The sequence below is a fragment of the Vulpes vulpes genome, chromosome 12 (genome assembly GCF_048418805.1).
Source record: "Vulpes vulpes isolate BD-2025 chromosome 12, VulVul3, whole genome shotgun sequence".
Classification (NCBI taxonomy): Eukaryota; Metazoa; Chordata; class Mammalia; order Carnivora; family Canidae; genus Vulpes; species Vulpes vulpes.
In genome coordinates this window covers 56,517,766-56,661,944 of record NC_132791.1, presented here as the reverse complement: position 1 = coordinate 56,661,944, position 144,179 = coordinate 56,517,766, and the positions used below count along the sequence as shown (strand labels likewise).

At 38.3% G+C, this 144,179-nt stretch overlaps 1 protein-coding gene across 1 annotated transcript; it reads left to right on the top strand.

Annotated features, from left to right (window-relative positions):
* The first annotated feature begins 34,604 nt into the window (after nt 1–34,604).
* On the top strand, nt 34,605–103,777 carry SLC27A6 (solute carrier family 27 member 6). Its single transcript, XM_025994985.2, has 10 exons — nt 34,605–35,681; nt 47,792–47,995; nt 63,215–63,373; nt 64,309–64,433; nt 83,965–84,159; nt 92,248–92,338; nt 96,095–96,293; nt 97,884–97,981; nt 99,305–99,435; nt 103,198–103,777. The coding sequence occupies exons 1-10, from the start codon at nt 35,201–35,203 to the stop codon at nt 103,372–103,374; spliced, it is 1,860 nt and encodes a 619-aa protein (XP_025850770.1). The 5' UTR covers nt 34,605–35,200; the 3' UTR covers nt 103,375–103,777.
* The last annotated feature ends 40,402 nt before the right edge of the window (nt 103,778–144,179 follow it).

Here is a 144,179-nt window from a genome sequence, read left to right as displayed (position 1 = left end):
CTCGTCAACAGACAGGATTTTGTCGCTTTTGTTCCTTTTTTGTACTACCAGCCCCAGGAACAGTTCCTGTGCATGCTGGGTGTTCAAAAAACACATGCTTGATGTATTACCATGGAAGCTGCAATAAATAATTACAGCAGGATGGCAGATGTATTTAAACAGAACAAGTACTATAAATGAAAGAGTCCGAATCTAAGAATAGAGAGACACATGTTCTCATTCTTGTTTTGTCCCACTGGTGAGGGACCTTGTGCTGTGAATCCACCTTGGTGGGTGTTGGATATCTAGTGAGTCAATATGGATCATAATACCATTTTTACCCATATCTCAACATAGTTATGAAACTTCACACCATGTGATGACTTTCAAATTTTTATCTGCAGCTAGGACTTCCTCCCTGCAACCTAGATCTCAGTGCTCACTCAGTATCTCTATTTCAAGATCTCACAGGCCTCCAACTCTATATGCCTAGAACTGTTGGCAGTTCTGGCTTCCTGAAAATCCAAACACCGGGTGTTTGTCTTTGCCTCCTTCTTTGTCTCCTGTGCTGACTTAAACTTCATCAGCCTGATGACTACCAGCTCTATTATCTTAAATGATTCTGAGCTCTGAGCAGTTTTGTCTATCCTCACTGCTGTTAGGAGACTCAAAGATACTCTCATTCATAGGACAGATTAGCGCAATAGCTTCCTGACTAATCTCCAGGTTCCACCCTTGTCCCATCACTCTGGTTCTAACCCAACGTCCAAAGTGACCTTGTTAAAATAGAAATGTGATTGTAGCACTCTTATGCTCCCAAATGCCATGGACTTCCATCTCAATTCAAGAAAAGTCATGCCCAGCTGGCTCATGTGGAGGAGTGTGTGACTCTTAATCTCGGGGTCATGAGTTCGAGTTCCACATTGGGTGTAGAGATCACTTAAATAATGAATTAATTAAAACAGAAAAATTAAAGCCCTAAAATGTCCTTAATGTCCTGTGATATATGCACCTACTCCTTATTTCTCTGATCTCACCTTGTATTAACTTTACCACCCCCACCCCACAGCCCACACTGCTCATCCTTTCATACACCGACTCCTCTTCTCTCACATCCAGGGATCCTTGCTGTTCCCGATTGTAAATTAAAAAAATATGTCAATAATGATGACTGTGTAATCAGTCTTTCAAAGAAAATATGCAACAACAACAAAATCTATTTAGAGGTATAAAATATATTATTACTTTTTATAAAATTGGGGGAAGTATTTCAGGCACATCTTGAAACAATCTTATTTTCCAAAGAGAGAAAGCAAGATGATAGCATGCATTGCTGGATATTCTGCAGGATCAAGAAAAGATATACTGAAAACAATCCATACTTGAAATAGCAGTCTTGTTAAAGTCTTTATTGAGAACTGAAGCTGTGCCTTGACAGCATATTAAAGTCACGTCCTGCTGGCATATATTGCCTGATATTGTCATGGATGAGAAATTAGTTGCTGTCCTATATTTTATATTTTTTTAACTTATGTAACCAAGAGACCTGACATCACTTTTGATTTTGCTAGATCACTGTACTTGAACTTCTTCGCTCAAACAGATGAAAAGATTCTGTTAAGAGCAAAACACTTTAATAGCTGGAGAACAGTAAAATTTCACATACAGCAGTAATTATTATTTAAATACCTAATTATAGGAACCTGATTAAACTTTGAAATAATAATTAAGAACATATGGAAGTGTATAATTAGATGCTAAAGTAAGCAAATGAGAAAATGAGCACTATAAGAATTTGGAAACTAGATTGTGTGAATGCTGAAGATACTGAGACTTTCTTAAAAAAAAAAACTAGGCTTGAGCTATGTAGCTGACAGTTGGAGAAGGGACAAGTTGGCTTGAAAAGCACAAGGTAAGGCTTGAGGTTGGAAGTGGGCAGTTTGGGGCAGAGAGCGGTACAAGGCTTCCCGAGAGGTACAACTGAATGAGTTAGAAACAGGGGTACTCTAAGGATTAGGATACCCCTAATTTGTACAGGGGTACAGATCCCTGAGCAGGGCGGAGCCAGGAGGGGACTGTGAATGCTGTGTTGCCAGTTATGAAGGATGGCTGAGCATTTTTGAAGAAGAGACTCATTTGGAATTTGTTGTTAAGACATTAATATGGTTGCAAGGTGAGATATGGATTGCAGTAGAGAGCTACTATTTTAAAAGAGTTCCAAAAAGAAGGCTGTTGCTGAAATCCCCAAATGGCCTTGTCTGACCCAACTGACAGAACCTCTGTAACTATGAACATGGCATGTTTAGCCTTTGTCTGATCATTACTCCGAAGCAGACACAGATGCTTCTTAGACCTATACAGGCAGTTTTTAAAAATGTGTGGATTGTGACCATCTTATGACTCTTGGGCCTATACTATCACTGATTCTGTCTACTACTTACCTTGACTATTAAAAAAAGAAATCATCTCTGTTTATTAATTTATGAAAAAATCTCAGTGAAATACGTCCAATGAAATTCAAATGCTTATTTTTAATAGGAATATCTTCTAGGTCCTTAGACTTCCATTCATTGACTTCCTGGTACAAAATGTATTCCTCAAGCCTGATTACTTGCATAACCTGAGATCTATGATCCAATTAAAAATGATACTTTTTGGTAAGAGATAAATATGAAAAGGGTATGAGATATAGCAACAAGGATTAGAAAAATTATCAGATGACCGTTAAAATCATAGTGATTTTTCAGATCCTCAGAATTATTCTCATGTGCTTTGAAAAATATCATGATAACAATTATAACCAGACCTGGTCAGAAATGATATTCTTGTAAGTCCCCTTTGTTAAAGGAAAGTTAGATTTCCAAATAGAATGACTCAAAGATGATATATGGTTTAGATCCTCTTATTGTTTGAGTTCTTTTCAAATACATTGAACCTTGGTTTTTGTCTTCGAAAGATCCTAAAAATTACAGTTATTTAAATTTTTAGAATATGCAATGTCTCTTTCAATATTACTTTTCTAATGTTGCAAAGGTTTTTATCTGTCTGTTTCTTTGGTTGGTTGATTGGTTGGTCTTTAGCTCTCTTTTATAATCTCCAAAAACTGGAGAAATGAGGCTAAGTTCCCTAACTTAGATTGAACAGGTCTGGAGCCTGCCTGCCAATACGAGGTGCAGGAGTGATGGAGAATCATTCTCAGAAGACAGTTAGAACTAAATTATTAGACAGCCTCTCGAAAACGAAGGATTAATTATGATGTTAAAGCATCTGATTTCCACGTTTGCTGTGTAAAACTTCTGACTTACCCAGTTTGGTTGTGAAATTGGACTCCATAAAGTAAGAAAACTTTATTGTACAAACCATTGTTGTACATGAGGGAAGCCTGACAGTCATGCTTCTGTGGCTCGATGGATATGGAATATGGAGAACAGGAGAAAATTGAAATTCCTGGTATTAGTAATTTGTATTGACAACTCTGACGTACTTCATTTCTTTGGATAATTTAACCTGTTTGAGAAACCTATTTTTCCGAAGTGCACAAAGCTATTTCCCATGGTTAGACTTATATGATAGCTAAAATACACCACTTATATAATATTTTTCAACTTCAAGGTTAATGAGAGTGTCTACAGTGTCTTTTCTAACCACTTAGTAGTCTAAAAGTGACCTTCTTTAAACAAGGTTTTATATTTTGGTCAAAAGAAACACAAACTGCTGCATAATACCCCCACAGAATATCTGTACTGCACTCCCTGCGCTCACATGAGGTTATACTGAACATCCCTGTGCTTGTCTCTTCACAAATATCTGAAAGAATCTGGGGGGCCCATGGCCTGCTATACCCTACCAATCCCAACAGCCTGGCAGTTGCTGAGAATTTCTTGAGTCACAGGGTAAGCAATAAGTTTCCCTAGGCAGTGTGGTGAAAAGAAGAATGGAATTTATAGCTTTCTTCCAAATTATCCCTTCACTTCAGCCTCCAGCCATCACTGCTGCTACACCAACACTGCCTCACACATTCCTCATGCCAACTCTTAACAGTCTTCTGTCTTCCCAGGTGACTCTTGGCTACTGTAGTTTTTATGGGCACCATTCAGAGGAAGGCAATCAGAAGCTACATAACAGAAACCAGGCATAGTATAGTTCTTTGGAAGCAGTAACCCTTTCCTTACTGTGACTCAACTTAGGAGGAAACTCAACAGCGTGCTTATAAATTCTTTTCCCATGCAGCTCTTGAGATTGATAAGAATCACTGTCACCATTCCCATCTGCTCTTTAGAGACTAAGATCAACAGATAGCCATTCTAATTGTTGCTTAATGATTGACATGGCTTACAGTTTTTTTTTAAGTTATCAGCTGAATGGAATTCCTAAATTTCATACAATTGAAATTTCATAGTTTATGACATTACAACCAGGTAAACTGAAAAAAAAAAAAAGTTCCTTTTTTGTCAAAAAGTTGGGAGCTTTTATTTCAAATACATTTATTTTATTTTTATATACTCACATATTCTTTTTTTTAATATTTTATTTATTTATTCATGAGAGACACACAGAGAGAGAGGCAGAGACACAGGCAGAGGGAGAAGCAGGCTCCATGCAAGGAGCCTGATGTGGGACTTGATCCCGGGACTCCAGGAGCACGCCCTGGGCAGAAGGCAGGCGCTAAACCACTGAGCCACCCAGGGATCCCCTATACTCACATATTCTACATTGACATTTTAAATTTTATTCTAGAAAGTAAGAGCAAATGTAACCTCAACGAGAATTATCTCTAACTCAGGGTTAAGGCAAATGTCCTTATCACTTTCCTTAGAAAATAAAAACAAAAACAAAATCCACGTTCTTAATAAAGCCATAATCCAGATATCTAAGATGTAAATTAAAGGGTGAAAAGAGATGACAATATCAGAAAGGGGCACAAAGACACCCAGTAGCTGCCAGGTAGTGAAAAGCAAATACTAGAAGGCATATCATACCAACTACTGGAGAAGACTGTGCCCAGGGACTAGCAAGGCAATAACATATAAGATACCTTCCATTGAAAAAGGGCCCCCTTAGTTCCTAAAATATTTGAATTCCAATTTGGAAACTATATGTGAAAACACAAAAATGATTTGGCTGTTCCCAGTAATTCCTTTTGAAACACGTCTTATTCAAGCTGTGAAAACATCATACCAACTCAACATGAGAATGGCACCCACCCCGGTGCAGTTATCATGTGAACAGTGCCTGATGTCAACTTAACACAAGGGGAAAGAAAAGGGAAATAGAAAAGGACCTAATTATGCTGTGATCCTAACCAAGACACAGCCATGTGACTGGGCTCTCAGACTTCTGGTATAGGAAGAAAATGTCTTAATCTTAGACCTGAGCATATGTTGAATATAATTTTCAGAAGGAGCATGACATCGTTATCTCTCCAGCTTATTTCAGAGCATTTCTTCAGTGACTAAGCCTTGCCTCTGAACCTAATGTTTGCAGGAAACACATTCCCTGAATGCATCCCCCACTAGGTTCTTGAGTAGAGAAGCCTTTCTTTAGCCATGAAGATCAGTGGCCCCAAAATTCTAACGCTGATCCTCTCTTACAAATACACTGTTTAGGAGTTGACTTTCAGTAGCTTTTTCATTTCCATCATAGCCTAAGAAGGTGTAAGTTTGGGATTGCTGGAGGTATAAAAGGCAACATCTTCTGAGCATTAAAAAAAAAGTGCCATTTGCCCTCTTTCATGACATAGCCACCTCTGTACAGACAATTTGGAAATGCAATTCCTCCCATTATTCCTACAGGAATCATTGTCAGTGTTTATTGGTAGTAAATATCCCTTGTTTAAATTGCACCAAAGTGTAGGATCACAAATAATCTTGCTTTAATTAATAAGAGTGTCGGGGATCCCTGAGTGGCTCAGTGGTTTAGCACCTGCCTTTGGCCCAGGGCATGATCCTGGAGACCCGGGATCGAGTCCCACATCAATCTCCCTGCATGGAGCCTGCTTCTCCCTCTGCCTGTGTCTCTGCCTCTCTCTCTTTCTCTCTCTGTCTCTCTCTCTCTCTTTCTCTCTCTTTCTGTGTCTCTCATGAATAAATAAATAAAGTCTTTAAAAAAAAATAAGAGTGTCATAGACAGAAAACCAGTGGATTCACATGTTACACAGATTCACAACCATACTCAGGGATACACTCTGTAGTGGAAGCATCTCCTTCAGAAAATAGGTGAAGTGTAAGCAGTGTAGCTTTCACAGGGTACCGGGGTGGAGGTGCAGGCATTCTGAAAGCAGGAGAAAGAATAATTGAAAATCCTCTTACCATATGATTCATTCATGATCAGGTTCTCTAGGAAAAAGTAATGAACTTAGGGCACTGTCATAGTCCATTTGGGCCACTCTAATAAAAATACCATAAACTGGATGGTAGAAACAAGAAACATTTATCTCTCACAGTTCTAGAGTCTGAAGTTTAAGGTCAGGGTGCCAGCATGGCCAGGCTCTTGGTAGAGGCCTCTTCCTGGTTTGCAGATGGTCATCTTCTCCTTATTATCTTCTCATGGCCCAAGGAAGGAGGAGCAAACTCTCTCCTGTCTCTTTTTATAAGGGTGCTAATCTAAAGGAAGGCTCTAGCCTTATAACCTAAATTACCTCCCAAAGGCCCCACCTCCTAATACCATCACATTGAGGGTTAGAATTTCAACATGAATTTTAGGGAAGTATAAACATTTAGTCCATTAGAGGAACCTAGGGATATTTGCTAAACATTGCAGAACATTTTAAGTTGTTAAGATTTGTTTAGTGGAAGCTATGTCACGAATATATTAATGATAAATATATATATGTTTATATACTTACATGTAGCGCATGTAGTACATATGTATACACCTGACCATGTGTGCATACACATGTATATGCTTATGTGTACATTTAAGATATATATGTGCACATGATCGTGTGTTCATGTATATATACACACATATCTGTGTGTGTGTGTGTGTGTGTGTGTGTGTGTAGTATGGAAAGTGTATTAATTGCCTGGGGTTGCTATTGCATTACCATAAACTTGGTGGCTTAAAATCATAGCAATTTATTCTGTCACAGTAATGGTGACTAGAGTCCCAAATCAAGGTGTTGGCAGTGCCTCACTCTATAGATGCTTTAGGGGAGAATCTGTTCCATGCTTTTTCCAACTTCCGGATAATAGTCACATCACTCCAGTCTCTGACAGTCATCTTCACATTGACTTTTCCTCCGGATGTCTGTCTTCTCTTCTGTATGTCTCTTATAAAAACACTTGTCACTGAATTTAGGGTGCACTCAGATTATCCAGGATGATCTTGTCATTTTAAGATCTTTAATTCAATTATATCATAAGGACCTTCTTCCAAAAATGTAATATTCACAGTTTCCAGGGAGCAGGGCATGGACATACCTTTTTTTGAAGCCACAATTCAAAATATCAAAGAGATATTTTAATTTTAGACTTGAAGCTGCTTTTGCTTGTCTGGCATTAATCTCTTCACTGTAACTTTTTATCTGATGTTTATGTCATCATTGCCATAATACTATAATAGGATTTCTTTCATCTCAGGCAATCAAAATGGTGTCCTAGAAACAAATCCATTTTATATATAATTTGGTCTTGATATACCACCCCTGATCCTCTCCATATTGTTCATTCTTTTTCATTTTAAATATCAAGAAAGTTAAAGGAATGCCAAGCTATGTGAAGTAAAAATATCATTTGGTAAAATCATGGTTATTTTGGCAAGCACAGAAGGAAATCTGAGTCAGGCAGGGCTCAGGCAGGCTGTCTACACAAAAGCCTGCTAACATTAATCTCAGAGAAGACACTATGATGTTCCACAGCCCCTGCAGCATTGGTGTAGATGAAGACAAATATATTTCAGTTTGTGGATCTATAAACCTCAAGTATTTTATTTGGACCAAACCATTCAAGAAATTCCTTCCAAGTCTTAGGCCTTATTCCATTTCCCACTACCAGTGTATTTAATCTCTCTTTTCTTCTGAACATGTTATATATATAACATTTTTATATGGGATATAATTTAAAAATGTTAGGGAAAGAGAGGAGAGAGAGAGAGAGAGAGAGAGGAAAGGAAGCCAAACTCCTGGAAGCATATTTTGTGTTGAGGACTTTATAAAAACTGTAAAATAGGCTTCCATTTCAATCATTACTCTATAAATGAGACTCAGTATGGTGCTGACTTTATTGCCTAACAGGGTCTGAAAATTAGATGTACAGTGATTCTATTGCAGAAAATGCAAGTATCTCTTTCTCAGCATGAATTTTTACTTAACCTTTGTATTGCGGAATAACCTTTGTAAAACCTGAATAGAATACTTTGCTTCTTATTCATCACTTTTCTGTGGAGAACTCTGCCCCTCCGCGACAATGAGGAATAATTTGAGGATTGTCTCAGAACATTGTAACTTTGTTTGTTTCAAAAGTTACTCTGAGGGACACCTGGGTGGCTCAGTTGGTTGAGCATCCAACTCTTGATCTCAGCTCAGGTCTTGATCTCAGGATCGTGAGTTCAAGCCCTGTATTGGGTTCCATGCTGGGCTTGGAGCCTACTTAAAAAAAAAAAAAGTTACTCTCAGACTTTGAAATGAAGATCTCAGGGATGAGGTGAAGTGGCCTCAAAATAGGAGGTGTCATTCTTCAAGACTCCTTGACCCCTGGTGGGTAACTGACCAAATTTACTCTTTCACAATCAGCAAGGAGGCGTGTATGAAGCAGTAGGGGTGATAATAGTGATATTCAGTGCATCCATTTTGTAAAAGCTCTTATTCAGAATAATTGTGCAAACATCAAATTGATTGGTAAAATGGGAATACAGTACAATTCTACCTTTTATGGCCTACCTTTCTAACAGCTGTATAGCAGTATAACTGCCAGGTTCCTGGGGAAGAAGCCCTTCATTCTCAATGCCTCGGGACATTTTCATTTGCATTTCTTTCTCCAGGCTGGTTTTCACACTTGCTTTCCTTTTAACAAACAAGCCACAAGAAACGTTCTCATATTTTATTTGTCCTTCTTTGGTCTTAACCTTTTCCCTGGCTTGTGATGGTTGTTACCCCATAGTTAACCAAATTTTGGTTCATGGTATAAAGGGCAGTAAGAGTTTTTTAAAACAAAAATGTCAGTTTTATAGTTTTCACATAAAAAAAATTCTTGTGGGCAATGGCAATGAAAGGATGATACAAAATAGATGATTTTCGTGTATTTGCCAGTATGTATAATTAGAATGTTTAGAGTATGTAGAAATAAGCATGCATCAGAAAGAAGTGCAATTGGCAGCTAGAAGAAATACCCATGTCCATCCAACCTAAATCAAAAAACACTAAATGTTATTCATAAGATAAATTTGAAATATCTTTGTTCACAGGAACAGGTTCATACTTTTTAACTTGAAAACCATAAATATCTAGCCAGTAATTAAATATAAAAAGGAAGTTTCTCCTAAATCTTGGGCTAAATTTCTATTTACCTTATAGCAAATAGTTTGATGGAATAAATTGAAAGGGGATCTTGACATAATGATAGTGGGGAGGGCTTGACAACATAATTAATAATAAATATGTCTAATTGTTTTCATGGCAACTGTTTTATTCTACTTTACTCAATTCCATAGGTTCCTTTTGATAAGTTATTTTTTCTGTTAATCATGTTAATTTCCCATATTATTGCAAAAGAAGACAATCGCTAGAATGATGTCTTCTGAAATCTCTATAAATCAATTGGAAATTTTTTTATTATTATTATTTATTTATGATAGTCATACAGAGAGAGAGAGAGAGGCAGAGACATAGGCAGAGGGAGAAGCAGGCTCCATGCACCGGGAGCCCGACATGGGATTCGATCCCGGGTCTCCAGGATCGCGCCCTGGGCCAAAGGCAGGCGCCAAACCGCTGCGCCATCCAGGGATCCCTCAATTGGAAATTCTTAATGACAGTCTTCCCTCTAATGTTGATGGGTTGAAGAGAAGGAATCACTTAAAATTCAGTTTAGTTGAAAATGTATAAGTGGATTATTTTTTCTGTTACCCTTACATTTTAAGATAAAAATTTACCTTTAGTATTTAGGGGATGTCCCATAAAAACAAGGACCAGGGCTGCCTGATTTCATTGGAGCAATGTTTCAAACATCAGGCATATTTGAGTTCTTAATGAATTCAAATCACATGTCAACAGTATATTCTGTATTCCGGTCATCATACTACCTTGCTTATATAATGTAAGAGCGAGCTAAGGTAATAAACATATAGGATCAGAAGAGAAATTGTGACATTGTCTAAGCCCTATCATGCTGCCTGGAATTCAACTGATAATGACCTTTACCAGTAAGAAGCAGAAAAGCCATTTCTAAAGCCATTTCTTTTCTGTCGACATCAAATAGTTTCTCCACTGGGGCCCTATTGACATTTTGGGCCAGATAATTCCTTGTAGGGGGTTGCCCTGTACAATGTAGCGTGCCTACCAACATGCCTAACCTATACCCACTAGATAGATGCCAGTAATGCATCTGCTCCTCAACTAGCCCTACCCCTCTTGGCCACTTGGGAACCTTAGCTGTAACAATAAATAATGTGCACACATTGCCAAATAAGCATCAGGGCAAAAATCTCCCTAGTTGAGAACCACTGTCTGTGAAGAGCAGAGTCCACTGCCTAGTATCCTGTGCTCAGCTCTGGGGCCTGTCTTTCAGAGTTGGTTTGTTACACTGTTAATGGCAGACCTCACCCCAGTATGGAGGAACATGGTCACTATATTGTTGGTAGTCATCCTAGAACTTTCTGAAGGAAATTTCTTAAGCACTCATGATCCTAAAATTAGAATAAAATGTCAGAAACAAAGAGATGCCGTGAGATATGTATTTAATTATATAGTGCTCAGTAAATTCCAAGTGATTTTGAAAAGAAATGACCACTTCAGGCAAACATTCCATACTTACCAATCATCCTTGTTTAATGCAGAATGTCTCAGGATCACTTGTTCAATTTCTAAAAATCAAGGATTAACAAAATGAAGTGAAATATTGAGGTAGAAAAAATTCTCCTTTTGCATTAATAATTCTATTTCCTTAACTGATCTTTAATATACACTGTGTGAAAGGATTAAAACACCTATTCTCTAATATACTTGCTTTCACAGACAAGTGACTATTTATTTTATTATCTTTATTTTTGAGGTAATAAAACTTTTAAAAATTGCTATAACCAAGTGGCTAATGGATTTAATTAATAAAAGCCATTAGCCTATTGCTGTGAACTATAAAAGAAAAACAAGTTTGTTTTTTTTTAAGAACATGCCCGTTGGTCATTTAGTGTATGTTAGATGCATACACTGGAGCAGATTATATTTACAATTAGTCTGTCTTCTCGCAAATGTTAAAATGACTTAAATGTGGGGAGGAAAAGAGAATTTGTGAAGTGATGGAAACCACTTAAAAGCATGAAGCTGAACAAAAGTCAAAAAGCCTTAGTGTCAGTGAGGCTCGATTTTAATGGGGAAGGAATGTTTCCCTCTCTTACACAAACCTTCCCTCCTCTCTTCTTAGCCTTTTCTTGCAAGAACTCCGTTCCACCCAGAAAACATGAGGAAGGAGGCTGGCAGCGCAAACACAATCTCAGTAGAAACAGCTAGATCCTCTATTTCTCTGTGAAACCCACCTGCTCCTTCTCCTGGGCAGGCTTGCAGCTTGGAAGGCCTCTGCTTGCTACAGCCGCCTTTGCCCAGCAAAACAATAAAGCTGTTGTTTTTCTTTATACTCAAACTCTGTCTATCCATGACATATTTGGGCTCTGGAGCACAGAGGTTGGTTTTGGTCAACGTAATCCCAGGTACATCAAAATATTCTCGGCTCTTTGTGAACAACTTGCAAACTAGGCCAGTGCAGTACCTGGATTATTGATTCATGCTCAACTTTGACTCCAAATAAATGAAGTTATCACATATAAAATACAGCATGTACTCAAATGCTCAAAGTAAACAGGAAGGAAAAACTAAAACAAAATCCTAGGAATGTAAAATTAAGTCATTAAAAGCCTAGTTTAAAGAAGTATACAGTTATAAAATTAACTTCATTTCCCTATGTATGTGTATGCCAAATCATCACATTGTACACTGCAAATATATACAGTTTTATCAATTATCCCCTAGTAAAACTGGAAAAGCAACTTTAAAGAGCTGAAATAAAATTTTTGTATATATAAAAACAAAGGGCAAAAGATCAAAGAGACATTTCTTCAAAGATGATACAGATTCCAATAGCCCATGCTCAACATAATCACTTGTCATGGAAATGCCAACCAAAACTACAGTGAGACCCCACTTCACACCTATGAGGATGGCTATAATCAAAGAGACAAATAATAATTATTAGTGAGGATGTGAAGAAATTGGAACCCTCATACACTGATGGGAATGTAAATTTGGGAAATAGTTAGGAAAAAGTTTGGCATTTCCTCAGAATGTTAAACATAGAGTAACTTAGGATCCAGCAATTCTGAGAAGAGATTTGGTGAGGGCCATGAATATTATGATTGATTTGCTCTTTTTTTTTTTTTTTTTTTTTTTCAGAAATAACTGGGCCAGGCTTTCACCAAGTATTTCTTTTCAATTCTCTGCCCACACACAGTCTAGCTAACTAAAAATCTTCCCCGATTCCTAGAAATATTTTAGATAGTTCTATAAGATCTACTCAATAATTCTATTAGTTTTATTTTTTCTCTCTTTGACATTAAGAAACATAGTGCACTTAATATAAATTAGCAAAACCTTACAAATCTTCTTAAAAGGTACTCACATAAATAAACCACTATTGGGCTCTGATTGCTATTGGAAACACATTGCCAAGTGCAGAGAAAACAGTTTAGACTAAGTAAGGGACTGTTAATATACTTTCCACATATACATATTTTTAAAGATTTTATTTATTTATTTATGAAAAACAGAGAGAGGCAGAGACATAGGCAGAGGGAGAAGCAGGGAGCCCCATGTGGCACTTGATTCCAGAACCCTGGGATCACACCTGAGCTGGAGGCAGACTTTCAACCACTGAGCCACCCAGGCATCCCTCTACTTTATATTTTAAGAGGCAAAATTGTATACATGTTTGTAGATAGAACTAAGAGAATAAGAATAACTGCCTCAGAGTTCAAGCCAAGAGAAAAGAATAAGAAAATTCTATGATTTATCATCTATTTAAGAACTGAACCAAATTTTCTTGCTGAGTTTGGAACATGCAGCATTTTTGGCATTTTATGTTAATTTTTCATTTACAAAATGGTCTACATATTAATCAGTCTATGGATGTTTTCATTGTTAAAGAAAGATGCTATTCATAACTTCTATTTCCTTATTAAGGTAAGCTCTGCCAGTTTTCAAGAGGAATACCTGAGTACTCTGCCTGACAAAATGACATATTAATATCTTTCATACATGTATAGAATAGTCCTAGATAGCCAGTTCCAAGATAAACCATTTGGGGTCTCACACCTCCTCCTGTATCAAAGTAATTGACAAGCTGTACATACATCTTTTATCAGTTCAGAGATCAGTGGAACAGAAAAGACAATCCAGAAATAAAACCACACATACATAGATAGGCCTTATGCTGAGTGAAATAAGTGAGACAGAGAAAAAGAAATACTGAATGATCTCACTTATATTTGGAATCTAAAACAAAAGCAAAAACTGGACTCACAGATACAGAGAACATATTGGTGGCAGGAGGGGGGGGTGTAGGTGGTAGGTAAAATGGATGAATATAGTCAAAAGGCATAAACTTCGAGTTATAAAATAAATACATCCCTGTGATGTAATGTACAGCATGGTGACTATAGGTAATCATATTGTATGATATATGTGAAAATTTGCTTAGAGGGCAAAGCTTAAAAGTTCTCATCACAAGAAAAAATATTATAACTATATATGATGGTGAGTGTTAACTTCTTCTGGTGATCATTTTGATACATACACATATATTGAATCATTATGTAGTACACCTGAAACCAATGTAATGTTTCGTCACAATTATATCTCAAAAAAATTTTCTTTTAAAAAGAGAAATTGCGGGGCGCCTGGATGACACAGTCAGTTGGGCAACTGACTCTTGATTTGGGCTCATGTCGTGATCTCAGGGTCATGAGACCAAGCCCCTGCATGAGGTCTGCACTTACCACTGAGTTTGCTTGTTCCCTCGCCCTCCTCCTCTGCCCATCGCACCACCCCTCCACTGGAGGCACACACTCTCTCTTTCTAAAATAAAGAAATAAAATCTTTTTAAAAAAAAGAGAGAGAAATCTCCTATTTTCGGCTGTTTAAAAGTCACTTTCGAGGAAAGCTTCTTCATTTTTATGGTATTTTCTCTTTTTAAAGTGTTGTTTTCCTATTTCAGATAATACTGGGGATTTGCTCATATGGCACTGATATACTGGTAAACCTCCTTGTTTGTGGAGAATCTCCCTGAAGGTGATGATGATTGGATGATAATATGAGGGAATAATGACAATGATTATAAGCTCATCATCTGCCTTCTGTGTTATTCACACATGTCTGCATAATGCAGTAAAATTACCTCTTTTATTTAGCCCTGTACTTGGGTCAAAGTAAATCCTCAAATAATTCTATTTGCTGGAGAAGTACAGTCTTCCTGATTTATTGGAAATCATCTACATGTTGTACATTAACATTAGCAACATGCATGACCATTCTTTTGTTTCCCTGCAACACAAAGATTCCATTTGCACTTGCATTGAACATCAATGCAAGACAGTATTCCTGGTGCTGCGTGGAATGCATAAAGGGCCGAGGAAGTTTGTGACCTCAAGGATCTGATCATCAAATTGTAAGGATACAGCAAGAGCACAGTATACCTCACAGTATAATAAAAACTGCAATTAGAAGCACGCATGATGTGCTATAGACTTTGAAGTAAGGACTGATCACATCAGGATAGAAATTAAAGGAAAGATTCCATGGAATAGGTGACATGTTGATTAGGGACTGTGGCAGAAACTATTAGTTGTCTACCTAGATACCTATGGTCCCCCTTCCTTCTTAGTCCACAATCCTGAATTTTAGCTGAGCCCACTGATGCACAGAAAGAAAGACCACATTTCCCAGCCTCTCTTAAAGTAGGTGCTGTCATGTGACCAAGAACTGGCCGGTAAGATGTCAGCAGAAGCATTGTGTGTGACTTCTATGAATGTTGCTTAAAGGTAGCTGACTTGCGGGGGGGCGGGGGGGAGTTTCTTTCTTTTTTTTTTCTTTTAGAATCAATTTATTGACATATAGTGTATTTATTATTAGTTTCAGAGGTAGAGTTTAGTAATTCATCAGTTGCATATAACACCCAGTTCTCATCACATCATGCACCCTCCTTAATGGCCACCACTCAGTTACCTCATGTCCCCTCACCCCTTCCCATCCAGCAACTCTCAGTTTGTTTCCTATAGTTAAGAATCTCTTAGGGTTTGGGATGCCTGTGTGGCTCAGTGGTTGAGCGTCTGCCTTCTGCTCAGGGCCTGATCCCGGAGTCCTAGGATCGAGTCCCACACTGGACTCCCTGCATGGAGCCTGCTTCTCCCTCTGCCTATGGTTCTGCCTCTTTCTCTATGTCTCTAATGAATAAATAAATAAAATCTTAAAAAAAAAAGAATCACTCCCTCTCTGATTTTGTCATGTTTTATATTTCCCTCCTTTCTCCTATGATCCTCTGTTTTACTAAATTCCACATGAGTGAGATATGATAATTTTCTTTCTCTGATTGACTTATTTCACTTAGAATAATACCATCCAGTTCCATCCACATTGTTACAAATGGCAAGATTTCATATTTTTGATAGCTGAGTAATACTCCATTGTATATACATACCATGTCTTCTTTATCTATTCATCTGTCAATGGACATCTGGGTTCTTCAGGAAGGAATTTCTCTTTATCCTTCTGCCTTTTGTCTTTGGCCCCCAAGTCAGATATCATGGCTAAAGTTACACAGACCTTTTTGGGTCACAAGGTATCCTGAGGATGGCAACCTTGTACTAATCTGGTAGAAGAGAACAACAGAAGTTGAGGTTTCTGATGAAAATGTAAGATGTACTTAATACCTCCAGATTTACTTTACACTAGAATAAAATAACTTTAGGTAACTCCTGATATTGAGGTATATTCTGGTTTATACAGATCCTAACACTACAGACTATAGAGAATTTCACTAAAGGGAGGCAGAAAGGAAGATTGTTTTAGCAAAGAAAATAGCACTCTACAGGGGGATTATATAATTTTACCTTTATTCTCATTTTGATAATTTTTTAAAGCCTCTGGTAATACTTCTTGTGGTCCTCTTTTCTTCCAACAATACTTCAACATCAAGTGAGGCAGTATTGTTCATTGGTTAAGGTTGCAGACTCTAGAGTCAGACTACGTGGTCAGGATCCCAGATTGGCCTCCCACAAGCTGTGTGACTTGGAGCAATTATTTAATTTTTCCCAGTTTTCTCATTTGCATAATGTAAAAAGTGACAAAACCTAGTTTGTAGTGTTTTTCTAAAGATTAATTAATAAAAGGAAATGTGGCCATCACATTCAAGAATGATATGTTGAGTGTTAGTTGGCTATCAAGCTCTAGAGCCAACCTGGGAGCACAGAGTTAAATAAATCACATTCCTTGCTCTCTGGAAGTTTACAGTCTAGTGATCTGTGAGAGAAAATGTGTTTGCATCTCAGGGATGATTCTCTTTGTAGTTCTATATCCTGTGACCTGCACCACACCATGTGATTCTGAGTTAGAGAACAGTGTTTATTCAGCAGATAAACTATGAAGTTCTGTACACATGCTCCAATGCCAAGAAGAGATGTTCTGGTGTGGTACACGTGAAGATCAACATAATTGATGTGATTATGTCTCTAGAGAAAGGAAGAGTAGACTGTCAATGTGTTCAGGTTAATGATAACTCAGTTAAGGGGAGACCTAAAAGTGAGTAATGTCAGAGTATGACAGCATCAACGACATCTAATATTACTACAATTCGTGCAAGTGCCAAATGACAAAGCAATATTTATATGGCTTTTACCGCCTGTTCGTGTGTCTATACCAAGAGATACTTCCTCTTTCCTGCACATGACTTTTCATCAACCCCCGTTTCTACTTGGAAGTATTAGAGGAAGTTACCAAATCATTACAAAGTGTGTCACTTCTTTGGAAATTGAACAGATTTCCTATAGAAATAATAATATACATGTAGCCTACGCAACTCATGATGTTCCTCACAATAGCAGTAATAGCCCTGTAGACATTAGCATTGTACTCTAAAGCTCTCCCAGGGGAAATTCATAATATATTCAAATAAATATATTTATTTGAGATGATGGGAACAATGTCCCACTGCTGTAGCCCTTTCCAACACTGTCTCCTCAATCACTAGGAATGATTCTTGAGCCCTGAATAAAGAATTCCAGGGATCCCTGGGTGGCGCAACGGTTTGGCGCCTGCCTTTGGCCCAGGGCGCGATCCTGGAGACCCGGGATCGAATCCCACATCAGGCTCCCGGTGCATGGAGCCTGCTTCTTCCTCAGCCTGTGTCTCTGCCTCTCTCTCTCTCTCTCTCCCTGTGACTATCATAAATAAAAAAAAAAAAAAAAAAAAGAATTCCAGCCACTTCAGGTTGGGTAAAGGACAAGTAGAAGAGAACAAGGAGAGCTCAGAGGTCCTTTGGTCTGCATCAGCTCCAAATTACATTACTTACAGGCCCAGACAGTGGCCTGTGTATGTCCAGTTCTGACCTTTACCTTCTGACTACAGTTTGTTTCCTCTCCAGGTCACTGGCATGAAAAGTTGATGTGATTCTCTAGTCTTTGAGTACCTGAATCCAAGTGTACAGTCCTTTGGACGAGTGTTTTTCAAACTGTTATTTGCTATGGCCCACTGTAATAAAATCATTTTAATCATAATTAAATAAATATGTACTTATATATAACTGAAATGGGAGTTTTAGGGGAAAAAACTCATCATACTGTGCGATATGCACATTGATAATTTATATTCCCTTCTAATGTGTTGACAAAAATTAGATCACTAAATGGATTGAATAACTCATTTAGAGGTCACATCTCTCTGTTTGAAGAACCTTTATATGAAGATTTTAAAAGCATTTCAATAATAAAACTTCTGAAAATGAGCTTAAAACTAACATATGGGGAAATTCACAAAATTCGAGTCATCTAAAAAAATGTCACTCTAGTGGGCCTTTTAGTTTACTTCAGCTGTTTCCATGTTGAAGTTCTTCTCTATTGTTTGGGACATTCTCTACCTCATGATGCTTGGGGAGGCAGAGTTTATCTCCTACCACAAAATCTCCACTATCCAAATACCTCCTTTCTCCAGGCAGTAGAAGTAAGAGATGAGTACAACTTTACAGGCCGTTGGTGGAGAGCAAGAATTCATCTGGCAGCATGAATTACTTTTGACCGCAGTCACTATGGTGCAACAGTGTATATACTGTCTGGTGCCAAATGGAACTGTGTGCCAGATGGTGGACCTTGTGTGTATAGCTAGAGAAATAGCAGTGTGTGCCTCCTTATGGTTCTTAACCATGGTTGTGGTTTTAGCTGCAGTCATTGCGTCTAGCCTCTTTTGGTTCTTAACCCTGGCTTTGTCCAATTCTCTAGCCTTTCTGGCAATTCCTTTTCTGTTTAAATCTGCATAGTGTTAGTTGGTTTCTCTTGTTTGCAATCATTTGCAATATATTGTTCTAAGGTTTAATTAAACATTAGGGATTTCAGCTCTGCTTTATGCAAAATATGACTATTTTGGCAATTCCTTGCAAAATCTACATTAGAAGTCCCATAAAGAGAAGGAGGGAAATCTCTGAAAGATGAAAGCTTGATTAGGAGATTGACAGTGTGGCTTGCTGACAAGACAGGAAGTAGGGGGAGAACGCACTTTGGTGAATTTCCACCTTCTTTTCTCAAATAGCTTTCTTGTTATTTCTCTTTCCATCAAAAACTCGAGGAAGGTACAGGTCGGGGTGCCACCAAAAGACCAAGATTCTGTGTAAAGTAAAGGGAAGGCAGTCATAAGCAACGAAAGGAAAGGAAAGCTGCAGCCTTGGAGAATGAAAGCAAACTATTATGGTCCTTCTCTTAGATAGCTTTTCACATGCCAGAGGCCATTCCTGCGTATACATGGGTATATCTCCCTGCTGTATATGAAACTAAAACCTATCTACCATGCAAGAGCAGTCCTTGCAATTTAAACATTGGAACCAACCTTCCTTCCTTCCTTCCTTCCTTCCTTCCTTCCTTCCTTCCTTCCTTCCTCCTTTCCTTCCTTCCTTCCTTCCTTTCTTCCTTTCCTCCTTCCTTCCTCCAGCCCTCCCTCCCTCTCTTCCTTCCTCTCTCTCTTTCTCTTGCTCTCTGTCACCAAACTGTGAGATCCAATTTAATTCTCCCCAGTCAAGGAAGCCACTGGTTGTATGGCTAGATGGCCAGTACAAATTCTCTAGGTGAATTTATCAAGATGGAACTTGAATTTCTGTACAGTTTCTAGTCAGTAGGGTTGGAATCAGGAGTACCAAGTACTCCAAGTAGGAGATAGCTGCTTGTTGGGGCAAACACTCATTAAATTCCATTACTGCTTTCCTTTTTAGAACATAATGTTTCAATATTTCAACCATCTTCATTGCACAAGAGACTTCAGATGAAATATTTTGTCTATAAATGTCAATGTGTGTAGATGTGTCGAAAATTTTAGTTTACAACCCAAAATGTCACAAGCCACAAAATCTGTACTGGACTAACTCAGTGTATAGATGTGGTTATTTCTTGTGCCTGCTTCTAAGCCAGGTAAACAAAAATGTGTTCTTGTAGCAAATAAGCACTTGTGAAATAGCTAATGAAACAAATGTGAAATAGTACTAAATTAACAAAAAAAAGAAAGATGTAACAAATAATTTCATTTAAACTTTGACTAGTTTAGCCAATGGATATGTAGGTATTTATGTATTTATTAATATAAATATTGTTTTAGTATCAGAATATCAATTTTAGTGTTCAAAACATTTGGAAAGGTGATATTTACTGGTATCGATCTTATGTATTTTCATTAAAAAATAAAAAATAGTTCTTAGAAATTTTTCTTTTCATAGACCTCTTCATCTCGTTATGATAATGAGATATAGATGTAGGGCACAGATACTGTTCAAATGAATTATTGTGCAATAGGAATGTTGAACAGTGTAAATACATAATTAAAAAGTATCACCTGTGGTTTCAAGCTTCAGTGTGATTAAGGCTGAGTTGCCTGTACTTGCTGCAGTTCTGCGGTGTGAAGGAAGGGGATCTTTGGGGAAATCATCTAGTTTATTCAATAAAGTATTAATGCATTGGAAAAAATAATTCTATTCTACTAAAGGTGTTCCAAGGGATAGAAAGGGACAGAATACTTCCAAACTCGTTTTATGAGGCCAGCATCACCTTAATTCCAAAACCAGACAAAGACCCCACCAAAAAGGAAAATTAGAGACCAATATCCCTGATGAACACAGATGCAAAAATTGTCAACAAGATACTAGCCAAAAGGATCCAACAGTACATTAAGAAAATTATTCACCATGGCCAAGTGGGATTTATCCCCGAGATGCAGTCTAGTTCAACACTCATAAAACAATCAATGTGATAGATCATATCAACAAGAGAAAAACCAAGAACCATATGATTCTCTCAATAGATCCAGAGAAAGCATTTGACAAAATACAGCATCCATTCCTGATCAAAACTCTTCAGAGTGTAGGGATAGAGGGAACATTCCTCAGCATCTTAAAAGCCATCTACAAAAAGCCCACAGTAAATATCATTCTCAGTGGGGAACACTGGGAGCCTTTCCCCTAAGATCAGGAACATGACAGGGATGTCTACTCTCACCACTGCTATTCAACATAGTACTAGAAGTCCTAGCCTCAGCAATCAGACAAGAAGAAATAAAACGCATTCAAATTGACCAAGAAGCAAACTCTCCCTCTTCCCAGGTGACATGATACTCTATATCGAAAACCCAAAGACTCCACCCCAAGATTGCTAGAACTCATACAGCAATTTGGCAGTGTGGCAGGATACAAAGTCAATGCCCAGAAGTCAGTGGCATTTCTATACACTAACAATGAGACTGAAGAAAGAGAAATTAAGGAGTCAATCCTATTTACCCTCGCACCCAGAAGCATAAGATACCTAGGAATAAACCTAACCAAAGAGGTAAAGGATCTATACCCTAAAAACCACAGAATACTTCTGAAAGAAACTGAGGAAGACACAAAGAGATGGGAAAATATTCCATGCTCATGGATTGGAAGAATTAATATTGTGAAAACGTCAATGCTACCCAGGGTAATTTGCATATTCAATGCAATCCCTATCAAAATACCATGGACTTTCTTCAAAGAGTTGGAACAAATAATCTTAAGATTTATGTGGAATCAGAAAAGACCTGAATAGCCAGGGGAATATTGAAAAAGAAAACCAAAGCCGGGGGCATCACAATGTCGGAATTCAAGTTGTACTACAAAGCTGTGATCATCAACACACTGTGGTACTGGCACAAAAACAGACACATAGATCAATGGAACAGAATAGAGAATCCAGAAATGAAACCCTCAACTCTATGGTCAACTAATATTTGACAAAGCAGCAAAGACTATCCACTGGAAAAAGGACAGTCTCTTCAATAAATGGTGCTGGGAAAATTGGACCGCCACGTGCGGAAGAATGAAACTAGACCATTCTCTTACACCATACACAAAGATAAACTCAAAATGGATGAAAGATCTAAATGTGAGACAAGAATCCATCAAAATCCTAGAGGAGAACACAGGCAACACCTTTTTTGAACTTGGCCACAGCAACTTCTTGCAAGATACATCTACGAAGGCAAGGCAAACAAAAGCAAAAATGAATTATTGGGACTTAATCAAGATAAAAAGCTTCTGTACAGCAAAACAGTCAACAAAACTAAAAGACAACCTACAGAATGGGAGAAGATATTTGCAAATGACATATCAGATCAAGGGCTAGTATCCAAGATCTATAAAGAACTTATTAAACTCAACAGCAAAGAAACAAATAATCCAATCATGAAATGGGCAAAAGACATGAACAGACATTTCACCAAAGAAGACATAGACATGGCCAACAAACACATGAGAAAATGCTCCGCATCACTTACCATCAGGGAAATACAAATCAAAACCACAATGAGATACTATCTCACACCAGTGAGAATGGTGAAAATTAACAAGACAGGAAACAACAAATGTTGGAGAGGATGTGGAGAAGGGGGAACCCTCTTGCATTGTTGGTGGGAATGCAAACTAGTACAGCCACTCTGGAAAACTGTGTGGAGGTTCCTCAAAGAGTTAAAAATAGAGCTACCCTACGACCCAGCAATTGCACTACTGGGTATTTACCCCAAAGATACAGATGTGGTGAAACTCCAGGACACCTGCACCGCAATGTTTCTAGCAGCAATGTCCACAATAGCCAAACTGTGGAAGGAGCCATGAGGTCCTTCTACAGATGAATGGATAAAGAAGATGTGGTGTGTATATATGTGGTGTATATATATACACATATATGTGTGTGGTGTGTGATATATATATATATATATATCACATATATATACACACATATATACACACACACACATATATATATATATCATATATATATATATATACATATACACACCATGGAATATTACTTGGCCATCAAAAAGGATGAATACCCACCATTTGCTGGGACGTGGTTGGAACTGGAGGGTTTTATGCGGAGTGAAGTAAGTCAATCAGAGAAGGACAATCATTATATGGTTTCATTCATACAGGGAATATAAGAAATAGTGAAAGGGATTAAAGGGGAAAGGAGAGAAAATGAGTGGGAAATATCAGAGAGGCTGACAGAACATGAGAGACTCCTAATTCTGGGAAACAAACAAGGGGTGGGAACAAACAAGGGAAGGGGAAGTGGGCGGGGGGATGGGGTGACTGGGTGATGGGCACTGAGGGGAGCACTTGACAGGATGAGCACTCGGTGTTATACTATATGTTGGCAAATCGAACTCCTATAAAAAATATACAAAAATTAAATATTAATTAATTAATTAATTTCAGGTAAAATAAAAAGGAGCAAACTCTACTTCTAGAAGACTCACAAATTAATTTTATAAATAATTTCAGAAGATTAATGATCTATGTGGCTATGGCCAACCAGCTTCTCTGGATCTACTTTTCCTTATCTGTGAAACCTAAACCAGATGATGTCAAGCTAATGCCTGATAAGAGTAAACATTTGGTAATGTAAGGAAAGCAGGACTGGATCATATTTAACTAGAAACTCACTGTACAATGTTGTTCTTTATGTTATCTCACTTTGTGTCTGCACTAGGCGTTGGTGGTGGGTGGTTGAAGTAATACACAGAGACCAAGTCACTTCATGTGTCACAGGAAGCCCAGGAAAAACCCAAATAAGTCTGACTCCTGAGACTGTGCCTGGGCATCTCTATTCTTTGATATTTCTTTAGAAAGATGTATCTGATTCTTCCAAGTTACCGAGGATTCTTTCATTTTGTCCCCTCAGTACACTTTATTCATTCATCCATTACATAAACCATCATACTGGTTGCCACCATGTCCATCTCCCTTTCCTAAGAAAGGGGACTGTGATAGTTCATGTTGTATCCCCAGACTCTATCAATATCTACTACGTACTAGATACTGAATACATATCCATTAAAGAGATGAAAGGTTTAACACTTAACATGTTTCTGTAGAAATAAAAGCCAGTAGGTTGACCATCGACATAAATAAAATAATACATTCACTCAGTACCCATAACATGGCTCTGCTTTGGTGAGAACTGTGCAGGCAGGAATGGATTGAGCATTGATATGAGGATAATTGCTATATGGCCAAACCATCCATGAATGAAATGTGGCATATTGCTTAGTAGCAGAGCAATGTATCTCTCTTCTTAAGAGCCACCTGGTCCATCAAGACATGGTTAACCTGATTGCTTTGTGTCCTCATCCTGACAGGTATGGACATCTTTCTTACACAGGATCAAAGACATTTATTTCAAAATGTCTCCACTTGCTGAATAAAATTGTTTATGAATGTCAAGTGTGCCTTATTAATTATCTCAGAATTTATCCTCTCTTGCAAATGTGTCTTATCTAAGAATAAATCTGCCTTCAATATTAGTGCATATGAATGAAGCATACAATTTTGCTGCTCCAGCTGAAGTTGCTGGTAGTCACAGAATTACCATTTGGGTGGAAAAAAATAATGATATTTAATTAAATTACTTTATAATAATAATATGATTACAAATATAGATATTAAAAACAATCATATTCAGGTAAGAAATTAAAGAATACATAGCAAATTATTTAATAACATGGTAATTCATGTAGCTTATTAATATCTATGAAACTCTAAAGGAAAGTAAAAGAAAAAAGGCAACATAATGACAAACCAAAGGTTTTCATTGATTTAAGGCTTTCATATGTAATAAATATATTTAAACAATAGGAAAAACCTAGTGAGCTTTAGGTTCATTAGAATACTTATTTTTGCATTTTAAAGCCATAGTTATATTTGGGTCTATTTTTTAAAGGTATAGTTGACATACAAGATTATATTACTTTCGGGTATACAACATAATGCCTTACTATTTGTATACATTGGGGAGTAAGTGTTGGTAACATCATCACCACCCATAGTTACAGGATTGTTTTCTCCTGTGATGAGACCTTTTAGGATCTAGTCTCTTAGCAACTTTCAAATATGCAATACAGTATATTAACTATGCTCACCATGCTATACATTAATTATTTCCCCATGACTGATTTATTTTATTACTGAAATTTTGTACCCTTTGACCTCTTTCACCCATTTCCCCCACCTCCCATTCTCTGCCTCTGACAACCACCAATCTGTTCTCTAAATCAATGAGCTTGTTTTCATTTTTTTTTTTTTAGATTCTACATGAAATTGAGATCATATGGTACTTGCCTTTGCCTGAATTATTTCATTTAGCATAATGCCCTCAAGGTCCATCCATGTTCTTGCAAATTATAGGATTTCATTCTTTTCTATGGCTTAATAATATTCTATGGTGTGTGTATACATATATTTATACCACGGCTTCTTTAACTATTCATTTGCTAATGGACACTTCAGTTGTTTCCATATCTTGGCTATTGTAAATAATGTTGCCGCAAACATTTTTTTTTCATTTTCTTTGGATAAATACTGGAAAGTGGAATTGCTGGGTCATATGATATTTCTATTTTTAATTATTTAGGTAACCTCCATATTGGTTTCCATAATGACTGCACTAAATTGCAATCCCACCCACAGTGCACAAAGTGTTCCCTTTTCTCCACATCACCAGCATTTATTTGCTACTAGCTATTCTAAACAGGGGTGAGGTAATAACTTACCATGATATTTTGCTACTAGCTATTCTAAACAGGGGTGAGGTAATAACTTACCATGGTTTTGGTTTGCGTTACCCTAATGATTACTGATGTCGAACGTCTTTTCATGTACCTACCTGTTAGCTACCTGTAAGTCTGATTTGGAAAAACGTCTAGTCAGATCCTCTGAACCACATGTATGATTCATTTGCATGGAATTGTAGAAAGTACAAACTAATCTATAGAAAGCACTGTCAGTATTTGCTTGGAGATATGGGTGAAGATAGTGAAGAGTGACTGGAACGAGGGATTTCAAAGAGAGGACACTTTGGATATTGATGGATTTTTGTTCATTATCTTGATTGTGGTGATAATTTCATGTACATATATATGTCAAGGCTTACTAAATAATACACTTTAAATATGTACAGTTTTAAAATTATTATATATATTATATTATACCTCAGTAAGGTATTGTTTCAGAAAAAAGATTCCCAAGAAACTCAGTTACCCAAAGAACACTTATATTTGATTAATATTTCTAATTATTAAATATTACACAGGAAAGAATACATGCATACATATACATATGCATAAACTAGTTCTGAGTTATTTTTTTTGTCACGAAGTTAAAACAAAAGAACACATATCATGCTGTGAATGCCTCAGTAGTAGGTGCTTCTGTATATGTGTGCTGATGTATTTCTATTTTTAGTCCAGTGAACAAGCATGCTTCCCCCTTCCTCCCCCTGCAAAAGCTGCACAGAAACCAAACGGTTCCTCAGAGCACATCAGAAAACAATGTCCTGGCCTTGCTAAAAGCAGAAGAGGAGCTGCTGAAGCAAATGGAAGAGTAAATAGGTCGGTTAGCCTTAGCCTGGTGCTTTAAGTACATCATAATTCCTACTATAAAATATAAGGAAGTATTTTGTATGTTCACGGTCCTTTTATTCTATCTTCTAAAACTTGCTGAACCTGCCTTATAATCCTCAGATACACTTTAAAATACTTTAGAGGCATTAAGGAAAAAATCCTCATTAAGATGTGTCAATCTCTTCCTCATTCTAGCTCCATAATGAATCTCCAGTAATCTGTAGGTTTACTCCACCCTTTTAATCCAGCATGTGGAACAATACCAAGCATTGTGGCCGGAAAGAAAAATGTTACACTATTCAGAAAGCTTCAATTTTGCTGAATGAGGTGGCTGCCTCCCCCACATCTTCTCCAGCTCCACCATCTACAGTTGACCTTGTGCTGCCCTTCCTGTTTTATATCCAAAGGATAGACTGACCCTTAAACTCTCTGTTTGCAGTTCAACGTCATCCTGCTCCTGTAGTTGAGTCTTCCCCCTCCTTGCTGGACTAAATGCCTTATACGCATTCCAGTATTGGTCTGACAACTTCTGGAAGATACAAGGTCAAGACTAAGGCATTGGTAGCAATAGAGGGTGATAGTCAAGCAAACAAATAAAAAACTAATAGTAAAACATTAAAGAAGTTAGCGATAGTTCAGCAAATTATCTTTTAGTGAATGAAATGTTGGTGAATTTGCCACTCATTGAATTGATCTTTGGCACACTGATAATGTAAAGATCAACCATTCATGAGAGTCAGTGGGGAATGGCTAGCTGCATAAGTTGAAAGACCAACTGGCTAACCTGCCAATTTAGAGGCTGCAGCACACCTAGTGGAGAAGCCCAAGACTGGGTCCCGGAAAGGATATTTCTCTTGCATGTGGTCTGAATGTCCTTCAGGTATCAGGCAACAATACTTATTAGTCTTCCAGTAGGTGCTCTCTGCCTAAGAAAGGCAAACTCATGGGCTAGTGATAGTCTTGGGAGGATGAAACAGTCAAGTCCTGGGTGAAGAGAAAAGAACCATGAGGCAGAACCTTCTGGGCTGTTAGCTTGGTGCCTGAGCATCAGCCAAGTAGCCTCTTCTTTATTTAATGCTTATGGAGAGAGGAGAACTAGGCCTCACCTATCTGAGCTCCCTACCATGTACAGACCTGAAGAATGTAGGCTTTGCTGGCTATGGTTTTCTATCCCTGCTTTACCTGCCTGGAGCCCTTTTATTTGTCATGCAGCTCCTCTAAATCCTGACCTGCTATTGGAGTAGCCACAATGACAGTGAAAGGGATAAAAGCTGTTACAATGAAGAACATGTACTGATTAAATGCCTGGAGAGAATTCGAGTATGTCCATTCTGTCACATAGAGATGAGAGATACACTAGATGACACTGCACTTGAGGTACCCCTAGCCTACAGTTTTCTCTATGTTTGTTATTGGTATGGGAGTGGGTACTAAATAGAACCCTATAAGAGAGGAATATGAATTAGAATTCTTAAGTTTTATAGCATGTGACCTTGGAAGCCAGAGGACATAAAGACTCGAGTGGAAAGCTCTGAGGATGACTCATATTAAGGGGCTGAATTGGGCAAACTTAGGTAATATGGGTGTGAAGACCAATATGCAGGTCCACTGACCAGACCCCAGCATTCTCAGAAGTCAAGAGCAGGTACCCGAAATCCTTCAGTGCATCTGGTCTACTAGATTAATCTATTCTGCCCATTGTGGGCCATTATTTCAGCTGAGCATCACCACATGACCCTGCATGCTTAATATTGCTGGCAATCTACCAGTGTTATGCCAGGGCACAGGCGGAGTGCCAGAGACATAAGCGTCCCTGGTGAGATGGCTTAATTAATTAACATTTCCTCTAGAGCCTTGAAAAAGATGGTCCCAAGTTGCATGATGGTATTCCTGATCTACATTTTGACAAATTATGTGGCCAAATGATAGCAGCCAGGTCTAACTGTACTTCCTACCCTCTCCTAGGTAAATCATTTAGCACCAGGTAAATTATTTATCCACAGATCCTATCAGCATGTTATTGCTGGAAGTTGTGTCCCTTGTACTCTGATCTTTAAAGAAGGGTGCCAGTTACCCTGTTTGTACTGGTTCTCAGTTTGTTGGAACAGGGCCACAGAATCTGATATTGACTTTGTTGAAAACCCATAGCTATGATGGAGTACCAGGCTTCCTCCATTTGTTTTCGGGTGTCCTTCACTGGCAACAGAATGCATTATCAAACTTGCTGTTCTATTCTTGAAATCTCCACATAAAGGAAAATTCATATGAGGGCTTTTGGAACCTTCTCTGGATTCAAAAGCCAATTTTAAAGAGTTGACAAGTTTTCCTTTTAGCATGCATTGGAAATTCTTTGTCTGTAACCTTTAGGTTTTCATCTGATATTATATTATGCTGCCCATGGATATCATTAATTAAATTAGTCAAAATTTGTATACACTTTCTGTAACAAATCAGAACACATATTCTTGTAATAATTTGGCCAGGAATATCTCTTTGAAGTGTGTGGTCTGGATTTTGAGGCCATGCTGCTGTCATATTTCTCCTCTTTGAAAAGATCGATTGCTTTAGCTTTTGTTTTAAATATGCTTTTGTAATTTGCTGTCTAAAAAGGCTGGGAATTTAGTGTTGCCCAAATCATACACAGATGTGAATTTTGAATTATATAGTTTCATGTAAAATAAAAGAAAAAGTTATATTCAATACAAATGAAACACTTCAACTACTGTGTCAGAACACAGAACCAACCCCTTTATAATACAGAACATGAATTAACTTGTACTTGTACATTTGTGGGAATGTTGTATATAGTCTCTGATATCACCAGTTCAGTGAAAGTAGTCACTAGAGGCTTCTTTTGCTCTTCCCAAATACTCTCATAGATTGATGGTAGACATTTGATATAGAGGGGGAAATGACAGTATTCAGAAAAATCCCACATGGTCTTTTTCTTTGACTCAGCAATCCCATTTCTAGAAAGCTAACAAAGACTGAAAAAAAAGATAGAGGGATCTCTGGGTGGCTCAGTGGTTTGGCGCCTGCCTTTGGCCCAGGGCAAGATCCTGGAGTCCCGGGATCGAGTCCCACGTCAGGCTCCCAGCATGGAGCCTGCTTCTCCCTCTGCCTGTGTCTCTGCCTCTCTCTCTCTCTCTCTCTCTCTCTCTCTATCATGAATAAATAAATAAAAATTTTTTAAAAAGATAGATATACACCATGTGCATAGACTCATTAACTGTAACACTATTTATAATGCCACAATATTGAAAACAAGATTGAAAGATCAGTGGAGAGTAAGTTGAGAAAGTTACGTTAATCACTACGTGATGGAGTATATACATAACTGCAAAAGAAGGTGAGGAGGATCCCCACATAATGATAGATTGTGGTCACAAAAGTACATTAGGTGCAAAAAGCGAGCTGGGCCTCAGTGTATACAGTAAGGCACATTTCTTCATCAACAGTGATGCACTGTTTGATTCACAACAGCTGGATATCATGTTTATCCCAATGTAATACAGCATAAAGTACAAAGGTCTCCTATGAAGTATTCTTGCCCTAAAATGTTTAACCTGAGTCTCACCAAGTCTTTAGGTCTAATTACCAGGTTACTTGAAATGTGGGGGACAGAGGAACATTTTAAAGGAGACACGGGGGAAAATCAGATCAAAGCAGAAAGAGGGACACTCTGTATGACTACTGGGCGGTTGTCTTTAACTAGGACGGGTCTAGGGAAAAGATCAAGAGGTTATGATAAGAACTCTTCTAGATTCAGAGAGAATTTAGACTTCAGAGCTTGAATTGTTTCTGGTTTTAGACCAACCAATTCACCAAGACACTTTGGAAGCAATTAACTAAGGACCAAGTATTAGATAGTATTAAAGAATTAGTGTTAATCTTATTGCGTGTGATCATGGTATGGTGATTAGGGAGTAAAATCTCCTTTTTTCAGAAAGGCACCTAGAGATATTTAGGGTAGGGATACTATGTTGTCTGGAATTAAAATACTTTAGAAAAAAATAGTTGAAACAAATTGGGCAGAATGTTAACAATCATGAACTCTAGGTGATGACAATATGGTAGGGGGATCATCGTTGTATTATTTTTATCTTTATGTATGTTTGTAAATTTTATTTAATTAAAAGCTAAAAAATAAAACTGAAACAATGAAACATCAATTAGGTGACTCTTAGAGTTCCTCTCCCTTCCTGCCCTTGAAGGCTGGGAGCTGGCAAGAACTGGAGCAGCTGCCTTGCTCCTCTAAATGGAAGGCACAAGTTAAAGTTGGCAGAGTGGTGTCAGCTCTGGAGTGCCTGCCTGCCAGCACTGGACCACCTACCCTCATCCAGGGAGAAATAATTATTATAATTAAGCCGTTGGAAAAAAATTAATTTTAAGTCATGTAAATTTGCTTGATGTGTCCAGAAGTGATAGACACACTCTGAACCTCTAAAGTCCCACTCTCCCCTCCCACCCCTTTGAGACTAAATCTTAGACCCTATGGAATTGCAAAATTAGGGACCCATGGCACAACTCACTGGGATATTTGGAATGTTGTTAATTCCTGATAAAAGTTGCCAAAGAGTTTCTTTGATTTATCTCACTGATCAAATGACCTGCCTCTATGTAGGTGGCTTATAAAATAGAAGTGAAGCTACCCTGAGGACTCAGAATCAGTATGTAAAACTTTATGTACATATCCCTTCCAAATATAGTACACCAATACTGAAGAGGGAGGAAGTTATCATAGACAGAAGTACCCGAATATAAGAAAGCTGTTTCTAAAATTCAGGGATAAAATAAATGCGTAAAATATCTTCTTGATAGGATCTTGATTGGCAAAAGTTTTTAGGCATGGTTTCTGGTCTGTGGCAAAAATAATAAAGATTTAATTTGTTTGAGATTGTTTCCCAGACTATTATTAAAGGATCACTTACATGATGCTATAAAAATTTTATATTTCAGGAAGTGTTTGATGTGTCAAAGACATGTAGTAATGTTAATACTGTCCAACTCTCTAACCCACTTCTCATCTTTAATGTTGAGTTTGCTTCATCGGTCCTTGTGGGGAATAATCTTGTAGGCAATGATGGTTCATTAATGCAAACAAACCAATTGCAGCAAGAGTTAGGCTTCCCATCAAAAACCAAGCTATGATCAGAGACTAAAACAGTGATTAAAACCTGAGGAAGACCCATTCCTGGACAGAAGAGTTAAGTGGGTAAGTCTCATATTCATCCCTTCCCAGCCTCATTTCACCATCCATCCATTTCACACAGTCCACTCCATAGAGTGGACTCCATAGAGTGGACTCTGAATACCTTCCCCAAGTACTGCTACAGTCAGCTTCCTGGCCCAAGGCATAAACCTGTTGTGGCATTCACCTGTTGTGATATTTTGGTACCAACATGGCATCATTTGGGACTTTCTAAACCTCTCCTTTCTCCCCTAAAACATTCTATAATCCAAAATATGACTGCTGTAGAACTTCCTCAGAATACTTACGGACAGAAGTAGTTTATATACACGAAGTCAAAATTCTAAAGTTACAGTGGTAAAATCCCATGGGCATAAGATGACTCAGGGTCTCCCATTTGAGACTTTTTGATCAGTTTTACTTCTATCTACTCACTAAACAATTTGTCTTCAGTAGAATTGAGGCTGTAGAGGGGATTGGGAGCAGGTTATAGGGAAAAGTCAAATCAGAAGTGGGAAAGGGGGAGGGGAGAGTATTTTACACTGAAAATAAATTTATATATTTCATAAAAGGGAACCTGAGAAATATTGCATTGTCTCTGATCAAAAGTAATGTTAACAGAAATGTCTAGACCATTCACGTGTGTTTGTTTCTATTTTAGTTAAATGATAAATTTACTCATTTGCAATTACTCTCTACTGTCTGACCGCCATTTTACAATAATTAACTATAAGAAATAATTATAACTATAAGAAATAACTATAAGAAATAATTGTATCTATTTTACTTATCTGTCTTTGGTTCTCTCTGAAAGTGAATACCATGGAACATCTGGGTGGCTCAGCAGTTGGGCGCCTGCCTTCAGCTCAGGTGGTGAATCCGGGATCCGGGATTGAGTCCCGCACTGTGCTCCCTGCGAGGAGCCTGCGTCTCCCTCTGCCTATGTCTCTCCCTCTCTCTCTCTTTCTGTCTGTGTCTCTAATGAATAAATTAATTAATTAAAAAAAAAAAAAAAGAAAGTGAATACCAAATTTATAGAAAAAAAACCCAGGAACAGACACATGAGCTGATATAGTAGTACATACAGTACTGCTAGCTGTCTCCAGATTTTCATTCATTCCTTCTTTTGTGGTGAGATTTCAGGCCAGAAATTGTCCAGTATAGATTTTGGCAATGTAGGCTTGTAGCTCTCCTTAATAAATCAGAGTGTCTTACACTCAATGGTGCCAAGTATTTTCTTAATCCACTTATATCTGTAGTTGCTAAAAGTTTAGCTTCATATCTTGGGACAATGTTAACAGGTCCATGAAGAGAAAAATAACAATGAATTTTTCATGAAGTTAATTTCATTTATTTTAAAAGACTGTCCTTTTTTATAATAGTTGTCCTTTCCTTGTTTATAATGTTGAAATAAATCCTTATTTTTATAAAACAATGGTGATAGTAGATGGTAATTGTTTTAATGTGTGTTTAATGTTTTTAATTTAACAAAACTAAAAGATGGCAACCTATGTTTCCTTACTCATTTTTTTCTACTGGAGGAAGACAGATTTTATTTCTACTGGGAAACCAAAAAGCCTAAGACTTGCTGCTCTATAGCCCGCTGTCTGACTCAAATGATGTTTTCCAGGAGGTAACTGAATCAGAGTACAGCTAGGGGAGAAAAGATTGAATTTCAAAGATGCTTTTCAAGTTGAAAACTACTTGATACTAACTTTTTTTTTTTAACTGAGATGTTTTTGGATTGAAAAGACCAGAACTTCTGAGAAAACTTAGAAAGCATTTTCTTCATGTCTTCTGGGCTCCTCACTGTGATTTCAAAATAATCATTTTCAGATTAATAAACTAGAGTCTGCCTTGGAGTTGTCAGGTTTTTCTTTGTTAGGAAATCTAAAGTTAGCTAGAACCCAGCTGCAGAACATATGACAGGAGTAGGAGAGAAATGTGAAGCAATTCTTAATCATTTCGTTATGTGCAATTAATCATATAGTCAAGCTTCTTGAGAGCAGAAGCCTAGGATGATGGTGTCTGCAAGAAAAAAAAAGTGTAATTAAATCCCCCTCAGTTTTTTAACCTTCAGTAAAATTTCATTATTGCATACAATTTTATTGTTGTTCTTTACAATAACTTGTTTTCTCTCCATTTCCCCTCACCGTGGGAATCTTTAGTTTGAAGTCCTGGTAATGGTTTAACCTATCAAATGAAAAAAAGGTATTTTTAAGAAGAGAAAAGAGTCTCTCTCTCTCTCTCTCTAGGGAGGGAATTGAGGGGCTAGGGTTGGCTAGAAAGAGAGAGGGAGAGAGAGAATACCAAGCAGACTCCATGCCAGCCCCAGCCACCCTGGGCTCATCTCAAGAATCTGAGATCATGACCTGAGCTAAAATCAAGTGTAGGACGCTGAACCGGCTGAACCACCCAGGCGCTCAAGGATGGTGCCTTGTACACACACACACACACACACACACACACACACACACACGGATATGGGCTAAGCTCCCACATCAATCAATATTTTTGTAAAAAAGCACTTCTAGGCACTTTAAGAGTAAAAGTTCAGTAAAAATGTCAATACCAACCTATAAGTCTTCAAAAGTACTTTTTGGAGAACAACCCATTTTTGTGTTTTATGATCAGAGTTCAAATATCCCTTGACCTAATCAATTCATAGGTATCTTTTTTTTTTTTTTTTTTACCGTTTTCTTGCTTTTTGTCAGGATTTTTTTTTCTTTTTTTTTAAATTCTTGCCATCGCCTCTCCAGCCTCTGGTCTGGTTCCCCTTACTTAGTGAACGAACTCTCGGGCCCCAGTTCCAGCGGCCGCGCCGCCCCCGACTCTGGCCACGACTTCCGGGATCCCGGGCTGGGCTCCGGGCACGGTCCCCCCGCGGCCAGTCCCCCCGCCCTCCCGCCCCCCCCCCCGCCCTCCCCGCCCCGCCCCGCCCCCCGCCGCCCCAGCCGGGGCGCGCTCTCCGGGGACGCGGCCGCGCTCCGAGCGGGGCTCGGCCGGGAGCCCGGGGCGGGCGGTAGGCGGACGACAGCTCGCGGGGCTCGGAGCGGAGAGCCCCAGCCCCAGAGCCTTCGGAGGGGACCTGCGGCGGGCAGGGGCAGCGGGGCCCGGCGGGCGCGGGGCTCACCGGGGCGCGGGGCTCACCGGGGCGCGGGGCTCACCGGGGCGCGGGGCGGGGCGGGGCGGGGCTCGCACCGGGCTCGCCCGCCCGACCCGGGGGCATCCCCGACCGAGGCGTGGCCCGGCCGCCGGCGCGGTCCTGGCGGGTTAAGAGCGCAAAGCGGCTGCGTTTCTCCGCGGTCGCCAGCCCGGCCTCTGCAGGCTCGAGTCCAGCCTCCCCCGTTGCCGCCGCGGGAGAGCCTCCCCGAGAAGGAGAGCGTCCGCCGCGGCCGTCGGTGCCCTGGGGCGGTGGGACTTGTCCCGCGCCTGCCCGCGAGGCCCGCGAGCGGAGGGCCCGCGTTGGTTCTGTCCCCCGCCCGCCAGGTGACCCAAGCCTTCCCCGGCGCCCGCGGGGCCACTTCTCCCGTGCACACTTGCGAGTGCTTCTCAAGATCACCGTCTCCCTCCCAGCAAGGCGGGCGCGAGCTGCAGGTGCTCTGCCGAGGCTGCGCTTGGCCCCCGAGACACAGCCCGGCCCGGGGCCGCCGTGCGCCCCGGGGGCGGGCCCCATGCTGCCGTCGTGGTTGGCCGGCCTGGCGGCTGCCATCGCCTTCCTGCATGTGTTGCAGAAACTCGCGTTCCCTTACTTCTGGGCCGATTTCTGGTACCTGCTGAAAGTGGTACGCTATGGAATTCGGTTGAAGATGTACGAGCAGAGACGGGAGCTGTTCACTGTCCTGGATAGATTCCTGAGCCTTGCCAAGAAGCAGCCCCAGAAACCCTTCATCATCTATGAGGGAGACGTCCACACCTATCAGGATGTGGACAAGAGGACTAACAGAGTGGCCCACGTCTTCCTGAACCATTCCACACTGAAAAGGGGGGACACCGTGGCTCTGCTGATGAGCAACGAGCCCGACTTCGTCCACGTGTGGTTCGGCCTGGCCAAGCTGGGCTGTGTGGTGGCCTTCCTCAACTCCAACATTCGCTCCACCTCCCTTCTGCACTGCATCCGCAGCTGTGAGCCCAAGGCCGTGGTGGTAGGCGCAGGTAGGTACCAGGGGTGAGAGCTGCTGGTGCAGAATGGCAACCCTGCCTGGCACCGCTCCCCGGCCCCCCCCCCCCTTTTTTTTTTGTTACCACGGCTCACAATTAATACTTGGGGTGTGTGTGCTGAAGTGTGCACAGCAAGGACACAAAATAGTGTGACAGTTCTGTGACTGGTGGTTTAATACCTCCTCTTTCATTCCGATGACTTAGGGTGTTGTAGAGTAGTAAATACCAAGACAGGTTCAGAAGACTTTTCTGAAATCTCTGCTGCTTACTGTTTAGGGAGAGGGGGCAGTTTTACTGGTATTGATACTTCAGTGAATGCAAGAACACAGAGAGATAGAACTTCGTAAGTTTTAAATTTTGTCCAATCTGACAAAATTCTTTGATGGGTGGGAGGGTTATCTTGGTTTCAATGTGGACTACCTGCCGACCTCTAATAGTAACACTATCAAGGTTGACTACGTTTGGAAAACGAACATGTTTAATCTGAATTGCATGAATTCTTATCTTCATGTCTGCTCTTATTTTTCACTGCCTGCAAGCTAGGATTTGTCTAGCAAGGTTAAGCTCCCATCTCCCAGCCAGTGGGCGGGCTGTTGGCAGACTCTAGGCTCTTTCTCTCTTACTCCAGCCGCATCTGTCATCTTTTTTTTTTTTTCTTTCAGTAGATTTTTAGTGTTCTCCTTGTCCCTTGGAGTTAGGCTTTGGATACACATATTGACACAGAATTACAAAGGAAAGATTTTGGTTGAATACCTAATAAACAAAGAACCTAGGAAGATGGGTCTCACAACCGGGTAGAATTGAAGTATAACAAATGATGCTTATTTGGTATAATCAAATGGATTTAAGCATATTTTTCTTGAATGAGGACAGGCAGGTGGAAGATGAGAAGGATCCATAGCAAAGACCTTAGTGAAAGTTTTTAAGTGTTTTGGACTAATAGATACATACTGACACCTCATATAGAGGTTTTAGATTCATAGAACATTATGGAAAAACTACCCACATTTATACATTAGTGATAACTAAAGTGTAGAACTTTCAAGTAACCTTTATCATATTTGCATATCGCACAATAATGAGTTAAGTGATATATAGTACAAAGGTTAATTATTCAAGTCTTTCATTTCTGTTCGTTCCCATTGTCCTTCCAGTTCAACTTCACACACAGCTTGCAAAATATTTACTCTCAAGCACTGATTTCATCTTGTTTAATCTAAAGGAGTAGAGAACCTGAAGAATCGCTTGTCTACTTTTTCTTCATTTCTTTTTCATTCAGTAGTTATATCCTCCAAGATTGAAACTGAATCCCTCACCTTGGGAAGAGGTTAAGTAGTATGGTGAACTTTATCTGAACTCTAATAGTAGGTAGGATAAATGAGTCACACAGAACTTTAACATCATGGTGAGCAGGGGCAAGTGATAAATGTGAATGCAGCAATAAAAAATATCATTTATCTCTGGATATATTCAAACATTTTATTCCACTTACCATAGTATTGCTTGATCTAATTTAGATAGCAGTTTCTAGAGCAAATTGAAATTAAGATGAACTGTTGAAAATTGATAAAACCATGAATTCCTTTCATAAAAGCAAACTAAGAGGGCCGGAGTATCCCTGAAAAGATTTCTGTGGCCATGTTTTTAATGCCAACCTGAGAAATATCCTATAGCCAGTCTCCTGAGGAATTCCTCTCAAAGTGTATGGGCCTGGTTACCTCTTAGCATAGAACAGTAGTCAAAACTTTGCTCTTGACTGAGTGGTTGCCTAATTATGACCAATTAATTTTGCAATTTTACTTGTGCCAAAGTTTTGCTTTGCTTGCCAATAACTAAGTTGCATTGTTTCCTTGTTTTTGATTTTCACACCAACAGTGAGTTTTCATATATATGAAATCCTATTGGAGTTTTAAGCCAAAAACATTTAGTCAATTTGCTTAGTAATAGAAAGGTGGAGAAATCAACCTTAGTTCTTATTCACAGTTCTTTTTAGCTATCTTTAGAATATATAAATTACATATGGTTTTCAAAGATGGGACAATACTATTTCATTTAATTACTAGATTTTTTTGGTAAGATGTCTTATATCACAGGCACTTTTCTATATTTGAAGCTCTTAACCTGAAATACTGTATTCTTGGCATCTTGAGTCAAATTAGTGAACAATACATACATATGGTTTTTAGAGCTTTACATTTTAGAGATCTTAGAGTCTCATGGAATGTTTCTGATGGAGATGTATCATTAAACCATTATATCCCCAGGGAAAGTGTATGGATATAGAAAGAGCAGTCAGATGGTTTAGATGGAGATAAGCCAGATAGATTTGGATTTCATTTATGGTCTGCCACTTCTTACCTGTATAATTGAGGAAAAGACCATCAGCTGCCCTGGGTCTCATTTTACTTAGTCATAAAATGGTGATAACACCAATCTACTTCTCAGTGTAATTCTGAGATTAAATGAGTAGCTTTTGTAGAGTGACTAGCTGAGTACCTGCTCGTACTAAATAGAGCTGTAATGAATTGAAATAATTGCTATTATTATTATTACAAAGTCATCTGAGGCTTTTAATAAGGAAATTTCTTTGGATTTTGCTGCTACAATCTAATTTGGTGTTAGCTACAAGAAAAGCTGGTAAGGAGTTTGGAATAGGACCTCAAACACCTTACTCTGGTATGTTTTAACATTCTATTTTCCAGAAGTTTTATAGAACCGATTTCAAACAGGTTTTACACGATGGACAGATAATATCTTTTTTTTTTTTAAGATTTTCTTTCTTTCTTTATTTATTTAGAGAGAAAGCATGAGCAGGGGGAGGGGCAGAGGGAGAAAGAGACCCTCAAGCAGACTCCCCTCTGAGGGTGGAGCCCAAAGTGGGACTCCATCTCAGGACTTGAGATCATGACCTGAGGTGAAATCAAGAGTCAGCCACTTGGGGTCACTTGGGTGGCACAGTCAGTTAAGCGTCCGACTCTTGGTTTCAGCTCGGAGGTAATCTCAGGGTCATGGGATCAAGTCCCACATCCCGGCTCTGCACTCAGTACAGAGTTTTCTTGAGATTCTTTCTCACTCTCCCTTTACCCCTCCTACTCATGCTTTTTCTCTCTCAAATAAATAAATTAATCTTAAAAAAAAATAGAGTCGGATACTTAACCAACTAAGTCAACCAGGAGCCCCCAGAATAATGTCTTATAATTCTGTCTTCAGGAGCAAGTCAAAGGAAAAAATGCCAACTAATCTGCCAGACAAATTATTGATATTAACAAAAATACTGACAGTTGCTTTTACTCAAGGCTGATTATGTACAAGATACTCCCAGTGATTCCAAGAGGCAGATACAGAGCTCTATATTGGAAACAGAGGAAAAGAAGTTCCCTGAGGACGTCTAGTTTGACACAACTTTGTTTGCAGAGCAAAGATTGAAAACCTGGTCTCTGATATAAGACTGTGCTGTACTATATATAGCCCAATTGTTTCTGAGGCTGTCAGTCCCCTTTTGATGTAACTATGAAAATATGTTTTCCAGTTATATAGAATAGTAAAATAAATGTTTTCAATATTAAGACATCAGGTTTTTCATACCTAGAAAAAATTTTTAAATATTTTTAAAACTCTTACTCCTTTCTCTTACAATCTGAAGATTCAAAAATACTTGCCAGGAAGTTTTCGACCTGTATAGTGTGATTCTGAAGATGTGTCAAATGGCATTTCAGATTTCCCTGGAAATTTTCAGTACTTATGGAAAATGAAATAATAGTCCTAGATTAGGGACGCCTGGGTGGCTCAGTAGTTAAGCATCTGCCTTTGGCTCAGGCGTGATCCTGGGGTCCCGGGATCGAGTTCTACATCGGGCTCCCTGAAGGGAGCCTGCTTCTCCCTCTGCCTATGTCTCTATCTCTCTGTTTGTGTTTCTTATGAATAAATAAAATCTTAAAAAAATAGTCTTAGGTTAAACCTCGTCCTTTCCTCCTAATATTTCAACTTCAGTATTACTAATAGTGCCTATGACCAAGATTACCATCTACCTCTATATGCTTTTCTCATTAGTTAGAATAAACAGAAAAATGTTGGGATGATTGTGTATCACTTTAAAAAGTCTGTGTAACTATATCCTTTGGCCTATTTAGCAATAATGATGATGGTGATGATGATGATGATGATGATGATAATGTCTTCCATTTCTGAAGCACTTTATGAATTACAAATTGCTTTTATGTATATTGTCTATATGATCCTCATCACAGCCAGAGCCTTGTTCTAAAGATAAGGAAAGCATGGCTTAGAGTGGGCCAGCCATCACCTCAAGCTCACACATGTAGAAAAAGCAACATGCAGACTGGAGCTATGATTTTCTGATGTGAATGCCTGCTGGGTACACCTTTGTCTTTGTTCTTCTGCTCTTTTTTCTTCCTTCCACAACTCCATCTTTTCCTTACCTGTCCTCATTCCTTGCTGCTCCCTGCCCCCTTCCCTTCCCTGTCTGTCACCTTCCATCTATTCACTTTCTTTCAGTACCTTTTCCACCAGACCCTCCAGCCTTGGGTGTATTATGACTATTCACAGTTACACAGTGGAAAGGGAAAGTTCTAGGTGCTATTTGTGTCGCTCTGAGGACTATGCCCAGAACGGGGTTGTAAGCTCTTTGAGCGGAGGAAACTTGTTTTGTTCACTGCTAAGTTCTCAGAACTTCGCACAAAGAAGATGCTCAACAAATACTTATTGCCAGATTAATGAATGACCTCATGGAAAACTATGAGGTACCTATGGATACTCAGTAAAATCTTATTTATTTGCGTATTTTTACAAATAAATCATCCCTCTGCTGTCCGTTCAGTAACTGATTTTGATAGTAGATGGATCAGTGGGATTTCTTTATTGTGTTATTTCATATTAATGTTGCTAAGTGTAAGATCATGACTCCCCAAAAGCACCAAGCAGGGGCAGCCCGGGTGGCTCAGCGGTTTAGGGCCACCTCCAGCCCAGGGTGTGATCCTGGAGACCCGGGATCGAGTCCCATATGGGGTCCCTGTGTGGAGCCTGCTTCTCCCTCTGCCTGTGTCTCTGCCTCTCTCTCTCTCTCTCTCTCTCTCTCTCTGTCTCATAAATAAATAAAATTAAAAAAACAAAAAATCACCAAGCATTTCAGGCACACGGAGCATCCCCAGAGTTTTGGATTTGCTTGACTGCATGTATTTTGTACACTCTCCTTTCTTGATATACACAAATCATTCTAAGTGGATAACTAAAAAGTATATATTAAGATCACCCTGAACTTTGTTACTTTAGATTCAGTAGTATGTTTGGAATATTTGGAAGGGTTTTGTGTGTTCCTTTTCACAGGAAATGGTTCTTTTTTATTTTATTTTATCTATTTATTATTGAGAGAGAGAGAGAGAGAGAGGCAGAGACACAGGCAGAAGGAGAAGCAGGCTCCATGTAGGGAGCCCAACATGGGACTCGATCCCAGGACTCCAGGATCACGCCCTGGGCCAAAGGCAGGTGCTAGCTGAGCTACCTGGGCTGCCCAAGAAATGGTTCTAATAACTTACAGTATTGTGTGCAGGTCTGCCCTGTTAGTTTGCCTGAACTGTTGCTTTCAGACTCTGCAAGTGTTCCGGTTAACAATCAAGCCATTGTAATTCTCCAAATGACTTTCAGCCATAAAGGTGTCTGCTTTGTAAAGACCAAGAGGAAGAGTTAGGGGATATGTATTTATATAGATAGAATACATGGCTCATGTAAACTTCTATCATTCAATCCACATATTGTGATAACCTCACATCTATTTTCATTTTTAGGACATTTTTATATTGTTACTTATTTTTTAACGATTATTTATTTATTTATTCATGAGAGACACAGAGAGGCAGAGACATAGGCAGAGGGAGAAACAGGCCCTCTGCGGCGAGCCTGATGCAGGACTCGATCCCAAAGCCTCGGGATCACGACCTGAGCCGAAGGCAGACGCTCAACCACTGAGCCTTCCAGGTGTCCCTATATTTTTACTTATTTTTAGTAGAATGAATGTCTGCTTTGCATTTTTCTTTAACATTTTTGACTCAGTTAGGTCCAGGATTACCTTCATTCCAAAAGGAAATTATTCATTTCAATAGGAAGGTTAAGTGGCTTCATGGTTCACTATCTGGAAAAGACAGTGTTCTAAGCACTGATATATCATCTATGGCTTTTTCTTTTCTGACCGTGGAGACACTGACTGGGATTCTTATTTATGGTGTCTGCTGAACATGTGTTCACTGTAAGGGAATGATGTTTGAATGCTGGCAGGAGCAAAAACTATTTAAAAGAAGATTGTCCCTGTGCAGAGAAGTGGCAGGGCTAAGGGGGAGAAATACACTTCTTAATTCTGCCTTTGACTGACTACTAACACATTGCAGATGATCAATGGTCTAGTAGGAATCAAACATAAAGAACATAACAGAGTGCCTGCACCATAGTAAATATTCAATTAATGGCTGCTATAATTATTTTTAATTGCATGGTGGCCGAGACATATCTGCAAGTAAGAGCGTCTGTATTTGCTACGGGCAGAGGGCTGTCAGGAGGGAGGTCCAGGCACAGGGCGCTTGACCCAAGTGACCTGTTTTGGGTTTTTTTTTTTTTTTTAAATTTATTTACAAGCAGGCTCCATGCAGGGAGCCCGACGTGGGACTCGATCCCGGATCTCCAGGATCACACCCCGGGCTGCAGGCGGCGCTAAACCGCTGCGCCACCGCGGCTGCAGGTGACCTGGTTTTAAGCAGCTGTTCTGTCCTCCTCCCCAGGAGCACTGTGGCTGTATCTACTTCGCAGGCTCAGCAGCTAGGGCTGGAGTGGGGTCAGACCCAGTTAGGAGCCAGATGGTTAGCTCCTCTCTGGCCAAGAAAAGGATTCTTCCATTTATAACCAGAAAGGAATGTGGAAAATAACTGTTGGCATATGAGTCCTGTAGAAATGCTACCTTGGAATTGCCTTTTTACCAGTTTATAGTTTACTTACTGATTAGCCTGTGTCTAGAGAGCTTTTCTGTACCTTTACTCATTTTTAACTATTTTGACATTGAAAAATAGCAAGCCAAATACATCATCGCATTGTGGTCCCGTTTGGGTAATGATTATTCATTGGCAATGGGAGATGTGCTGGAAATAAAATCAAATGAAATGTTCTCCTTTTTATTTTCTTGCACAATTTTACCCATAATAAATATGCTATTTGTCCCACAAAACATGTGGGGACAGCTGAGAAGCTGAGAGTGAAAACACATAAATGCACTTACCAACTTGTGTGCGTATAGTCAGGGCAGCTAATAAAATCCTTTCAGGGGAGAATATGTTATCACAATTGAAAGACCTGTCCTTTGCACTTCCTAGGGTTATGATTATTAGTAAACTAATATTTTTTAGAATAGCTGGTACATTATTCATGGTGATATGAGTTTCTAGCCTGATATGAATTGCCATAGGACATTGCTTACTTAAGAATCAGGTTTGTTAGAAAGCAGAGTCTGGGGGCACCTGGGTAGCTCAGTTGGTTGGGCATCTGCCTTCAGCTCAGGTCATGATCCCGCCATCCTGGGATCAAGCCCCATGTGGGGCTCTGCTCAGCAGGGAGCCTGCTTCTCCCTCTGTCCCTCCCCCCTGCTCCCACTCTCTCTGGTTCTCTCTCTGTCTCTCAAATAAATAAATAAAATCTAAAAAAAAGAAAGAAAGAAAAGAAAAGGAACCAGAGTCTGCCCATGCTTTCTATGAAAACCTGTTGAGCTGCTCTAAGTAGTAGGATGGTAGTGATAAGCATGAGGTGAGATCTGTAATTTCACCTTAGATTCTGTGTGTTTATTGCTTTGGGATGTGGAAAGCTCAAGGTGACCATTTGTACTTGAATTTCATTTATGTTTTCTTCATGCCTAAAAGTTTCAATGTTTGCCAATGTAGTAAGTGCTGCAAGCTATTCTTTTGAAAGCATTAGTTTGTTTTATGTGGAATCAGACAACTTTAAGAGTTTCTATTGCAGGATAAATAACATAATTGATACTAATGACATAGTAGAGGGATATATTAAATTTTACTCGTATTTATAGTGTTGGTAATGTGAATAAGAGACATGATGATGTAGAAACAAATTAATTGGTAGAAAAATTGCTGAAAGATCATAAGCAGAGATCATAATTTACCTGTTTTTTAAAAGATTTTATTTACTTATTTGGGAGAGAGAAAAAGAGCACAAGCTGGGGAAGGGGCAGAGGGAGAAGGAGAAGCAGGCTCCTGGCAGAGCAGAGAGCTGGAGGCAGGGCTCCATCTGAGGACCCTGAGATCTGAGCCAGAGTGGAAGTTAGATGCTTAACCGACTGAGCTACCCATGCAACCCTTTAATTTACCTGTTTTAATGCTTGTAGCATCACCTAATGAAGTGCTTTGCATATTCGAGAAATAATATGTGGTTTCTCCAAAGGACCCTATTGCTGTGAAAGCCTTCTACATTACAGCCTTATCCTGTAAGGTAGAGTTTGTTCAAGGGTATAGGATATTCAAATGTCTCATTTACTTATAATTGTTTTCTGTCGAGACCTACATCAACAGGGGATGCCTGGGAAGAGCTCAGTTCCATAACCAGATCTCTATGCGGCACCTGCAATGTGTGTGTCAGGTGCAGCCAGCACAAGTATGGATTAGGACACATATCATTCATTTGAGGTGCTTACAGTTTTATAGGTTTCAATGGTAGTATGCTTCCCTAAGAGTAAACTTTCATGAAACACAGCCAAGTGTCCTTGAGGTATTTAAACAAATGCTATTTTGTGTCAGGACTTAATATTCAGAATTTACTTTCAAAATGACCCTGAAACTTTTCATTTTGTTAAGGAAGATTGATAGTGATAAATAAATAATTAATTTTTATCCTCTACAAGACTTTTCAGATTTTTATTTCAATGTTCATTATCCTCAACCAAATTACCTACTACTATTGAAGAAATAATTTGATAAAATTCTATAGAATTCTGAATGTCTCAACTAAGTCAAGTCAATTTAATTTTAACCAATGAAGGGATTTAAATTGTATTTCCTCTAATTCTTAGGAATCTGCTCACTTCCTTTTTCTTGTAAAAAAAAAATCATCACCCTTTGCAAACATTGAGTATTTCTTTAGACTCTACAATTCCAAAAATTATTTGGGGCCACAATTAGTCATATTGTAACTTTCTTCATACTTATTTTGCCTACTTAGACATACATATCATTATGAACATGTAAAAGTTTATGCTGTTAATTTACAATTCCAGATGAGAGATTTGAAATTAAGACAATGGGTCAGTTCAGAGACTTGTACTTAAACATTCAAAAAGCCAAAAAGAGTCATTAAAACAAAATTAGGGGGCAGCCCGGGTGGCTCAGTGGTTTAGCACCGCCTTCAGCCCAAGACATGATCCGGGAGATCTGGGATTGAGTCCCACGTCAGGCTTCCTGCATGGAGCCTGCTTCTCCCTCTGCCGATGTCTCTGCCTCTCTGTGTGTGTGTGTCTCTCATGAATAAATAAATAAAATCTTTAAAAAAACAAATACAAAAACAAAACAAAACAAAATTAGGGGTGTCTGGGTGGCTTAGTGAATTAAGCATCTGACACCTGATGTCAGCTCAGGTCCTGATCTCAGAGTTCTGAGCCTGGGCCCCATGTCGGGCTCTGAGCTTGGCATGGAGTCCTCTTAATATTCTCTCTCTCCCTCTCCTTCTGACCTTCCCCCTCCCAAGCTTGCTCTTCCTCTTCCCCCCCACCCCGAAAAAAAACCAAAGTTAAAAGAAAATAGAAAGTCTCGATCACCTGTCCTATTTTTTCATTTACTTATGGCTTGTTCTTCTTCCAGCATTCCTTGTGATTTTTCATTTCTTACCAAAGCAATCTGGATATAGCAGCATGCTGTGTACGCTCAGTGGAACTATGGACTCTTACAGTTTATTTTATTCGGATTTGTTACAGAAATAAAAATTAATTCAAAAAAGTTCAAGCCCCAGTCTGCCTCCTTACCCCCTACATATGAACTCCTTACCATTTTCTGTGTTTCCTTACTTTTATTGCAGGTTTTATTTGTGAACTACCTAGTCCTGGTTGACATGTTTCTCTTGCTGTCTCTTTGTGATCAATCTGGGTTACAGATTTTGAGGAACTAAATAATGAGTTTTTCTCAAGTGTCTTATATTTTGGTAGAACTAAATAGTAGCTGACAGATGGCTTTTTATGGTTACCAAATACTGATTTTATTTTAAAAAAAATGTCTAATGCAGTACCCTGAGTTCAGCTTCAAAGCAGAATATATCTTGTAATTATTTTTAAAGTTTTGTTAAAAATTTAGAAAAAAATATAATTGGATGGAAGGGTTCATATTTACATGTACTTGAGCATTCTAAACAGGATATATTTTACATTTAATGACATTATTTTTTAGAATTGATTTCTTTTATGAGGTAATATATAGATTTTAGAGATAATTGGACACAGGTTAGAATAACAATTCTGTCCAGCAACTTGTTACTTGGTGTACTAGTTTTCCAGGGCTGCTGTAGTAAATGTCACAAACTGAGTTGCTTAAAACAATAGGAATTTATTCCCTTACAGTTCTGGGGGCTAGTGGTCCAAAATAAAACTGTCTGCTGGGCCATGCTTCCTCTAAAGGATCTAAGAAAAAAATCTCTTGCCTCTTCCTAGCCTCTGGCAGTTGTCGGTAATCTTTGGCATTCCTTGCATTAACTCCAAAGGCCAGTGGGATATTACTGTTTAATATCTCTAAGGACGTTAATGTAGATTTCAAGAAAAATAATGTGGCACTCAAAAATCCCTTATATCTTAGACAACAAGCATGACATTTTATAGGAACACCAAACTAAAATTGGAGCACCTTTGTGGAATATAAAAGTGAAACTTCAGTGTGAGAGATCCATATTAAAGTGGGGAAGTGTTATTTAAAGACTATAAATAACTGTGTCTCTACTCCAGAGAAAAATATGAGGCCTCACTGGCTTATACAAGATTCTCTGGGAATGAGGATGCAATGCTTCTTTTATATCCTGCAGAGCGCTGGATACCTTCATAAATATTTCCTCCTCAGGGACTCATACCCCCACTTCCGTCTCGCTTCTTCTCTACCCCAATTCCTCCTGAGCAAATGATGTTTTCTTTGACATGAATGGCCAAATTAAGCAGATTTGGTTCAGACTCCCGAATTAATACAACATGGCCTCTCCTCTCCAGGTGTTCTTTTGTTATCTGTACAGTAGATGCTTCCTGGGAGATGTATCCTTTTTTCTTTCTCAGACCTGAATTACAGCCCAGATCTTTGGTCATGGGAGACTTTCAAGTTCTTCAGGCCTGAAGACACTGGTGTTCCAGGCTTTTCTACTTCTCTGCCTACCTTTTTGCTTGACACTGGTTCAGGGAGGACATCCCACTGCTGCCGATGGAGACAGGTCTCATCAATCTGTCACTGCTGCCCCTTGCTGGGTACTGGGTGGGGACATTTATTGCCTTTTGTGGAAGGCATTTATTTCCTCCTTTTCCTTTCAAAGACTTGCACTGTTAGTTATCCTGATCCAGAGGAAAAGGCATCTCTAGATTTCCTCACTTAGCTTTTGGCTCTGAAATGGTCTTTAAACCATAATGATCACATACCTCTAGTGGGGTCAGGGGAGTCTCCCGAATGTATTGCATTAGAGTAGAATTAAACCGTGACAGGCAGATGGCTTTTAGGAATGGTGAGCTACCGAGATATTCAATGAAAATGTTTATTGTGGTATCCTGAGTGTCGATTTAAAGCAGAATATAAAAACAGAGTTTCATTTAAAAGTTGGAAAAAAACCATAATCTGAATAATGATGTCTCCAAAATTCAATTTGAACCAGCCTATTTCCATTTATTGAATCAGGTGATAACCAGATTTCTCTTTCAGTTGGTCCTGCTATATCAGAAACCTAAAATGGCTATGATATTAATTATTCCAATAAAGAGGAAGTCAGCATTGTATTGACATTTATCCCTGTCCCAACAGAGAAAAGAAAACACAGGTTAATGGTTTGAGGGTTATATCTTATTAATCTCTTTTTAAACCTTTGGTTTTTAGATCTGCTTGGAGCTGTAGAAGAAATCCTTCCGAGCCTCCCAGAAGGTATCACTGTCTGGGGGATGAACGATTCTGTTCCACAAGGTGTAACTTCACTCAAAGAAAAACTGAGCATGGCATCTGACAAGCCTGTGCCACGCAGCCACCATGTTGCTTCAAGTCTCAAGTCTCCTCATCTTTATATTTTTACCTCTGGAACAACAGGTATGATCCATTTTTCTTGAGAATTAAAAAGAATGCAGCATATTTGCAAAGCAATAGTAGTCACCACGGGTACTCACCAAATATCTGAGAAAGCATGCATCCAAGAATTCCTGAGGTTCTTAGATCTTAGAATTCTCAAGCTTGGATGAAAAAGTTCATTGCTCCAACCACAACTTAGCAATTTACCATGTTCACTTGGCCTTTGTCTCATTTAGAAAGATTTTTTTCAAGTGTCATTGAAGACCTTAGAATGTCTGAAGACCTTGATCCAGCCCAGGTGCTCAGAGTATGAAATATGGCCAGTGTCTTTGGCAAAATACCTTCTGGCTTCTCTGTTACTTAAGATTCCTGATTTTGAAAAAATGAATAGATTAGTTTAAACTGTTTCTAATTATCTTCCTGGGTTAAAAAATCTGTTAGTCTACTTTAAACAGTCTTCTGTATTCTTGTATATCATCTGAAATCCTAAACACAATCCAGCTATAGCTGTAATTTAAGCACATGTAAGGGTCTCTCCTGGTTTTCCTTAGGGAGATTGGAACATGTGACAAACAGGAAGTCTTTAGAGCACCGCAGGGTTTGGAGAAGATACAAAATAGAATCAAGTAACTAAACATCCCCCCTCCCTTTTTATAGGTAAAAAATAACAGTACACCATAATAAAAAGAATAATTAAACCACCTAAATATTCAAAAGAAATGTTAAACTTAATTGACCCTTAGGAAAAGTTGAATCGTATTTATGGTAGGCTAAATAAGCTTTCTTAATTAGTATGAAGATGATGGTGGGGGGGGGAGGGGGTTGAATTAGATAAATTTAAAATATTATGTTGCTATTTTCCCTTGTTTGTTTCTTTTTTCTTTTTCTTTTCTCTTTCTTTGTGTGTGTGTATCTCTCTCTCTCTTTTTTATTTACTGCTTAGAGGCTAACAATGATCTCTTTTAGACGGGAGACAGACTCTACTTTTGCCTTAGTCTAGAATAGCTTTGACAGACATGTGAATTGGAAGTGCTAATGTGTCTCAAGTTGTCAGCATACACTCAGTCTGACTTTGGACTTTGAAAGAGACAGTGAAATTTCAAAAATGAAACACTTTGAAAACTTTCAACAGAAGGTACTTAACCAATCTATCTGTATGGCTGTTTTCTTGTGAAAATTCTAAAGTGATTGGTCTTCCAAAAAATCTTCACCCCTCTTCCCAGCACAAAGAGAACAGGCCAGGTGGCCCATTCAGTTGAGCATCCAGTTCTTGGTTTTGTTTCAGAGTCATGAGGTTGAGCCCCTCACAGGCTTTGCATGGAGCATGGAGCCTGCTTCAGATTCTCTCTCCCTCTCCCTCTCCCTCTGCCCCTACTTGCTTACTTGCACATACTCTCTCCTCCCCCCTAAAAAAAATAAAATTAAAAAACAGAAGAGAACAAACCAAAGCCACTAGTAATAGCTTTTGTTTTTCAAGATTAAAACCAGATTGTTCTATGCATTTATACACAGACTGAAAGCAAGAGCACTATTGATTTTTATTTGATTTGATATTTATTTTAAAGTTATATAGCACAGAAATGAAAAATTCCAATAGTTTTAGAAATTTTAGAGAAAAGTACCCTTAAAGCTTCCTTCCTAGTTTCTCCTTCCCCAGACCAACTACATTCAGTATTTTTAGAATCACCTCCATTTCTCTAAATAGAATGGGTAACTTACTGCATACTTAGTAGATGCTCACTAAAAAGTGTCTACTGATTTTCCATGGTGGAAAGGAGGATTTGTCTTGACTCATGAACCACTCTCTCTCTCCATTCATTCCTTTCTATCTGGTATAGGCATTTTCTTTCTCCAACATCTCACTAATATTGTATTATGAATTTTGACTGGATTAGTGTAAGTCCCCATAATTTAGTAAGCACTATTATTGCCCTCCATGTAAAAATCTCACCAAATTGGAATTAACCATTGTTTTTATTTGTTTGCTCCCTTGCTTAGTATTCTATATGCCTATTGGTATTTGTACTCACCCCTTTGTCAAAAAGAGAGCTCATCTTCAATATTGAAAAGATAGTCTGTATGTGTTGAACCCATGTTCTTAGGCACATTCTGCCCAGAGATTTCAGTCTCAACTTCTTGCTCTCTGACTGTCCTGGAGTTGGGGTTTTTGTTTTGTTTTGTTTTGTTTTTTCACCATTGTCCTGGAAATTCCCTTCAATTCTTTTCTGTGTTCTGATCCCCTAATTCCTAGATCCTAAAGTAGTGTCCTCAGTTAACTTTTCATTTTATCACTGTACTGCTTTCAGTAACTGTCTGCTAAAGAGTATTTAGGAGGAGAATTCCTGGGTGACTTAGTCAGTTAATTGTCTAACTCTTGATTTTGGCTCAGGTCATGATCTTAGGGACTTGGGCTCAAGCCCCACAGCAGGCTCCGTGCTTAGAGGGAGTCTGCTAGAGATTTTCTCCCTCTCCCTCTGCCCTTTCCATGCTCCTGCATGCCTGCGTGCATGCTCTCTGTCTCTCTAGAATAAATAAATAAACCTTTTAAAAAATAGAGTATTTAGAAGGTAAATTTTTAAAGTCCTCACATCTGGAAATACCCTTATGCTTGTTTATGTAGCATTCTAGGTTAGACACAATTTTTTACTGGGAGTCTTCAGTAGTCTCTAACCTGGTGATGACTTGTACTGGGACTGGTCTTATCTAATCATTTTCTTGGGAAATTTGTAGGCATTTCTAGTCTGAAAACTCATTGTTTTGCAATTCTAGGTACTTGGAAATTAAAGGAAAAAAAGTTCTATATCCCCTTCTCTTTCCTTTTTTATTGCTGTTCTTTTTGCCCATTCCCTCCTATTGTATTTGTTTGTCTGTTCATTCTTTTGTCTTTGTAACTCTAACTTTTTAAAGATTGGCCCTCTTGGATTGAGCTATTAATTTTCTAATCTTTCTGTCCCATTTTCCCTTTATTATTTTTCATCTGCTTTTTGAGAGATTTATCTTCTAAACCTCTGTTGTCTGAAAATGCCTCTTTTTGTAGCATACTATTTTTGGATTATTGATTATTTATTATCTTGTATCTCTTAGGATATTAGTGATAATTTTTTGAAAATTTCTTCTCTCTACCTTTTCTCTATTTTTGCCAACAACCTCTTATCTTTTGGTTTATTTCAGTCTATATCCTTTATCCCCAAGGATTTCCTTAAATATCTGGTGACCTTTAGCTGTCAGTTCATATTTAAAGTGCAGACACTGGAACACCCACAAAAATCCCCAAAACAAATCCTGACTAGAAGGTCTGTGCACCTGAGTAGGATTGGGGGACTGATAGGTCTCATCGTCCAGGGCATTTTATTGGGGGGATTCAGGACTGTCAGTGCCTTTCAGTTTTTACTGGTGGATGATTCAGATTCCTCAGACAAGAACCTTGAAGGGTAAAATGAGTCAAACGTAAAAGGAAACTGGAGGAATAAGCCTACTTTCTCTTATTCTCCTTGTTTGCTCAACATTTCTTCTTCTGGGTGTTTCCAGAGGCTCATCTTTTCCAGAGAATAAATCTCATAATTTCAGTCATCATGGTAGAAGCAACCTGGGCTATAATTTGTTTTATTTTTTGAATTTTAAAACAAATACCAGAAGCATCTGTTGACATTCTTCCAAAATTAGTTTGTGAATGATCTTACACAGGGAAAGTTATACAAGTGTCATCTACTTTTAGCTTAAAGTCTTCAGCAGCCTGGGGGGTCCTCTTATGGAGAGCAGAGCATAGCAATGTACAGAATCAGCCATAGAGTAGATGTCATGGTTTATGTATATAACGCTATCAAAAAGTGTAACAAAACCATTATGCAGCCTTGTTAAAGTTATAACTGACATTTTTTTTAATAAAAGGCATCTTTCTGTAATACCAGCTGATGTTTTGCAATGCAAAACCTTGAGCTGAGTTGATTGTAATGGCAGTAACTATGATCATTTATATTAGTATGCCATTTAATGTGAATGAAAATCACGTGATTCTCATACAGTAAAGTCTTCTGATGTTGATAATAAAGAAGGTGTTCATGCATGTTAGGAGGTGATGTAGAAAGTGAGGCTTTGAAAAAGTGAGTGATGGAGGGGCAGTCTGCTTGTGAGCCCTTTCAGCAAGCCATAAGGAAGCCCTTGGGCTGATGCGGAACTTTTTCTAAGCCATTCTTACTACTGCCAAGTCCTTTTTGCCCAAGGTCACCAAAATAGTGTATTCCCACATCTGAAAAAACATAGAGTGTCTCTATGTTTGAAAAAGTTGAGATCAGTTTTGATGGCATTCCTGTCTCTGACCTAGGAGGTCATGTGATATCTTGAACAAGGAGTGAGAATTATATAGATTCCCTTCTCTATGACCTTGACCTCATTGTTGTAAATAGAACTTTCATAAAGCTCCTTGTTTATAGTTCCATATTTATCTTCCATTCTGTAGGGCACCTGCTAATCAAATTTCTGAGCCTTTCTGCAGTCTGTGGGGGCAAATAAGCATTCTTCAAGTCTCATCTCAGGTGTCGGCTTCTTGTCAGCTGTGTCAGTCACATGGCTGTCCATCCACTTTTCTGAGATTTTGTTGCTTTCATCTGTAAATCCATTCTTTTTGCCTTGAGTCTACGTATGTGTCCTGTCAATTTCTAGTTCTGTTATTGCTCACGGACTTGGTTAGGTAGCCTTAAGAATCTCTAGGAAAGCTGTCTTATCCTGGACAGAGCAGCCATGGGTTTAGTTGTTCCCAGATGGAGAGGGAGGAGGAAAGCGAGGTCACTGCCTACTGAGCAGTGCCTGGAAACCAGGTACTATTACCATCTCAATCTCTCTTTCTTTTGTCTTTCCTTTTCCTTAACCTTATGTATTTTTTCATTTTTCCAAAACTATCCTAGAATACCCCAAATTTATTCCTGCCTCTGAATTGGATTTCTCTTCACATCATCTCTCCCTCCTTCATCCTCCTAATCCCCAACTCACTGGACACAGCTTCCTTTCCACCTTTATGGTCTGAACCTCCTCCTAAACCTGTGAGGAGTTCCGATGCCAGGGATTCATAGAAGATTAGAAGACCAAAGGACTTTGGAAACCATCTAAGGTAGCATTTCTCAGTGTGTTCTATAACATGCTCCTTCACATCTTTAAAGAAATGAAATAAAAGTTAAAAAGAGGCGGGGTACCTGAGTGATTTAGTTAGTGGAACATCCAATTCTTGATATCATGTCTTGATCTCAGGGTTGTGAGTTAGAGCCTCACATTGTGTGAGGAGTCTACTTTAAAAACAAAAATAAAAAAAAAATAAAAAAAAAAATAAAAACAAAAATAAAGGGATGCCTGGATGGCTCAGTGGATAAGCGTCTGCCTTCGGCTCAGGACATGATCCTAGAGTCCCAGGATCAAGTCCTGCATCGGACTCCCTGCATGGAGCCTGCTTCCCCCTCTCCCTGTGTCTCTGCCTCTCTCTCTGTGTGTGTCTCATGAATAAATAAAATCTCTTAAAAATTAATTAATTAATTAATTAATTAATTAATAACAAAAAAATGAAAAGGGGCTTTATGACCATGTAAGCTTGAGAAACACCATTAACAAAAATACCAAAATTTCTGTACTGTTGCAAGGGCTTTAAAATATTACTGTGCATTCTGACTCTTTAAAGGAGAACCCTAAAATGCAATTTTAACAAACTTTATTCTCCTTTTTCTTCTTTCCTTCTTTCAACCTTTAGCCTCTATCAACTTTTTTTTTAATTTTAATTTTATTTATTTATTCATAAGAGACACAGAGAGGCAGAGACATAGGCAGAGGGAGAAGCAGGCTCCCTATGGGGAACCTAATGTGGAACTTGATCCCAGGACCCTGGGATCACATCCTGAGCCAAAGGCACATGCTCAGGCACTGAGCCAACCAGTTGCCTCAAACTCCATCACCTTTGATCACTTTCATTTCTTAGACAAGCTCATATCTGTTGTCTCTTTTATCAAAAAACCTAGGGAAAAAAATCTAGGAGATGAGGTGCCTTGGTGGCTCAGTTGATTAAGCAACTGACTCTGGACTTCAGCTCAGGTCACGATCTCAGGATTGCAAGATGGAGCCCTGCATCTGGTTCCCTGCTGGGCATGAAGCATGCTTAATATTCTCTCTCCCTCTCCCTCCGATCACCCCACCCAATATAACTGAGTACTTTGGATGGTTTATAATAAATTAATGATATCATTATCACTTAAAGCTAACCATATGAGGAAGGGAAACATGACTAGTTTATTTAAGTGCTTTGAACAAGTGAGATAAGCATGCAGATGGAAAACAACTAGACTAAACATCCTTTTTTTTTTTTTGGTCACACCCCACTTGAAAAATTATTTTAAAGCTGGGTTGCCATGAGATCAGGAACAGTGTGGGAAATAGGGAATATAGTGATTGAAGAACCATGGGGTATATGCTTGGAAGCAGAAAATGTATAAATGCTTGATTATCTGGATAAAGAAGAGAAAGGCATTAAATGATTGAGAGCCAAGGACAGAGCTCGACTCGCCCAAAATCTTTACACGTAACTTTGATGAGAAAATCTGGACAGATTTCCTATGCATGTGGATGACAAGAAACTTCCATGTTGTGAGATGCTACACTGTCAGGAAGGGCCAGAGAGACTTCTTTTGAAAAAAATAATACATTTTAGGATAAAGGCAAGATAATACCAGCTTTGCATATGAGATCACTTGTCTTCTGGTTTAGGGGAAATGAAGCCCAAAGCTCTTCAGAAAATGTCAGAGCAGGTACAGCAATAAGGTGAACTTGAAGTTCCCCTGGGTTAAAGTGTCCAGGAGTCACTGAAGCCTGTGATTTAACTCAATGACTCCTGGACATAGCTGCTGCTATGACCAAAGACCCCATTAAAATGTTGGCTTTTATCAGTGAATATGCTGAATCAGAGAAAGAATGATGCCCTACTGTGTGTAAGATGGTGCCTCAGTTACTGAGCAATGTGTAAGTAATGTTGGTCACTACAAACTGCTAAATATAGGATGAGAGAAGGCCTACCACACAGCAAAATTGGAGGTTAGTATGTACGGAATAAGAAGAGCTCATTGTCTGAGTGAGGTATGTATATTGGGAGATAGAAAGAGGAAGAAAGACCAGTGTGAATCAAATCTCTATTGGAAGATCAAGTATCATTCCAAAGAGGTTGAGGCAAAACAGGTAAATAATCAGTGGTAGGGACATCCAAGAAGTAGCAGCAACAGGGCATTACATGGGGCCAGGGCATATCCAGAGAAGCATGTAGTAGGTAGTAGGAGATTGGGGCTATAAAATTGGAACACCAGGCATGGGAACATATTTTGTTTTATACTTTGTTTTTATTGAATAAATTTTATGTGTAACATCACAAGTTTAAGATGTACAATATGCTACTTTGATACATTTATGTACTATAATATTGCTGTATATTGAAATTTACTATATTGCAAAATAGTGTATTGCAATACAGTACATTTCAATATACAACAATATTATAGTACAATATTACTGTCTCTATTCATTGTACTGTGCATTAGATCTCCATGGCTTATTTACCATGCCTTAAAAGTTTCTAACCTTAAATACCATCGCTTTTACCCCCGCTCTCCCCTATCATTCCTTGGTAACCAACACTTTGCTCTCTGGCTTTTGTACTTTTAACATTTTTAGATCCCATATATAAGTAGTATCATACAGTACTTGTCTTTCCGTGTCTGGCTTAACTCACTTAGCATAATGTGCTGTGCTCACTCACAGTCTATCCATGTTATCACAAATGGGAGGATATCTCAAAAACAAAAACAAATGGTAGATGTCTTTCTTTTTAGTGGCGGAATAATATTCCACTATATATATGTGTGTATATATATACCCATCTTTTTTATCCATTGATGAGTATTTGGGTTATTTCCATATCTTGGCTATTGTGAATAATGCTGTGATAAACACAGGAGGGCAAATGTCTTATGAAATCTCATTTTCATATCCTGAGGTATATATCCAGAGGTGGAATTGAATCATATTGTAAATCTATTTTTAATTTTTTTGAAGAACCTCTGTATTGTTTTTTACAGTGGTTAGACCAATTTACTTTCCCATCAGCAATGTACAAATATTCTCTTTTTACTGCATCCTTGCCAGGACCCATTGTCTCTTGTCTTCTTGGTGGTTGCCACTCTAACAGGTGTGAGGTGTTATCTCACTTGTTTAAGTTAGCATTTCCTTGGTGATTAATGATGAACAACTTTTCATGTATCTGTTGGCCATTTTGATGTACATTTTGGAGAAACTCTATTTAATTCTTCTTCCCCACTTTTAATTGGATTTTTTTTTTGTTATTGGGCTGACTTACTTCTTTATAGGTTTTGAATATTAACCCCTTATGTGATATACGGTTTGCAGAATTTTCTCCCATTCTATAGGTTGTCTTTTTATTTGACTGCTTCTTTTGCTGTGTGAGAGTTTTTGAGTTTGATGTAATCCCATTTGTTAAATTTTCTTTTATCATTTATGCTCTTCATATTGTGTTAAAAAATTATTGCCAAGACCAATATCAATGAGTTTCTTCCATACATTTTCTTTTACAAGTGCTATTGTATTACATCTTATGTTTAAGTCTTTGATCTGTGTCAAGTTATTTTTTTGGTAGTGTGAGATAGAGGTCCAAATTCATTGTTCTATATATGTTTCTCCAGTATTCCCAGCACTATTTGTAGAAGAGATTATCTTCCCTGTAGTTTGTATTTCTGTCTCCCTTGTCAAACATTAGTTGACCATTTATGCCAAGGTTAAATTCTATGTTCTCCTTTCTGTTCCATTAGTAGATGTGTCTATTTTTGTGCCAGTACCATACTTTTTTTTATTACTATGGCTTTGTAATAGTTTGAAATTCCGAAGCCTAATACTTCTAGGTTTGTTCTCTTTTTTCCTTGGGATTATTTTGGCTCTTTGGTGGCTTTTGTGGTTCCACACAAATGTTTGGATTGTTTCTTATATTTCTGTGAAGAATGCCTTTGGTAATTTGGTGGTAATTGCATGGAATCTCTAGATACTCTTGAGTATTAGAGTCATCCTAATAATACTAATTATTCCAATACATGAATATGGGATGTCTTTCTATTTGTGCCTTCTTCACTTTCTTTTAGCAAAGTTTTATAGTTTTCATTGTACAGATCTTTCATTTCCTTGAGTAAATTTATTACTAAATATTTTATTGTTTTTGATGCTTTTGTGAATGGGATGGTTTTCTTTCTTTTTCAGATGATCCATCATTAGTGTAAGGGAATACAATTGATTCCTGTATGTTGATTTTGTGTCCTGACACTTTATTGAAATTGTTAATTCCAATAGTCTTTTGATTAATTATTTGGGATTTTCTATATGTATAGAACCATATCATCAGCAAATAATGACAATTTTACTTTTTTTCTTTCCTATTTGGATACTTCTATTTCTTTGTCTTGCCTTCTATTTCTTGTCTAGCTAGGACTTCCAGTAATGTATTGAATAGGAGTGGTGAGAGTAGGCATCTTGACTTCGTTCCTAATCTTAAAGGAAATGTTTTCAATTTCTCTCCATTAAATATAATGTTAACTGTGGGTCTATCATATATGACTTTATTATCTTGAGACGTATTTCTTCAATAGTCTGTTAAGAGTTTTTATCATAAAACAATGTCCTATTGTCAAATGTTTTTTTCTATTGAAATGATCATGTGATTTTTATCTTTCCTTTCATTGATGTGATGTATTACATTTATTAAATTGCATATGTTGAACCATCCTTGCATTCCAGGGATAAATCCCTCTTGGCCATGGTGTATCATGCTTTTAGTATGTTCTAGAACTTGGTTTGATAATATGTCATTGAGGGGTATTGTCATCAGGGGTATTGGTTTATATTTTTTTTCTTGTATTTTTATCTGGTTTTAGTATCAAAATAATGCTGGCATTGTAGAATGAGTTTGGAAGTATTTCTTCCTCATCAATATTTTGGAAGAGCTTGAAGAAAGATGGGTGTTAATTCTTCAGTTGCTTGGTAGAATTCTCCAGTGAAGGATCTGGTCCTGGGGATTTCAGTTTTGGGAGTTGGTGGGTTTTATTGTTGTTTATTCTATTTTTTTACTCATTATTGATCTATTCAGATTTTCTATTTCTTCCTGATTGAATCATGGTACATTGTGTGCTTCTAGCAATGTATCATTTCTTCTAGGTTATGTAATTTGTTGCCATGTAATTCTTTATGTTGGTCCCTCATTATCCTTTTTTTTTCTCTAATATCAGTTGTAATGTCTTCCCTATCATTTCTGATTTTATTTATTTGAGTCTTCTCTCTTTCTTCAGTTGGTTTAGTTGAAGGTTTGCCAATTTTGTTGATCTTTTTAGAGAACCAGCTTTTAGTTTTGTTGGTCCTTTTTACTGTTTTTCTGGTCTGTGTTTCATTTATTTCTGCTCTGATTTCCTTCCTTCTGCTAACTTTGGGCTTATTTTTTTCTTCTTTTTCTATTTCCTTGAGGTGTAAAGTTAGGTTGCTTATTTGAGATCTTTCCAATTTATTGACGTAGTATTTATTGCAATAAACTTTCCTCTCAGAACTGCTTTTGCTGTATTCCACAATATTTGATATGTTGTGTTTTCATTTTCTTTTGTTTTGAGATAATTTTTTATTTCCCTTTCAATTTCTTCTTTGATCAAGTAGCTGTTTAGAAGTGTGCTATTAGTTTCCACAATTTGTAGATATCATTTTCTTCTTGTTCCTGTTTTCCAGGTTCATACCATTGTAATTAAAGAAGATAGTTGGTATGATTTCAATCTTAAATTTGCTAAGATTCTTTTGTGGCCTACGGCATGATCTACCCTGGAGAATTCCATATGCATTTGAGAAGAATGTGTATTCTACGTCTTTGGGATAAAATGTCCTCTACATGTCTGTTAGGTCCATTTCTTTAAAAATGTTGTTCAATTCCAGTGTTTCTTTGTTCATTTACTGACTAAATGATCTACTCATTGTTGATAGTGGGGTGCTGAAGTTCCCTACATTTGCTTGTTGACCCATCTGCTAAGATCAAGTGTGCACTACCCTCCAATTATTGTCTATTTCTTCCTTAAGATCTGTTATTAATTGCCTAATATGTTTTGGTGCTCAGGTGTTGAGAGCATTATATATTTATGATCATTATATTTTCTTGATATATTGACCCCTTATTTTATGTAATGACTTTCTTATTACCCATTTGCCTCAAAGTCTACTTTGTGAGATAAGTATGGCTATGTCTTCCTTCTTTTCATTTCCATTTGCTTGGAATATCAACTTCTGTCCTTTCATTATGAACCTATGTGTGTCTTCAGAGCTGAAATGATTCTCCTTTAGGCAGCATAGAGTTGGGTCTTGGTTTTTTTTTTTTTTTTAATCCATGGAGCCACTCTGTGCCTTTTGACAGGTAAGTACAATTCATTTATATTTAGGGTGTTTACTGATATGCAAGGATTTACTAATGTCATTTTATCTTTTTCCTTTTGGTTATTTTGTGTCTCTGTTGTTTCTTTTTCCTTCTGTTTATGTCTGCCTTTATATGTTGGTGGTTTTCCATGGTGATTTGCTCAGTCTCCCCCTTTTCTTTTTTAAGATTTTATTTACTTATTCATGAGTGACATAGAGAGAGACAGACATAGGCAGAGGGAGAAGCAGGCTCCCTTTGGGGAACCTGATGCAGGACTTGATCCCAGGACCCCGGGATCACGGCTGGAGCCAAAGGCAGACGTTCAACCACTGAGCTACCCACATACCCCAGTCTTGCCCTTTTTTATGTATAATGTCTCTGTTCTAGATTTTTCCTTTGTTACCAAGCATTTACATAGAACATAGATACAATAATTGTTTTTCTTCTGATAGAGATTTATCGTCATTCATTTATCTTCATTATAAAGGTTCCATCTTTTTACTCTTACTCTATATTTTTGATGTTACAAATTATCCCTTTTTATGCTATGATTTCATTACCAAGTTGTAGTAGCTATAGTTATTTTTTAAAGATTTTATTTATTTATTCATGAAAGACACACACACACGGAGAGAGAGAGAGAGAGAGAGGCAGAGACACAGGCAGAGGGAGAAGCAGACTCCGTGCAGGGAGCCCAATGTGGGACTCAATCCCGGGTCTCCAGAATCATGACCTGGGCCGAATGCAGGTGCTTAAACACTGAACCACCCAGGGATCCCCGATATCATTATTTTTAACGCGGTTTTCCTTTCTCCTTTATGTTATAGTTGAGTTTATTATACTGTTCTAAAAAAAGAACTACTGTATTCTAATTCTGATTGACTACTTTCCAATAGTAATTCCTTTAAATATTCCTTCTGCCCCCTTCTCCCTTTCATCTCCTTCTGGGCCACCCATTATTCTTATGTTGTCTTCTTGAATGGAATCAGATAGTTCTTATAGGTTTTCTTCACTTTTTAAAAATCTTAGTTTTCTCATCTCTAACCCCTGAATCATTTCTATATTTCTATCTTCCGTCTTACTCATTCTCTCTTCCATATGATCTAGTTTATTTCCACTGCATTCCTAATGTATTTTTCATCTCATTTATTGAGTTCTTCTGTTCCAGAATTTGTTTGGTTCTTTTTTACAATTTCAGTCTCTTTGGGAAAGTACTCCTGTTCTTTAATTGTATCCCTGAAACCATCATATTGTCTTTCTGAGTTTTCTTGTATGTCATTGAATATCTTCACAATTGCTATTTTAAACTCCACTTAGATTGCAGTATTCCATATCTTTGGGTTTGATCCATGGAACATTGTCATTTTCTGCTGTACTTTATTACCATGATTTTTCATGGTGTTTGATGAAAAGTGCCTTTGCCACCATATTTGAAGCAGCAAATACCTTTCTTATTTAGGCTTTTTTTTTTTTAAGATTTTGTTTTTAAGTAATCTGTATACCCAACCTGGGTCTTAGTCACAACCTGGAGAGAGTCATATGCTCCACCCACTAACCCAGCCAGATGCCCCTAGGCAAGGTTTTGTTTACTTTGATACTAACCGTTGAACCTTGGTAGTTAGGAGCCTTCCTTTTGTTTTCCAGAAGGTGGCGCTATAGCACCAGTTCTTGGTTTCTCTGTTGGAGTTGGGAATGCAAGAAAAGGGAGAGTGGTGGTTGAGGTGGGGTGGGGGGAGTGTCCTTAGCATTTGGGGCTTTGGGTGGTGCTCCTGCCCTGGTAGGGAGAGTCATCAAGTGTGAGGGGAGAGGGGTATTCTAGAGGTCTATGAGTGGTCCTCTTGAGTCCTGAGGTAGATAGTAGGAGTCACTTCACCTCTCTTTGCCTCTTTCCCTTTCCTTCCCTCCCCTCAGTTTCTCCTCAGAGAGGGCAACTGGCCTTTCCAGCTGCAGCACGTGGGACCAGGCCGATTCACCACTCACCCACTCACTGTCATCACCCTTGACCTCTTCTGTCAGAAAGGTCACGGCTCCAGTACCACTTCTCTCACTCTGCAGCCTCCTCTGGGGTTCAGTTCTGTCACATTCACATTCACGTCCACAGATGGATGGATCTCTTGGGTGTCCTTGTAGGTTGTGAGTGCAGAGGCACTTTTGGAGGGGGTAGTTATATATGTCTCATTAGTAGTATATCGGAGGGAAGGAAAAAAGGAATGACTTACCCGGCTTTGTTGCTGACATCACTGAGGGAGTCTGTTTTACCGTGGGACTCTAAGGCAAGCTGAAAATAAGGAAGTACTTTAATTTAGGAAACACATTGTGAAATTTAGAACTCGGTTTCTAGAATTATGAAATCAAGTCCAATTGTTCTGTTCTAGATTTTTCCTTTGTTACCAAGCATTTACATAGAACATAGATACAATAATTGTTTTTCTTCTGATAGAGATTTATCGTCATTCATTTATCTTCATTATAAAGGTTCCATCTTTTTACTCTTACTCTATATTTTTGATGTTACAAATTATCCTTTTTTATGCTATGATTTCATTACCAAGTTGTAGTAGCTATAGTTATTTTTTTAAGATTTTATTTATTTATTCATGAAAGACACACACACAGAGAGAGAGAGAGAGAGAGAGAGGCAGAGACACAGGCAGAGGGAGAAGCAGGTACAGCAATTAGTTTGCAGATTCCCTGACGTTAGTAACCCCCCTCTGAGCAATGGTAAGTGGGACTGTATCAGTATGTGGGGTAGAGAATAAGACCCCACTTATGGCTCTACTGCCTGCTGCTTTTCCCTTTTGATCCTGCCCTGTACTTGTTCCTGTGGCTTCTCTGACATTGGTCTCTGCTTGCCTCTCTGGAACAACAAATGATTCTCCTTATAACTGTTGCATTTCGCGAAGCAATGTGACTTTATTGGTGAGGGAGATTTGGGCTGGGGCCCTCTGCATGAGGACATTCCAAAAATATTAGAACGCTCTGAACTGACAAACAGGATAGGATGAAAATACTATTTAATCTAACAAATGAATTCAAGAAAGGATACTTATTCTGTAAATAAGCTGTGTGTTGTGTGTACAAGAAGATGGAGGTTGAAATGTGAAATTGTTCATATTCAGTCACAGATAAGGCAATTTCATATTATATCATGTATTAACTGGATGAATTTATTATGCTGACATTATACTACAAAAGACTGTAATAATATGGAAATTTAAAAACGGTATAAAAAATGTTTTATACACTAATTGCAACTACACATTTTTATAAGAAATCCATTGTACATAGAAGACTGGAGGGGAAAAATGATTTATGTTCAGATCATGAATGTATAGAACTATTTCAGCATCATGTATTATGGAATCTGATATTCTATGATGATCTTATTCTAGGACGAATGAAACATGACAGAACTACTGGTTCTTGAGATAGAATCTTATTTGGTATTGTTCACCAGAAAATTTCTACTTTAACTATAACTTAGATTTATCTTGCGATTTGCTTCATTTTGGGTTTACATTTTCAGATTTGGGGCATTTTTGCCATCCTTAGAGCAGATATGACTCTTTGAAGCTTATAGTATCTCAAACTCTATATAATTTTAGTTTTGATCCTTTTGTGTAGATCCAAGATTCTAGAAGTTAATTATAGCAGCAACTCACATTTGCATGGTCCCTACAAAGCACACATAATACTTTGATGTATTTTGTCTCGATTGCTACTGTAGGTGATACATAAACTTGCTTTCTCTTACATCTGTTTCTTTTCTTTTCTTCCAGGCCTACCAAAAGCAGCTGTGATCAGTCAGCTGCAGGCTTTAAAGGGCTCCGCTGGCTTGTGGGCTTTTGGCTGTACTGCTAATGACATCATTTATATAACTCTTCCTCTGTATCATAGTTCAGGAGCTCTTCTGGGCATCGGTGGATGTGTTGAGTTGGGTAAGTTTTCCTTTTCCGTTCGATAAACTTTCTAAATGCTTGTTACCTCTAACTTGTGTTCATTAAAGTTCAAAAGTCTATCAGTAGAATTCAGAGTGATTGTGGGCTTATTAAATAATTACAACATAATCTTCATTAAAAGGACACAATTTGGGATCCCTGGGTGGCGCAGCGGTTTGGCGCCTGCCTTTGGCCCAGGGCGCGATCCTGGAGACCCGGGATCGAATCCCACATCAGGCTCCCGGTGCATGGAGCCTGCTTCTCCCTCCACCTGTGTCTCTGCCTCTCTCTCTCTCTCTCTGTGACTATCATAAATAAATAAAAAATTTAAAAAAAATTAAAAAAAAAAAAGGACACAATTTCATGACATACTCTGTTCCTGAAGGGAAAAGAGCAGTGTTTTCCTTGGAACATCTTCATATGACTTATATTGTTGTGAAAATTAGGTTGTCACAATTAGGTCCTGTCATCATTGATTAACTTGGCTGGTGCTATCTTACAAATTCTGTGTTACCAACTCTGAATCTCAAGAAATATTGAGGCAGCTTTAAGCTTTTAAAAATAAATAAAATGTATATATTCAAGAATAAAAGTAAGGGAATACTCTTGGTCTCTGTAAAGAAACTCTTATCTGTAGTCATGCTCTAATACTTGCAACTCCCTTACTTATTTTGACCTCTTCTTTCCTCCCCTGAATTGCAATATATAATTATACATATTTGCAGTCAAAACATAGAATTCCATCATGAATTTTTTAAAGAGTTATTGGATTGTAAGATTAATGGTTTCAAATGAGCTTGATAGGAATGGCCACTGATGGATTATAAAAGCCTTGATGACTATAAATGTTCTAGACAGGGCAGCATCATTTGTCTTTTATGTCAATTCTGTCTTTGAATATTTTCCCTGGTGCCTGTTTTTGCCTTTCCCCATAGGAGCTACTTGTGTGTTAAAGAAGAAATTCTCAGCAAGTCAATTTTGGAATGACTGCAGAAAGTATAATGTGACTGTGTTTCAGTATATTGGAGAACTTTGTCGCTATCTTTGCAAACAACCTAAGGTAAGAGAAGTTGTTTTCAGAGAGGAAAAATAATTCCAGAAAGAAAAAGTATGGAGAAAAAAATAATTTCTGTGTATACTCCACCTTCTTCCAGAACAAAGTTTTGACTGACTTACAGAGGTATATGCAATACCCCAAGATAAAACAAGTATAAAACAAGGCAGAGGAAATAAAAGGAGAGCAGAATTATATTAATGTGCTCTATATTGTGGCAGGATAGGAGGGACCCACAATCCAGTCCACTTTTATGTTTAGACTGATTAAAATTCCTGCAAATGTAGCACACATCCGATTATGAAATTAGATGCATGCTCTATACACAGAAAGCGGTTACTGCAAGGTCGAATTAGATCATCGTTTCAAATGCTGTTCTTCAAAAAACAAAACAGAACTAATGATATTGATTAGAGTTGCTTGTTATTTCTTTTCTTTTGAATAAGTGATTAGTCTGTCTCTTTGTTTGGTTTTGATTTAAACTTAAAAAAGAAATTTTGCTTTCATGTGTTCTTGTCTCCCCACCTAAAACCATCATTTCCACAATTGATAAATTGCCCAATTCTGAAATTAGACAAGCAGAGAGTTACAAGAGCCTAAAGTTTGTCTTTATTAGTTTGTTTGTTTTTTTGCCCTCAGACATTCTTTTCTTGGTCTCATTTGTATTTTGAGATGCTTATTTTTTAACTGGTTTTCTAAACATTCTTGAGGCTATGAAGAAATGACCTTCTGTTATCAAATTCCCAGCCCCATGAATAATGGTGATAGGAAATGCTTCCCTATGTGGGACAGGCAGCAGAAACTGATGGCCTGCCCTTGGCCTTTGATAAACCCCTTTCCTCAAGTCTCCCTCATCACTTTTGCCATAATCATGCCAGCTCAAAGCATGGATGGTGGGCTGAGATGTCTTCTCTGGCTGGCTCAAACACGTACATGTAATCCTTCCTTTACCCACAGCACAGCTGAGACAAGGCTGGAAGTATTTAAATAAAACTTTGTAGAAGATATGGGATTACATAGGGAAGAAAAACACAAGAAAGATGTGAAACTGGATAATCTTATTTACAAAACGCTTTTATTCACTTTAAACTTGAAGTTTACCATGTAGGGACCTCCTGTTTAGCTCCTGACTCATCCCTTTTATGGCCAGAGCTGTCCTTGTTCTCTTCTTGGTCAGGAGTGCTTCAGATAGCTTTAGATTCCCTAGATCCATCACTAAGGCAGGGGATCCCAGAGAATGTTTTAGACCTTTTGACGTTTTTTTTTCTTCAGGGAGACTTTACCAAAGTTAGAGTTTTGGTCTTATCTGAAGAGTCCTAGCAGAGAGATTAATTACAATGCCACAACCTAGCATATTTTCTAGTTTTTATTAAAGTGTTCTTTGGTAATGTGATATCTGGACTAGGATAATTTAGGGAATTAATGCCCTCCAGTATGATAGAAGCCACCTTCAGTAAAGGACAGATTAGGCACTACCTATAATGAACTTCTTTGTGGGCTTTCTAAACTGTGCCCCTAGCCACTCCTTTTTCTTCTTATCCTTTGATAGCAGCATTAGCTTTTGCAAGGTCATTTGTTTAGTAAATATGTACTAAACAGCTGACATTTTTTTCCTAACATTTTACTATGTTAAATGATGCTGCAATTAATATCTTTATGCATTGTAGCCAGTGGAGGGGCTCAGAAGGACATGGATATTTTGGTGATTCTTATGGCATATTTCCAAATTGCTATTCAAAATGGTTGATGTGATTTGGAATCTTATTGTGAGAGTAAGCCTATTGTATGTATGATCTCTTATCAGGACTGCATGATATTAAAAATAGTTTTCCAGTTATGTTTCATGGAGAACTTGAACCTCCTTCAAAGTTTCTCAAAAGTCTCTGAAGGATAGTGAACAGGGAAAATAGGACAATCTTCATGGTTCAGTCTTTCAAATATGATGGATGAAACCCAATTTGCTAGTGCTTCTTAATAATATTTTGTTTGAACAAAGAATGTCTTGGGGGTTTTTTTTCTTATTTTTTTAAATGGGGAAAGAGTCATTTAATTTTATTTATAATTTTGTAGACAAGAAACAAACATTTTTAAATTCTTTGTTAAGATTACTAGCAAGGTGGGATAATTTTCTGTCTGTATTTCTCTTTAAAATATCTTTTATGAGTCTTTTACTCATTTATGTCCTTAGCACATAATGTTTTATCTCATCTGTTGGAGCTACCATTTCCTATAATAAAAATATTAGTAGTTTGTCATTTTCACAACAAATCTTTTTTCAAAGTGTGTTCCTTTGAATTTTTTTTATAAAAAGAAATATCCTTTCACCTCTCTGAATTTGGAATGCACTAATTTTGGGAAAATGCTATAGCCACAGAGCATATGAGAGAACTGAGAATTAAAAATAGAATATCTAATTTTTTTAGTTAATTAAATATTTTAATTATTTTTTTTCCACTTGAGATAGAGAACACGAGCAAGGAGAAGAGGGAGAGGGACAGAGAGAGAGGGCTGCCTGCTCAGGAGGGAGTCAGCCGACATGCAGCTCAAACCTAGGACCCTGGGATCCTGACCTGAGCCAAAGGCAGATGCTTAACCAGCTGAGCCACCCAGGCCCCCTAAATATTTTAATTCTTAACTAAAGTTCTTTGATAAAAAAGATAGTGGTTGTGAAATAATCTCTAAGCATTTACCTGAAGGCAAGTGGAGGAGGAGAGAAGGCAAATTAAAAAAAAAAAAATAGCTTTGCTCAAAGGAGAACATAATTTTTTGATGCAGAGATGCATTGTATTACTTAATCCCTTTTGTTGATTTCACACAGAATGAGAACAAGCAGTTCTTGGCATTAAAGATTAGGGAAGGAAGAAAGTCATTCTGTTAAGACATCTGATCCCTCCAAGGAGGTCTTGCTTGTTTTCTGTCCGGTATTTATTCCTGTCAGTGAACTGCTCCTGCAGGGAAGGGGGCCGTGTTTGCTGCCCAGCACAGCAGTGGCTTCAGGTAAGGCCAAGCCTAGACAGGCACTGGGGTCAGTGCCCTCAGAGAGTTAACAATGGATGTCTCCTAAACCATGGTTTGAAGCCCCATAGACATTTGTTTAGAATAAATCCTTAAGTTAAAAAAAGAAGAAGAAGAAGAAGCAAAACCGCCTACTCTCTGAGGACACCCAGATTCTCTGGGAAACGAACTAGGGGTGGTGGAAGGGGAGGAGGGCGCGGGGTGGGGGTGACTGGGTGACGGGCACTGAGGTGGGCACTTGATGGGATGAGCACTGGGTGTTATTCTATATGTTGGCAAATTGAACACCAATAAAAAATAAATTTATATTAAAAAAAAAAAAGATTTGTTGCCCATCCAAGGGCAAGTCATATATTCCGAAGGAGATTCACCTGCAGGCAGAATTCAGTCTGAGTTGAGTGGAATTCCTTTTGCTTTTAGTTAATTACATCATATTTTGAATCTTCACTGAGGTTCTTGGAAGAAAAGATAGTGTTTGTGAAGTAATCTTTAAGCGATTACCTGAAGGCAAATGGAAGAGGAAAGAGGGAAATAAACAGAGCTTTGCCCAAAGCTGCATGCGGTTTACATGCGTAGTTGCGCAAAAACACCCGCGGGGTGGCTTTCCTTGGCTGGAAGCATTTATCCACCCCCTACCGAGCCCTGTCTTTTTTCTCTTTTTCAAAAAGTCCAGTTACAAAAGTTCCTCTGGCATAAACATTGGATGTGCCTCAAACTTCTGGCAACACTGCCCTTTCAAAAAAGCCAAGGTACTGGCTCTTAGAGAGCAATGGAGTAATTACTCCCCCCCCCCCCCCCCCCGAAAATAGGAAAGCAGCTCTTCCCCAGGGTCCAATCTCGCAAGTTTTCTGCATTACTGAAGCAGCACAATGAACTCTCTGATTGGATCCAGTTCTTTGTTTTCTTAGCATTAATGCTGCATTTCCTATCGACTGGTGAGGAGTATGGTGGCGTGCTCTCCATCAATGATCCTCCAGGGGATTCCTGCACGGTTCCTTGTATTTAAAGAAACTCTGCCTAAAACTGTCCACAGTTAGCAATCTCTAGGGGTGGGATCGTATCTATCACTCATTCATTCATTCATTCATTCATTCCAGTAATATTGCAGGTTTCAGTATATGGGGGTAGGCAGTGAAATAACAGAAGGCAGGATGAGTCTCAGGTGTTTCGCTGAAACAGGTAAACGGTGAGCCCTTCACAGAGATGAGGAAAAGTGAGATTTAAAGAGTTAAAATTAAATTTCTTTTGGACCTGTTACTTTGGTGTGTTCCTTAGGCATCCAGGTAAAGAAATGGAATAGGCAGTCAGATGTAGGAATCTGGAGCCCATAGGTACAGAGGGTGAGATATAATTAATAAAGCAAAGACCTATTTTATGATACAAATGTGTAATACCTGCTTTTCAAGTTAATATTATATTTTGTCATTTAGGCAGTATAGTTTGTCTCAACATAAAACACCTACATATTGACATTCTGAAGGCACAGCCTTTACTTTCTAGTATATGTATTTTGGCATATGCATTTTAGTGAATATATCTTCTATAAGTTACATACCTTTTCTTTCCTCTGTTTTCTTAAAAGTCAGGAAATTCACTGGCCACTAGTAAGTATCCTTTGGATTCTGGATACTTTCATTTAAGTGTATTAAAACTTTGACAAAATGGATTACACTCAATTGTTATTCTGAAAAGACATACATTTTACAGGACCCGGATATTTGATAAATATTAAATATTGTTCATTAAAAGCCATATTAATTTTTTACTAGCGATGTTTGGACAATTGTGTAGGGCCTGCTTAAGTGTTTGCTGGGCTTATTTGAGGATAACAAAATGAAGACATTAAATGACAAGAATCAAACTTCAGCACTGTAAGATTTTAAGACTTCAATTTGAAAAGACACCTGCTCTATTTTCTCCAAAGAAAACTCATCATTTCTTCCAAACTTCAAGTTTTCCTTGTTGTATTTAGGTAGGAGGTGGGGATGGAGAAGTATCAAAGAATAAAATTCCAACAGAACGGAGTAACTTATGCTGAGTTGGCATAGATGAATAAATGTACCTTAATGAATGTATTAAAAACTTTCATTCTTTTATCATGTTTTCATTTTCTTAGTTTCTACATAGCTTCAAATGTTTTATCACCCCATTTTCATCTTTCCACATCTTGTAGAAGATGTAGTTTATCAAAGCATTGAGATCTGGAAACTTTTCTCATCACAATAACCTCTAAAGAATGATATTTTTAAATTAATATGAACTTTAATTCTTACTAAGATGTTCTGAGTTTCATTTACATTTTCTTCTTTGGAACTGTCAAAACAATTGATTTTATCTCCGAGACCTAGTCGTTTTAAGATATATATACATGTTTTGTTATTTCTTTCCCCCAAATATTTGAAGCATTTTATTATATGGTTGAGTAAATCATCTCTTTTAAAACTCAATTTTCCGTAAGTAAATCAAAGATGTGTTTAATATTCTCATACTAGATATGAAAGCAATTAGAAAAGTTGGCAAGTTCCCAGAACCTTCTTTTCTGCTTAGAAACTACAAATATAGAAATACAGTCCTTAGAAGGACTAACATAAGAAATAACTATAAGCAGGCTAAATGATAGTAGAATTAGCAGGGAATTAATAAATATTTTGAGATGTTGTAGATTGTGTATATTGTTAAAGAGTTTTAATAAGTGCTGATTTTTAATATTTAATGATTCATACTTAACAAGTAGTGATATATATAATATATAATATCTTTTTCTATCTGCTTATATTATTCATGCTGTGCTTTCCAGTAAGAATATACATATATTTTATTTATTACATTTCCCAACAAATAGGGGCACCTGGGTGACTCATTCACTTAAGCATCAGACTCTTGATTTTGATCACAGGACTCCCAGAATCACGCCCTGGGCTGAAGGCAGGTGCTCAACCGCTGAGCCACCCAGGCTTCCCATCATTGTAAAATTAGAGTAATTATTGTGAGTGGTGAAAATAATTGGTCTTTCACTAATAAAAATAATATTTTAACTATAAAAACCAGTTTAGAGGCACCTGGATAGCTCAGTCAGTAGACTCTTGATTTTGGCTCAGGTCATGATCTCAGGGTTGTGAGACTGAGCCCCACCTCCTGCTCTGCACTGAGCTTGGAGCCTGCTTGGGATCTGTCTCTCTCCCTTTGTCTTTGCCGGACCTCACGCCCAACCCCTGCTCATGGACACACACTCTCATTCTCTCTAAAAAATAAATAAATAAAATAATGATTATAAAACCTGCTTAAGTACAGCATGATGGTTTTTAAGTAAAACTTTAAAATATTAAAATAGTAATAATTTGGGATCCCTGGGTGGCGCAGCGGTTTGGCGCCTGCCTTTGGCCCAGGGCGCGATCCTGAAGACCCGGGATCGAATCCCACGTCGGGCTCCCGGTGCATGGAGCCTGCTTCTCCCTCTGCCTGTGTCTCTGCCTCTCTCTCTCTCTGTGTGACTATCATAAATAAATAAATAAATAAAATAAAATAGTAATAATTTTATAACATTTTTCACAAGTAAAAGTACTAAAAACAAAAATAGAAAATTAAAAATCTTGAAGATATAATGCCTGTTTGCTCTTGGGTTATACTATTTTTAATGTAAATGTGGTATGAGAGTGAGGTTTTCCTACAGTCCAAATTGATTTAACATTTTAAAATTTCATCCAAGATTGTTTTATTATGTATTTGCAATTTTACATGTTGCCTGTTCCTTTGCATGTTCCTGATGTCCTTGTTACAGACAAATAAAATCTTTGCCCTTCAGTGAGCAAGCACAAGAATCTTTCAGCAAATGATAAATGACCAGAATTTTCCAAGTGATCATTTTATTCCCAATGGGAAAAAAATAACGATAAGTTTATATTAAACATATCAGGGATCTATTTCCAGCCCTTCCATTAATTCTCTGTATCACATCAGGCAAGTCATTTCATTTATTTGCCCCTTGGAGTCAGGGAGCTTGAAATTCAAACTTAACTTCCATGTCTCGAAAGTTCTGTGATCTTGGGCAAATTAGATTGCTTTTCTGAGCAGTTCCGACTTCAATTTTTTCATCTATAACATGAGAGTAATAACAGTTATGTCCAGGGTTGATGTAAGGGTTAAGGAGTGAAGCACAGAAATTCACATGGAAACAGACAGATTAGACTGTGATGTCACGTTGAGGGCCTCTCCGGAAGAGACCTCACAAGATGGTTTTTGTTACCACAGCAAATATGCTAAAGTTGTCTAACAGGTTCAGATCTCATTTTATGAGTTTATGTCTTTAGATTGACTCATACAGACCAAGCTCAAGAGTGCTAGCTGACAGTTTTAGATTGTCTCCATCGCTGAGTCTTCCTTAATCTTCCTGACCTGTAAATGTTACCATGCCCACGACTCACAATCAAACCTTTCTTCTCTCTCATCTCACTCACTGAATATGTTTCTAGATACAAATACCATCCACAACTTCACTCTCAATTTATATCTCCAGCTGTGTCTTCTCCCTTGATTTCAGGTTTCATATATCTACATTCCCGCTTGACATCTCCACTTAGAAATCTAGTTGACATTTAATCTCAAAAAGTGGGAGAGCTCAACTTTTTCACCACCTCCTCCTTCAACATGCACTTCTCACCCCATCCCGCTGCTCAGCCACACAGATCTTCTCTCCTTCACTTCCCATCTTATCTATGAGCAACCCCTGCAGATTCGACCTTCACATGTATCCAGAACCAGACCTCAGCTTACTGCCTCCTTCCTGCTCTCATCGGAGCCAGCTCTAGTTCCCCCCACACCGATATTTTAGCCCTGGCTGCTTCTTCACATCATTTTTGTCTCCTTAAATTATATTCTTTTTTTTTAAGATTTTATATATTTCTTCATGAGCGCACAGAGAGAGGCAGAGACATAGGCAGAGGGAGATTCAGGCTCCTCTCTGGGAGCCCAATGCAGGACTCAATCCCAGACCCGGCGGATCATGCCCTGAGCCGAAAGCAGACAGTCTTCAATCACTGAGCCACCCTGATGTCCCTCCTTAAATTATATTCTTGCAGTTGGAATGATTCCATTAAAATGCAAGTCAGGTTGTATTACTTCACTATTAAAGTAACCTCTGATGGTTCACTTGGAAGAAAATCCAAATTCCTTTGGAATGGACCGCCGAGCTCTGTGTGGTCTGCTTTCCCTGCTAGCATCTCCCCTCAGTCCCCACCTCCCTGCCACACCACGCTCTTTCCTTGTTTACCCCACCTCAGCTTTGCTGGCTGCCTTGCTTTTCCGTGAATATTCCAGAGCTATCACTTCTCTCCCCCTGAACAGAGGGTATTTGTTCCCTTGGGTATTTGCATGGCCCACTTCCTCATCCATCCCAATCTCCCCTCCCCTGGGAGGGATCCTCTGACCACTAGTCCTATTGGTATGTGTGGTGTGGTCACCTTCCCAACTTGGATGGTCCCATACCCAAATTTGGTATAGTGGCTTAGACTTATGATACTGTACATACACCAAGAGAATGGGGCTTGCTGTGGAGAGCAGGGGAGGGTCCCAAGCATATCCAAAGGTGACTTCAGAAAGCCAGGGAAAGAGACAAGTTCGGCTCATATTTTGACAAGGAGGAGGCATCAGGGCAAGTGGTCTTTTACATGTGAGGTTGTTTGTGTACTTTGAACTTCTGTTGCTGCCAAAGACAGGAGCACTGAATGTTCTCATCAGCTTGCCCAGATGTGGAGGGTGGGGGGCAGACAGAGAGGGAAATGCTAGAGCCGGAGGGCTAGCAGCAGTCAGACATCAAGAATGAACTCACATTCTATTACAGTGTTTATCTCATAGGCTTCTTTCACTGCTTAATTTTTCTTTTTTTTTTTTTTTAAAGATTTTCTGTATTTATTCATGAGAGACACAGAGAGAGAAGCAGAGACATAGGCAGAGGGAGAAGCAGGACCCCCAAGGAGAGCCCAATGCGGGATTCAATCCCAGGACCTTGGGATCACAACCAAAGGCAAATGCTCAATCACTAAGCCACCCAGGTGCCCCCACTGCTTAATTTTTCTTTAGAGAACTTACTACCCTATTACAGATTTTATCTATAATTGTTCTTCATTCTCTCCTGACCTCCCCCTTCTGCTATTATTTCCTGCTCCAGGAATGCAGGGAGTTTATCTTCTTCACCTATAGTTACACCCTCAGTGCTGCCAATGGTACCTGACACATAAAAAGTGCTCAATAAAAATTTGTTGAATAATTTTTTAAAAAGAAAGTAACAAATGCAAAGAGCCTCATTGCTGGGATACTTATGTGCTCACGATCAGCATAATCTTTCCCTAGTCCTGGACCTGCATGAAAAGCTCAGTTGTAATCAGAAAGCCACGTTCCTGGGGTGGAGTAAGGGCTGGGGGACAGAACTCATGGAGGGAGTTTGGATAGATCAAAAGTTTGCATCCTTGCATGGAGGGAGTCAGACCATTGCTGTGTCCAGCTCACTGCAGAAATTATCTTGGTCATGGGCCCCTGCATTTTTAAGAACATTTCATTAATAAGTTATGTTACTTGTGGCTCAGGTGACCCTTTCTCTGGGTTTCCAGATCAACCTCCCTTTACTTCTACGCAGCCCCCGCCCCCCTTTTTTTTCATCCAGCTTTGCACTGTCATTCAGGTTCAAGGCAAACCTTGCATAGACTCTTGGAGTCAGTCATCCTCAAACAAGGCGATCTGGAAATAACTCTGGCCTGCAACGTGGCTTTCCCTCCACTGTGAGTTCCCCTGAGGGCTGCCAGAATAGAAAACACCTGTTCAGAAGAAGTGGCCTGTAAATGGCAGTCCCTCTCACTATTCTATCTAGAAGAGGAGTTTGAAATAAGCCCACATTGCGGTTGCTTTCTGCTGTTAACACTTGAGATCACAGAGTTCTTTTCACGCTATTATTTATGCCTTAAAATGATTTGTTGAACTGAGGGCTGGTGTCTCTGAAACCATGGCCTGCCCAGACTCAGCCTGGAGAGGCCACGTGGCGAAGGCTTTTGGGAGCTGGAGTCCATCAAGTTAGTGAGGCAGGTCTCTCCTTTTAAATACTCTCCAGGCCTTCTCAGGAGAGGCCTCCACCCTGTCTGCTCCCCCAACCCCCCAACCACCACCATTCCTTTCCTGCTCCAGTATAAGGAAGTCTGCTATTGGGACACCTGGGTGGCTCAGTTGGTTAAGCGTCTGCCTTTGGCTCGGGTCATGATCCCGGGGTCCTGGGATCAAGCCCTAAGTTGGGCCCTGAGTTGGAAAGACGGTGGGGGGAGGTCCCTGCTCAGTGGGGAGGCTGCTTCTCCCTTTGCCCTTCCCCCTGCTTGTGCATGCTCTCTTTCTCAATACATAAAATCTTTTAAGAATAAAAAAAAAAAAAAGAAAGTCTGCTATTTTACGCTTTTTTTTTTTTTTTTTTTTTTGGCCTCAGGATTCTTTGACAGTCTGCTTGCATTTAGTGTTACTTTGTATCCGTTCTGTAACACCCAGTTGGCTTGCTGCCCTTTTTTTTTCCAGCGTATAATATTGGAGCATCTGTGAAGGCATCAAACTGTTGGAATATAGTTCTCATTACATGAAATGTGTTGGTGTGACCCGTGTGCATGCGTAATTACCAGCAGGTTTTAGAAAATTAAAGGTCTTATGTTAAAGAGAATCAAGATGGAAGAATCATAATCCCTAGCATGTGTTGTTACACGTTTCAGATGATCCTTTAGGAATTAGACCATACTTGTGTTTTGCACATTAAGCAGCCATTTACCCGAGGCTGAAAGCAAAATGATTCTCCCCTTCGTTTTCACTGTTAATTTCTATTTATTTTCTGTGTCTCCATCTATCAACAAACACTCTCTGCTTCTGAGAAATCAAGGTTGATGCAAAATTATCTGTGTTGAAGCAGAACCTTCAGACGTTCGCTTTCCATAGGCATAGAAAGAGGCACTTAGCTTGGATGCGATTTAGATTTGCTGGGTAGGATTCAGCCCATGTTCTGGAAGAAAAAGACTTTGTTTCTAGGAGGGCATTGTTAGAGGCCTGCCCACTTCAGCAAGTGATTAAATAAATATAAGGCTCAGTAGGACGGAGCTGTAGCTTAACCACTGCCTGGCATGTAGCAGCTCACCCTACACTGCGGGAAAGGGCTCCTCGAGATCGCTTTGACAAGACTGGAACCTCGGTCCGGGTCCGCCGGATGGGATCCTGTACTGGTCTGGTCACATGATATTGGTACAAAGGGAAACCCAAGACCCTGGGATCCCTATTAGAAGGTCTGACTCATTCGGCAGATTTCCTTTTAAATTTCAAATGGGATTTTAAGTGGATGGAGAAAAACAATGAGTACTTCCCGAGTACTGTAAAATGACTTACTCTCTGTGTGTGTGCGAGTCTATAAACATTTAAGCACTAACTATTGAACTAGAAACACATATTTTGATCGCTTCCTATTACTACAATCTTAGGGAAATACTTGGAAAAATAGAACGTGGGCTTTGGGGGGTTTTGAGCTGGTTTTTTCTGTCCTCGCCTTCTTTCTTTCCCTCCCTCCCTCCCTCCTGGTCTTCTCCTTTCTAGGACTTGCCTTCCCCCCCCCCTTCCACGGAGAGGATATGCCGTGAGCACCCCTCGTGCACCGGGCACTGTCCAGGCAACGGAGCGCAGCGGAGCAGAGAACGGCCCCTGCCTACACGCACTCTCGTTTTAATGAGGCCACATTCTGTTGCTTGTCTGGTTCGTGTCTGTGACCTTGGACCTGAACTTCACTGTCCCAGTGCGCAACATGGGGATAACGCATCTTATTTCATAGGGTTGTCATGGTGATTAAAAGGAGATAATACAGTAACCTGAACACATCCACTCCTTTTGCTTCTGCTGATTTGACTGTAGACATGTCTTTGTTTCCCGTCCCACACCCTGTGGATTTCTGCATTTGTCACCCTTCCTCTGTTTCTACCTCACTTGTGTTTCCTTGTTTGCTTCTTGGTTTGGTTTGCTTGTATCTCTTTCTGTGGGTCCCAATCCCTGTGTCTCTGTATTTGTGTGTCTCTGTGTGTGCAGCTTTCTTTCTTCAAGTCTGTGTCTCTGGTCTAGGTGATCTTTTTGTTGTTGTTGTTTTACTTTCTCTCTCTCTCTCCCTCTGTGCATGGGGAGAGAGAGAGAGGGGAGGGGGAGAGGGAGAGAGAGGGAGAGATCCTGTGTGTGAGGAGGAAAGAGAGGGAGGGTGAGCGGGAGAGAGCAAGCACCCCTCCTGGGCATGGGCCTTTGCCTCTGCATCTCTGCATGGGGGTCTCCGTGTCTCTGTGAATATGATGCACGTTGCATTCCTGCATCACATCCATGAGTGGGTGTGAGCATCTCCCTGCATCACTTGGAGTTTCTCCTTGTTTCCTCCCTCATAGGGTCTCTCCCTGCCTCTGAATATGTCAGTCTTTGTCTTTGTTATCATACATCTCTGTTTCACTCTTTGTCCCTTTCTGTTTTGTTTATACTCTCTCCCTCCCCCCATGTCTCTCCCCTTCCTGTCTCTCTCCACTCTCTTGCTCTGTATGTCTCTCTTGCTTTTCTTCTCTGTGGGTCTCTCTCACTTCCTTTCACTTTTGCCTGTCTTTCCTCCTTTCTGTGTGTCTCTGCTTCTCTCCATGTATTCTCTATCTCTGTCTCATCTTTAATTCTCTGCCAGTCTATGGCTTCTTTCTCTTCTGCATGTATATATGTAGGTCTTATGTATTCCTTCATTCATCCAATTGTACTTAATCATACTCTCCTCATTCCATTTCCGATGCAGCTTAGATATCTAGTGATATTTAAGCAGTACGTTCATGCCTCAGGGAGAGCTAAAAGGAATTAGAATTTCTTCTGAGAAGGTTTGAAGGAACTTACGGACAGCTAAAGGGATTTTTTTTCTTTTTTCCTTCCTTCCTTCCTTCCTTCCTTCCTTCCTTCCTTCCTTCCTTCCCTCCTTCCTTCCTTCCTTCCATCCATCCTTCCTTCCTTCCTTCCTTCCTTCCTTCCTTCCTTCCTTCCTTCCACACCTAGCATGCCCTAGCACACCCAATGCACGACTGGAACTCACAACCATGAGATCGAGACCTGAACTGAGATCAAGAGTCAGACACTCAGCCAGCACTTCAGGCACCCTGAAGGGATTTTTTTTTTTTAATTTTAGGGGGGAGTTATAAAAATTTGGTTGTGTTTTAGATGATGTACCACCAGTTTCTGAACAATTTCAAAACAGACACATATAAACCTAATATAATAAGCAACCCTCAGACCAACCTCCCAATTTCCATATATTCCAGGATCACTTTTTAAAACCCCCATTGCCAGTCCTGATTATGTTTTTTTCTCACATTTGCCATTCTGCTGACCCACCTTTTCCACTTCATACTGCTGCCAACTCCCAGTCCATCATGCCAGTGGGCACCAGATTAATGTTATTACAGCAGGCTCTGCTTGATGCTCTCCTCTGGCTTCCAGTCATCTCCCACAGCTTCATATCACTAGCTGGATAAAAGACCCATCTGATCAAAATTTTGCCCACTGACCAAATGCTCAATTGCATAAGAAGCTACTCACCCCCTTTACAAATAAAACCAGTTCCCAGTTATTTCCAGTGAGATAAAGCCCATTTTAAGAAAGAAACATAAAATGAGTGTACATGGGCATCTGGACAAAGAATTTTAATGGATCAATATTTGTAGAACCAGTGTAACATCCAATGAAACCAGATGATATTTGACTTGTCTTAACATTAGGAAGCTGTGGCGTTTTTTTCTTTCTTTACAATTTAGGACAAAGGTCAGCTAAAGCACAGATTAATATATTATTTTAGGCTTTATGGATCATGCTTCTCTGTCACAGATATTTAATTCTGCCTCTCTATTACAAAAGCAGCAAGAGATAGTCCATATAAATAGATGTGATGCTATTCTAATAAAACTTTATTCACAAAAACAGAAAGTAGACTGAATCTGGCCCCTATTTTGCTAACCCTTGATTTACACCTTATGAGAAGATCTTATTGTATGTATGTTTTAGATAAATTTTCCATTCTTGTGCAAACTACTTTTTAAAAACTTTTGTTTATTTCTCTCTCTCTCTTTCCTTCTTTTCATATATGTATATACATATAAGTATGTGTGTATGCCAAAAATAACTATCTTTTGGACTTGCTACAGGTTTTATATAATTTTAAAATTATTTTTTAAAGATTTTATTTATTTATTTATTTGAGACAGAGAGAGAGAGAGAGAGCATGAGTAGGGGAGAGGGAAAAGCAAACTTCCTCTTGAGCAGGGAAGCCTGATATGGGGCTGGATCCCAGGACCCTGAGATCATGACTTGAGTCAAAGGCAAATGCTTAACCGGCTGAACTACCCAGGTGCCCTGTATTTATTTTTATAATTAAATATATTATTCTCTCATTTTGTTAGTATTTCTACCTAATTTGTGATTTAAAATCTCTTTTTCCATCCAATAGCAAAAAAAATCAATAGACAATTTTCTTCTTTATATTTAACTATTATGGTTTTTTTAATAGATTAATTTTTATTGGTGTTCAATTTACCAACATACAGAATAACACCCAGTGCTCATCCCATCAAGTGTCAGCCCAGGTGGCTCAGCGGTTTAGCGCCGCCTTTAGCCCAGGGCCTGATCCTGGAAACCTGGGATCGAGTCCCACGTCAGGCTCCCTACATGGAGCCTGCTTCTCCCTCTACCTGTGTCTCTGCCTCTGTCTCTCATGAATAAATAAATAAATAAAATCTTTAAAAAAAAAAACTATTATGTTCATCTAGAATTAACTTTGTGAGAAAAGCGTAACTTTTAAAATTTCATGTAATGATTTGTCTCATTTATGGCCAATTCAGATTTCACAAAATTTAGTTTACAATTTATTCAGCTTCACTTATCCAAAGACTTGCAAATAGAAGGCCCTCCATTAATAAACGTCTAAAATTTTACAGACATCTTTAAACTGAATCAGTACATGCACACAGAATACTTTTAAACAATTCTCTAAATATTCCTTTAAAAGATAACTGAAAATACAAACCTAAGCACTCCTGAAAGAATGAAATATAAAGGACATAATTGATGTGAGTGATGTAAATTATAGTTGTTTTACAGTTTACTGAGATAATTATCTAAAGTTGTCAATAATATCATTCAGATTTTTGTTTCCTTTATTCAGATCATAAATAATGAATTAGTTCATCTTTCCTCATACCCCTCAAAGCATGATCTTCTGGATTTGTTTTAAAGGGAAAAATCAGTGACACCTGAGTGGCTCAATCAGTTAAGCATCTGACTCTTGATTTAGGCTCAGGTCATGATCTTAGGGTTCTGGGATGGAGCCCCACCATGGAATCCATGCTCAGCAGGGACTCTGCTTGAGGATTTTTTCCCTCGTTTCTCTCTCTCTCTCTCTCTCTCTCTCTCAAATAAATTTTAAAAATTAAATAAAAAAGAAGGCCATAGAAAAAAGGTGTCTTGAGGGTTAAAAAAGTGAAATTGATATTTTTAGATAAAAGCCTTACCCTAGTATTGATAATTCAATTTTCTCTATCAATTGAATCATTTTTGGGTGAATATTTACCCTTATTCGGTAAGCTTCTATAGCTGTAGCACACACAGATTAGAGTCTATGGAGTTTGGTTTATAAACCACCTTATTGTTTTCTGGAGTGTGCCAAGGCATTTTATAAATAATGATACTTGCTGAAACTCCTCTCTGACCTGGAAAGCATCCAAGAGTTATACCATATAAAAGATTGTTCTCTGTTCAAGCAAAATAAATCCTAAGATTTGTGCCACTACTGTTTTATACAGAGAAATGGCAGCAGAAAATTCAAGAACTAGTTCTGTAGCAGGTAGGCAATATCCAACATGCCCATAGGAGGTGCGAACCAGTTCAGAACTGCTACTCTGTTTTGGAAGGAGCTGCTCTTATCAGAGTAAGGTTTTTGTGGGTTTTTTTCTGTCTGCAGAATGTTTATTGTTAATTCTCTTGATGTGGGGCTAAGGAAATCAGCAAGTTGGAGTCTTATTTTAGGTATTTCCACACTCTTATTTGCCTTGTTTTTTTAAAAAATTCAATTTTTATTCTATTAAATAAGGACTCCTATAGTTTAAAAATTCAAATAGTCCTCTAAACAGTAACCGCCTGCTATCAATACCTGATCTCTAGAGGTAGACACCCTTAATTATTTAAAGGGATTTTTGGTTGTTGTGTAGTCACATCTTTCTCAATCAAATATGTAACTATTTCTGGGTGTTTCGGTTTTAAGTGTCAGCTACCTGCTTCCTACTCACATATTCACATACATATTATTGCTTCTCTCTCTTTGGCACAAATATAATTATGATCATTTTAAATGTGTTGATAATCATTTTTAAGTTATAAAGAAATTATAATATGTACATTTTATTCACAGCTGCAGCACATCATGTAATTAAAATATAATTACAGCTTGACTGTTTCAACTTTTCATTTCCAGTAATTGCCTTTTAAAAAATTTAGCTTTCTAAATGCTTAATGAATTAGGGAGTGTCTAAAGGAATCAATACAAAATACTCTCAAGTTCTCCTTCACAGCTGAAATTTCTCAATTTGACTGAATAGCACTTGGAGTATTTTTAAGTAATTTAACTTATTTTTTTCTTGAAGACTATCCCCCTTTAAGAATCACTCACTGTCCCACCATGTATGGACAGTATTCTGATTTCTGTCACTCAGAATTAGTTTTGCTCTGAGCTCAGAGTAGAAGGGTTTAAAGATCTCACCATTTAGTATTCATACTTCTATGTAACACTCCTGTTTTCATTAGGTTCCTCAACCCAAACTGGTGTCTATGTGGATGGACATCTCCAGAGAGTTAGTTTCCAGTGTTTGGCTAATGCATAGCGAGGGCAGATGTCCAGATACCTTGTCAGTGTTGGAGTCTCTAAGGGTACAGGGGCTTCTTAAAAATTTTCAACCAAGCCTTCTGCCTTCCTTATTCTTTGTGTTGTTTCCATAACACCTCAGACCATTTATTGTGTCCCCACCTCAGGCTTTGATGACAGCCTTTTCCGTTCACATGGCTATCGCCTGTTTGCTTTCCAGTTTCCAAAATTACTTTGCACTCACATTCTCTCTGTCCTTGAGAATTAATAGGTTAAAATCTTTCCTTTAATACTGAGGAGGAACTGAGATAAAGAATGTGACCAATTCATCATTTTGAATTACAAGTGTCAAGGACATTGTTTTCTCTTCTAAGATTATTGCTAATGTATTATTTTTTCTTGTTAATTTTATAATAGCTTTGGTGAGGATGGGGGTGGCTCAGAGGGACTTATGGATTTACCATAACTATACTGATAGTATATACTTGCTCTAATTGATAGTATATTCTTAGTCTAATTTTTTAGTAGGATATAATTGACATTTAACATTATCTAAGTCCAAGGTGTATGACATGAGTTGATATTTGTATATATTGCAGATTGATCATCAACATAAGCCTAGTTAAGGTCCAACATTACACATAGTTATAAATTTCTTTTCCTTGTGGCAAAACTTAAGATTTACTCTCTTAGCAACTTTCAGATATTTAGCACAGCATTTTTAACTGTATTCACCATGCTGTATGTAACCTTCCCATGACTTATTCTGTTATCTGAAAGGTTGTACATTTTGATCCCCTTTGCCCATTTCATCCTCCACCCACTCCCTGCCTCTGTTCTTCTATATCTATGAGCTTTGGATTTGGAGAATTTGGGGAGGGGTTCTTTTTTATTTCACACATAAATGAGATCACATGGTCTTTGTCTTTCTCTGACTTATTTCACTAAGCATAATACCCTCAAGGTCTATGTATGTTGTTGCAGATGGCAATATTTCTTGGCTGAATAACATCACACTGTCTGTGTGTACACATGTGTGTGTGTGTGTGTGTGTGTACCACAATTTGTTTGCCCATTCATCTGTCAGTGGGCACTTAGGTTGTTTCTGTGTTTTGGCTGCTGTATATAATGCTATAGTGAACATGAAGGTGCATGTATCTTTGCTAATTAGCATTTTTATTTCCTTCACAGAAGTGCCCAGAAGTGGAATTGCTGGATTATATGGGGGGTTTTAGTTTTAATTTTTGGAGGAAACTCCTTTCTGTTTTCCACAGTAGCTATACCAATTCACATTCCCACCCCCAGTGCAAGAGTTCCCTTTCCAAAACGTCTTTGCCAACACTTGTTGTTTCTTATCTCTTTTAAAAATAGCATGTTTAGGACAGCCCGGGTGGCACAGCGGTTTGGCGCCTCCTGCAGCCTGGGGTGTGATCCTGGAGTCCCACATTGGGCTCCCTGCATGGAGCCTGCTTCTCCCTCTGCCTGTGTCTTCTGCCTCTCTCTCTCTGTGTGTCTATGAATAAATAAATAAAATCTTTTAAAAAGGAACAAGAATGTGGAAGATTTGCTCCATAATCTAAATCTGCTCCATAATAATTTTAATAAATAAATAATAAATAAATAAATAAATAAATAAATAAATAAATAAAATAAAAATAGCATGTTTAGGGGTGTCTGGGTGGCTCAGGTGGTTAGGCATCTGCCTTTGGCTCAGGTCATGATCTCAGGGTCCTGGGATCAAGCCCCACATTGGGCTCCCTGCTGAGGAGGGAGCCTGCTTCTCCCTTTCCTCCCTACTTGTGCTCTCTTGGTTGCTTGCTATGTCTATCTCTCTCTCTCTCAAATGAATAAATAAAATATTTGAAAAAAATAAAAATAGCCATTCTAACAGGTGTGAGGTTCTCATTTTTGATCAGTGTATAATTCATGTTACTTAACATAGTGCCTATTGAACATAGAATAAAATATATTTTCTTTTTTCTTTCAATTCTAAAGTATGAATCAGAAGTAAAGATGTGAGAATATTGTGCATTCAAAAATAATATTTACAAGCAGTTGCCATAATATTTGCAAGCCAAATATTACAAGGATTAGATGACCTTAATTTACTGTTTACCATATGCTAGGCCTTGAGTTTACCCTTGAAATGCAGTATATGGGTGAGATAGATGGTCTCAGTTTTGCAAGTGAAAAAGCTGAGAATCAGAATGGTATTCAACCTTTTGTTCCAAGTTATATAGGTAATAAATAGTAGAGCTGAGAGTACAGACTCAAGTATATTTTATAATTTTTTTAAAGTAATGCTTTTTTCCCTGAAATATGCTTTCTTCCTTACCTGATCTCTATCAAAAAAAGGCTTTTGTAATCTGGAATGTAGGAAGATCTTTTTCCAGATATGGGGTAGTAAAAGCTGTATTACTTTAGGCCAATGTTAGTTTCATTAGCTATTGGACATGGTTCTGCAACAGAGTTAAACATAATTTTTTTACTTCCCTTCCATTATTGCATATGTGCAACTTACTTCTGGATATTTGCCATTTAGTTTACAAGTAATGAAAAAAAGAATGGAGAACTGGAATTAATAAATTACAAGTAAAATCTTGTCTTTAACAGAGAGAAGGAGAAAAGGATCATCAAGTGCGTTTGGCAGTTGGAAATGGTGTACGGAGTGATGTATGGAGGGAATTTTTGGACAGATTTGGAAATATTAAGATGTGTGAGCTTTATGGAGCTACTGAAGGAAACATTTGTTTTATGAATCACACTGGGAAAATAGGATCCATTGGGAGAACAAATTTCTTTTACAAAGTAAGTATAGTATTTTCTTTACAAAGGAAGTATATTGAGGTCAGTTTACCTCTCTTCTAGACTTCCTGCTTGTAAATTACTGTAAATATTATTGCTTTTCTTTTCTCTTTTTTTTTCTTTTATTTAGAAATGTTGAGAACTTCTATAAAGTCATGGCTCTAGGTGAACCATAGCTTAAAAAAACCTCAAGTATCTCCCATGTGTTCCTTTATAATGTGGGGATAATGATACCCAAGTATTTTGTTCTGTTTTCAAATTTAATGATATAATGTGTAAATAGCAAGCAAAGTTTCTGATACATATTAATTTGACTCTTTCCATTTTTCCTGCATATTTTCAGTCCCATGTTTCTGCTTATACTTCATTTTTATATCATTCAAAAATTATGTATAGGCTTCTAATAAATCAAGATGCCATTAAAATCTAAAAGCTACCCCCCAAAATCACTTACCTGGGAGTAAAAGACTTCCAACTGATAGCAGCCATAGAATCCAAAAGATTGCACAGAAGTCTAGAACTCCTTTGGAGAAAAGTGAAAGTGAAAAATAAAAGTGAAGGTAAAGAAAATATTCTCTAAATTTATATAGGAAAATGTTTATAACCTCAAGTGGAAATTAAAAACTCCAGAATCATAGTAAAATATTCTATTATAGTTCTTTCAGTATTTGATAGAACACACAAAAGAAGATCTTCAATGATAGAGAATATGCACTAAACAAATTATTTGAACTAATGGACATATATAGGATACTGCATCTAAAAACTGCAGAATATCCATTCCTTCAAGCAGTTATGAAGCATTCACAAAGATTACTGGGCCACTTAGGGAATTCCAGCAAATTTCAGAGGATTGAATATGGATTGTGTTCTCCATCAGCAGTTTAATTAAGATAGAAATGAAATTTTAAATGACAGGTAGGTCATCTCCTATATATTTGAAAATAAGACATTTGTAAGTTTCCATGAGTCAACAAAAAAATCATAATTGAAAATAAAAAATTATTTGAGACAGGGTGCCTGGGTAGCACAGTCAGTTGATTCTTGACTTTGGTTTAGGTCATGATCTTGGGGTGTGGGATGGAGCCCCACGTTAAGCTCCATGCTTTGTGAAAAGTCTACTTGTCCATCTCCCTCCCTCTCTGGTCCACCCTCCGCCCTCCACCCCCTCGCTCATGGTCGTGCTCATGCTCTCTCTCTCTCAAATGAATAAAAAAAATAAAAATAATAATTTGAACTGAGTCAAAATGAAATGTTCTATTTCAAAACTTTTGGATCTACATAAGAATGGATGAAAATTGGGGATCCCTGGGTGGCTCAGTGGTTTGGTGCCTGCCTTCAGCCCAGGGCGTGATCCTGGAGTCCCGGGATCAAGTTCCATGTTAGGCTCCTTGCATGGGGCCTGCTTCTCCCTCTGCCTGTGTTTCTGCCTTTCTCTCTCTCTCTCTCTCTCATGAATAAATGAATAAAATCTTTAAAAAAAAAAAAAAGAATGGTTGAAAATTTATGAGCCCTATATCCATTTCTGGGGTTAAATTAAAAAGCAACTGAAATAAACTCAAAGAAAAAGAAGGAAGTAATTAAGAACATAAATTAAAGAAATACAAAATAAACAGTGAGGAGTATCAGAAAAGATAAACACATAATTTTTTAAAAGAAAAGAAATAGACTCAAAGCTGGTATAAGTTGCTCTGATGTTTGGCACCTAGAGAAGATGCAAACTATTTTTATGATACACTCTTTGGGATTTTGAGGGTCTTATTGACATCTCAGAAATGCATCTGCATTCCAAAAAGTAATTTTGGGAAAGTAAGTGCTGATATTACTGAGCTTTACGTTCCTTACAGATAATTTTCTCAATTGTTGCACTGGTTGAATTAAAACTTTGGTATTCATATTAAAACTCCTTAGTGAAGCTGAGTCATTCCCGAGTAATCATCCAACAGGAGGAGCACAATGAAAAAGATTTGTATTTAACATTACTGGCTTGACTTCATTATAATTTTATAATATCTTAAATTCCCTGTCAGACTGTGATACTGTCAATAAAGCAGCAAGTCATGATTGTCTCCAATCTATTTGGAAAACTTCTGATTTTCAACTTATTTTAGTATTTTTTTCAGCTTGGAAATGAAAAAAAATGTTCCTAGCATCATATGAATTCTACTCTATCTTTTCTCATTTCATGCATGTATTGTTTTGTTACATAGCAGGTCATCAGAAAAATTTGGGCCAATAACTTTTTTCATAGTCATGTGGGGAAATTTGATAAGTCTGTCTCTCAAAAATGTAAACCTAATGGAAGCTTCCACTTACTGTTTCAGAGGCAAATTAGCATCTAAACAGAGATAAGATATTAATGGAGAAGGAAAAAGATGAGGCATCAACACAGAGTTCCTGCATCCCAGATGTTCTTTTTGTGTGCTGTACTTACATTTAAATGCATACAGCTGAAGGGATATATATGTGTGCTATAATATAACACCCCCAGAGAAAACACTCTAAACAATTTGGTGACTGCATTTGAGAGACAAACCCAAGTAACAGTTACAGACTGGCTTCTCTTTTTCTACCCTCGGGCACGATATAATTGGGAGGGAACAAACAGGAAATCCCTAGAGGAAATAAAACTTGAAAAAAAAAAGAGAAAATAAGTCTTAATAAAAGCTACCTGAAAAAAATATAGATACACAACAAAATTACAAGCCCTCTAAAATGACCAAGGAATGTTTAGAAAAATCGTTTCCCATAGGTCCAAAAATTGCAATAGTATTCTCTTTAAAAATAAGAGTTCAAAAGAAAGTACAAGGGAAATATAAATCAACAAATGGGGTTGAAAAGTAGATAGACTCAGTTCAAGGGAAAAAAATAAAAAGGAAGAATGAAAGTAACACAGAGACAAATATATTACAGGCTGTAAATATTGTTAGGGAGCAAGATGGAGGAGATTAAGGAGTCACACAAACCCAATAAAAAGAATTTAAAAAATAAGAATATAAAATAAATTAGAAAGATAGATTTTGAAAACACAGGCAATCATCTGATACCTGCTAATTGGTGTTCCTGCAGGGAAAAAAATCAAAAAGAAAAAAAGTATCTGAAACTTGATAGAGAAAAACTTCCTTAAATTAAAGACTTGAATCTTTAGCAAAAGAGCACACTGTGTTCCAGGAAAAAAAAATTAATATAGAATGACCATCAGAAAGATGTATGCTGGTGAAATTACTGAACATAAATTAAAGAACCTTAAGGAGAAAACAAAAGTTGCACAAAGTGTAGGGTGCAGATGGGAATCATTTCAGGCATCTCTCAAAACAAGAACAAAACACTCATTGCCAGAAAAAAAAAAGGAAGGAAGGTATTCACCTAAGAATTTTACTTCTGACTCAGTTGTTCTTTGAGTAAAAAGACAGAAGAGGTGTCCTCAAAAGTTTGAGAAATCAGAGAAGATAATACTCATGTATTTATAAGAATGCAATACTTCTTTATAAAATTCACTCAGTGAAACTGTCCAATCAACCTGAAAATAAAGCAGAATTTAGAAATAAAGGAATCGCCTTCAGTTAAAAGTTTTGATTGAGTCCATTTAAATACAGAAAATTGAACAGCTCCAAATTATGTTTATAGATGGGATGGAAGTATCAATCCTGAAAATATAAAAATAATTACAGCACTAACAAAGATGGGAATTGGGTAGGAGGAGAGGAGGAAATATAAGTGCTAATTTTCTCATCTTTCATAGTAAGTCCTTAAGTACAATGTAAATAAAAGGATTTAATAAAAGGCTCCTTCACATTTCTATAAACTTTTTTATTATCTTAAAAGTAGGCATTTTTTATGGACCAGGAAATTTAGCCAGCTGTGAAGTTAGGCAATAATGCACACAAGACCACCCTCACGTCTGACAGCATTTGCCACTTTTGAAGTCCTACAACCCACCATGGGTTCTGTAATTCGCTAAGGGCTCAAAAAACTCACCGAAAGCTATTATGCTCATAATTACTGTTTATTACATCTAAAAGATGTAGATTAAAATCAGATGGAGAGAGAAGCAATAGGGCAGAATCAGGAGGGCACCAAATACAAGGCTTTTTAGGTGTCCTTACATATGGTGTCAGGATGGCATTACTCTCCTGGAACTGACATGTGACAATGTACATGGAGTACTGCTAGCAAGGGAAGCTCACCAGCCTCGGTGTCCAGTCTTCTTTGCAGCTCCATTATTTGAATCTAGTTGGCTGCTTGTGCGGTTGACCTCTATCTCGAATACCTCAAGAGGTCAAGCTGGGAGACCCAAAGTCTCCACCCTACGTCACATTATTTGGATGGCTCAGAGACACTAAATCTAAATCCTATGGTTACTATCTGGATGCCAAAATCCCTTAGGCTAACACATATACTCCTGTTGGCCATAACACTGCAGAGGCATAGAGATTATCTCCCAGAAGCTGAGAGTGAAAGCCAGACCTCTGGTTAAACTGGAGTGAAGGTTAAATTCTTGACTCCATAGGAACTGATCTCTTCTGTGCTTAAGAAACATAACTTCAGTTCCATTTTCTTTTGGTAAACTCAAGGAAATTTAAATTGACTGCAGTTCTTAAAATGGTGTGGTTTCATTTTTCATATATCATTTTATTAATCTATTTCCTACCTTTCTCTCTACCAATTTAAACACATTTGTAATGATGCTTGTCAAATGCATTCCTTTATATAGTCTATTAAAAGTCTTCAATATGCCTGAACACTGTGTCCACTGAACACAGTGAACACAACAGACATAGATTCCTGCTCATGTACAGTTTATAGTCTGTTGGGGAAGACAGAAAACAAACCACATGATATAAAAAACATTCCATACTCATAAGTGCTGAAGAGACAAATTAAACAGGAAAAGAAGATTGTGTGTGTGCATGTGTGTGTGCATGTGTGTGTGCATGTGTGTGCATGTTGGGAGGGATTTTGCAATTTTAGAGAGGGTAGCCAGAAAGGGCACTCTGAAAATGATATTTAGGGAAAGACTTGAAGGAAATAAAAGAATGAGTCGTGAGACTATCTGATGTTCAAAATGGAAGGAATAGAGGTGCCTGGGTGGTTCAGTTGGTTGAGACTCCAACTCTTGGTTTTGGCTCAGGTCATGATCTCAGGGTTGTGGGATTGAGCCCCACATAGGGCTCCACGCTCAGCAGGGAGTCTTCTTGAGATTCTCTCTCTCCCTCTCCCTCTGCACCTCCCCCTCACTCTCCCTCTCTCTAAAATAAATAAATAAATACATCTTTTTTAAAAAATGGTATGAATAGCCAGTACAAAGGCCCTCAGATGGTTACATGCCTGCTGTGTTTGAGGGACAGCAGTGAGACCACAGTAGTTATAGAGAGGTGAGCAAAGACTACAAACAAAAGACTGTTACTGTTTTAGCTTTAATGGGATCACTTTGGCTCTATTGAGAATATATTACATCATGTTAATGCCAGTTTATTTTTGGTTGAATTTGGAGAAATTATAAATTTTCTTCATATTTTTGTATTTTGCTTGTTTTTTTAACACCGTTCCCTCTGTGAACCATTCAGAACTATGTTGTTGCATGACAATATATTCTAAGACTAAGTATTCATAATAACCCAACTCTGTGTAATATTATATACATTATTATATGTATTTATGTATATAAATAGATATGTATGCCTTATAGATATGCATGCATAGTCAATATTATGTATATATAATAGATTTATGATTTATGTGTGTTTGTGTGTTTGTGCTTTTCTAGGGTCTTCTGTTTAAGAAAGCAGAGAAACCAACCTTTCCTGATGGTGATAGAGAAATGAGCCTCTATTGTGTAGCTCGAAGCAATGTATATAATGTTGAGGGGAAACTGAATTACAATCATTGTACCCAGGGCTCTAGTTTAAGCTCTACCACTTTTTGAGTTTTTAATTTTGACAAGTCACATTCCTCTGAATTAACAGAGAGAATAATTTTTGTGTTCTCTTTCCAACTTCTAAATTTATAAATGTGAATATACAAAAGCATACAGGTAGTGTATGGGCAGTGTCTGAGTCACATAGGTGTGGATTGCACAGTGCTGGGGATTCATTTCCCTAGTCAATTATGAATAGGGCTCCCTGCAGCTCTGCTCTGGATCCAGATACATACCTATGCATGCACATATACATTTAGGGGATATAAAAGTGGGGATCATTTTTTATCTGTGTTATGATGATACAGCCATTTTTGTAATCTTGTGGGATCTCTTGAAGGCAAGAAAAAAATAGAAGTCCCTCTGGCTGAACCTTACTACTCAGACCCTGACTAGGTCTAGAAGATGCTGTGTATCATAAAATTACCCAACTTGTGGCCTGCAAGACCCCTGTATGTGATAAGAGGCACACTGAAGGGTGATTTGGTATATATTAAACCTCACCCATGAATGCAGTTGACAAATTAATATAAAAGAAATAACACTAACGCTGATATCATTAGTTGCTGGCAAATTTTTCAAAATAGAAAACGTGTTACAACAGGAGATGGATAATAAACAGGGTTCTCTTCTTGTTTGACTGAAATGATAAATGTCGTTCTGGAACTTCTGGAACCTTTCTTTTTACCAGTCATTAGGCAAGTGGCCAGAAAGCTGTTATCCCAATTGCAAAGACCAAGATGCAAGCTTGCATGTTAATATAGAATCACAATATATTTTGTTTTGCTACCTCTCCCATTGGCCCACATCTTAGATGGCACAATTGCCACCTCGTAGAGTGTGTTGGTAATTAAATTAATACTGCTCTTAGGCCAGTAGCAGCATCTGGCCTATAGTAGATGCTCAATCAACATCAGTTGCTGTCATTTATATTTTAATTCAAATTATGAATTGTGATTCTAATTACATGCTGATTTTGCTGAGATTAAAAACCAGGGATGTTTGTGTCTAGTCTTTGATGATAAATAATACTGCATTTATCTCACTAACTTTATTCATCTTCTCCCACATCTTTGTTCTATATTTATTCATTTCGTCCTTCCTCCTCTTTTGTCTCTCTCCCTTCTATGTGTCCTCCTTTATTATTTTTTCTATATTTTAGATTACTATTTTCTAGTTCACCTTAATGAGATTGCTTATTTAAGGGAAACCTCAGTTTTCTTATACATGAAATGAAGGGGTTGAGTTGAACCCATCGGCAGTTTTTCATCCCAGGGTCATACTTTAATGGATAGGTGAATCTGCATGACATGGTAATGTGGACATTGCAGGAGCAGGGTAGCTGGACACATTTAGGGACAAGGAGAGATGGGGGGCAATTAGCTTGTTTCCCAATCTGATGAACATGTTCTAATGAATTTGCTATCTCACAGCACACCAGTGCCCAGAAGTACTGAGTGTTACTTTAGGGACATGAAGGTGAAAGGCCTGGGCAAAAGCTGAAAGTCAAGTAGGCATCCGATGCCTTTTCAAGGGATCATAAATTAAAAATAGGCAATAAAGTCCTTATATTCATGTAGTTGACATCATTTCAAGGGATTTTTTTAAAATGTTATTTATTTGTTTATTTATTAGAGAGAGACCGAGAGAGTGCATGAGCAGAGGGACAGAAAGAGAGGAGAAAGAGAATCCTAAATAGGTTCCATTCTCAGCGTGGATCTGATGACCCTGGGATCATGACCTGAGCCTAAACCAAAATTCAGTCGCTTAACCAGCTGAGTCTCCCAGGTGCCCCTCGAGGGATATTTTTTAATAATTGCAAAAAGTAGAAGGCAAGAAGTGTTCCTCTTCCCTAGAGTTAATAGAGAAGGTAATTGAGAGCAAGGATGCTTAGAACCACTCATTCAAGAATAATATTAATGTTTTGCTAAGGTAATGTGCAACAAAAAAATGAAAGTAAATGCTGGGATACAAGTGCTGTTGACTAAAGCCTTCAGTTTTGATTTTCAAATACATACTTAATTTGTTATCAGTAAAGTTTACTTGTTTTCATAAATCTGCCTCCTAATTCCTTATTTCAATTGTCTGAGCATACACTCTACTACCAGTAGATGTCAGTGCACAAATATTTTGTTGCTTTTGTGTTTATTGTTTGTTTTATTTTGCTTTTGCAGCTTCTTTTCACTTTTGACTTGATAAAGTATGATTTTCAAAAAGATGAACCCATCAGAAATGAACAGGGCTGGTGTATTCATGTGAGAAAAGGTAAGATTCTTGTATTTGACCATGTCTCTTCAGGCAAAAGTTTCTGAATTTCTATTCAATTACTACTGAATATAGAAAAGAAAGAATGAGACACCTAAGTCAGGGAAACGAACAAGGGGTGGTAGAAAGGGAGGTGGGTGGGGGGTTGTTGTGACTGGGTGACGGGCACTGAGGGAAGCACTTGACGGGAAGAGCACTGGGTGTTATGCTATATGTTGGCAAATCGAACTCCAATAAAAAATATATACAAAAAAAAAAGAAAAGAAAAGAAAGAATGGCTATTACTGATATGTAATGGAATTTATTTGGAATTTCAATGCAGGTAGAATAGTTTCATTATTGATAGTAGGAGCCCCAAGTGGGTCACTTGGATGGTGAGTTACTGATGTTTAAAACAGATTACTACGGTGTCCTGTTTTTCCTAAACCACTACCTCTAGTTGTAACAATGGCGCTAATGTCCTCTATCACCAAGATATAATATGAAAAAGAATGCCTTAGTTATCATTCTAGGTATAGTAGAAAGTCAGGAGGCTTGGATTTGTATCTGGGCTCTCACCCTTTAGAAACTGTGCAACTTTGGGCAGGCCACTCAAGCTGAGTCTCATTTTCTTCATATGTAGAGATGACAGTATTTATTTTGTCAGGTTATTGTTGACAATGAAATGAAGTGTTATATGCAGAGCTCTATGGAGAGCCTGGTGTCTGGCTTGCTTGCTATACACCCTTCTCTTTTCTACCAAGGTAGACTTTCTGATAATTTTTGGTTAGACTCTAAGCTTGCTGCTGCATATACTCAGTCTAGAAATATGAATGTAGATATGTGCATTTGGAATTGTTTAGAGACTCACTCTGAATAAATCAGGCCAACATTACTTTTTGCTGTCTTCAAAATATGCTTAGACTACATTTCAGAGATGAATTCATTTAAATCTTTTCTTCAAATGTGGAGATAATGGTTACAAACCTGGTTTGTTTGTGTGTTCTGGTAGTTGGAAGCTTAGAAAGAAGATAGGGCTTATCTGTTAAAAAATAAATTTCTTTGTCCTCTAAATTTCAAGCCTAAGGGCATTTATCACATATTTTTCCCTAATTCAGCTCTATAAACTGTGTCCAAGAGAAAAGCTATTTCTAAAAAGATTTTAAAGAATTTTAATTATATACACTTTTCTAGTGTGTTTTTTATTTTATTTTGTTTAAGATTTTATTTTTGAAGTAATCTCAGCACCTAACATGGGGCTTCAACTCACAACCCCACGATCAAGAGTTGCATGCTCTACTGACTGAGCCAGCCATGCCTCCATAGTGTGTTTTATTTATTGCACTCAAGTTAATATCTGACATTGGAACTTCAATCTCAGAACTGCTTTTACAAACTCAGGGTTTCTAAAAAAAGCAGATTGTCCCAGTTCCAGGTGGTTCAATTAAGCAGCCAACTCTTGATTTTGGCTCAGATCATGATCTCAGGATCCTGGGATCAAACCCCACATGTAGGGCACCACACTCAGCGGGAAGTCTGCTTGAGTATTCTCTCTGTCTCTCCTTCTGCCCCTCCCCTGACTTGTGCTCCTGCATGCGCACTCTCTGTCTCTCATATAAATAAATCATTTTTTAAAAAGGCACATTGTCCCCAAACATTTGCTTTAATGTTTTGCAATTCTCATTATGAATTACTCAATATTTTTTTCCACTAATGATATTGTGTCTTGCATACATTTGCCTAGAACAAATAGATAAGAAACACTGTGATCTTTTTAAGCATTTGCAATAATTAGGGAAGAAATTGTCAACTTGTGTCTTGAAGAAGAAAAACAAAGAACATAAATTTTAAGGGAAACATGAGAGACTTGGAAATTTCTGAAATAGAGGGAATGTAGCCTGAAGGGCATATGTGTTGGAGTCAGATGAACCTGGTTTAAAAACACCTATCTCAGGAATACCTGGGGGGCTCAATCAGTTACACCTCTGAGTCTTGATCTCAGCATGGAGTCTGAGCCTTTATTTTTTATTTTTATTTTTTAAAAGATTTTATTTATTTATTTATTCATTTATTTATTTATGAGAGACACAGAGAGAGAGGCAGGGACATAGGCAGAGGGAGAAGCAGACTCCATGCAGGAAGCCCAATGCAGGACTCGATCCCAGGGTCCTGGGATCATGACCTGGGCTGAAGGCAGACACTGAACAACTGAGCCACCCAGGTGCCCCAAGCCTGAGCCTATAAAACAACAACAACAACAAAACCCTTCTCCAACATTTGGCAACTGTATGACATTGAGCAAATTACTATCTCTTTCTTGGTTTCTTTACCTATAAAATGAAGATAGTATGAGGGCATGTGTTACAGGTTTGGGATAAGGATCAGATGGAATACATAAATATAAGTGCTCAAAATAGTGACTGCTACCCAGAAAGTGCTCAGGAAGTGTAACAATGGCGAGGATGATGATAACGATGAAGGTGTCAGTAATGACAGTGACAACGATGAGCTTCTGCAGTAGCAGAGCAGACTTGGCTTGACCAGAGGCAACTGTATCTTTGGAAGCCAGGATGTTCAGGAGCAGGAACAGTGAGCTTTGAATATTGTTAAAATAACATAAATAGCTTTATAGCATGCTGGAATTAACCCCATCTCATTAATCACTTGGTTATTGCCTCTCTTCACAGGGGGCAAAGCAAGTCAGCAATGACCTTGGAATGGTCTAAGGCAGTGATTGCTGCTTCTCTGTGTCGTCCACCCTTCTCTTGGAAGTAGATTTTTACCTTGCAACTTGCTGGGCAAAATTCTGAATAATTAGAGTAAATCTGATCTAAAAAAAATTTTTTTAAAGACTTTATCCATCTATTCCTGAGAGACACACAGAGAGAAAGGCAGAGACATAGGCAGAGGGAGAAGCAGGCTCCTCTCAGGGAGCCAGATGCGGGACTTGATCCTAGGACCCCGGGATCACAACCAGAGCCAAAGGCAGATGCCCAACCACTGAGCCGCACAGGCATCCCCTGATCTAAAATTTTTCTCCAGATAATGTGTCTACAAATAAGTAATATGAGTAGCTCTCATGCCTCATCTCTCGCTGGTTGTGAATTTCCACAGTTCTCCATAGGAATAAAACATTTTCTTAAACTTCTAATAACTTCTAGATCAGAGATAATATTGCATAGAAACCTTGCTGCAAAATCATAGACTTGAATTTGAGTTCTAGGTCCATTCCTTTCCATCTGTTGGTCTCCGGTAACTTATTTCACCCTTCTGGGTCCTGGATCCTTCTCTGTGAAATAGGGATTTTAATTATCAATTTCAAAGGATTTCTGTGAAGAATCAATAGGATGACAGTTGTAAGGGGCTCATGGGGCTTGCTACATAGTAAAGGCCCAATAAATACTGCTACTATCATAATTTTATTAAGATTTTTATTATGGTTATTTATTTAGTTGTCATTATTCAGTGTTGAAATCTATGTAACTTAAAAGAAAAGTAGCCTTTGATCTATCCACCCAGGATGTAAAATAAATTTAATATACCTTGTTTACCCTTGCTTTCTTTTTGTTAGTTTTTCCAAAGTATTTTGTGTTTGTGGCAGTCTATGAAATGGTGTGCTGGATGCAGGCACCCAGAGTGAATATCAAATATAATAAAAACAAGTTAAGGGGAAGGTAAGCAACACTGGTTGTGTTGGTCAGATATAATCTGAATACATGCATGATATGTGTACTAATAGTTTTAATCAAATCACTGAAAAATACCTTTCTCTCCCAGGAGAACCTGGGCTTCTCATTTCTCGAGTGAATGAGAAAAACCCCTTCTTTGGTTACGCCGGGAGTAAGAAGCACACAGAAAAGAAACTACTTTGTGATGTTTTTAAGAAGGGAGATGTTTATTTTAACACAGGAGACTTAATGGTACAAGATGAGGAGAATTTCCTTTATTTTTGGGACCGTATTGGAGACACTTTCAGGTATGAAATTGCATCGAGGGGATCCCTGGGTGGCGCAGTGGTTTGGCGCTTGCCTTTGGCCCAGGGCGCGATCCTGGAGACCCGGGATCGAATCCCACATCAGGCTCCCGGTGCATGGAGCCTGCTTCTCCCTCTGCCTATGTCTCTGTCTCTCTCTCTCTCTCTCTCTGTGACTATCATAAATAAATAAAAATTAAAAAAAATTTTTTTTGAAATTGCATCGAGTGTACTGCTTCTTCTGTGATTTTTTTAAAGATTTTATTTATTTATTCATGAGAGACACAGAGAGAGAGAGAGAGAGAGAGAGAGAGGCAGAGACACAGGTAGAGGGAGAAGCAGGCTCCATGCAGGGAGCCTTACATGGGACTCGATCCCAGGTCTCCAGGATCACACCCTGGGCTGCAGGCGGCGCTAAACCGCTGCGCCACCGAGGCTGCCCGACAGAGCATCTTTCTATGCACTGGCCAAGTGAAAGGCGATTACTATATTCTCTCCCTGTGTCTGTTTTAACCTTCTTCTGTGATTTTGAACCATGCTCCAAGCAAGGCTTGGTGGAAACAGTATAGACCACTTGATGTTTACTTTCAGGGCAGGCAGAGTGCTTTCATCTCAGTAATGTCTCCCCATTTAAAAATTCATTGGCTATCTGTTTCTAGATTGAAATCTAAGTTACATTTTGATGTCGATTTTTATCATTATTTAAATAAATCACTGTAGAATATAAAATAAGTAGACAGATGTGATGTCTAAATGGCAGAGTTGAAACAGAAGCCAGTGTGGTCAAGTATGGTCTAATTTTTGACCAAATGATAAAAACAATGAAAGAGCAAAAGTTTCCTGTTTTTACATTTTGCTTCCTAATTCCTTAAGATTATTTTAGGCTTATGAAATTATTATGTTTTACTACTCAATGACTATTGAATAGTGGAGGACATACAGGAGACATTCAAAAAATGTTTGAATGAATAAGTGAATCATTTCCTACTTCCTCACTTTCTTGTACCAACTTATGTGCTCACTTTATATAAAATTATTTTGATCGAAGTAACATATTCAATACATAATTCAAATACATTAAATGAGCCAAAGGGGTTAATCCCTAGAAATTAAAAAGGGTCAGTACATTGAGAGACAACTATAGATTTCCTTTCATCTTTTTTCTCTATCATTAGAGGTAGGCAATGTTTTGTAACTAACTGTTACTAGAATTCAAAATGATGGGAGGAGCACTGGGTGTCATACTATATGTTGGCAAATTGAACTTCAATAAAAAAATATATTAAAAAATTAAAAATAAAGAGGGAGTTATCGTTACTTTCTTTTTATGACATATTATAGGAAAACATCTTATAGTAACCAGTTTATACCAATGAATCACAGATAAAGTAATTTTAACTAAAACAGCAATTCTGATTTTGTTGACTCATCAACGAGTGCTTCCTTACCTTAGAAAGGCCTTTCATTTCAAAACTGCCATTATTTTTGGTTACTAGGTGCTTGCACAGAACCAAATGCAGGGCGCTAAAATGGAAACTGGGTACTGCTTCTTCAAATATAGGTGCAGTGATCTAGAACTTGTTTTTCATTTAGGTGGAAAGGAGAAAATGTTGCCACCACAGAGGTTGCTGATGTTATTGGGATGTTGGATTTCATACAAGAAACAAACGTCTACGGGGTGGCAGTGTCAGGTATGAATATATTTCATGTTTGGGAAGAATTATCAGAGTAGAATGTGCCACTTTTTTTTACTTCTGCAATGATCTTACTAATTCAACATTTCTTTTTTTATATACTAAAATGAATATCTTAGGGTGCCTGGATGGCTTAGTTGATTAAGCATCTGCCTTCTGCTCAGTTCATGATCTCAAGGTTCTGGGATGGAGCCCCCATTGGGCTTGCACACTGTCCTGTTCTCTCTCTCTCTCTCTCATACACACACTGTCTCTGTCTCTCTCAAATATATAAATAAAATCTTTAAAAAACTAAAATAAAATAAATATCTTAGTTTTTTTTTTAGCAAGTAATGCCCTAGACCAGGCTAACAAATGCCATGTTCACATTAGGTATCAACTTAATTTTAATGGATGTGAGTATTTTTAAGTAAAGTTTGAAAATTCTGGTAACTGACTCACTGATTGAAAATAGTTCTAGCTTTTCAATAGTCTGCTCTTGTTCTCTTTATGACTAGAGTTTATGCATGCCATTAAACGAGAACATGTTCTAGTTTAAATGTTTAATAACACTGACTTGTAGTTAAGTTGAATCTTTTCCAAAAATAATTTTAAAACCTGTTTGACTTCATTTACCTTTGTAAATATGCATTTGAGGATTGTCTCATGATGGTGAGAATGGTAAAGAATAGTAACCAAATTGAAACTATGAGATAGCTGTTTTCCTTTGCTGTTTTGTTTTGATAAATGACAATATTTTCCAATTAATATTTGTGGATGCAGGGGACACATGGGGTGAGAGTGTTTAAATGGGGGAGGAGAGGTAGGGGACGTTTCCTCTAATAGACCTTGGGTGCTTTCTATTCTGATCCCCTGGAAAAATCCATAGGTGGATGAGCACCATGGTGGAATTTGATATGAAAATACCAGTCTGGTTTTAAAATTTAAAAACAATATTGCCTTTTATTTTTTACATTGACCCTTGACATGAATATTTGTCTGAAATATAGTCACCTTTAAATAAATGTTTCCTTTTAATATTTTATATTTATGGTGGTAGAATGAAAACTAAGGGTTATTTATGGTGTTTTCTAGTCCATCTATTCCATTTGTGTAGTGTCAACAATTAAGAATAGACTCTACCCTCCCCTGTTCCTAACTTGTTTCTGGGGAGTCAATCAAGTGCTCAGAGAAGGACCCACTCGTGTCTGCTACTGTTGCATTGTTATTGCTGTGATAGAATTAATGTCTCCGTTTGCAACAATTAGTATGTAATTAACAGGATCATTTTAAAAATCACCTAGTACTTGTAAAATTAATGCTCTTTCAAACTTTTTTCAGATTATGAAGGAAAAGCAGGAATGGCTTCTATTATTTTAAAACAAAATAAGTCTTTAGACTTGGAGAAGGTTTACGAACAAGTTGTAACATTTCTACCAGCTTATGCCTGCCCACGATTTTTAAGAATTCAGGTAAGTTTAGTGTTTGAATTTCTAAAATTCAGGTAATTTTACTTAACTAAAGATTCAACTTAACTACAAGCCCAGGAATCCAGGTTTAATCACAAAGTAATATTTTATCTTTTAGATAATATGTGTGTTTTATTTGTATTAGAAAATCTCAACAACAATGAAAAGCATTGGGATGCTAATCTATGCCATATTTGAAGCCTAATTATAGAAGGGAACTTGATGAAATGCTAGGGAGTCTTTGTCCTAATTATAGAATTGCTTTCTTCCTCTTCACTCAAGACCTCAGAGATGCTGGCAAGCTGAAACTACATTTTACACAAGCCTTGTGATGACACTTGATGCTCTGTGCCTAAAATTACATTCCACCAAGCTGACATGAAGGTGTCCGCGGGGTGTGTGCCAAAACTAAAGGCAAATGGCATTTTTTTTTAAGATTTTATTTATTTACTCATGAAAGACACAGACAGAGAGACGGAGACATAGGCAGAGGGAAAAAGCAGGCTCCCTGTAGGGAGTCTGATGTGGGACTCAATCCCAGGACCCCAGGATCATGGCCTGAGACAAAGGCAGACACTCCATCACTGAACCACCCAGGTAACCCAAAGCAAATGGCTTTAAGCAATTCTGCTTTCAATTTTTATCTTCATTCTGTCCAATCTCCCTCTGCATCTTTATACTTTTAGGGAATTCTGATTTATTTAATTTGAGAGGTAGGTACTCTCTTGTTAGGTTACTAGAATAAAGTATAGTAAAAAGAAAAGTTTAGGGATCCCTGGGTGGCGCAGTGGTTTGGCGCCTGCCTTTGGCCCAGGGCGCGATCCTGGAGACCCGGGATTGAATCCCACGTCGGGCTCCCGGTGCGTGGAGCCTGCTTCTCCCTCTGGCTGTGTCGCTGCTTCTCTCTCTCTCTCTGTGACTATCATAAATAAATAAAGAAAAAAATATATATATAAAAAAAAAAAGAAAAAAAAAAGAAAAGTTTACTCAGCTACTGGATAAATTTGCCTGGATGGCTCAGCAGTTAAGCACCTGCCTTTGGCTCAGGGCGTGATCCTGAAGTCCCAGGATTGAGACTGGATCCCAGGTCTCCAGGATCACGCCCTGGGCTGAAGGCTGCGCTAAACTGCTGAGCCACCCGGGCTGCCCAGCACAGGATTTCTCATGTTTCCTTTTAATAACCACACCCAGTTACCTCTTCCTACCCTAGAAATAATATAGTTTAATGAAGTAAACAGTTGATAGTTTAAATAATATCGTCAATGATTTTCCCCTAGGGCAACTTAAAATTCACTTTAATTAAGCAGAAGAAATACTTTGGCATAGAACTACTCTAAAAACCTAAATCAATCTTATACAAACTCAGAAAATACTTTAGCATCATTAAACAACTAAAGAACTAGAGCTGTGGCTGTTATATTTATTATACTATTTGCTATAATTAGCACAATGCATGATACTTACTTGGCAGTCACAATGTTTAATAAATGATATAATAAGCAGTCCAAAAGTTTAAGTCACTTCTGACAAAATGAATTAAGCAACTATCTTATCAAAATCCATTTAGCACAAATTTAAAAAAAAAAAAGATTTTTTTGCCAATGAATTTACAAAAAAAATGTTTTTTAAGATGTATTTATTTATTACAGTGGAGGAGAGCAGCAAAGGGAGAGGACGAGAGAGAATCCTCAAGCAGACTCCCCAGTGGGCTCAGAGCCCAACACAGGGTTCCATCCCAGCACCCTGGGATTGTGACCTGAGCCAAAATCAAGAGTCAGATGCTTAACTGACTGAGCCACTCAGGTGCCTTAAATTTACTAAAAAAAATTTTAATGTGGTATTACTCAGTATGAGTAGGATGAGGTAACTTGATCCTTTCATTCTGCTAGTGGAAACAAACTGTTATAACCTCTCTAGAAAACAGTTTGGTAAGTAAATAATTAGGCTCTTAGAATTTACATATATTTTAACTTAGTAATTCCATTTCAGAAATGTATCCTTAGAAAGTAATCAAAGCTGAACAAATGCTATATATAAAGATGTTCTACAAAGCATTGTGTATAGCAGTAAAAATGTTTGATATTCTTTATTAGTTAGAATAAGAGTATTGTTAATCAAAATATTATAATTAGATGAGATCTTATTAAACCATTACCTAATGGTTTTTATTAGCTAATGAAAAATTACCCAACCTGGAGAAATATACCTGACGTATTATGAAGCTCTTCTGTATGTTTTTTAGATTTTATTTATTTATATATTAGAGAGAGAGCACGTGAGCAGAGGGGAGGCGTAGAGGGAGAGGGAGAGAGAGAATCCCAAGCTGACTTTGTGCTGATCACCTAGCCCCACAGGGGCTGGATCCCATGACCTTGACCTGAAATGAAGTTTGAAGCTCAATCAACTGAGCCACACAGGCACTACTAGAGCTGCTTTATTTTTTTAAGCTAGAACATCAATTATATAAATACAATGAGCTTCTAATTTTCTAAAAATGATAAAATGAGTATGTGTTTCTACACAGTCAGATCTAATTCTGTGATGACAGTGTGGAGAAGGGAGAGAGTAGAAAGCATGAGATCAGGGAAGGAGGTTCAAAGACAATTTGAGTATTGAATTAGTCCAGAAGGATGAATAAAAATGGCCAAGTTAATTCATAAAACCTTATAAGGATCTCTACATGTCATCTAGTTTAAAACAGGTTGCTTCTTCATGCCTGAAACTGTCACAGAGATATCCACTTTATCTCTTCAATCCCTTAAAGCAGGGCTTCTTAAACTTTCTAGATTTTATGGCATCTATAGAGTCTCAATAAGTATTTCCTGGCATTCGTGGGCCAACCAAATACCTAACCTTTAATTTATTGAGTAATTAGGTCAAAACAAATTCATTAAGTATTTAGGTCTAATAAATGAGTTGCTGCTTTAAAAAATGCATATAAATGGAAAGAAAAAATACTTTTATTTTTAGACAATCACAAGTATCAAAGAGATGTAAGAGGAGCATTCGACAGCTCCTCAAACACTGGCATTACGTTGGACTTCACAGGGCCAGCTGAATTCCTTGTCCCACATTGATTTGGGGCTGTCTTTGCCTTTTATCACAACAACCACTTAAAACTCTGTTTCACAAAGATATGGCATCATTGAAAAGAATGTGTCACAAACTAATATTGGAACTGTGAATATTGGAACTACTTGAGCTAGTAGTTTGCAAATGGTGACCAATGGATTGTACTGGGTTTACCTGGAAATTTTAAAATATACCTTAGAGACACTGGAAATTCACTGAGGTACCACAGAGCACCTCAGTGCACAGTTTGGGAATCCTTGTTTCAGATCATCCTTTACTTCTTCTGGTCTTTATATTATAGTAATCTGTCTAATGGAATGGAATGCTCTCTTTCATAGGTTCTGTCTTCTTGTTGTCAATAGCATTCTCTGTATATGATATTGTGTTGACAGTGGATTAAAGAGATAAGCCTGCTGTGTTTTAGGCATGTCTGTAGTCAGTTGTAATTCATTTTAAACAATTATAATTCTTATACATTGCCTGAAGTTCAGAAGTATAGCAAGCTAAAGATTCCAGTGCTTGAGAGGGTATTTTTAAAGTTTCTAAAGTTAAATTATTAATAGGAAATAGTGAGATGGTCACTGGATACAAAAGTGTTATAATTAAATATTACAGTCTCTCTTCTTGAATATTCTATTTGTATGTTTTAGATAATAGTAAATGATTCCACTAATCCTGGTAATTACTTTGTAGGAGAAGATGGAAACAACAGGGACATTCAAACTACAGAAGTTTCAATTGGTGGAAGAAGGATTTAGTCCATTGAAAATTTCTGACCCACTTTATTTCATGGATAACTTGAAAAAATCTTATGTTCCATTGACCAAAGAACTTTATAATCAAATAATGTTAGGGGAGATCAAACTTTAAGATTTTTTTTTTTATACATGGGATTTTCATGTGTTTTCTTATGAGAAGTGAGGAAAGTGTATGATTCTTTAACTTGATTTGGGGGGAAGGAATAGACATTAACATATACTGTGTTTTCTTAGTATACAACAACTTTTAAGTAGGAACTTTCATTTGTTTCAGTTCATAACAAACTTTAGTTGATTATTTGTTTTACCTATTTAGGAGTTAAGTGCATAACTAAATATTTGCTTTAATTGTAAGGATTCCAAATAATCCATAAGTGGTTGACAATTTAGAAACTCACTAAAAATGTACTTTTTGCTATTTAAAGTTTCTAGTTTTGAATAAATGGCTAAATTTTGTTCAAATGTTTTATTTTTATGTGCCCCATCCTATGACTCAATAAAATCATCTTCATTAATATGCGTTTTGAGGTTGTGTTCTGATGTTTGTAACTGTAAACCTCCAGTCAGAGGAAGCTGACTGATCTGCTGCATGCATTCCTATATCCCTTACTGAATTCCTATTCCAATGATAGAAGAAATATAGGAATGTTATACAGCAAAGCAAAAAAAAACCAGGAAGCCCAAAACATTTAGGAATTTTTGGAAGATACGAACAAGGAATCAAATTAGTGATAAAATCCAACAGAGCTGTAGAAACCACTAATGATACAGAGAAAGAATGGACTAGAATAGAACACAGGTATTAACACTAAGATCAGAGTCAGAAAAGGCTTTGGGTGTGAACAGGTTTGTGAGTTATTAACTGAGAAATGTATTGTGGGGATATTGTAACACATGCAATTGTACTTCTTTCAATCTGGAAGCACCAGGCTCCAGGTTTGCTTCAAGCTAGAGCCACATGAATGACTCTTAGCAAAGCGAGCTTGCTTCCACAGGAGGGGGTTGTGGAGCTAGGCTAAGAAGTGGAGCAGAGCCCAGCAGGAAGCTCCTTTTGCCCATATACCTAGCTCCCTGTAGGAGGAGAAGGAAAGTTGGCTTTGCCTCATGTCAAAAAGCTTATTTTGGTTGGAAGAGGAGTTGCAGATACTGTAGTTCCTTTTCGTCATTGCTAGGAAAACAAATGTTATAACGTTAAAATATTTGTTAAATGTGAAGGGTAAGCATAGGTAGCATAGAAATAAAACATCAAACTTGGGCAGCCCCAAGTGGCCCAGTGGTTTAGCGCTGCCTTCAGCCCAAGGTGTGTGATCCTGGAGACCTAGGATCAAGTCCCATGTCAGGATCCCTGCATAGAGCCTGCTTCTCCCTCTGCCTCTCTCTCTCTCTATCTCTTATGAATAAATAAATAAAATCTTTAAAAAACAAAAACAAAACGTCAAACGTTAGGATTAAAAAAACTCTGACAAAAAGTAATTAATTTTGCAAAAATCAAAAATTTTAAAAGAGAAAGTTTTTAAATAAGAATGAATTAAGTAAGTCTAAGCATATCCATTCTCCCACTCTATGTAAGAGGATGGATGAATGATCTTAATTTAAAAACTATTAAGTGAATGAGTAAATTGGCACTTAATTTTTATATTGGTGATTTGGTATTCTTCACCTTTCCCATTAAAAATCTGTTTTGCCTTTATGTACATATTTTTAATTTATGGGTGCTCTTTACTGCAATAAATCTGAATGAAAATGTTTTCTGCTGACTCATAATTATTTAAAATCTTTAGAGATGAGCTTATAATGGTGAATGTAGCATACATAACTCACTCCCGTACCCATACCTTTCCTGCCAAATCCATTACAGTAAAAGACAAAATATGAAGACAATAATCCACTAAAAGATGGGGGGGGGGGGTGACAAGAAAGGCTGTCTTCAGTAGATAAAACATTATCAGAAGTTACTGAAAAATAGAAAACACATGGGACCACATTATTAAAGAAACAATGGATGAGGGAAACAAAGCCTCACACTTAAGCACTGAAAACTACTTCAAAGCAAAAGAAACTCCAACCACATTGAAAACATATCTAAAGACTAAGATGGGCCCTCTGTGTAACTGGGGTAATTAAATGCAGAAAATTGAGATAATGAGTTTCTCCGCCTTTCCCTTGATTATAGGAAATTTCCATCAGGACACAAAATAACTCATGACATAAAAGAAAGAAATAGAAAATAAGACCCTATGACATTTAAAACTCCTTGAAGACAAAAGATTCTGAGGATTAAAGTTTTTAAGGAGCTTGAAACTACAACAATATGTCTCGAAACTTGAGGAAGGAAGTCGCCCACATGTATTATATATTAAGAACATTTGCCAAAAAAGAAGAAGAAGGAGAAGAAGAAGAAGAAGAAGAAGAAGAAGAAGAAGAAGAAGAAGACAAAGGGGAGGAGAGAGTATGAAAAATTGAATTCCTATCAAGATCTAAATTCAGGGATTCCCGGGTGGTGCAGCGGTTTGGCGCCTGCCTTTGGCCCAGGGCGCGATCCTGGAGACCTGGGATGGAATCCCACATCGGGCTCCCGGTGCATGGAGCCTGCTTCTCCCTCTGCCTATGTCTCTGCCTCTCTCTTTCTCTCTCTGTGACTATCATAAATGAATAAAAATTAAAAAAATAAAAATAAAAAAAAACATTCACTTTAAAAAAAAAAAGATCTAAATTCACTAGGACAAAAGCAGGGGGTGAGGAGGCTTTCTGATTTTAATTTCTAAAAAATGAAGTCCTTAAGAGAATATAGAAAAGAGAGGATCTAGAAGAATGGGTTTTTGCCTTGAATAGAAAGTCTCTGGTCTTAGAGTCACAGAAAAGCGATGAGGCTATTTCAGAAACAGAATGATTCCAGTGACTCCAACTCTAGCAGGAAATTAGTGAGAAGGACATTGGGCTTCTAGGGGGCTGGGGCTAGAAATAAGGGGCATCTCAGTGGCTACCTATGGATCTTTGGGAGCCAGATAAAACTGACATTTCCGGAGACAGCTACATGGTGGGTACCCCAATGCTCCCCCACCTCTCCAGTGTCCACAGCACACTCTCAAGGAAGTGGACCCAAATTTGAGGGAAATGATAGACAAAAGAGAAGCCAAAATTGCCTGAAATTAAGTGCTGCCATCTTGCCCTTCGAAATGGTAATTAGATTAATTTTGATTCAAACTGAAATTCAATTCCATAGCTTTTAATTCTTGATATGGAAGAAAAATTGCGGTAAAGGATCTCGACAGATACTCAGAGAATTGTCCATTGATTGTGCTTGTTAGGGTCTTCTAGTATGATTCATGAGGCAATTCTCTTAGAATTGGCAGAGATTTTTAGCTCTTTCTACCTGTTTATGTATTAGGGCTGGAATAGATAGAGCAGCCAAGGCTTCCATGTTCATGATGGACAGGAACAAGAGACCCAAACCAATAATGGGTAGGTCAAAGACAGACTTATGCTGACATTGAGCTGCTGGATTTGGGAGTGGAATTATGTAAGTCATTTGCTATCTTTTTTACTATGGCTTTTCTTTGTGCTATTTCTTGAATGTACTATTATCTATGAGTGAACATCTGAGCCAAAAAAATGTTATTTTCTGCAGACATAAGTTTTATAAATTGTCAATGACATAATGGAAAATTAAAGCAAATTTTCCATATACTAAGAGCTACAGTATTGAGACTAGATATTATATCCTCATGCAAATGAGCTACAAATATTAAAGATAATATGTGAAAGCTTATGCCAAAAAGGCAATAACATAATGAACAAATCTCTGTCAGGATAATGTTTAACAGACAAAAAGGCAGTTCTTTCTTGATGTTGCCAAGAAAACCAGTAAGGGAAAAATATGAACCATTTGGTTTATATCAAGGAGAGTGGTCAAATCTACTACTGTAAATCCTGTACTAGTCAAATAGTTTGGTGATCGGTAAGCAAGCCAAACTATTATGTTTAAAAAAGAAGCCTATGAGTGGTTGATTTTTTTCTATCTGCCTCAAAATACCTGACTTTGCTCTTTAATTACCTTCATACACTATTTAGACCAAAAAGAGAACATAATTTGAAGCTCTTATGATCTGTGTGCTATGAAAACATGAAAAGACATTTAGATCAGACAGGGTTTTATAGTAAATGGGGGAAATTTCCACATATGAGAAGAACAAAGCATTAATACAGATTTCTCATATGTTTCTCTTAGGCTTTAGTCATTCACCCTAGACTAAAAAAAAGACTGTGGGCTATAACCCACAGATAACCCCAGTCTTATCAGAGGAAAAAGCATGAAATGTCAATTGAGAACACTCTACAAAACAAGTGATTAGAACTCCACAAAATGATCAAGGTCAGTAAAAGCCTGCAGGTGTCTATGCTTGGATCTATGTTTGGAATCTAAAAGATTGAGCAATTTTAAGAAAATTACTGTTTTTGTGTAGGAGAGACGTCAGACTAACATATTCTATAAACTCTGTAAAACAGTGATAATCGTCTCTCTTAATTGATCGGTAGTGTCTTTAATTACCCAAAAATTTTTCTGGTCTAACAGTGGCTTCTCTCTACTGGCCCACACTGCAGATCTAAGTTTAACACATAACAAAATATTCTTTTAATATGCGATTCCTAGAAATTAAATTCACTGTCACCTTGACATTGCCCTGTCCAGTGTCCAGCTGTTATAACTTCTTATTCAAACTCATGAATAAAGTAAAACTGAAGTCAGGACTTACTGTGTTCTGTTCTCTCACAGCCTCAACATTTAATTTGCTATGTCACCTTTGGCAAATCAGCTCGCCAAGCCTTATTTTGCTCACCTGTAAAATCGAACTTATAAGTCTACTTTCCACAAATGTTGTGAGGATGAAATGAACAACAAACATGAAAGCCCTGGATACATTCAATTGAAAAAAAAAAAAAAAAGCTTGTTGTATCTATCTACTAAATATGCATAATATGGTTAGCCTTTGTTTTGCAAAACGAGAGATGGCCATTTGCTATCTACAGGATTATTTTGTGCAATACTATTTCTATTGAATAAATGAACAGACACATTTACTTAGAAATACTAGTATTTAAATTTAAAGCTGTATACTAATTCAAAAAATAAATGAATTTGTGGCAATGGAAAAGATAAAAGATAATTCATCCTCCCATGGAGATAGGACTAGTAGAGGGTTACATTCCAGAAAAGGTGGCTGGCTACCCAAGCCTCACTAATCCAAACGTGACAATAATTACCATAATTAAGCAGTAATATTCCTTCATATTATTCATATTATTCATCAAAAAGCTATCTAGGTGTTAATCAACAAATTAATACAGGAATGAATAGCATACAGTATATTCATTTACCTTTATTTGGCAGAACCCAGGGAGAGGAAGTGTGCTTGATTGGGGAGCTTGCAGGAGCAACATGGGAAGGAAAGAGTTGGACTTAGAAATTCTGAAAAAGGCTACTTGAAACTCCATACTATGGGATAGGTGACTGGCAAGATGCAGTAGCAGAGGTCTCTAATAGAAAAAAAAAGTCTGTAAATGAAGGCCAATGTTTAACTCCCTTAACCTATCTGAAATGGTGATGATAGTGAGGGGGATGATGATGATGGAGAGGAGGAGCAGGATAATTTCCTTCTGTCATTTGTAAGGTTTGTGTAGTTGACTTCAGCTTATTGAGGTAGAATTGGTTGATCTTGGTATTCCTTTTAACAGTGGCTTGTTAAGAATGGTGATCAGACTCATATTCTCATTAATGAGGCACCAGGGCAAGTTTTCTGGGGCTTCCTGGGAAAGTCCTTCCTTACTTTTAATGGAGAACAATGGAAACCCAGACTCTGCAGCCAGATGTGAATGAGGAAACAGGTTGCCTTAATTGTTGATAGCAGCTATATTACAATTACATGGAGATTGAAGTAAGGGGGGAAAAAAACACATACAGAAACGTGGAGTTGGGCATTGCAGAGAAATGGAGCAAAATCCCAAATCAGACCACTCAAGCAATTTGTTCTTCATCTGGACTTTTAGTTATGGGAGGCAATAAAATGCCTTTAGTTTGAGTGGGGTTCCTGGTGACCTGTCATTGAAACTATTCTGATGTGCTACCTAGTAGGAAACACATCAGGGACTTTCAGGAAAGCTGCTAAATCAAGTTCAAAGGTAAGTCAAGTACAAAGTCTGACATTAGCAGTAGTAATCGTAAGCCAAAACCAGAGGGGAAAAGGATAATAAAATTAGAAATGACTATTATTATGAAAAAATAATTTATAAGCACAAATTTTATACTACTTACCTTATGTAAAAAATTATTTTCTTGTTGAAAGAGAGGGAGCACAAGTTGGGAGCAGGGGTGGAGGGAGTGTGAGAGAGAGAATCTTAAGAAGCCTCCATCCCCAGTACAGCCCAACTCAGGGCTCGATCTCACAACCCTAAGATCATGACCTGAGCTGAAATCAAGACTGGGATGCTTAACTGAATGAGCCACCCAGACACCCCTGTCAAAGATACTTTAAAAGATGGATAAATAAACTCTGTATGCCAAAATAGATTGCATGAGTAAGGATATCTCTACATTGGTTCGCTGCTCTCTGGGTATCAGTGGCTGGCAGCCTATTTCCTGAGTACCAGGATCCGTGGGGTCAACCTGTGGCCCAGGTGACACATGCTCAGGCTGCTAGTTTCATATCACTCCTCTTATGGAATCATAGCATTTCATTCTCCATAGAACTAAGTGGATTATTTTCTTATGCCAGGAAATTATAATGCACTTATGGGCTAGTGCCTGGATTCTTTCCTTGTTACTGTGTAGAATAAAATTTGCATTGTATTTTGAAAATACAATTGTCTATCAAAACACAAGCATTACTTTAGTAGCAATACAAAAATATAACTTTAAGAAAAACAGAAACTCAACTCCCTTTCATAATATTTGGCAATATCTGATGTTTAGGATTGAAAGTCTTCAATAAGAAGAAGAGAAGATGATGAGGATGAATTCTCTGTATTGTTTTTCACTTTTCCCTGAAGCTAAAAAAAAAAATTAAGATTTTCTTTTTTTTTTTAATTATCTCCACACCCAACATGGGACTTGAACCTGCAATCCTGAGATCAAGAATCACAAACTCAAAAAAAAAAAAAAAAAAGAATCACAAACTCTGCCAACTGAGCCAGCCAAGTGCCTTTCCTAAAGGTTAAAATTTGCAACTACCATGTGACCTGAAGAGGACTTGTAAAAATGTGAGTGAATTCTTCTCTTTCCAGCACATTTCATTCCTCATTGCATTTTAAAAATCTAAAATTTATCTTATATCAGGAAAAATTACACAAGAATTGAAAAGCTGGTTAATTAACTAACCTTTTTCTCCCTCTCACCTGAGTAGGTAAATTCCAATCCTAGTCTGGATTTAACTCTCTGATCCTATGCCCTCTCAAGTATACCTATTTTCACTTCAAAACTCCTGTAATTTCAAGAATAATTTAAGTATTTCCCCTCCATATAGTCACTCTGGCATTTGATCTTTTTCTTGTCTTAAAAGTTTGAGGCTAACACTGCGCATGTAATCATATCCCGGCTGTCCAAGGAACCGGTCTTTCCCCAGTTCCCTTCCCTCCTCACCACCCTCCAACCCAGCCAGGTCATGGGGCAGCCTTTACCTCAAAACTGGCCTGTTACTACAGCAGACCACAGAAGGAACAAGTCAATACTCAGCTTCCAAGCTTCAGAAGCATAAGCTGCAAAGTCAGAGCCACTGTTTCCTGTACCTGGAGGTAGCATTCAAGGTTGCCAGACTAGAATTGGGGATGCGTTGCTGGCAGGGGATCCAGAAGGTTTACATATTAAGGTGTGAGTCCCAGGAAATGGGCTCTGTGCCCTGGCTGATGTCTGAGGCCAAATACTGGGAAAGAAAAGAACTGTGGAAACCCTAATTACAGCAGTAGTTGGGGGGGGATATATTCTGAACCCCAGTTCAAGTAAAGTCCTGGGAGTCAGCATGACCTCAAGGGCCCCTTTATCCAATGTGGTGTGGTGTGGGTTGAATTGTCTGTGGCATGTCTAGGCAAATGTGTCTGAGATAGCCTGAGAGGATTCTTGTGCCTGCATGCTTTGGGAGCCCAGCCAAATATTTTTCCAAGCCTTTTGGAGGGACAATGTAGTAATGGTAGAGTTGAAACAAAATGCTTCAAAGTTGAGGAGGAGGCTCAAATGCCACAGATGTGCCACTGGCCTGACCTGCAGACTAGATGAGAAATGGGAGGAAGGACAGGTCCAGCCCATGCCAGCATCAAGAGAACAAAGGGACCAAGGCCTGGTTTCCCTTCTGGTGCTCCTGCATCAGTAGGCTAATGCACTCCCTAGTCACCACTCATGTTTTTCTGTTTTTTCCCAAGTTTACTTCATTGAAGAAGAGGGATTGGTTACTTCTTTGTCATAAAACTTACACAAATAGCATCTGCCCACTGCATCAGTTCAGGATTTTAAAAATATGTGTCTGTCCCAAATAGAACAATGAAACAGGGATTTGAGTTTGCAGAAAAGGTTGAGACAATTTAGGGCATCATGTATATAATTACTCGTTTGCAAGATTTTTATAATACCACCTTTGCTACTCTTGCTGCAGCTTAAAATTGCAATATATTAAACGTTTAGCTAAAAATAGTGCTAGAATGTAAATTCTGTAAATGATTATAGTGTCGTTCATACTGAGAGATGTTTCATGAGAAATATAAGCAAAAGTAAAACAGCTTTCAAATGTTGCAGATGGTGATGTTTATTATTCTTTCCTTTTGTAACTGGTTTGTTTCACTAAGCATAATGTCTCAAAGTTCATCCACGCTGTAGAACATGTCAGAATTCCCTTCGCTTTGTAAATTTTATTTTAATTCCAGTAGAGTTAACCAAAAGTGTTAAAATAGTTTCAGGTGTACAATATAGTGATTCAACAATTCCACATATTACTCAGTGCTCATCAAGGTGTGCTCATGATCCTCTTCAGCAGATGATGATGTTGAACTGAACATTTTGCAAAGCAGATGGTTTAAAACTTTAAAATGCATGATACAACTGATAATTTTTTTAAAAGCAGTTTTAAATACATTTTTGCTAACAAAACTTCATGAACAGATACAATAAGTGAGAGAAAACATTTGTTGTACCAAGACTTTATTGAGTTTCAAGGTTAGGCCTTTTCCTATAACTGTAATGTGAATTTTTTCCCCCAGGTTTTCTGAACCTAAAATTTTTATTTAAAAAAAATTTTTAAGATTTTATTTATTTATTCATGAGAGACACACAGAGAGAGGCAAAGACACAGGCAGAGGGAGAAGCAGGCTTCCTGCAGGGAGCCTAATGGAGGACTCGATCCCACAACCCCAGGATCACAACCTGAGCCAAAGGCAGATACTCAACTGCTAAGCCACCTAGGTGTCCCTGAACCTAAAATTTTTAAAAATGAGGATATAGTAATAGTACAAAGTGGAGAATATCTGCATTATCCAGAATAGTCCCTGGCCCATAGATGCATTAGAAACCACCTTTATTGGATGAATGATTACTCTCTCCTTCTCTAAATATCACACTACTGTTAATTCAGTTTAAAGTCATGTTATCTTGACAATCCATGCTGAACATGGAGTAAACTAAAACACTTTAGTTTTGAAAAATTTTTCAGTGAAATCATGTCTCTCTCACTGCATTTCATGGTTATCTACACTTGAGCACAGGAATTTTTGATTGATTACATCATGTCCTTTTAAGATAAATTAATTTGTTCCTTTTTCTATTTTTTTTTTCAGTTGGTCTCAAAATACAGATCCTTTTGACCGTGTTTCCCATCATGCACAAGTTTTTAAGAATTAGAAGCAATATTATTCATTTGTGTGTATATCTAAGTTTAGAATTTTTTTTTTTTACAATTCATGGAGCAGCTATTGGAGTCCTACCAACATCCTACTAGTATTACCTTCCTTACTAGTAGTAAGCTTAAAATGCTTAATTGTAATCCACAGTTACTTCATTCAACTGCTGTTGAAAATAATGATAATCAACCAAGAGCTAGGGTATATTAGAGGGGTGGTAATAAAACATATGCTCTGGTAGACAGAACAGTGTCTTCCACACACATACCCTAGGATCCATGTTTTAACTCCCAGAACCTGTGAATGTATTTCCTTAAATACGAAAGGGACTTTGCAGAAATCATGAAGTTAAAGACACTGAAATGGGAAGAGCATCTTAGATGACTAGGGTGAGCCCAGTGTCATCCCAGAGGCCCTACAAAAGGAAAGAGAAAAGCAGGAACCTTGGAATGAAGGACGGAGATATGACGATGAAAACAGATTTGAGGAAGCTAGGCTCCTGGCTTTGAGGATAGAGGCAGGTGTCACTGGCCAAAGAATGCAAGTGGCCTCTTGAAGTGACAAAGGCAAGAAAACAGATTCTCTCCCAGAGCCTCCAGAAGGAATGCAATATCCCTGACTCTGATTTTAGAACTTCTAACCTCTAGAGCTGTAAGATAAAAGTTTGTATTGTTTTAAAGCTGCAACTTTTGTGATAATTTTTAACAATGGCTAATATAAGTACAGTTCCAGGACAAAAGAATGTTGAGGTAAAGACATATGCTGTGTCACATCAATGGGGGCCTAGCTCCTTCTGGCCCTGAAGTCCTCCCGGAAGTGGCCTTTCATATCCTAGGAATTTGAGACAACTCGTTCACCAGAAGGGGATCAATCTGAAACCCAGGAGGTTTAGAGCAGGAGGTTCTGAATGAGACTATAGGTCTCTCAGGAGGTATTGAACTGTTCCCCCAACAAATTGTATGGTTTTCCTCCGGGAAAATATTCAGAGCTTTCCTCAGTTTCTCAAAGTACCTAAAAAACTTTAAGAAGCATTACAGTGGTTTAAATTTGCCTAATTTTATTAAGTAATTTGCAAAATTGCCCATTGTCTTTAAGATTGCAATCGTATGAAAATATGAAAGAAATTGGTGACCTCAGATGAGTGATTCCCAGCCTGATCGGGCGTCCATGTTGAGCACACTCTACAAATGGGGGCTCTGGCTCCTACTCCGCTGGCTCCTATAGGCTTTGTGTTGGTAACCAGTGGACTTTTGGGGTTGTGGGCAGGCCTTTCACTTTGGTAGCTGCTTAGCTTAATATGTTCTCAGTTTATTCTCACATGAGCCCCTGAGTGTCGGAAAGAGTCTCTTGAGGCACCTGAATAGTCAGGAGTGATCTGGGATTTTGGTGCAGGCCTGCACTGTCACTGAATCTGGATAGCATTATGGTGGGGGAAGAATGATTCAAGGTTTCTTACATACCACACAAGGGAGAGGGTATTTTGAGCTGCTACCTACCGTTAGGCAGTGTGTCTCAGGTGTGGCTTAGGACCAGCAGCATTCGTATCACCTGGGGACCCGTTGGAAACACAATCGCCCAGCTCTGCTCCAGTCTCCCTCTCAATGCCAACCATACTGAAACTCTGGGTTAGGGCCCAGCAACCTGTGTTTTAACAAGCCTTCTAGGCGTGTTTAATGCCAAAACTGGAAAATCCTATGCTGAAGTATAAACTCCCTTATCTGCCTATAGAGTGTTTTACATTGATTTTATTTTCAAGAAACAATATTCAATTATATGTTAGTTTTCCAGGATGGGGAGAGAAAAGAGGAAAAGCAAGTCAAATTAACAGGAAAAGGGGATATTACTTTGATTTTTTTCCCCTTTTCTCTCCTTAAAAGATACAGTAACACAATCTTTTACTTAATACTTGTGGCCACAAATAACTTTTTAGGTAGCTGGTTGTTGACCTAAAAGCATCAGAATTCAGTGAAAACACTTCCAGAGGTTTATGAGTCTCTTGGGCACTTTTCCTGTGATTAGATCTTTATCATCAGGTCAGTAGGTTAGCTTTAGCTAATCTCCTGCAGTCTGAACAGCTAAGCTTATAAAAACAAGCATATCAAGGTCAAATTAAATTAAAGCAAAATATGTAGGCTGGGAGTGGCTTAGGGCAAACATCAATGGACACAGAAATCTAATTAAAAAATTTCTTACCCCTCCTAACTTGACATATGCACTTAACTTCTGCATGACCTTTCTTAGTTTTAATGTTCAACCAGGTGTGCCTAAATCTAGACTCACCACGTGACAAATGTTAAATAGGAAACGATGCTGTGACAACAGATGTAAACCAGGCAAACAGGGATGTATGAGCTCCATCTAGATCCCAGAGGCCAATATAAATAGATTACCAGGTGCAATGAATTGTAGTGAATGCTTCAAAAACTCTTTCCTCAGCTCTTATTTTCCATCATATTTTTAGGCACATCCTCCCCTTTGACTTCTTCCATCTAAAAATCACCCCATTCTGATCACTGGCATATTCTTTGGCTGATGGACTGGATGCCCTTGAAGTCTAAAGGCAGCCTTACTGCTGGGAACAGAGCCTTTATGGAACGTCTGCAATCCCCTTCCATCCCATACTTGTCATTCAAGCTCAGTTTTGAATGCAAGATTTTTAATTAAAATCCTCTTATTGGATTTGTTCACAATATCATTTATCTTACTTAGAATCTGTATTATGTGGATGACTATTACAAATTGTCTTATTTCTCTTAATTATATCCTTTGTGTGAAAAATCAACTGTGTTTCCAGAGTTGAGCTTAATCAATATATCTTGCATAGTTAAAGGTCTGATCATGCATCATCTACACAGCTCAGCCTCTCCAAACACAATCACATCTACATCTTCATTAAGCCACTTCTGTCTACCCTCAGTTGTTCAAAATGTCCTTCTGTTTTATGACCAACAACTTACCACTATTTTCCATCAAGACCTCTATTTCTCATTTGTTATCTTCTCCATCACTTGTGTACTTTTTTCTCCTGTATTTATCATACTGTGCCCTGGATCTTTCTGATCACTCAGTTTACTCCTGCTGGAGGAAAAAAAAAAAAACAAAAAACAAAAAACAAAAAGGCCCTCCCCTCAACCTTGCCTCCCTTTATAGCCACCATTCCATCTCACTAGAGCTAAGGTTCTTGCAAGTCTACTAGGCCCTTGTTATTTCTACTTCCTTATTTCCACTGCATCTTTACTCACTGAAATCTTTTTTGTTGTTGTTTTTAAGATTTGTTTATTTTAGCTAGAGACGGAAAGCGAGAATGCACAGCTATGCCCACAGGCTCATGAGCATGAGCGATTTAGCAAGGAGAAGCAGAGATAGAGGAAGAGACACTCAGGCAGACTCTCTGCTGAGCTTTGGGGTGGTGGTGGTGGTGATGTGGGACTGGATCTCAGACCTTGAGATGTTGACCTGAGTCTAAACCAAGATTCAGACTCTTCAGTAACTGATCCACCCAGGCATGGAGATATATATATATATATATATATATATATATATATATATATATATCATATACCTGAAATCTATTTTTGAAGCTATTATGATGTCAAAATTGATCTCTAAATGTCCTTAATGATCAATATATGTTAAATTCAATGACTTCTCACTATTTTCCGTTTAGACTCACAAGCTTCGTTTGACATATTTGGGTGCTTATTCCTTTTTGAAACTCTTGAATCTCTTGACTTCTAGGATATTATTTTCTCTGGATTCTCTCCCATTTCATCTCAAAGTCCTTTGCCCTTCTTTTTAATACAGTTTCTTAAATTTGATGCATCTTAGAATTTCAACCTACTGTATCTTTGATCACAGTAAAGTGTACCATTATCCATTCACCCAATGAGCCAGGACAGAAACTTTAGTCTGATTAGATGCAAAATTTAGTCCTTTGCTTCTCCCATGATAAGATTATAAAATACATCTCTTAGATAATTCATGCTCACTATTCAACAGTCATCAGTGACTTTGTTTTTACCAAGAAATCTTCTTTACTACATGAGCAATTTCTGAATAGAACTACATAAAGCTTGAAGTATTTAAGTAACTTAGTCTGTCTCTGGGCAACTGAGTACACATTTCCCATTCACAATATGAAAAGCAACTGAATTGAGTTATTTAAGACTGACTCGCATTTAGGTTCTGGTAGCTGTCTCTTAGAGCCTGTTAACTGGTCATACCATCTGGCATTGTTTTCATTATCAAGCATAAGCAAGCATAAAGCTATGAAAATGAGATAGAAGAAATACTCACATGAACCCCCAATTCTACATTATTGGCATAGTAGATGAACTACCAGTTCTTTTAAAGCAACTCCAGTGAGATCCTAGTATAGGATCCAGAGCCATAGTAGATCCTAGAAAAAATGGAATTTGTCTTCTGCACATATTCATTGCCTTTTATTTCTGTCCTTCTTTTTAGTTCCTGGTGCCCCTGTCTTTCTAGTGTCTTCTAGATTATAAACACTTATAAGACCACTTGCTCCATATCTCTAATATTTTTTAAGATTTTATTTATTTATTCATGATAGACAGAGAGAGAGAGAGAGAGAGAGAGAGAGAGAGGCAGAGACACAGGCAGAGGGAGAAGCAGGCTCCATGCTGGGAGCCTGATGCAGGACTTGATCCTGGGACTCCAGGATCTTGCCCTGGACCAAAGGCAGGCGCCAAACTGCTATAATATCTCTAATATTATATATATTGTTACTGTGTTTTTCCTTAGAATTAGCTAAACTGAAGAAAGTTGATGTTAAATATGCTTGCATTAAACTTAAGCCCATTTGAATCTTGATGGAATTGGGTACTAGTGCAAAGCATCCAGTAAATCTGTTAAACCCTTGACCTATAAATATGAAATATAATATTTATGATTAAATTCAGAGATTACCTTTTAATGAGATTTTATGCTGTTTATATTAAAACTCTAATTTTTCAAAAGGTTAAGAAATGAAGAGCCCTGGGGTACCTGGGTGGCTCAGTCAGTTAAGTGTCTACCTTTGGCTCAGGTCATGATCTCAGGGTCCTCAGATGAAGCCCCATGTCTGGCTCCCTGCTCCGGGGGGAGTTTGCTTCTCCCTCTCCTTCTGCCGCCCCCCCACTTGTGCTCTACTGCTCATTCTCTCCTTTTTTCTCTCAAATAAATAAAATCTTTAAAAAAAAAGCTGACTTACCTGCAGAAACAGTATAAAGGAATAGTTACAGTCACCCAAAATAAACAACAACAACAAAAACAAACAAAAAGAAATGAAGAATAATGCCTGGGTGGATCAGTCAGTCAAGCATCTGGCTTCTGCTCGGGTTATGATCTCAGTGTCCTGGGATCCAACCCCACATAGGGCTTCCTGCTGAGCAGGGAGTCTGCTTCTCCCTCTCCATGTTTGTGCTTTCTCACTCGTTTTCTCTCTCTCTCTCTCTAATAGGAAAATAAAATTAAACAATGAAGAGACGTTTGAACTAAATTAGAAAGCTGAAATGAGTGTAAAAAAAATCATAATAAGATTGGAATTATCTTTACCAATAGTGGCAAACTAGGTAATTAAGAACACTTTTCCCACTGAGAAGGGGGAAAACCTTCATCAAATACATTGCAAAACAACTCGCTTGAAGTGATCGGGATCCTAACAAGGTAGAAAACGCCACTGGATGAGAAGACAGAAATTCAGATAATTGAGTCTTGACAGAAATGCAGAGAACTGCACAATCCCTTTGGGGCTGCTTTGGCTCAGGGGTCTTCTGTTAACCCAAGTGGTGGCAGGGAAGCTCATCCCCACTATTGAACAAATTTGGGGGATATGAGACAAAAGCACTCCAGAAGCCACCAATGGCAGAAACTCTTCTAAACCTATGAGCTTTAGGGCTCAGAAGATGACATTGTAGGAGTCAGAGTAGACTGGGAATGAGTTCGCTCCTGCAGAAAATGTACAATAGTGTGAAGGCATCTGAGAAGTTCTGAAATAGTCCACTTATAACAGCACTTAATATTTTTCCATGCAGTGTAAACTGGCATTTGAATTTGAATTTGTGACTAATATCCACAGTGTGAGTTAAAACCTATAATATTTCTATTTACAATACAATTTGCTTCCTTGTTAATCCTTTTTCTACTTTTGTGACGTCTTTTACCATTTTCTCACATATGTGCTTCTCACTTAAATTTGATCTTGATCTCTATTAGTCTACTGGAATCTATGAGTTGAAGTCTTTAATCAGTTTCAGGAAATTTTTAGTTTTTATCACTTCAAAGATGCCTTCTGTCTCATTCTTTGTTTCTCTTTGTTCCTTCTGGAACTTAAGTGAAATGTGTGTTAGGCCTTCAAGAAAAATACAACTTAATAAAACTGATAAAAAAGGAGGTTATAAATCTGAATATTCTTCTAACTCTTAAGTAAATACAATCTGTAATTAAAGATTTATTATACTGGGGCACCTGGATGGCTCAGTGATTGAGTGCCTGCCCTTGGCTCAGGTCATGATTCCGGGGTTCTGGGATCAAGTCCCACATCGGGATCCCTGCAGGGAGCCTGCTTCTCCCCCTGCCTATGTCTCTGCCTCTCTCTCTGTGTCTCTCAAGAATAAATAAATAAAATCTTAAAAAAATAATAAAATAAAAAATAGACTTATTATACAGCTAAAATAATTAAGATATTATAATGATATCACAAAGAGAGAAATAAAACAGGGAAGAGAACAGGGAACCCAGAAATAGGCCAGTGTTCTTATAGACATTTGCCTTGAGAAAAGTAGCCCTGTAGAGTGGTGGGGAAATGGCAAGGTTTTCAAAATATCATGTTGTGAAAATTGGATCTCCATGTGGAAAAGTAATGAAACTTCTTTTACCACCCTGCCACAAACAAAAATCAATTACAAATCAATTGCAAATGTAAATGTAAAAGTAAAACCATGTTGTTTTTAGAAGATAAGAGAATATATTCGTGATATGTAAAAATCTAAGCAGAACCAAACATGAAGTATGAAGACTAATGCCTCTAATTCAATGAAATTAAGACCTATATTTCTCTAAGTTGACTGTTAAGAAGATAAAAATTTAAGCCACAAATGAGAAACATACATACACAGTGCACTCAGTTTTTATTGAAAATAATATGTAATGTTATGTAAATGGCTAGAATAGCAAATATCTATAACCCTATATTAGAGGATAAACTTATTTTTGCATATCACTGTCTATATGCTTGAATATTTTTATATTATAATCATGGTGTACATGTAATTTTGGATTATTTTATTGAAACATAAATGTTTGATTTCCTACATTCCTTATTTTTAAAGTATGGATATAGAGTATTATTTATATATAATAAAAGTTGGAACTAACTTATGTCAATATTTTACTTTTTTTTTTTTTAAAGATTTTATTTATTTATTCTTGAGAGATAGAAGGAGAGACAGAGCCAGAGACACAGGCAGAGGGAGAAGCAGGCTCCATGCACCGGGAGCCCGACGTGGGATTCGATTCCGGGTCTCCAGGATCGCGCCCTGGGCCAAAGGCAGGCGCCAAACCGCTGCGCCACCCAGGGATCCCCTATGTCAATATTTTAAAGAGAACAAAGTTTTATTGGCAGAAACAAATATGGCATAAGTGCATGACACATGGAAAATACCCAATAAATTAGTCTTCATTACTTAATATATTTTATGGTTTCTGTTATAAAATTGAATAGATTAATATGAATCAAGTATTAGAAAAGCTTTCATATTTAAGACTTTGTGGTAGCCTTTAGTGAAATTAAAATTTCTGAGTTAAAGATTTAATGTTTAAATTCAATTTAGTGCATCTTATTTAGCAAGTAGAAAAGTCCATAGTAATAAAATAACATGAACACTAAAAATTATAGTTATAATATAGGAAAAATATTTTTAACTGGGAGGTGGATATTTCACTTATTAAAAATTCCAGAAATGCATGAACATAGAGAAGTTAAATATATCCAATGTTGGAAACTTTTAAGTGGCAGAGTATGGATAGAATCTAGTTTTCCTGAATATAATATTACATTGTATCTAATAACTTTGATGTTTTAAAACATTAATTAAGATTAAGATTAACTAGTAGTATTTCATGAGAGTTTCAGCCAAGAATCAAATAACAGGTTGAATGGTATGGATTTTAACTTCTCTATATCTATGTATCCTTTGTTATATAAAGATACTTACATGACAAAGTTTACACTTTTAATTTATATTACATTTTATATATTTGTATACATGGTTTCTGCATGTGCACACATACAGAAATATGTAAATGATAAGGCACCTTTCTACTTTAAGTTATCCTTTCAAATTTTCTATTTATTCATTTGTCTTCCACATAAACTTTATCTCAGCAATAATGCCTACATAGCAAAATAAATGTTTTCACTACAAAAGAGGTGATTTCATTTTATTTTTAAGTTCTTATTTATTCATTTAAATAATCTCTGCACCCAATATGGGGTTCAAACTCAACGACCTGGAGATCAAAAGTTGCCTGCTCTTCCAACTGAGCCAGCCAGGTGCCCTGTGGCATGATTTTAATAATAAATAGTTACCAATAACCAATTAGTTAGGTTGTGCTAGGTTTGGTAATTGTGTTTGGTTCTGCTTTCTGAATGCAAGAATACATGAGCAATTTTCTCTTAGTATTTTAAAATAACTTTTAATAATTAAAATCTTGATGAGTGCCAACATTAACTCAGATAGGAATCACCAAATGATATAGTTAAGATGCACCCTCTGATACTGTAAGGTTCATGATTCAAGATTATGCCTTTCCAGCAGCCTCCCACAGGACACCCATGCTGCTAGTGCTCAGGTCATGCTTTGACACAAAGGCTGAGCCTCCTCTACTGACTTCTGTTTGCAAGTTCCCCAGGCTTAGTTTTTTTCTTCAATTGCTTCTTCGCTTTGGTGTTTGGCATTCTGTACTTCTCCCCAGGTTATTATCTCAGGACATTATCCCTCTTGAAGTATCTTCTACATATAGAAAACTCCCCCCGAGGCCCCCCCCAAAATACCCCAATACATTCTCATTTCAAATTTATTTTTTCAACCAATTGTCCCGTCAGTTACTGAAAACATCTGTAATATGAAAGTTTTCCATCCTTATTAAAAATATCTTTTTTTCTTTTTATAGATCTATCTTCTGAAGGGAAGGACTCAGTTGAGACCAAACAGACCAGATGCCAGAAGCACGGATATTAGACTCCAGTCTAAATGAGCTCGGGGGCTGCAGACTCCACAGGCAGGAAGAAAGTGATGCGGAAATAGAAGAGAAATGCATTTGCTCAAGGAGTCCTGGAGTTTAAATTTAGCTACCCCAACAGGGGATTTGATTTTGCACTTCTAGAAACTGACAGATAAGCCTGAGGTAAAAGTAAACTCTGTCCTATCCTGGTGCCTACCTATCTTTGTGCATGCCACACAAAGTTTTATTTTATCGTATTAATTTGGCAAAGTACTGAGAAGGGGGAGCTCCTTGTGTCTGTCTTTTCCAGATATCACCCTAAACCCAGCTTTGAATGAAAGAAATGCCATACAGCCTCCTGATCCTGTTCGTTGGTAAGACTCACAGAAACCACCCTAAACTAGCAGTTTGCAGCAGCTCTTCATTTTTTGAACTGGACTTTGCTTCCAGCCTTAGCATGATCCCCTATTTGTGTTATACCCACGTAGGAGGCATGTATGCGTGTCTGTGTGTTGGAAGGTGTTTATTTGTCTTTTTCATTGATAGTTTTCCATTTTGAGAGTAGCTGCATCCAAACTTGAGGTAGGTACAGAAGAATATAATGCAGAGGTCCAAGATGTTGATCTTTTTTGAAAATTTTCAATTCAATTTAATTAACCTATAGTGTGTTATTAGTTTCAGAGGTAGGATTAGTGATTTATCAGCTGCATATAACACCCAGTGTTCATGACATCACATGCCCTCCTTAGTACCCATCATCCAGTTACCCCATCTCCTCCCCCTTCCCTCCACCAACCCTCAGTTTGTTTCCCAGAGTTAAGAATCTCTTATGGTTTGTCTCCCTCTCTGATTTTGTATTGTTTTATTTTTCCCTCCCTTCCCCTATGATCCTCTGTTTTGTTTCTTAAATTCCACAAATGAGTGAAATCATATGGTATTTGTCTTTCTCTGATTGACTTATTTCACCTAGCATAATAGCCTCTAGTCCCATCCAAGTCATTGCAAATGGCAAGATTTCATTCTCTTTGATGAGTAATATTTGATTATATATATATATATATATATATATATATACACATCACATCTTTATCCATTCATCTGTCAATGGACAGCTGGGCTCTTTCCATAGTTTGGCTCTTGTGGACATTGCTGATATAAATATTGGGGTACAGGTGCCCCTTTGAATCCCTATGTTTGTATCTTTTGAGTGAATCCTTAGTAGTACAATTGCTGGATAAGATAGTCCTCTTTTTAACTTTTTGAGGACCCTCCATACTGTCTTTAGAGTAGCTCCACCAGCTTGCATTCCCAACAGTGTACAAAGGCTCCCCTTCCAAGATGTGGAGCTTAATACCACCATAACGGCACTCTAACAGGTCTAAAAGGTTAACTTGCTTCGAGTAACACACTCTTACTTGCTGACCTAAGTCCCTTGATCTGTGGCAGACAGGCCACTAGCCTCAGAGTGAAGAACCAAAACTTTCCCAGGCCACAGAGGCCAGCATGTCTGTTGGAAGCCACCTCAGCTTTTTGATTAGCCTAGCAATTTTTTTTTTTTTTTTTTTTTTTTAGCAAAATGTTTTTCTTTGTTCAGGTCATGCAAATGATTTCACTAACCCTCTTTGTGTATCTGTAGACCTTGCTGTCCCTTGCAGAAAGAACAGAGGACTCCTGCACACCATGAAACAAGAACTGGACCTGCTTGCACAACAACCCCCTGGGCACTGAGATAAGATTTGTAGCTGGCACCAATGAATCTGCACGTAATCAAGAAATGTTGCAGACCACTGCACTCCTTTTACTGATTAACTGCCATAAACTCTTTTCAAAAACCCCTGGACCAGGCAGAAACCTCCACGTTGGCTAGGGGACAAGAGTCCAGGTGGTGAGCCTTCTGAATAAAGCTCACATTCCTTTCCAATCAAAACTTTTTCTTGAGTATTGGCCTTTTGAGTGACAGGCAGCCAAAATTGGGGTTTGGTAATACCATAAATGAGTGGGGTTTGGGGGTAGTTTTTCTTGGAGTAGGGATAGATGTGTTCTCTTTTGGGGACTAGAGACTGAACCAATTGAGCCAACATTTGATAACCAGAATGGTGGTCTGTGGTAGTCACTATGCTGTTTCCCAAATGTTTCCTGTTCCTTTACTTCCAGGCTAGCATGGAAGATATTTCAGTTCCTGTTGAAGTTATAAGTGGCCATGGCATCTACTGTGGACAATCAAGTGTGATTAGAAATGGCATATATCTATTTTGAGAGGAAAGTCTGATGATCACAGAAGATTCTATCTCTTGAGGACTATTAGGCAGAGCCCTCTCTGACCCACAGTGAACATGAACGTAAGCAAGAAAAAAATTTTCTTGGGTTAAACCATCATTATGAGGCACAATTTTTACTACATAATAATATAGCACCTCTTCTGTCTAATGTAGACTTTAGCTTGCTCAGTATCTGTCCTGCTACTCCTTTCTGATTCTTTCTTTCTTTTTCTCTCATCTCTGCGCTACTTCCTTCAGCTTTAGTCCTTTTTTCAGTCTGTATTCCTTAAATTGTGATGGACAGTAAGTCTTTTTCTGAGTCCCTCAGGAGATAACACAAAAGTAGCCACCAATGTCTATTCTTAGGATCAACTCTGGTCAATGCCATACTACTCAAATAGAATTCATACTGACAATATAAATTATCTCTAGATGATCTGGAAATGATTCACATTAGCTAATGACTGGCCTTCTAAGTACTGGCCATATGTTTTTGTTGTAAATACTATTAGCTGATGGGTTGTAGCCATTATCTAAATTAGCAGATAGTTAAGCCTGGACGAGCAGTATGAAAATCCTTGACAGTTGGCAGGATGTTTAGACTCTGTTGTCTTTAGCTGCAGGGAAGGTGAACTGCAAGTTCAGTGGCTTGTCTTTCTTTGATCTGTGTGGAATATACATTTGTCCCCAGAAATCCCTTCAGTGGACCACATATATTATTCATGATAAAAACAACTTGAAAATAAATATAATTTCCCACCAGAGTAAAAAAATACTAGCTTGATTTTTAAGTTTGTGAAGCAATGTATCAAACAAAAAAATAGGCAATGACATTTGAGGTACTTGTATTGTAAAATATTTTGTTTTGAGAATATATATACAGAGAGGGAATGTATGGATAAGTAAAAGATTATTGCAAATAGCAAAGAAACTAAAGTTATAAGTTGAAATCTAAATGCCTAAGAAATATATAAAAAGTGTGTAGCCTCAAAAATAATCAGTGAAAGGAGAAGCCACAAAGACATATGATTAAATACTGTCATATTGGAAAAAAAAAAATCTGAAAGAATCGGAAAAAAAGGCATGGAAAGTTGAACCTATTATATTCATAATTGAATATAAAATAGATAAGAACCAATTTGGCAATATTTAATAAACCTTAATATGATTGCACCCTTTGACCTATAAATATCACTTCTGGTTGTAGGCACGAGGGAATCTATCACACATTCACAGGGAGCTTATAAAAGAATGTTCATTGCAATATTTCTTAGAGATAGCACAAAAGTAGAAATTTAAATTATTCTTCTATGGTGAATGAATGAATGGATTGTATTATCTTCATTCAAAGAAAGACTATGGGACTTTAAATGAACTAGATCTATAGACTAAATGTGGAAATATATCAGATACGTAATGTTACATGAAAAAGTAAATGGATGGATACCGTTCATATCCAAATTACCATATATTTTTATGTAAACATACATGCATGGCCAGAGTCAAATAATTAATTGGGAAGGACATACACCAACTCAAGAAAAAATTTTCCCTTGGATGGAAAGAGGCACATTGGGAGGAATTGTAAAAGGGATTTCAAATACATCTAACTCATTTTATTACTTTAAAGAAGTTTTAACATAAGAAACAGCAAAAACAAGAAAAAACAGTAAAAGTCACTAAAAATTTTTTAAAAAGTCAAAACAAAACAATAAAAAAATATAGGTAACATTGGTTAAAGTGTTGCTGCATTTTATGTTTTTTACATAGCTAAGAATATTTTAACCTAATGAAATTCATTTTCCTTAAAAATGTCTCTTGCTTTAAAATTTTTATATTTTATATGTGTGTTGTATTGTATGTACATTGTAGAATTTGCATCACTTTGAAATAACTGTAGTCTGTTGTATTGAATGTATGCACCATGATTAACTTACTGATACATTTAGATTATTTTGGTTCCACAGGAATAACCGCCATGGATATGTTTGTATATAAAACTTTAAAATAGCAATTATAGTAATAGTAGCCATTTATTAAATGATTACTGTGTAACAAGTACTTGAGCAAGAGCTTTGAATGCAATATCCCGTTTAATCTTCAACAAATCCCCTTGAGAAAGAATAATCCAAGCTATAAAATAAGTTTTAAATTCCACAAGGGGGATCCCTGGGTGGCGCAGCAGTTTGGCGCTTGTCTTTGGCCCAGGGCGCGATCCTGGAGACCCGGGATCGAGTCCCACGTTGGGCTCCCGGTGCATGGAGCCTGCTTCTCCCTCTGCCTGTGTCTCTGCCTCTCTCTCTCTCTCTCTGTGTGTGTGACTATCATAAATAAATAAAAATTTAAAAAATAAAAATAAAAAATAAATTCCACAAGGGCCCCAGCTTATGAGGGCCAGAACAAGCATTCAAACTTGAATCCACCTCTCCATCCATGACACTCGTATATGGCCCGTATTGGGGCTATATTCCCACTACATTAGGCTTTTGTTATTGTATTCAGGCTTGCTTCTTTGGAAAGCTTGATGAGGCAGAGACTGTTCTTCAACAAAAATCAATTCCTTTTGTTTCTGAGCATGTAGGCTAGACTGTGTTCTTAGTGTTTCGTGCAGCTGACTGATGGGTTTTCACCATTGGATATGAGGTGAAATGATGTCTGTCAGTTTTGCATTAAAACTTGAAGTGAACGTATCTTCCCTATCCTATCTCTTCTCTTAGATCTGCAGAGGATAAAGACAGAGGGGATAGAAATGCCTTAGAAGAGAGGAGCCTGGTCTCTGAATTACTATATTGAAGAAAGTCACTCAGGGCTTTTGCATGAGTGAGAAATTCACCTCTATTGTCTTTAAACCAATTTACATGCTTGAATCTTTCAGTTATAGCATCTCAACCTATACTGACTTACACAATAAAATTCATAGATCAAAGATAATGAATATTTTCAAGGTTCTCTTCTTTTCAAGGTTCTTAATAGACGATGGTAACTTGCTTTTTAAAAATTTTATATTAATTTACATGCTCACCAGAAATGCATGAGTGAGTCTCTTATTTCATCTGCTAACATATAATGTTTCTAAAACAGCTTTATTATGTGATGTGGTATTATTTTTTTAATATGTCTTTCCAGTATTCTGTAGAATAGTAATATGTGTGGTGTCCTAGTACTGGTGGTATAGCTTGGGGCTATTCATTGAGGAGCATGTTGGTTGTGCTAGTTTGGTCGAGGGAGAATGAAATTCATATGGAAGGACAAATGACGTGACCCTAAGAGTGTAGTGATATGAAGAACTATGGAAATCATTTTGGTGAAACTGAGTGTATGAGGGAGAAAAATAAAAAATGAACTGGTTAAAAGGGTACGGTAAAGAATGTAGGCCAGGGAAAGGGTATAAACACAGAGCTTTCTGAAAGACACTCCAAATCAAGCATATGGTAATGGGCTACTTGTTTAAAATAGCCCAATCTGAGCAAGAAGCAGAGTTGGATAGGTTTAAGATTTTTTTTTAATAATAAATTTATTTTTTATTGGTGTTCAATTTACCAACATACAGAATAACACCCAGGGCTCATCCCGTCAAGTGCCCCCCTCAGTGCCTGTCACCCATTCACCCCCACCCCCCCGCCCTCCTCCCCTTCCACCACCCCTAGTTCGTTTCCCAGAGTTAGGAGTCTTAATGTTCTGTCTCTCTTTCTGATATTTTCCACACATTTCTTCTCCCTTCCCTTATATCCCCTTTCACTATTATTTATATTCCCCAAATGAATGAAACCATATAATGTTTGTCCTTCTCTGATTGACTTATTTCACTCAGCATAATACCCTCCAGTTCCATCCACATTGAAGCAAATGGTGGGTATTTGTCATTTCTAATGGCTGAGTAATATTCCCTTGTATACATAAACCACATCTTCTTTATCCATTCATCTTTCGATGGACACCAAGGCTCCTTCCACAGTTTGGCTATTGTGAACATTGCTACTATAAACATCGGGGGCAGGTGTCCCGGCGTTTCATTGCATCTGTATCTTTGGGGTAAATCCCCAACAGTGCAATTGCTGGGTTGTAGGGCAGGTCTATTTTTAACTCTTTGAGGAACCTCCACCCAGTTTTCCAGAGTGGCTGCACCAGTTCACATTCCCACCAACAGTGCAAGAGGGTTCCCTTTTCTCTGCATCCTCTCCAACATTTGTGGTTTCCTGCCTTGTTAATTTTCCCCATTCTCACGTGTGAGGTGGTATCTCATTGTGGTTTTGATTTGTATTTCCCTGATGGCAAGTGATGCGGAGCATTTTCTCATGTGCATGTTGGCCATGTCTATGTCTTCCTCTGTGAGATTCCTGTTCATGTCTTTTGCCCATTTCATGATTGGATTGTTTGTTTCTTTGCTGTTGAGTTTAATAAGTTCTTTATAGATCTTGGAAACTAGCCCTTTATCTGATAGGTCATTTGCAAATATCTTCTCCCATTCTGCAGGTTGTCTTTTAGTTTTGTTGACTGTATCCTTTGCTGTGCAAAAGCTTCTTATCTTGATGAAGTCCCAATAGTTCATTTTTGCTTTTGTTTCTTTTGCCTTCGTGGATGTACCTTGCAAGAAGTTACCGTGGCTGAGTTCAAAAAGGGTGTTGCCTGTGTTCTCCTCTAGGATTTTGATGGAATCTTGTCTCACATTTAGATCTTTCATCCATTTTGAGTTTATCTTTGTGTATGGTGAGAGTGGTCTAGTTTCATTCTTCTGCATGTGGATGTCCATTTTTCCCAGCACCATTTATTCAAGAGACTGTCTTTCTTCCAATGGATAGTCTTTCCTCCTTTATTGAATATTAGTTGACCATAAAGTTCAGGGTCCACTTCTGGGTTCTCTATTCTGTTCCATTGACCTATGTGTCTGTTTTTGTGCCAGTACCACACTGTCTTGATGACCACAGCTTTGTAGTACAACCTGAAATCTGGCATTGTGATGCCCCCTGATATGGTTTTCTTTTTTAAAATTCCCCTGGCTATTCGGGGTCTTTTCTGATTCCACACAAATCTTAAAATAATTTGTTCTAACTCTCTGAAGAAAGTCCATGGTATTTTGATAGGGATTGCAATAAACGTGTAAATTGCCCTGGGTAACACTGACATTTTCACAATATTAATTCCTCCAACGCCTGAGCATGGAATATTTTTCCATCTTTTTGTGTCTTCCTCGATTTCTTTCAGAAGTGTTCTGTAGGTTTTAGGGTATAGATCCTTTACCTCTTTGGTTAGGTTTATTCCTAGGTATCTTATGCTTTTGGGTGCAATTGTAAATGGGATTGACTCCTTAATTGCTCTTTCTTCAGTCTCATTGTTAGTGTATAGAAATGCCACTGATTTCTGAGCATTGATTTTGTATCCTGCCACACTGCCGAATTGCTGTATGAGTTCTAGCAATCTTGGGGTGGAGGCTTTTGGGTTTTCTATGTAGAGCATCATGTCATCGGCGAAGAGGGAGAGTTTGACTTATTCTTTGCCAATTTGAATGCCTTTAATGTCTTTTTGTTGTCTGATTGCTGAGGCTAGGACTTCCAGTACTATGTTGAATAGCAGTGGTGAGAGTGGACATCCCTGTCTTGTTCCTGATCTTAGGGGAAAGGCTCTCAGTGCTTCCCCATTGAGAATGATATTTGCTGTGGGAGGTTTAAGATTTCAAAGGGCAGAGCCTTTAGTGCTCTGCAGCCCAAAGTTTACAGAATTGTTTCCTGGGGTTGCAGAAATTTGACACCAAGGGATTTCTAATCTAGAAAGTCTTGTCCTGAAATAGAGGGGTTATGGAAGAATCTTTAACTAAACTGGGATTTGGGGAGTATAGGAGTCTGGTAAGCTGTTCTAGAAGGATCTATCTTAAAAATTAAAAATTTTGAGGAGCACCTGAGTGTCTCAATCTGTTAGGCATCTGCCTGTGGCTCAGGTCATGATGCTGTGGTCCTGAGATTGAGCCCCATGTTGTCAGGCTCCCTGCTCGGGGGGGGGGGGGGGGGGGGGGGGGGGGGGGGGGGGGGATCTGCTTCTCCCTCTGTCTCTTTCTCTCTATCCCTAGCCCTGTTCCTGGTCTCCTCTCTATCTCTCTCTCAAATAAATAAAGTCTTTGTTAAAAAATTAAAAATGATGAGGAGTATCTAGCTTGCTTACTGCTTATTGCCAACTCCAACATGGTGTGCCTTTGATGGATTGGTTAAAAGTCCATTCATTTAGCAAATACCTCAGCTGCCTACGGTTTATCCAGCACACTTTTCTCACATTACTCTAAAAGCCCTACACTTAGAGTGATTGTGTATGTATGAGATGACAAAGTACACAACGGAACAAGGAGTCCTGCCAAAGAGGAGAATGTAGGGGAAATTCCATAAGCTAGGAGGACTGCCTTTAAAGCAGAAACTTCTTTACATTTGATTCCAATCTTGGCACACTCAGCCTAGGGAAATCTCCTATGGGAATTAGTTTTTAATTTAATTGCAGTGGCAGCTAATTCCTCAGTTCCCAAACCTGGGTTCAAATCCAGACACTGCCACTTAATGACTGTTTGATCTTGGATAAAATGTCTGACCTCTCTGTGCCTCACTCTCATCAATAAATGGGGATAATCACAATACCTACCTCAATGGCTATGTGATTAAGTGAGTTCTATGTCTAAAATATTGCAGTAGGCTGAGTCATGGCTCCATTATCTGGTCCTAATCCCTGGAACCTTTCATGTCACCTTCCATGGTCAAAAGGGTCTTTGCGGATGGGATTAAGTTAAAGACCTTGAGATGGGGAAATTATCCAGATGTGCCCTAAATGCAATTACATGTATTCATATAAGAAGAAGGCAGAGGGAAATTTTATCACATACAGACATAGAGGAAGGTGATATGTTGATGTAGGCAGGGATTGAAGTGATGTGACAAAAAGCCAAGGAATGCCAACAGACACCAAAAGGTGGATGAAGCAAGGAACAGATTCTCCTCTATAGTCTCCAGAGGTAACCCAGGCCTGTTGACATCCTAATTTCAGCCCAATGACCTCAGGTTTCTGGCCTCTCAAATTGTGAGTAAATAAACTTGTGCCATTTTAGGTAAGATAGTTGATGGTAATTTGTTTCTGGCCTCAGGTTTCTGGCCTCTCAAATTGTGAGCAAATAAACTTGTGCCATTTTAGGTAAGATAGTTGATGGTCATTTGTTGCAGCAGCCACAGGAAACAAAAACAAATATTTAGACCTGTACTTAAAACATAGTAAGTGTTAAAAAACTAATGTTTGCTATTAGTATTCCAATAAAATAGCCAGAACTTCACATGCGGGAGTCCTGAGGATTGGATAGCTCAAGGATGATTATGTATTTTTCGGGAATTTGTGTTTCCTTGAGTACTGAAGGGGTTTCCAAGTAGAAGCTTATTCTGAAGAGGTAAGTGAAAAGAACATGCCATGTGGTGGCCCACCCCCCACCAGCAAACTTTTTAATCAGATGCAGTAAGACAGAGGGACCCCCGTAGCCTTAGAGGGAAGCAGTGGTCACATTCCCAAGCCTTCCCCTTCTGCTCAATTCAGAAGATGCTCTACTTTTATTCCAGGCAATAAAATAACCTGTAAGGGCATGTGTCATGTTTGTCAAGTCACCTTAAAAATAGTGACCCTGAACACTCTCTGGAGCTAAAAATTTGCCTCCCAAAGAATGAATGATCAGAAGTTTCCACAAGAGAAGGTGGTCTGCTAAAGTGATGAAGAGCCTTTGGAGTCCTGTAAACTGACCTCCTACTGGGTCCCTAATCTGTAGTTATAAATTACAGGATTCCAAGCAGCTACTTCACCTCTCTGGTTCTTAGTTTGCTTTGTAAACTAAGAAGTCCAGAGGGAGGTGGATGGTGAAGACACATTGTCTCATTGGATTATTGTATGAATCAAATTAAATAAATACATGGAAAGTGCTTAGTCTTGGACCTCGTTAAGTAGTAAATAATCAATAAATGGTATCCAAAAAAGATAAGGCCAAGGCCTTCACTCACTCAGTAAAATGGAGGTCTGAGTAGATGATTGATTTAGATAGAGCTAAGGAATTTTTTTTTAATGTGCACAAAAGATCCCATCCAATTTTTTGTTTTAGCCCCAAATATTATTTTCCTTACTCTGTAAGGTATAAAAGTCTCATAGCACAGTGTTTGGGGGTGGCATATTAGAATTGGAGAGGTTATTCCTGAAAAGAAAAGTAATAGGAGATAGTCCAGTTTTTTTAAAATAAACTTAAATTGGGGAAAAATCCTGCCAGTGAAAGTAGATGCTGGCATTAAAGCAATAATAATCATAGAAATCCGTTTTTTTTTTTTTTTTTTTTGCCAAGTTTTAGGTCCAGAGAGGAGGTTATGAGAAATCACTTTACTTCATCACAGCTAGATTTTAAATTTTAATGGAGGTGCTAGAATAAACAATATAAAGTGGCCACAATGGCCATGTAGAAAAGCCAGACACTCATTACCGAAGTGGAAGAAGCCTGAAGCCTCCTCATCTGCTTCAAATGCAATGCTCATGTGCTGAAAAGCATCCCAAGATTGCAAGTGGTGTAAGAAAGCATAAACTGAGGCAATTGCCATCTGCTGCCAGAGAGGAAAGGCTGCTTTTGGCTGATCTTGTGATAGTTTACAGTCTTCATCCTCTGTTGCCCACCAGATGCCATTCCCTCCTCCAATCCCTCCTCCTTCCTTAGTATCTCAATACCTAGGTGCAAGTCCAAGTGTGGACGTGTGACCCCCTCCTAACCAACGACATGCCAGGAGAAGTTGCCTCAGAGGTTCTAGAAAATATTGTCTTTCTTCAATAATTGCAAGGGAACCAGAGAAAAGCTCTCCCTTAGGCTGCCCTTGCTTTGAGCCACTGAATATAGTTGTGTGATGCTTGGAACTGTATGCAGCCCCTATCATGAGACCGTGAAAGGAAGAGTAAGAGAATGAGATGACATCCTTAAGCTGTAGCCACCACCCTCTTCTGGACTCCTAGTTACATTTGACATGTAAACAGTTTGTCTGACATTCTCTTTCTTGCAACTAAAAGAACAGCAGTTCCCCCTTATCCACAGCAAATATAGTCTGAGACCCTCATTGGTGCTTGAAAATATGGACACTGTTAGGCACTATGTTTTCTTCCTATACAATCATACCTATGGTAAAGTTTAACTTCTAAATTAGGCACAGTATTGGACGCCTGGGTGGCTCAGCGGTTGAGTGCCTGCCTTCTGCCCAGGGCGTGATCCTGGAGTCGCGGGATTGAGTACCACATGGGGTTCCCTGCAGGGAGACTGCTTCTCCCTCTGCCTATGTCTCTGCCTCTCTCTCTGTGTCTCTCATGAATAAATAAATAAAATCTTTAAAAAACTAAAGTAAATTAGGCACAGTATTAACACAGAGATTAACAATAATTAATAAAATAATAGAACAATTAGGGGCATCTGGGTGGCTCAGTCAGTTAAGTGTCTGACTCCTGGTTTTGGCTCAGGTCATGATCTCAAGGTCATCAGATCACAAAGTCTGCTTAACTTCTCCCTCCATCTCCTTCTGTCCCTCCCTGCATGTGCTCGCCCTCTCTCTCTCTGTCTGAAATAAATAAATCCTAAAAAAAATAAAATTATAACAATTTAATAGAAGCTATATAAATGTGGTCTCTCTCTCTCAAAGTATATTGTACTGTACTCACCCTTCTTCTTTGATGATGTGTGAAATGATAAAATCCCTACCTGATGAGTTGAAGGGAGGTAAATAACTCAGCTATTGTGATGTAGCATCAGGCTACTATTTCTGAGGCTATATCAGAAGGAGAATCATCTGCTTCTGGAAATCGTACTTGATTTTGGGTAACTGAAACAGCAGAAAGCAAAACCACTGATAAGAGAAAACAACCATATTTGTAATCAATAAAATCAATACAATCAGTTCAGACTGTCAATACTTTAGGTTCAGGGACCTTGGAGCACACAAGATGTTACTGCACTGGAACATCTTGGGAAAGAGAGGAAAATAACTTCAAATTACTTAACCAGAGAATAAAAAGAATAAGGAGAAAGGTAAATCAATTACATTTATTCAATCATTGATTTGTTCATGTGTTTATTGAGTTTGTACTATTCAGCAGGCACTGTGCCCCTGGGAAAACTTTGATGAAAGAGATGGACAGGGTTCCTGCCATCATGTGATGCATACACTTCATGAATAAACTTATGTAAAAGAATACCAAATGGAAAGGGCTAGGGAGAAAATAAAGACAATAACATGGTCAGAGTGAAGGGGTTGGATTGAGGGAAACTACTCTATGTAGATCTGAAGGATGCCCAGCATGGGAAAATCTTGGGGAAAAAATTGTACAGGCAGAAGAAATGCAAGGCTTTGAAGCCAGAAAATTCTAGGAAAATTCAATGTGGCTGGAGCAGTGGGAGCTAAGGATTGGAAGACAAGAGAGGAGAGCAGAGAGGTAGAGCAGAAGTCAGACTTCATAAGGCCTAACAGACAAAGCTAAGGAAATGGATTTCCTTTCATTTTAAATCTAGTTGGAAGCTAATAAGGGGTTTATAAGCAGAGAAGTGAGATGTTCTTATTTACTTTGTCAACCTGTTCACTGCCGTGTGGGGCATGGCCTAAGGGGCAAGAGCTGAATCACAGAAACCAGTGGCATCCATCTAGGAGAGAGCTGATGTGCTTTGACTAGGATGGTGGCAACTTGAACAAAATTGGTTGGTTGAAGCAACGGGTTTTGCTGGCAAAATAAATGTGGTGGTGTTAGAGGGGATAAGACCAGAAGGACTCACAAGTTTCTAGCTTGATCACTGGGAGGTTACTCTACTTTCTAAGATGAAAGAAGACTCTGAAGAAAGATAGACATAGGATGAAAATTAAGAGTTCTGTGTGATCATGGTGTTTGATTTTTCTTTTCTTTGTTTCTTTTCTCTTTTCCTTTCTTTCTTTCTTTCTTTCTTTCTTTCTTTTTTTTTTTGAGAGAGAGAGCAAGTGAGGAGGGACAGAAAGGGAGAGAGAATCTTAAGCAGGCTTCACACTTAGCATAGAGCTCCATGTGGGGCTAGATTTTATGACCCCAAGATCATGAGCTGAGCTGAAGTCAAGAGTTGGACGTTTGGGGATCCCTGGGTGGCTCAGTGGTTTAGTGCCTGCTTTCGGCCCAGGGTGTGATCCTGGAGTCCTAGGATCGAGTCCCACATCAGGCTCCCTGCATGGAGCCTGCTTCTCCCTCTGCCTGTGTCTCTGCCTCTTTCTCTCTCTCTCTGTGTCTCTCATGAATAAATAAATAAAATCTTAAAAAAAAAAAAAAAGAGTTGGACATTCAACCAACTGAGCACCCACACACCCTAATCATGGTGTATTTAAGAAGTTCTGGAGACATCAGGTGGAGGGGCCAAGTAGGCAGTTGGACATATATGTCTGAACTTCAGGGAGGAATTGCAGTGGAAATAGAAATTTAACTGTTGTACCATACAAATGGCAATTAGGGACTAGATCAGATCAACCAGGAAAAGTGTGCAGAGAGGAAAAAAAAAAGAGGACTCAAGACTGATGTCTAGTGTAAGCTGACATTTAGAAGTGAGATAATGGAAGAACAACAAGATTTTTTTTTTTTTTTTTATGAGTGACACACACAGACAGAGAGAGAGAGAGAGAGAGTCAGAGACAGGCAGAGGGAGAAGCAGGCTCCATGCAGGGAGCCCCACGTGGGACTCAATCCCAGGACTCCAGGATCACGCCCTGGCTGAAGGTGGCGCAAAACCACTGAGCCACCCAGGCTGCCCACAAGATTTTTTTAAAAGCCTGGTGAAGACAGTCAGTGAGAAGGAAAATCAGGGGAATATAAAGTAATGGCAGTTACAACCTAAAAGGATTTTTAAAAGCAGGGAGAGATGACAGACGTGTTGCATATGCTTGAAAAGTCCAGTAAGTTCAGAGTGTAGACAAGGTCCTTAGTTGTAGGCAGAGGCATGAGATTGGCAAGAAGCAGCTCATTGATGACCTTGCCAAGAGCAGTTTGAGTGGACGTGGGAAAGCAGAAGCCATATTGCGGTGAGGTGGGGAATATGTGGAAAGACAAGTGGAGTCACCCTTCCCAAGAAGTTTTTCAATTGAGATAAGAGGAATGGGACCATATTTTTAGAAGAAGAGGAGCCAAAGAGTTAATTGATTATCTCCTCACTTCAAAAATTCATATCCAATGAGAAAGATCCAGTAGAGAGGGAGAAATTTGTTCACATAAAACAGACTGAGGATAATTACAGAATAGGAATCTGAGAGACAGAGGATCCAGAGCCCACATGGAGCCTTTGATAAGAGGAGGAAAGCTTCCTTTGGTTTATCAGGAGGGAAGTTGTGGGGGCTAAATTTTATGCTGACCTGAAAAGCTCTATGAATTTTGTCAAAGAATGGCAAATCACAGAACTGCATCTGCCCATCCACAGCAGAGCAGTGGTGATGGGTGATTAAGGACTCCACACGAACCATAATGGAACTTTGGAAAACTAAGCCGTACAAATTACAGCCATGTAGCTGAACTGTCTTAAGTTGTCTGACTTTAAGATCTTAAGATAAATTTTGGAGACAATGGAAATTCTGGAAAGTTTATAATTTCACTTTTTCCTTTCCACTCTACGAGGTCCTTCATTGAAAAATGAACCAGACTCCACATCAGACAGAAACTTCCTGAGGAGACACAGGGAAGTTCTGAAATACAAAATGTAATAAATTATAAACACCTTTCTATCTTCAAAAGGTGGTCATGGTGAAATGAATGTGTTAAAATAGATACTTGACTCCCAACATATTGAAGAAACCTCCCCCCTTGTAAGTAGGGCCAGCCCTAATCCAGAGGCAGCCCATCCAGGCGCCTTCCTGAAATTTTAGCAACTAAAAGCATTCTGTTTACAATAAGAAAACCATTTCCCCCCACACCCTGATTGGAATGTCCCTGAATAGGTTCATGTTGACCTTCTGAGAAATCAACCTGGATGCTATGCAACTCCCGCGGTTCCTTTGTCTTTAGGTGGTTTCTTTCCTTTTGCCTTTTAAAAAATACCTGTAATTGCTAATCGGGGCTCTTTTCCTCCTCAGAGGCAGAGAGCCCATTTGCGCAAACGTTCAATAACCCCTCTTGCTAACTGCATCTGGGGTCTGAGTCTCTGGGGCGTCCACCGGGACACGTTGGCACCCGTGAGCCAGTGTCCAACAATATGTCCTTTGAAAAGAAGATAAGACAGAGAGGAACACCAGACCAGGCCAGAATTATGACTGCTTTTAATATAATAACCTATATCTAAATTATACCAAGAAATAAGGATTAACACAGATATTTAAGAGTAGTATGCAAAATTATATATCACAAAAAAGAGAAGACTCCCTTATGTTCTTATGTCAGTTATTGACCTGTCTGTATGCTTATCCAAGTTCTCTGCCTTTCTTTCATTCTCAGTAGAACAAGGATCTCTGTTCCTACAAGAAGCACAACCCCCGCACTTCTGTGCTCTGGATTCTGTCCTTTTCAAACACTGTGCTCTTTCAATTATCCTCTCTACTACAGCATTATAAATCTCTTCCTTTCTTCTGGTTAATTCTCACCGGTGTGCAGTGATAATCTAAGGTCTCTCCAATTTCCTATCCTTAAAGAAATTCTCCTAAAACTCCTGTCCCTCTTAATGTAACAAATTGATCCACTCATTTCTTACCACCAATTTTCTCTTTGAATTTAGTAAAACCCAACTCTTATCTCCCATCTTCCCTGGGGAACTGCCTTTGTAAAAGTCACCAAGAGACTTGATGTCTCCATAGTCTCTCTGCGTTCTCATCCTACTTGATCTCTCAGCAGTATTTGATGTAGTTGGCCATTCTTTCCAGCTGTTTATGTCCCCAGGCATTGCCAAATATGCCCTGTGGCAGAATCACCCCTGGCTGAGAAACACTGCTCCAGAACAATCAGCCATCCCTCTGGCCTGGATGACTGTAAGAGCCACCCAAGCAGGTCTTTGTCTCTGCTTTTATTTTCCATCTCTTGCTTTTGACCCTGTACGTTCAATTTCCCACATACTACTAAGATGATGTTTTTTAAAATCACAAATCAGTTCATGTTATTTCCCTGATTAAAACATTTTACTCAAAATAAAACTAAATTCTTTATATGCTTTTAGCCACTTATCACATATTTTATCTCATGCAATTCACAATGTTCCAACCACACCATTCCTAAAACATAGTAGGCTTTGTTAGATTTTCAGAGACTTTGCACTTGAGTACTGGAGTACTTTTTCCTACCACTCAGATCACAGCTTAAATGCTGCCTTCTAAGAAAGTAGATCTCAGGCAATTTATTTAAAGTATCCTGCATCCTATCGCTCCCAGCTATAGTCTGACATTTGATTCACAGCCTTTTTGCTACCCAGGGTTACTTAGGTCATTTATTTGCTTATGTATTCCTTGTCTACTTACCCCAGCAGACTGTCAGTTCTATAACAGCAAGGAGCTCTCTAAGAGTATTTAGGATCTTTCTTGTTCATCACAGAATCCTAAGAGTATAGTATTCATTGACTGAATAGATGGAAAATTCAAGCAATACAATTTTACATTAACATGAGTCTGAATAACATGGGAGATAGTCACAGCTGGATGTGCCCTCAATCAAGTATAAGATTTTTGGTAATGTTATAATAAAATAATAAATCCTAGCAGTAAGTTTCTGCTAGAATGTCACCAGTAAATGATCTTAAGGTCTCCTCCGGTTCTTAAATTTATCTGGTAGCTCTTCACATCATTTTATTGTACCACATCTCATCTATGTATGAAATGACATCTTGACACCTCTCCTTTCCTTTGTAGAAAATTGTTAGAACTCCCCACAGAGAAGGATGTAAAAGCTGTGTGATACGTGACTTTCTTTGCTTTCCTTATCACAAAGTTTTCAGAAAACACAAATGGAGTCAGATAATCTTGTATGGAGCCTTCTGAGAAATCCGGAAATCCTCTAATACTAGCTGTCCCAGGATTCATTTACAATAGAGACAAAGTATTCACCTAAATAATAATACCTTGGACTGAGCATACCTTTGATTTTTCAGTACAGTAAAACAGCCCTTCACCATATTTGCGGAGAGCCTACTATGTGCCAGGCAGTGTTCTAGGGGTTGTGATACAGCAGGAAACAATGGAAACAAGTTGCTGCTGTCACTGTATACACAAATCAGGATAAGTGTTAAGAAAGTGTCAAGAAAAACAAGAAAAGTGAGGCAGGAAATAGGAATAGGTTGTGATTACACTAAGCAGTCTATTTTATGTAAGAAAATTAGGGTGGGGATCCCTGGGTGGTGCAGCGGTTTGGCTCCTGCCTTTGGCCCAGGGCGCGATCCTGGAGACCCAGGATCGAATCCCACGTCAGGCTCCCGGTGCATGGAGCCTGCTTCTCCCTCTGCCTGTGTCTCTGCCTCTCTCTCTCTCTCTCTCTGTATGACTATCATAAATAAATAATAAAATTTAAAAGAAAATTGGGTGGACCTCTTTAATTTGAGATTCATATTTGAAATTAGACCTACATGTGATGAGGCAGTAGGAACGCATATAAACTGGTTTAAAACTCACATAGTGGGGCATCTGGGTGGCTCAGTGGTCGAGTGTCTGCCTTTGGCTCAGGGCATGATCCCCAGACTTAGGCTCTCCAGAGGGAGCCTGCTTCTCCCTCTGCCTGTGTCTCTGCCTCTCTCTCTGTGTCTCTCATGAATAAATAAATGAAATCTTAAAACAAAAAGTAAATAAAACTCAGATAGTGTGGCTATCTGGGAGCAGAATGGTTCTCAGGCAGAAAGAACAGCAAGTACAAAGGGTAAGGAATGACACGAGGTCAGTGGGACTGGAGTAGATGGAGAATGAGTGGCAGAAATTAGGATCAGAGAAATAATTAATATAAGGCATTGGATTGTACTTTATATTTTAGGATAAAATTTTTCAGATGGTAAAATGTGCAGGTGGATTCTAATTACGCAAATGAAATGCAGAATATTTTCATCAATGCAGAAATTCTGTGATCCCTTCTAATCCTTGCAATCCTCCCATGGGCTACCATTGTTCTGATTTCTGTCACAGAGATTAGTTTTATCTCTTTTTTAACTTCATTTGAATGAAATCACAGAATATCCACTCTTTTGTGCATGGCTTTGTGCTTGTTTTTGTTTTTTTCAGACTCACTTGTGTTGTTCTATGTATCAGATACTCATTCTTTTTTATTTCTTGAAGTATTTCACTGTGTGAATATATTACCAACAGTTTATGAAATCTCACTGGAATTGGGTTATTTCCAGTTTGGGATATCCTAAATGGAACTTCCATGAATATTTGTGTATAAGTCTTTGTGGACATAGGTTTTCGTGTCTCTTGCATAAACACTTTGGATTGAGATTTTTGTGGATTAAGAACAGATGCATATTCAACTATGTAAAAAGCTGCCATGTCAATTTTTCTAAAACAGTTGTGGCATTTTATTCACTTACTACAACGTATAAAAAAAAAAAACTAGTTCCATGTTGTTATTGTCTTTTTATATTTTAGTAGGTGTGACACAGAATTTTTATGTTAATTAACTTGTATTTTTCTGATAACTAGTGATGTTAAGCACTTTCTTTTGTACTTGTTGGACATTTTTTCAGATAACTAGTGATGTTAAGCACTTTCTTTTGTACTTGTTGGACATTTTTTCATCTTTTTCTATGAAGCGCTTGTTCAAATCTTTTCTCACACTTTAACTGACTTGTCTTTTTTTCATGGAGTAGAAGGAGTCCTTTTTATTTCTTTTTTTAATATTTATTTATTTATGATAGTCACAGAGAGAGAGAGAGAGAGAGAGGCAGAGAGGCAGGCAGAGGGAGAAGCAGGCTCCATGCACCGGGAGCCCGACATGGGATTCGATCCGGGGTCTCCAGGATCACGTCCTGGGCCAAAGGCAGGCGCCAAACCGCTGCGCCACCCAGAGGTCCCAGGAGTCCTTTTTATATTCCAGTTATCTACCTGTTGGTATAGTGTCTCTCCCATAGTAGATCCTCTCGAGTGAACATCACCATGCAATATGAAAATTGTCACACTTGGTTCCTCTTTCCATATGAACATTTTCATGTTCCTATCCCAGATCTCCTTGTTCTTGATCTTCCAACCATTCTATTTTCAGGTTCCTGACTAGCTTGCTAAGCCATTTGCCTTTACCCGTAATGCTCTGTATTTTCTAGGCCCAGCTCAGGTAACCTCCCTTTCTGTGAAAAGTAGATGACTAAATCGCTGTGCAAAATTTGCCCATGGGGAGGATTTCTCCTCATTTTGTCTTCCAAGGCTTACACCAAGATATTAAGCCAATGCATCAGTGAACCAAGCTCAAATCTTTTAGCTTCTGTCAACTAGTGATAATGGACCCCCCGTGTGACCTGAGGGAGATGTACTGTTAATAGTGGATAATGTGGGCACCGAGGCTAGCTGATACATTTAATCATTTAATTTGTCCAGTCTTACTTGTTCTTCATTCTTCTCGGCCTTTAAAAAATTTTTTTATTTTTATTTTTTAAGATTTACTTATTCATGAGAGACAGAGAGAGAGAGGCAGAGACACAAGCAGATTCCATGCCTGATGTGGGACTGGATCCCAGGTTTCCAGGATCAGGCCCTGGACTGAAGGTGGCGCTAAACCTCTGAGCCATCAGGGATGCCCGTCTCCAGGGCCTTTTTAACCTCAAGTCTTGGTGGATCTGAAAGAAATCAAATCAGGGTGGGCTGTTCCACCTGCTTGGTTAGTTGATGGCCTATCAGAACAAGAGAAATTTCTGCTGCAAATAGCATGACTATGTTCCAAAACTGATCGTGTCTGGATTGTGGCTCTTGCTTTAGGGCTTGCCATCAACCTAATAGCACCTTTTTTACTATTGGTATTTCCAATACTATAGGATCTGTTGGGTGATATGGCCTGGGAGGAATGTCCCAGCTGCACTGCCACCTGTATCTTTTTTTTTTTTTTTAATTTTTTTTATTTATTCATGAGAGACACACAGAGAAGAGAGAGAGGCAGAGATCCAGGCAGAGGGAGAAGCAGGCCCCATGCAGGGAGCCTAACGTGGGACTCGATCCCAGGACTCCAGGATCCAGCCCTGGGCCGAAGGCGGCGCTAAGCCGCTGAGCCACCCGGGCTGCCCTGCTACCTGTATCTACTGCAAAACCACTTCTACTACTGGGCCCCTTTCAAAGGTGGCAGCATTTTATATCAAACAGAATGAGTCATAGCATTATTCTGGGTTGTGGAATACACTGTCTCTGTGATCTGGAGAGGTCTTCTGGGCACCGTGCTTCCTTCTTCATGATAGGAACTGCAAATAAAAGAAACGGTAATTTGTCCTGTACTTTGAAGAGTATGTCCTGGCATGTCCTAGGACACTGGATCCTAAAATTTTGCCAATGTTGTGCCCTTAAAACTTCTTGGAGGTTCTCTCTTCTGGAGTTCTTCTTTTTTACAAAGGCCTTTCACAAATACTTTTTGTTCATCTTGTCTAATTGGCATGATGTCATCAATATAGTGGACACATTGTGATACTCTGCAGGATATCCAGCCAGTTTATATCTCTCCAGAGTCTTGACAGAGGGAAAACCAGTTAACACAGTCTGGGATGAGAAAGGAAATGTATGGCCCATGTAGGAGGTACTCTAAACACACTGTGTTCAGTTAATCACTCCGCAGCTTTACCAGGGTGTTAAAACCTATATGTTGGTGAAGTGTTTCTCAACCGATAAACTTTTGTTCCACATCATTGGTCATGCACTCTCATAATCCAGTGTCACACATAATCTCTCAACTTTTCCTTTGGATTCTACTACCCCTTTCCATCCTTATTAGGCCCATTATATCTGTGGCCTAGTTTTGTTGTCACTTAAGGCTATGTTTTGGGCCTAAGTACCAGGAGAAGAAGTGGGGGTGAAATCCTGGGGGAGTTCATGTCTTGCTGAGGAAAAGCCTCTGCATTGTCTTTAAAGAAAAAGGAGGAACGTGTCATTAAGGAAGCTGAGGACTCATGATTTTGGGCATCATCAACCCCATCTCATGCCATGGTCCCATTTCCAACCAGGGCTCTGGCCTTGGCATAGAAAATATGCACTGTTTGAGTTTAACCTTTGGAGCTCTGCTACTCTTGACACTAAGTCCTAGTCTTGGTCTTCAGTGTTCCAGGTCCTTCATGCCGCAGGAATTAAGAGCCTCTTTCAACACAACCAAGAAGAACTCTGGCTTTTGTATTTGGGTTTTAATTGCCTATCATCTTTTCCGTGTTGTTTTCTAGAGCATCAATGGAGTTTTGCAACTGTAACTCTTACTGGCACAGATTTTCACATCTACCTATGGAAGACCTTGCAATGGGGAATATTTTGGGTCTGATGGGTTCAGACAATAAGAGTTTTAAATGGAATCTCTCAAAGTTTGAAGAGAAACCAGAAAACAGGCTATTTTTAGTAGTTTGGGTACTAGTGAGCAATAAAGGCCAAATGGAGGTCTTAGCATTCATCACTTGAAAGAAGCAGTT

What these genes read in the sequence shown, in the direction of transcription:
- SLC27A6 (XM_025994985.2), top strand. Translation starts at nt 35,201, where the DNA reads ATGCTGCCGTCGTGGTTGGCCGGCCTGGCGGCTGCCATCGCCTTCCTG. An exon ending in CGTATTGGAGACACTTTCAG is followed by an intron (nt 96,294 to 97,883) that starts GTATGAAATTGC and finishes TTTTTCATTTAG; the next exon opens with GTGGAAAGGAGAAAATGTTG. An exon ending in CTACGGGGTGGCAGTGTCAG is followed by an intron (nt 97,982 to 99,304) that starts GTATGAATATAT and finishes AACTTTTTTCAG; the next exon opens with ATTATGAAGGAAAAGCAGGA.